The sequence below is a fragment of the Scomber scombrus genome, chromosome 6 (assembly GCF_963691925.1).
Source record: "Scomber scombrus chromosome 6, fScoSco1.1, whole genome shotgun sequence".
Classification (NCBI taxonomy): domain Eukaryota; kingdom Metazoa; phylum Chordata; class Actinopteri; order Scombriformes; family Scombridae; genus Scomber; species Scomber scombrus.
This window is the reverse complement of record NC_084975.1, coordinates 23,284,580-23,394,493: the sequence shown is the minus strand read 5'-3', so window position 1 is coordinate 23,394,493 and position 109,914 is coordinate 23,284,580. Positions and strand designations below refer to the sequence as shown.

At 38.5% G+C, this 109,914-nt stretch overlaps 11 protein-coding genes across 15 annotated transcripts; 9 read left to right on the top strand and 2 right to left on the bottom strand.

The window, feature by feature from the left end:
• Positions 1 to 1,973: 1,973 nt before the first annotated feature.
• LOC133982484 (protein mono-ADP-ribosyltransferase PARP6-like) lies at positions 1,974 to 7,928 on the top strand. The gene is made up of 22 exons (XM_062421539.1): positions 1,974 to 1,997; positions 2,299 to 2,397; positions 2,594 to 2,688; positions 3,280 to 3,340; positions 3,430 to 3,520; positions 3,601 to 3,667; positions 3,842 to 3,991; positions 4,089 to 4,230; positions 4,920 to 5,051; positions 5,484 to 5,579; positions 5,686 to 5,778; positions 5,875 to 6,000; positions 6,106 to 6,171; positions 6,295 to 6,362; positions 6,488 to 6,536; positions 6,684 to 6,796; positions 6,902 to 6,974; positions 7,122 to 7,191; positions 7,301 to 7,380; positions 7,473 to 7,536; positions 7,620 to 7,704; positions 7,811 to 7,928. Exons 1-22 carry the CDS (start codon positions 1,974 to 1,976, stop codon positions 7,926 to 7,928), a joined length of 1,962 nt encoding a protein of 653 aa, XP_062277523.1.
• A 2,051-nt stretch (positions 7,929 to 9,979) lies between these two features.
• rpp25a (ribonuclease P and MRP subunit p25, a) lies at positions 9,980 to 10,591 on the top strand. The gene has a single exon (XM_062421538.1). The coding sequence runs from the start codon at positions 9,980 to 9,982 to the stop codon at positions 10,589 to 10,591; it is 612 nt and encodes a 203-aa protein (XP_062277522.1).
• Positions 10,592 to 13,957: 3,366 nt separating this feature from the next.
• Positions 13,958 to 17,827, top strand: LOC133982371 (cytochrome c oxidase subunit 5A, mitochondrial). 2 transcript variants are annotated; one of them, XM_062421413.1, is made up of 5 exons: positions 13,958 to 14,111; positions 15,197 to 15,313; positions 16,638 to 16,759; positions 16,874 to 16,991; positions 17,083 to 17,827. In XM_062421413.1, exons 1-4 carry the CDS (start codon positions 14,039 to 14,041, stop codon positions 16,985 to 16,987), a joined length of 426 nt encoding a protein of 141 aa, XP_062277397.1. In that variant the 5' UTR covers positions 13,958 to 14,038; the 3' UTR covers positions 16,988 to 16,991; positions 17,083 to 17,827. The 2 variants fall into 2 exon arrangements, with proteins under 2 accessions (XP_062277397.1, XP_062277398.1); XM_062421414.1 differs by having other exon boundaries at positions 16,874 to 16,997; positions 17,108 to 17,827.
• A 2,510-nt stretch (positions 17,828 to 20,337) lies between these two features.
• On the top strand, positions 20,338 to 31,968 carry LOC133982091 (AT-rich interactive domain-containing protein 3A-like). The gene is made up of 9 exons (XM_062421009.1): positions 20,338 to 20,526; positions 21,216 to 21,827; positions 25,959 to 26,033; positions 26,124 to 26,196; positions 27,613 to 27,796; positions 28,630 to 28,880; positions 29,269 to 29,523; positions 29,621 to 29,710; positions 30,565 to 31,968. Exons 1-9 carry the CDS (start codon positions 20,500 to 20,502, stop codon positions 30,702 to 30,704), a joined length of 1,707 nt encoding a protein of 568 aa, XP_062276993.1. The 5' UTR covers positions 20,338 to 20,499; the 3' UTR covers positions 30,705 to 31,968.
• Positions 31,969 to 34,028: 2,060 nt separating this feature from the next.
• syt18b (synaptotagmin XVIIIb) lies at positions 34,029 to 37,505 on the top strand. The gene is made up of 5 exons (XM_062421537.1): positions 34,029 to 34,173; positions 34,303 to 35,336; positions 35,965 to 36,121; positions 36,997 to 37,157; positions 37,311 to 37,505. The coding sequence occupies exons 1-5, from the start codon at positions 34,029 to 34,031 to the stop codon at positions 37,503 to 37,505; spliced, it is 1,692 nt and encodes a 563-aa protein (XP_062277521.1).
• Positions 37,506 to 49,665: 12,160 nt separating this feature from the next.
• Positions 49,666 to 56,025, top strand: edc3 (enhancer of mRNA decapping 3 homolog (S. cerevisiae)). The gene is made up of 7 exons (XM_062420704.1): positions 49,666 to 49,812; positions 50,085 to 50,258; positions 50,352 to 50,578; positions 50,672 to 51,016; positions 51,107 to 51,260; positions 52,112 to 52,329; positions 52,885 to 56,025. Exons 2-7 carry the CDS (start codon positions 50,095 to 50,097, stop codon positions 53,217 to 53,219), a joined length of 1,443 nt encoding a protein of 480 aa, XP_062276688.1. The 5' UTR covers positions 49,666 to 49,812; positions 50,085 to 50,094; the 3' UTR covers positions 53,220 to 56,025.
• A 213-nt stretch (positions 56,026 to 56,238) lies between these two features.
• LOC133982087 (tyrosine-protein kinase CSK-like) lies at positions 56,239 to 69,330 on the top strand. 2 transcript variants are annotated; one of them, XM_062421003.1, is made up of 13 exons: positions 56,239 to 56,668; positions 61,286 to 61,378; positions 61,512 to 61,625; positions 61,784 to 61,896; positions 64,213 to 64,432; positions 64,944 to 65,037; positions 65,159 to 65,224; positions 65,694 to 65,793; positions 65,886 to 65,976; positions 66,064 to 66,137; positions 66,916 to 67,111; positions 67,214 to 67,300; positions 68,236 to 69,330. In XM_062421003.1, the coding sequence occupies exons 2-13, from the start codon at positions 61,364 to 61,366 to the stop codon at positions 68,419 to 68,421; spliced, it is 1,356 nt and encodes a 451-aa protein (XP_062276987.1). In that variant the 5' UTR covers positions 56,239 to 56,668; positions 61,286 to 61,363; the 3' UTR covers positions 68,422 to 69,330. The 2 variants fall into 2 exon arrangements, with proteins under 2 accessions (XP_062276987.1, XP_062276988.1); XM_062421004.1 differs by lacking the exon at positions 56,239 to 56,668 and adding an exon at positions 58,087 to 58,181.
• A 2,233-nt stretch (positions 69,331 to 71,563) lies between these two features.
• On the top strand, positions 71,564 to 75,299 carry adal (adenosine deaminase-like). The gene is made up of 10 exons (XM_062421081.1): positions 71,564 to 71,674; positions 71,805 to 71,935; positions 72,227 to 72,287; positions 72,380 to 72,467; positions 72,555 to 72,636; positions 72,822 to 72,948; positions 73,698 to 73,778; positions 73,862 to 74,000; positions 74,096 to 74,196; positions 74,931 to 75,299. The coding sequence occupies exons 1-10, from the start codon at positions 71,630 to 71,632 to the stop codon at positions 75,120 to 75,122; spliced, it is 1,047 nt and encodes a 348-aa protein (XP_062277065.1). The 5' UTR covers positions 71,564 to 71,629; the 3' UTR covers positions 75,123 to 75,299.
• A 126-nt stretch (positions 75,300 to 75,425) lies between these two features.
• On the bottom strand, positions 75,426 to 83,502 carry nat10 (N-acetyltransferase 10). Its single transcript, XM_062421080.1, has 29 exons — positions 83,428 to 83,502; positions 83,061 to 83,187; positions 82,333 to 82,424; positions 82,060 to 82,231; positions 81,365 to 81,487; positions 81,214 to 81,275; positions 80,993 to 81,107; positions 80,590 to 80,697; positions 80,342 to 80,475; positions 80,141 to 80,234; positions 79,955 to 80,053; positions 79,723 to 79,859; positions 79,404 to 79,528; positions 79,177 to 79,327; positions 78,723 to 78,819; positions 78,485 to 78,601; positions 78,189 to 78,290; positions 78,025 to 78,099; positions 77,821 to 77,937; positions 77,549 to 77,682; positions 77,413 to 77,461; positions 77,231 to 77,327; positions 77,042 to 77,149; positions 76,789 to 76,961; positions 76,565 to 76,684; positions 76,338 to 76,436; positions 75,987 to 76,060; positions 75,815 to 75,895; positions 75,426 to 75,734 (listed from the first exon to the last, which is right to left on the bottom strand). The coding sequence occupies exons 2-29, from the start codon at positions 83,172 to 83,174 to the stop codon at positions 75,590 to 75,592; spliced, it is 3,114 nt and encodes a 1,037-aa protein (XP_062277064.1). The 5' UTR covers positions 83,175 to 83,187; positions 83,428 to 83,502; the 3' UTR covers positions 75,426 to 75,589.
• Positions 83,503 to 85,373: 1,871 nt separating this feature from the next.
• caprin1b (cell cycle associated protein 1b) lies at positions 85,374 to 97,439 on the bottom strand. 3 transcript variants are annotated; one of them, XM_062421172.1, is made up of 18 exons: positions 97,299 to 97,439; positions 95,565 to 95,729; positions 95,302 to 95,364; positions 95,103 to 95,189; positions 94,782 to 95,020; positions 94,593 to 94,675; positions 91,596 to 91,796; positions 91,426 to 91,478; positions 91,241 to 91,324; positions 90,211 to 90,381; positions 90,028 to 90,136; positions 89,876 to 89,937; positions 88,920 to 89,012; positions 87,848 to 87,994; positions 87,330 to 87,483; positions 87,027 to 87,206; positions 86,064 to 86,170; positions 85,374 to 85,939 (listed from the first exon to the last, which is right to left on the bottom strand). In XM_062421172.1, exons 2-18 carry the CDS (start codon positions 95,727 to 95,729, stop codon positions 85,853 to 85,855), a joined length of 2,085 nt encoding a protein of 694 aa, XP_062277156.1. In that variant the 5' UTR covers positions 97,299 to 97,439; the 3' UTR covers positions 85,374 to 85,852. The 3 variants fall into 3 exon arrangements, with proteins under 3 accessions (XP_062277156.1, XP_062277158.1, XP_062277157.1); XM_062421174.1 differs by having other exon boundaries at positions 85,374 to 85,924; XM_062421173.1 differs by having other exon boundaries at positions 87,027 to 87,203.
• Positions 97,440 to 105,238: 7,799 nt separating this feature from the next.
• Positions 105,239 to 108,500, top strand: lmo2 (LIM domain only 2 (rhombotin-like 1)). The gene is made up of 3 exons (XM_062420661.1): positions 105,239 to 105,752; positions 106,735 to 106,950; positions 107,303 to 108,500. Exons 1-3 carry the CDS (start codon positions 105,712 to 105,714, stop codon positions 107,526 to 107,528), a joined length of 483 nt encoding a protein of 160 aa, XP_062276645.1. The 5' UTR covers positions 105,239 to 105,711; the 3' UTR covers positions 107,529 to 108,500.
• The last annotated feature ends 1,414 nt before the right edge of the window (positions 108,501 to 109,914 follow it).

Here is a 109,914-nt window from a genome sequence, read left to right as displayed (position 1 = left end):
TATATATATATATATATATATATATATATATATATATATATTCATAGTGTATATGAATATTCTGCAGTATTGTGTGTTGGTCTCTCTCTCTTTGAACAACAGCTCCCTCTTGTGGGAGATTGGTTGAAATGTCCTGTGCATTATTTATTATTTTTAATATTATTCAGTGTGATGATGACCTGCAGAATAACTGAATTGCTCTAAATTCTTGAATTAATATTTATTTTTTATTTATTGTAAATAATGTGTTTAGTTACGAGGCTTTACTTGAAAACCTGCCTCATTAGCGCCAACTTCTGATTATCCCAAATCACAATTATTCTAATGTCAGGTGACAGGACGCTAAACCACATGTTCAAACCAGTTTTAATAGTTTCTTAAATAAAAATCTTTTATTTCTTCTCTCAAAGAAAATGAGTTACAGTTGAGGATTTCATTTTATTTAAAAATTCCAGTTTCTTCTCTTTGTAATGAGATTTTGAGATAATGAGATAAAGTGTCCCGGTGGCCCAGTGGTTAAGACGCATACCATTTAACAGTAACATCCCAGTCGTAACTGTCTCTCCACATAAATTTCTCTATTTATACATTTATTTCAGTTTATTTTCTGATTTCATATGTTGAATGTCTCTGCATAGCTCTTTAATAAATACAGTAGATCTGTCATCAGTAATCTGACACCTGTATCCGTCACTGTGAACCTGTTGTTCATTTAACTAAGACTGAAGTTAAGGCCTTATTGTGGAAAGTGTATAAAATGACAAAATTACAACACCATAAAACTGTACAAAACAGTCTAATGCAACATCTCTGCAACAAATGCTACCTGTGTGAAGCTCATAATGTTGTGTTGACACTGTTTTTCAGAGATGAAGAAATTTCAGTTGCTTTGTATTGGATTTGATTATATTCTCGGTTGTTCAGTCACAGATTTGGATTCGAAAGCTGCAATATAAAATACAAGGGTTCATGATATACCCATAAATAAACACTGCCACATATAACTCCCACTCGTGTCTAAGTGGATTACTCTGAGAAAAGCACTTGTTGAGGGAAGACTTGCACAGATGTATTCAGACCTAGAAGTGGCTAATCTGTCCAGACTGTGAAGCAGCAGGCGGCCGCTAACAAGGCTAACTGCCGATTAAGGTCAGACTGCCACACAGCAGACAGACAGGAAGACTAATAAATGCCAAACATCACTCGGGGATCTTTGTACTCATCACAGTCTTAACACTCATTCATGAACTTGACTTTTTAGATGTCTGGGGGATAACATGATTTCTTTACTGAATATAGTGTATAATCAGTGCAGACAATGGCACTCATGTCACACAAATAGGATAGAGGTAATGTAAAAAAAAAAAAAAAAAAAAACAGAACATGAAGCAACAGCACTGCTGCAGGTCTCATCTTCATCCTCTCCTCTGTCGGGACCAGGTTCAGCTGATCAATATCCGCAGCCAATCATGTGACACTGGAGTCCGAGACTGAACATGTGGCACTTCCTCCTGAGGGGGAGAGGACAGCCACACTGAGACAGGCAGCCGAGACATCAAACAGGATTATTCATTTGTTTTTGTGATTTCAAGATCACTGTGAAGATTTTGTGGGGTTTTTCTTCATAATATTACATTATTTGTTCAAGTGGAAAATGTGGAAGCTCCAGATTTGTCTCAGAAAGGAAAGGTAAGAACCCAACTTCTGTGGTTTTGTGCCAAAAACATCAACTTCTCCTTTAATGAATAGTTTCCTTTCCTTGTTTCCTGATGTCTTTTGTTAAAGGCCGCAACAACACAACAATCATCTTAATAATGAAAATATTTCTAAATTTAGAAGAAAATACTTGCTGCAATATGTTCACTTATATATTTATATACTTATCTTCTAGATTGATAATTAAGTCAACTATGTTTTTCCTCCAGCATAGGGTTTAATTATATCAGCCACAGTGAAGTGAACATTTGCTGAAGATGAGCCAGACAACTGAACACATGGTGAGTCAATAAGCATGATATTCTCCTCTTCTTTTTCTTATTTCACATTTTTAATATCACAGACTATTTATAGCTCTAAAAAGGAGACATGGTACAGTACAGTTTTCTTGTCTTTATTTACTAACGTGGTACTTACATACATCATATCCAGCACTGTCACAGAGTATTTTACCCTCAAAATGTCCTGCAAATATATTAAAATCAGTGGCAGTCTCAGCTGTACAGTCAGTCTACTTTGTTTGGATGGACGGAGGGAAGGAACACATTAGCTGTGTAAATAAGAGCATCTTTTGATTGACAGCTTTCCCAATTAAACCGACAGGAGACTGAGTGTCAGCAGTGGACAGAGAACCAAACTGATGAGGACTCTGACACAGAAGAGATCCTGTGTGAAATCCATGTAAATATCACTTTCATTATCACACTTAGGAATACGTAATTAAGTTGAAGACATTATGAAAATGTGAAACTCCACAAAACAAACACACATTTTGTGAAATTTCTGTAGAAGTCAGTAAGTGGTTCAATCCTTCAGTCTCCTGTAGCACTGAGCTGTTTGGACAGTAGGGTAATTGTGTTAATGTTTGTCTCGGCAGGAGAGCTATGCCACTGACCTGTGTCGCCAACCCCAGCTGGACGCAGACATCGAGGCTGTCAGGATGCTGTATTCAGACTCTGCAGTATCCATCAGGTCTGAACATCTTAACTTTTCATGACCTTAAAAGAAAGAAATCTCTGCTGCTTTTATGCACTATTAAAGATCCCCTACAGATATGTTAAAGACATAAAAAATGCTTTGAATGCTTTGAATACTTACAATTTCTGTCTGATATGTTCTTTCCACGTAAATGTTCAATTGCCTCTTTAAAGTCCTTAAAATCATATCTACTCCTCTGAATTGCGAATATATGAATATTATATCAATATTTCTCATTTTAAAAGTTTAACTGTTATCTTCACTTTAAACCCCCTTCTCAGTGTATGTGCACTGGAGACTTCAGGTTTCTACATAACATTTGTTGAATATTGGGGCACAGTTGGCACCAAACTAGTTGTGATCAATAAATCATAACTATAGACATAGGCCTTTATCTCAAATGTTCAATGAACTGAGAGAGACTTTCCTTCTTCATTAGATGAATGTGAAAACAGCCATATAGTGTCAAACTGCAAATAGATCATTCTGCACACTGAATGTCAAACTTCCAAGTGAAGAAACAATAAGAAAAACATTTTTGATTGGAAGGGGACTTTAATTTTTATGTTCCTTTTTTCCTATTAGGGAGTACGGGTCAATAGAGGATGTGGATATTGACTTAAACATTAATGCCAACTTTTTGGGGGTAAGTTGAAGTGAAAATACAGACAATTCTAGTAACATCTTTGCTGTCATGGACTTTTTTAATATGTCAACACTGTTTGGTCTCCACAGGCAGAGGTGGCCAAAGCCTGGAGCATTAAACCATCAGAGCCAATCATTATTCGCCTTCACTTTTCTATTTCTCAGTATCTTGACGGACCTGGTGAGTACCACCAAATTGCTGCAAACAGGATATACTCTACATCAATGTGACACCTGATTCAGAGACGTTTCTCCCCACAGCACCTTCAGTTGAAGTCTTTCAGTCGTCCAATACAGATCATTTCCGTTTTGGGAAACAACTACAAAAGTGAGTGGATTATCATATTTATGGCACTGTTAGAGCTGAGATTGTCTCCTATTACATTGTTCAAAGTGTAATTTCAAACCATTTGGTTCAGAGATAGATAATATTTCACTGTATTGTATGCATAGAATACCCACTGGTTGCACAAAAGACTAACCCTTCACTTCTGTTATCTAGTATTCTTACAGTCTTCATAGCTCGGGAGTGGAAACATCTGACTAATGAGAACATCGTAGTCCAACAGAAGAACAGACACACTTGGTTCAGGCCCGGTGGAACCATGAAGAAATTTCGTGCACGATTTAGCATCTGGCTCCCACTGTCCAAGTATGTGACAGTACAGTATGTGCAGCTCCAGTTTACTGCTGACTGAATTTGTTCTTGGGAATTTAATCGCTTCCTCCCCCTTGTGCACTGTGAGTAGATCCAGCGAGTTCCAAGGACCTACTGTGAGGAACAGGATCGATTTGCCTGCAATGAAACTGAATTATTTCACAAATCATACAACCGCCTACACCATCAAGAATCCAACAGGGGAGCTCTTCACCTATACACCCAGTGGAAAGGTAAATTAAAGATGTACTTCAAAATATATTTCTGTGAGATTTGCTGAAATATTTTATGGCTACTTCTGTGCTTCAATGAAAACAGCAACGCCTGCACTCACTCCGAGCCACAAAATATAACCAGGACAACATTTTGATCCAACTTGAATCTTCTATATTGCACTTTTGTGCTTGCAACAATCTTTCCATGTCATCATCTCTCCTATTCCTTCCTTAGTCCTGGATGTATTGGTAATGCTTTATTATACAAATCCCTTGTGATTTCCCAGAATGCAATGGTCACTTTCTAGGGCATTTTAAAGAAAGATTGGTGCAATTTGATAGAATTATGTGGAAAAAAACAGGGGGTAAATTATTTTAATTTGGTAAGTGCCCACTCATTTTATTTGGGTTGAAATAAATCTTCACTTACTAACTGCTCTCTGTGCCTATTGGTATGTAGGGCAGCAGCAATAGATCTCCACTCTTGCCTGTTAAGGTTGAACTTTTGGATGGTACCCAAGGTCTGCTTCAGGCCTCTTATCTCTCCACTGTTCAATGCCAGGTTTCTTTGTGTGTTTGTTCCTCCTTTGGGTGTTATGCCTCCCTACCCTGTCCAGTGTAGGCTCCCTGAAGGATTGCCATGTTATTGTGGTCATTGACCCCAAGAACTATACCGACAGGAGCTGTTTTTGTCTTTTCCTCCACAGAGGGTCGTGGTGTCAGCAGTGAAGTCATCGGCACAGCTTAGCACCAAACAGCTGATAGAGCTGCTTTTCTCCTCCCAGGCCATCAGACACTGTAAGGCCACTCCTTCTCTACAACACGGCTTCTTGGTGCAGGTAAAGCATCGATCATCTTGAAAGATGTCAAGATGAAATCTTCATTGTTTATTTAAATGTAAAAGTTCCACACTGCAGGTTTAAAGTTCCCCTCTGCTAAAAAATGTCTGTTAAAGGTGGAAAGTGTCTCTGTCCTCATGTTAAATCTCAGAAAAAGATGTATATCTATGCTCACAGTTAAACTTTTGAAATCAACAATATTGGCATATTCAGAGATTCACTGAGGGAGAAGGATGGATGGTATGTCCTTAAACTTTTCTGTGGAAAAAAACGTCAAAATGAAATGATTAATCAGTGTATTTTTATATGTCTTCAAACATGTCTGAGAGAGATTGTTAACAATAAGAAAAATGCTGTAGATTTCATATGAGCCGTAACACAAAATGCAAGAAAAATGTACAATCACACATTTGTTTTTCATTGTGTATGCAGATAATAAGGTATGCTGAACAGAGGATCCCCACACTGAATGAATACTGTGTTGTCTGTGATGAGCGACATGTGTTTCAGAATGGCCAGATGTTAAAGGTACACTCCTGAAAAGAAATGTGGTTGTGATTAAGTGGCTTATTCACTGAAATAAAACAAAAAGACTGTGCTTTCATTGTTACTATTCTGCTGTGTGTGTTTCTAGCCAGCAGTTTGCACCAGGGAACTCTGTGTCTTTTCCTTTTATACGTTGGGGGTTATGTCTGGAGTTACGGAGGAGGTTGCTACTGGTGCAGAGGTCTGTAACACACCCATAATTAGTCGTCTTAAATCGTGGGTGATAATAATAAAGAGATGTATATCAATCTGTATATCAATAATTTCTGTCCTACAGGTTGTTGACCTGCTGGTGGCTATGTGCAGAGCTGCTCTTCAATCTTCACGCAAGGGCATCATATTTGAACCATACCCATCTGTTGTTGACCCATGCAACCCCAAAACCCTGGCCTTTAGTCCAAAGGTATAATCTGAACTAATCTAATTTATTACTGGCTTGATTTGAATGGAATATTCGGTGTGTGTGTCTATTTATTCTGAATCAGTCGTGTTGTTTTTCTTGTGGCAGAGAAAGAGCTACGACAGGCTTCAAAAGGCTCTAGACGGTGTCTTGTTAATCAGAAGAATGGCACAGGTGACTGATCTTAAATAAAATCTTACACTCATGACACCATTTTCATGAATCACATCTGGCTCTGCTTGTTTGATAATAATAAGAAAGGTGGTTAATGTCTCCTTGACTTTGTTTTATACGCAGGGTCCGTATTGTGAACTAAAGAAGCAGATGGACAAGATCGACTCTCTCGCTTATCCCTTACTGCAGTGGTGAGGGACACAATCTCAACTAGCATTTCAATCATATTTTTATTAGTTCATAAAGTTTGCATTTTATAATATAAGAGTGTTTATTAGATTCATATCCAGATGTTTGTTTGTATGTTTGACAACAGGATTTTAGCCAGCAACAGATCACACATTGTCAAACTTCCACTGAACAGGGTACGATGCAGCAGTTTACAGTTAGAACGTGTTTGCTTTAAAAAAGTAGTCCATTAGTAGCAGCCACATATTAGATGAAGTTAATATTTCATATAGACTTACATTTTATACTAATTTATGTATTTTTAATCACTTGGTGCACACTAGCAACTGAAGTTTATGCATACGCCTCATCAGTTCCTACTGATCAGCAGCCCCCCGTCCAAAGAGGCTCGTTTTCAAACTGCCAGGAAACTTTTTGGCAGCACGTTTGCTTTCCAGTGAGTAAAATCAGCTGTGACACTGAAAAGACACATCCATATCAATACGTACACGCAGAACATAATCCTTGCTGTATGTTCAGACCTTTTTCTCTTTTCTTTCAGTGGTTCCCACATTGAAAACTGGCATTCGATTTTACGAAATGGGCTGATTAATGCCTCTTATACAAAACTGCAGGTAGAGTATTAAGTTAATGTAAACCTACTAATTTCACAGTGGAGATTTTGTAGATAAAAGGGTTAAACGGGTTAAAGTTAGACCTATGACACCTGTTTGAAAGTTTTCATTAGCTGTAATCTGAACTTTTTGTGTGTCTTATTTAAGCTTCATGGAGCTGCATATGGGAAAGGCATCTATTTAAGCCCAATCTCAAGCATATCATTTGGATATTCTGGTATGAATGTACAATGTAAAACATTTCCTAATATTCTAAATATAAAACTGTATAATAATTTCTTATTGGGTCTGGTGTGTTTTTAAAAATATATCCTTTGCTTTGTTAGAGATGGGTAAAGGACGACACCAAATGTCAACCAAAGAAGAACTCATACAGAAAAACAACCGAATAAACAAAATCAAACAGGTGAATCATCATTCACATTTGTCCAAAATTTGTCTGGATGCAGATCCTCTATTGTTGTTCATTTCTCATCTTATACTCTTTGCCTGTCATAGGAGCAACCGGGGCAAGTCAGGTTTCTGCAGAGCAGGAACCTAAACTGCATTGCACTCTGTGAAGGTAAATATGAGTAAATACTGTCACGCAATTTGCTGTTTAAAAAAAAAAAAAGTTTTATAAAAGGTGTTTGTGTATTTTAACAGTCATAACTTCAAAGGACCTTCAAAAACATGGCAACATTTGGGTGTGTCCGATATCCGACCATGTGTGTACACGTTTCCTCTTTGTGTGAGTTCAACATGATACACATGGGACACATCTGCCTAAAAAAAAACTTTCTGTCTGGACTGTATTTCAGTTTCCAACAACCGTTTCCTGCTTTTGTTTTTCTCAGGTATGAAAATGGCCAAGTGGGAGATGTCCACATCAACACTCAGGAAGCCAGCATCCAAAAGGAAATTTTACAGGTCATTGCTACAAACCAATGCAAAGAAAGTCCAAATTTAAAATGAGAACATGAACTAACTTACGTCTGAACTTCTCTGATCATTAAACAATCAGCTGTCTGATATTGCTCTTGTCAAAATTGTTTTACATTGAACCACTAAACCCTGTGAAGCATTTATTATTTCAGCATTCAGTTACTTTTATATTAGATGGCTTGAACTAAATCGTATCATATGTTGTGTTGTGCCGATACAGAAACTGTTTGTTTTGCCTTATATGCTAATTCACAGTCTGGTGTAATTTAATCTGTGTCTACCACCAGTGTCATAACTGTATGTAAGCACATATTTTGTAACTGTTTTATAACCACAGAGTTTTTAAATAAAGTTTTTACAATATTTGCTCTTTTTTTGCAATTGAATAAAGTGTTTTTCTTCACACACAGCTGCCCCCCGACTCCTTATTTTGGTATTTTTGTAATGTGTGTGCTCCTCCACAAGATGGTGCTGTAAGCAGTAACGACTCCCTTTTTGGGCCTTTTTATTACTGATAACATTATATTTGCTATAATTCTAATTGTCTATAAGTGGAGACTACTACAGATGTTTATATTGGACAAAACTGTGAGCACACTCAAAAAATGTGTGTATACATGAGCCTGTGTTACAGTCTCCTCTGAGAAAAAACTAGACAACTGCATAACACACCAGATGTGTCACACGAATCTCATATAAAAACAATCATGCCCTTTGAACTAAATAAAAGAAAAAAATTGAGAGTTTTGTAGCACGTGAGGGATTCTGGTGAAGTACAGCCAATATCAAGGTGGTTTTCCCAATATTCTCAAGAGGTGAATATTCACTTATGGACAGTTAATGGGAATTTAATTTACATCCACATACACTGGATGATCCTTTTGAGGACCAATTGTTATTTGCTCAGAGCTATATTGACACCACTGACAATCACATCTCTGTGTTCATTGTGTGAATCAGTGGATGACATGGGGTGAATACCATCCTGTGAGGCAGAAACACACTATTATAACAGTATACTGGATCCATATGAGCCCCACAACTGCCTCCTGACCTCCTCCCTTCAGCTCCCACGAAGGCCACAAAAACCCCACCTCTGTTGGCATCTGGATATATAGGTATATTTAGGTATAATTGTCCTCATAAATGTCATTGATTCAAAGGGGGCACAGATTATGGAGCAAGCTTTTTCTGGGTCATCCCAGCAGGCGTTGGACTGAAGGGAGGGGAGCTGTGAAGTCACTGTAATAGCCCAAAGGAAGATATTTCTCAAGGACCATATGGCTGTCTAATGATAGTGTGAAAGGAAAGTTGTCTCAAAAACCATGATATACTGTACATTGCCGAAACTGTAATTGCCATTTCTTCAGGACTTTACCCCAGTTAAAGTGTAATTCAGTGAAATATCTGCAAAAAGGCACATTAAAAAGATCAACGGGACAATCAAGACCAATTCAGTTAAAACAATGCACTGTCCAAATGCACGCCTTGTTAAATCTCATTAACATATGTTTATTCATCCATATAATTAAGCAACCACATGGAGAAATGAAATCTCCCAGCCCTTAAGGGTTTAACAATAGCTTCTCTCCAAAACCAACCAACTAAAATGTGACAGACATTACTAAATGAGGTAAAATGTTGCATGTGCCTTTAAGAGCACTATGTCCCACTCTACATGTCTCTCTCTGAGCCTCATATGTGTTTGTTGGCATCAGCTGTCCTCAGTGCTGAATAGAGCAAGGACATCTTTTCCTTCACGTCAATGGGATTAGAGGAAGAAATGCCCTCTTCTTTCTGCTAGCTGTCATCTCAGAGCTCAGAGGAAACAATGAAAATACAATATGGACAGAGGAATGAAAGAAGATCAAGATAAGTCCTAAGTTTGGATTACAAAGCTGATCAGTTTTTTGTTTCTTACACTAAACTGACAAGAAACGTGTTTCAGATCTCAAGGGAAATGTGCAAATAATCCAAGACAGCAGGCTCAGAAACAGCATCCTGCGATTTCATTGCTTTCTGAAGCAACAACCAAACCCAGGGGTCAGATGAAGAGTTCAAATGCTGCAAGCAGCCCTGTGATGGAACCTCAATCTGCCTCATTCAATCCTGATGTCCTATCTTCGTCTCCAAAACTCAGCCAGAACAACTTCAGGAGAGTGAGTCGCACAGAAGACAGCAGTCTTTATCCGATTCCTGGACTTGCAGCAGACATCTTGCACATGCGAGTGAAAGAAGGAAGCAAAATCCGCAATTTACTGCGGTTTGCAACAGCTCGCATGCAAGGGGAAGGAGAAGACGGCAATAGGACATCACTGAGACAGGTGGTCTTCACTGGTTCAGACAGAGGAGTCACCAAGACGATCACCTGCGTAGAGATCCTGAAACGTAAAGTTGGGGGGCTCCACCAGGTGTCCAAACTCTACTACAAGACAGTGAGTGAGGTCTGGGAGAGTACACAATGTGGAGCACCAGGTATAACCATACAGAGAACAGTCCCTGCCATCTGTATCCTGCTCTCCAAAGACCCTCTGGATCCCCAAGAGCCTGGATACCAACCTCCCCAAACAGCCAGTGTTCCCACAGAGGATGCAGGGAGATGTAGAGGTCTGCTCAGGCCAGGACAGAGTCCCTCCTCACAGCACACAGCAAAGAGACTCTGTCTGGATGAATGGACTAAATGTGCTCAGTGAACCTCCAAAGTCTGACTACATTTAATAAAATATCAGGAAATTAATATAATTTATTTAATTTCTTTCTTTTTCTTGTTTTTTTTTTTTGCAGCATTCATTTTAAACAAGCCTGGAATAACAATATCATCTGAATTTCAAGTTTGAATGACAATGTGATGATACTCTGAATGACTTGTAGCAATACATGTGCATATTCAGTTCTAATTTCTCTTTTATATTTATTATGCGACTTCATTAACTTTGTTGAGAAAAGCAAAGTGTGTGTGTTTAAATTAACAATTGCAGCACCATAAATAATCAAATTAGTATGTAGTGTATATTTTTCACTATTCATATTTCACCTATGACTGAAATAAATGAACTTTTCCTGGAAATGAAACTCAACCTTTAAATTTTACACTGTGTTTAAAAGTGTACTCACGTCTTCTATTTGAAGAATGGTTGTAGCTGTCTGAGACACAACCCACCAAAACCTATCTATACTAAGTAATGTGTAAACCGTACAGGGAAAAAGTGATGGGAGCAGTCTTGTGTACGAGGTCATAAAAGTGATTGACAGAGATATCTCAAGGATTTTTTCCTTGTGGCTTTTTGGCCTTTTAGTCTGAGGTTGTTCCTTGTTGGGGTTTTTTTTTAATTCTTTTCCTCTTTGGGGACAACTCTGAATCCACCTTAACTCTTAACTTAGAGAGGGTGCTTTTGCTGTTGTATTACATTTTTTTTAACTTTTAACTTTTAATTTTTACTTCTTGTATCCTGTAATCCTCATATATTGTAAAACCTCAATAAAACTGGACACTCCAACCAAATCTCCTGTGATGCTCATCTCTGAGGTCATCTGTCTGGTTTTGTCCTTTAGGTAAGAAGCCCTGAGCTGGGCTGACAGTAGTAATACATCTGATCTAAATTATGGGAATATTGGTGATTAGCTGCTAAGGATGAAAATGCAATGTTTTGTTGGGTTTCGATATTTTGCAAAGGTTTGGTTTGATTTCCTGATGATCTGCTGAAGTTGTTTGGTGTTGTATCATGATGGTCCATAAATATATTTATTTGGCTTATATAATCATCTAGGTGTTAGTGACAGGGCTTTGGAGCTGCTTTGGTATCTGTTATAACTTGGAGCAGCCACTTCAAGCAAAACTGGTTAACTGTGATAATTTGTTTTAATACTCAAGTATTTCGAGCCCTAACACTAACCCTTTCACCTTTTACGCAGAGAAGATTATTTTTTTTTATCTGTTATTTAAGGTTTGTGTGTTGTAATGTGATGCCATTTGGCAGACTATTATTCTATTATAAGTAATGGCATAATGGCATTAGATGTGTTTTATTGCATTCTGTCATTGTATCTTATGGCAGCAGTATGATACTTCTATGAAAGTTCTGCTTGTAGTTTTTAACATGTTAAAATACAGAATATCCCATGAGAACTTCTGACTCAAGTACCAGACTTTTGAATGTTACTTGTAGGTAACACTACTGCATATTAAATGTATTTTGTATTCATTACTTCACCTATATAACATATGGGTGAGTGACAAATAAGGGTTGGCAAGATGAGAAATTAAAAATATCTTTAAAAAATGTTTTAGAAGCATCAGGTATGCTAATATCTATATTTTGTGTTTATGTTGATTTTATGTCATTTGAAATTACATTTGCAACTTTTTTTCTTAACCAAAAGTCTAAGTGATCATGAAAATGTCCCTTGGTGTAACCACAAAAGAATGATAAATATTAAATATTTTAAGTGCATTTATAAAAATAATTCATTATAAAACATCAAATGAAAAGAAAACAAATTGGCGTATTTCTTCCTTTAAATTCTAATGTGTTTTGTCAATATTGAGCAGGACATATCCTAAAAACAATCATTTTTTCTAAATAATTGTGTGACAAATGATGTAAAATTTGTGAAAGACCAGTATTTTTTTTCATAAAAATCTGATACACTGCCTGACCATATTCCTTCCGCCAAACTAGTGGATGTGTTTTATTGAGAATTTGAGCATTTTTAAGCTGGTTCAAGTTTTAATGGACTTTAGGAGACCCGTCTGTTCAACTCCTGAAATTTGCAGATGACACAACAGTCATCGACCTCATCCGAGACGGAGAAGAGTCTGTATAGACGGGAGGTCAAACAGCTGAGCCTGTGATGTAGTAACAACAACTTGGAGCTGAACAGACTCAAAACTGTAGAGATGACAATTCAGGAGAAACCCCCCCTTCACTGTCCCTCCTATACAACAGCACTGTATCGGCTGTGGCATCCTCAAGTCCTTCAGGTTTCTGGGTTATACAGTCTTCCAGGACCTGAAGTGGGAGTCCAACATCAACACAGTCATCAAAAAGACCCAGCAGAAGATGTTCTTTCTACGCCAGCTCAGGAAATACAACGTCCCTCAGGTGCTGCTGATCCAGTTTTACACCACGGTCATCGAGTCTGTTCTCTGCACCTCTGTCACTGTCTGGTTTGGATTAGCCACCAAACAGGGCAAAAACAGACTGCAACACACAGTCAGGTCTGCTGAAAGAATTATTGGTACCACCCTGCCCACCATTCAGAATCTGAACACCACCAGAGTCAAAAGTGGGCAAAGAAAATCACTGCAGACCCCTCAGACCCTGATCATAACCTGTTCCAGAGTCTATCGTCTGGCTGGTAGGCGCTACAGATCACTGTTCACCAAAACCACCAGACATAAAGATGATTCTAATAATGTATATATAATGTGTAATGTATGCATAAAATACATAAACATAGCACAAAAAGTAAGGAAATTAGTGTTTGGTATGTATTTGTTGTAACAATGCTTCTTGGCAATAAATCTTATACCATTGGAAAGCCTGTTTATTTCCCTTTTAAATAGTGCCACATTTGTAAGGAACATGCATATATGGGATGAGCAGCAGAGCTGAGTATGTGGGTTGCGCCAATGAACAATTTGGCAAATCTTCTCTGCCAATGCCAAACAGCTTATTTTGCTGTTGCTATTGACTCTTGTTTTGAGCTTCTGGTATCCCAGGCGCTGGCAATCTGCTCCAAGAATCAGCATGCCATGTTTGACTGATCTGGATAGGGACTGTGCGATAGGGCAACTTCAAATTGGTGTTCCGCAAAACCAAGTCACACCCTTTAAAAGGGAAATAAACAGGCTTTCCAATGGTATAAGATTTATTGCCAAGAACCATTGTTACAACAAAGAAATACTCTACCAAACACAAATTTCCTTACTTTTTGTGCTATGTTTATATACAATATGGCCTTTCACAGTGCTGTTTCTAGGTCAGGCAGGACCAGTAGGTCAACAACACAGGGGGAAAAAAAATCAGTTTTCACATGCGCAGTAGAGTGTAGCCTACGTGCCAAGCCAAGGCGGCTAGCGGCGTTAGCTTCCTCCAGAGTCTCCTCTCCCCGGTACGTGTCGCTGGTTGTCCCGCATCATGTTCAGAGCCGCCGTCCGAGTCTCAATCTCCGGTGTCCGGAGTTTAACCCGCACACAACCTGGAAGCCAAGGTATATGCTCATTTTGTTATCATCTCTGAATTTTTATTTTATTTTATTTTTTTAATTTAGCAGCCATGTGAACCGCCTGAGTGAAGTTATAGCGGAAATCAAGTGCTCATCATGGTGCTTTCACGCTAGCTTATATTAGCATAGCCGGTGTACTTATCCGTTATAAAAACATCATGTAGTGTTAAATATAAGGCTGTTTCAATCAGATGATGTAGATTTTCGTTAAATTATAGCTATTAGCCGGCTAACCCGAGCGTGTGTTTCCCTGTAAATGTCCCATGTTTAGCTTTAGGTGTCTGTGTCCTTGTCATGACCCGGTTGTAAGGCTCAGACTCAGGCCTGTAGTGTTACTGCTGCTAGCTGCTAAATACGTGACTATTGTCAGGTTAATGATCAGCCAACGTAAGTCATAATGGATCTGGGTATCAGGGCAGGGTTTGGGACAGATAATAACAATAATGAGACTCAGGTTTTATTTAACGTTGTCGGGATTGCTCAATAAAATCATTGCTCGTTGCACTTGTTACCTTCAGGTGTCGCTAGTTTAATTAGAAAAAGCTGCATTTAAATGGTTTACAATGAATTACCGAAATGTGAACAGTCTGTCAAACAGCCCAACAACTTGGCTATAGTAAAAGAAATTGAATTGAATTGTCTTTATTGTCATTGCATTGAGGTCAATACAAAGACATTTTAAAACAGCTCCCTCCTCAGTCATCACTCACACACACATCTCACACTTAAATAAAGTTGGTAAAAGAGAAAAATAGATAAATATGTATACTCATATACATACATACAAATAAAATAAAAACACATATAATAAGACATATAATGTCTTATATGTGTATTTAATGCATGTCTGTCAGTAGGTTCAGTCACATTATACGTTATATCAGGATGTGGGCACAGATCCAGCTGCATTATATTACTGGACAGCATTTGCCCCTTTACCACTTCACTGGGCATAGATATCATTGACTGCAGACTGTTTGCCCTTCCACATAACCTGAACACTAGTTGTAACTGTAATTATTTTATTGGTGAAAAGATTGTTCAATAAAATGTTTTTGTCTCTCCTGCAGCTCTTTTGGCCTCAAGGTGTTACTCACATGGGAAGCAAGAGACCGATGAGGAGTTTGACGCCCGCTGGGTCACTTATTTCAACAAGCAAGACATTGATGCATGGGAACTGAGAAAAGGTAGGTTCATGGCATGGCGGTAAAGCAAAATCACTTTAATTAAAAGTATTGTGAACATAAAAATATATACCTGTGTCAATAAATGCATAGTTACAAACACTTATAGTTAATGCAGAGATTTTTCAACCAGTAGAGATTTGGTCTGATTTAAAATCTGGAGCATCACATGATTTGTGCACTTATGTGATAAAGTACCTTGATTTGCCAGTTATTCATCAAGTATTACTACAGTATGAAATGATATACTTTTCAGTCATATTACATCTAAAGTACAACCCATAGATGGTATAATTTGATAAATATGCCAAATTTCTGTTAAATTTCACTTATTGAGATATGAGCGACTTGACTGTTTCTCTGTGAATGTGAGCAGTGTTGCAACGAACCTTCGAGTCTTTGATCTTGTCAGCGCTTATAATTAGACCTCATGAGGAGTTTTCAGCCAATCTATTTTTCCAGTTTTGGTGCTCTTTGCCTCTCGGTGTGCTTTTTCAGTTTTTATTTGTGTTGAGACTGACAAATGTTGTTTAACACTGAAAAACGGCTTTTTGCATGTGTCATTTATCATTTTAAATGGTATTTTTTTTAAATACAAGTGCTGATTTGATATCTGAGTTTCAGTACAGATACCAGAACAATACTGAACATATTGTGAGCCAGAAATATAAACATAACATGTTTTTTTCTCTTTTTTTGGTTAAAAAAATCTTGTTTTCAGTTTCTCAAACATTAAATGTTTAAATAAAAGCAACTATAAAAGAGCTTACCTTAAATCATATACACATGTTAAAAAATTTAGCATCTACCAGGATGAAAAGAAACCAACAGCGTGTTTAATTCCATCTCACAAAACTTTACACCATTGCTGAAGACATACATCTTTAAGAATAAGTAGAGAATATTGAATTTCATTTTTAAAACCAGCTAAGTCATTTCACTAAACAGCTGGGCATTTAGTTTTAAGCGTGTTGTGTTACTCAAAAGGCGTTAATTGTGCATTTGTCGGGGACTGTTTTCAGCCACAGATTAATACACATTTGTTGAGCTAGTGAGTATTTTTGGCTGCAGGACGGTACACGTGGGATCAGCTCAAAATAAACTACAGTGCCCACGTTCATTGTAATGAACAAGTATGTCACCCAGATGGGCAGTTTGGCTCATTTACGGTGGTTTATTTTTATTGTTTACAATTTAAAAAATGTAGAATATCTGCAGCTTTATTTATTTAGTCAACAGATAAGATGAAGTGGTAAATGAGGCTGATCATGTCTGTGTTTATTTCTGTCTTTATCTGCCAATTAAAAACTGTAATTCCATGTTTCAGGGATGAACACATTGATTGGTTACGATCTGGTACCTGAGCCAAAGATTATTGATGCAGCACTGAGAGCCTGCAGGAGGTTAGACGATTTGGCCAGCGCTATCCGAATCTTGGAATCTGTGAAGGTGAGGGAGGAAAAAAGCTCTGCATCTGAGCTGGCCAGTAGTTCAGTAACAAGCATCATCGTATTCAGCAGTCGTCGATTAACGATTAATGGTGTTTATCGCTTATTTCTGCAGGATAAAGCGGGCCCATATAAAGACATCTACCCGTATGTGCTCCAGGAGCTGCGGCCAACATTAGATGAGCTTGGAATCTCCACACCTGAAGAACTTGGCATGGACAAAGTATAGATGAGTAGGTGTTGAAATTGTCCGACCAGTTGTGTTTCTTCCTCAATTGTGTCACAAGATGACAGTCTAACAAAGATTTTGTTTGTGTGTTTCAGATCTAAAGACGGTGGATATCCACAGGACACAGAACCCTTGTACTTATATGTTTTCCTCATATAATACGTGTGATATTTAATTTCGCCTTTCTTTTGCTTGTATAAATATTGATGAACCTAATAAAGAAAACCATCTTTATTAAGTGTCACAAGTATTTTGGGATATTTAAAAAAAGCTTACATGCGTAATTATTGAATCAATACTTCATTACGAGCTACTTTAATAGAGAAGACGTCACTTTATGGTGCATGTAATCTGAGTTGTGTCTGGACATTTTTGTGAGAGTCACATTTTGCCACCAGGGAGCAGCGTTTTCACGTGAATGTAAAAACCATTCTACTGTACTGAGTCAATCAATATCACATCTGTATTCATTTCAGGGAAATTTTACATGCTGGTAAAATAAACATGTTCAAACGGCAAATGGTGTTATGTTATTATCAACAGAATAACTGGGAACAACCATTTTCTGAATTATTCTCAAAGCTCTGAGCAGGAAGACCTTGGAATACTTCATGTGTACGTGGTAGCATTTGTAGTTGCAATATTTTTAATGTATGTAGATTAGAGATGAGACGATTCATTAATCATTTGATTGACAAAATTAATTGAAACTATTTTGGGTATTGCCAATAAGTATTAGCTATAAACACTGTTACTTGCATCAGACAGCTGTTTCAGCCTGTCCATGTATATTTTTGTCCCTACTAAATAAACCTTAATGAATGAGTTTTGGATAACTGATTAATCAAGTCTTTTTTGTGTGTGTTAAATAGCAAGAACATCACTAGGTTCAGCCTCCAAAATGTGAATATTTGCTGATTTTTCTAGTTTATAATTGCACATTTATAATCTTTCAGATTTGGATTTGTTTGTGACAGTATTGTTTGCCATTTTACAGAGCAATGAATGGAATCGGTTGATGGAGAAAATGATTGTTGGCTGCAGCCCTGATTTAAAAATGATTAATGAGTATAACAAGATTATCTTCATCAAACAGCAAAAGATGCCTCCCAGGTGTCTGTACTGTATCAACCTAGCTCAAGGTTATTAGAGGGTAAAGCCAACTGGCTGACTGAATCTAAACTGATAGCATAATTTCAAAATATGAAGAAAATATCAGATTGTTTTTGCTAAGAAAGTGTTTGGCAAGAGAGTTATTTTAGAGCTTTCTCTTTAATGGAGGTTTGGATGTTCAGTTATTCATAAAAAACTGTAGTTTTGGGAGGTTAACAAAGGTATCACCAAGACAAAATTGTATTTCTGAGTATTTATTTATTTATTTAGTATCTGGATTCTTTTAGTATCTATTGACAAACAAGAAGGTGCAAAAACATTTCATGGAATAAGAGGGTTCAAATCTCTTTTTTGCTACATCCCAAATCTCCAAAACTGTGAGAACAGTAATAATAACAATAATGACAAGTAAATCCCTGGTTTACCAAGTAAAATGTAAGAGGGACTGTTGATATCTGTTATTTGGAAAAAGTCTAAACTTCTTTCTCTGCTTCTGCTACAGTGTCACTGTGATTGTGGTTGGGTGTATCTGTGTGAACAGAGAAGTTATGATATTTGACAGGAAAGACTGAGGACAGACTTTTTTTATGCAAAGAGAAAAAAATGGAATTACAGTGGACCGATTCATATTGAGGTATTGGGGACCCAAACCCCCAAAATCAGTTTGAGTTTATTTGTGTGTCAATGTTAAAAGCACACAAATATACACAAGAAAAAAATCAATGTGCAGTGAGAGCAAAAAGCATAGTAGGTTTATTGTGTCAAAATATATTATAAAACCAAAATTAAAGCTTTAAAAAAAAAAAAAGCTCTAAGGGACTTTAAGGACAAAGACATTTTAACCCAATGAGAGTAGTACTTCCATAAATTTAAAACCTTTGTATTTGATCGGAAATTGACCTCTGGAAGATGATGATTTTCTGGTGTGAATCTGAGAATTAGTTTCAAAGTAAGAAATGATCTGGAATACTTACCTCCTTAAATTGTATATTATATATTAAAGTACATATTTGGAAAATATTAATATCATGGACTGTGAGAACCTGAGTTTATCATGACTTTTTTTTGCTCTGATTTAGTTAAGAATACTCTTTTGTTTTCTTCTAAATTCACTTTTCCTGGTCCATGTCCTTGAATGCACCATTTTACTGCTAGAGTATGAATAATTTAAGTAAATTCATTTTTATTTATAGCCCAATACCACAAATTTGCCTGAGAGGGCTTTATAATCTGTACATCATACAGCATCCTCCATCTTTAGCCCATCAATTCAGATAAGGAAAAACTCCCCTAGAAAAAGCCTTAATAGGAGAAAAAGGGAAGAATCATCAGGAAGAGGAACAATGATTTATTTCTCAATTTAAACAATGTTTTGGCTTCAAGCTCTCTGGAAAAAGAGATGTTAATTTTCTTTTATTTCTGCTGCAGAATGTGTCAACAACATCTGCCTTTGGGCTTTTTATAGAGGTGATCTGAGTCAGTGTGATTCGAAGAAAGCAAGATTCCCAGCAATGTAACATAGGCTATTGGTCTATTAATAGAAGCACAAGATGTTCACTAAAGTGCCAGAAATGTAGTTCAAGGGATTAGGTAGACAACCAAAAAGTCAAAACAGCATAATTTCTCTTGTTTGGGCTCCAAGAAAACCAATAAATGAAGTTAAATCTACAATAAATACAACATCAGGATCAAATAAGACTGTGAAACACCTAATTTAAACATATGACCTCTGACCCATTTTTGTCTTGGCACTTTTACACACTCAAATGTAAGCCTATTTAATCCTACTCCAAAGAAACTGCCTGAAACAATGACTAGTGAGCCATGACTTTACAGCCAGAATGAATTTGCATCTAATGTGAAATGCAACCAGTGTAAAGGTGAAGAGGGAAGAAAGCGTCCTGTGGGTGGAGAGGTCAGACCCATTTGTAATGTGAATGCAGCGCTTGACTAAACTGCTTTGTTGTATTTTTAGCAGAGATCGTGTAACTCCAATCACCGCACAAATGTACAGTGTTTTTCAGCTTTAGGGTGGGATTTCCTTGTGAAGGGGCTGTGGGTCGCTCCATGTAGGCAAGGAAACCCACTTTACGAGCTTTACGCACGGGGCGGGCCTTTCATTCATCCAAGTTGGGGGGTGTAGACCAACGACAATCAAAGATGTTTGAGTTTCCATGCGCAGTGACCACGGAGGTAAAACGCAGAGCATTACTACCCCTCCTCCAGCTCCGATCGCTCCGGCCTCCACACCGCAGAGGGTTACAAATCACATTTGATCAGAAATCGCTTCTGTAAATAAAGAAAAAAAAGGAAAGAAAAAAAGGGAAAGAAACAGGTCATGCGATGCGATTTAATTCTGCCGGAGGACAGAAGGAAAAACTAGACACGACCTGTTGGCGATGATGGATTACTCCAAAGCACAAATGGTGAGTGTCGACGACTGTTTGCTCCCACGCAAATGACGATTAATGCAGACATTATAAGGAACATCGGCTCTTTTTTAAGGTGTAGTTTGCACTGTTTAACTTAAAGGTGTATCATAAATATCAATGTAGACTTTATGTTTACATTTATTCTGCGCCGTGATTTGTTGAAATCGAAGTTGTTTTTTTGCGTTTAAACAACCGAATAATCGATTGAAAATCACCGTATCGTCGATTCTCCTGTACATTTAGTGCATTTTAACAAAGTGAGGACTCGGCAAATGTTAGTGAGCAGCATTTGTATCCTGGTTTTTAATTTGTCTTCGAGTTAATTAATGCGTTAATTAAAGGATTTCAGGCCAGTGGGCATTGTTTCACTTTAATCCACAATTAATGCGCTTTTTCAAGGCCGAGCCAGACTCTCTTGGAAAACGTTTCGCCTCAAGGTAATCATGGACTGTAGTGGAAATGTGTGTAATTTAATAGATACAGGATACAGAGTATTTAAACAACAATTTGCCTCATTCAGTGTACTTGTTGAATGCATTTGCCTTTAACTGTGAACTGGGGGGTGGGGTTTTTTGGTGTGAAATTAAATCCAAACCACAGAGCCAAACAGACACTGCACATTTAAGTAATGTATGAATATGTATTAATTTCTCCTTCTTGTGATTTGTATTTCTTGTCCATAGTCCAGCTTATTAGAGGAGAGCAGTTCTGCCGGTTTTCCCCAGTCCAATCCTGCTGGGGTGAAGCTGGAGGCAATGATGGAGCAGCTCCAGAGACAACAAGGGGCCAAACTGGAGTTGAACCTCCAAGAGAAACAGCTTCTTCAAGCCCAGCTCCTGTTTGCCCATCACGCTGCTGCAGCAAGAGCATCCGGCACCAGACTAGACTCTGCATTATTTGGCAAACTAGATGGACAGACTTATCAAGCAACTCAACAAGCTCTGAACAGTCATCCAAGCGGAACAGACGCAGAGGAAGAAGACGAGGACTCAGATGAGGAGGAACAGGAGATGATGGAGCCTGACGAGAATGATGAAATGGAAGAAGATGAGGATGATGACAGCGGGCCTTATCAGCAACAGGAGAAAAAGCCTGGACTCCAGCATGTTCCAGGCTTCTCTTTCTCTCCTTATGCCACAGCCCAGTCAGCTGCTGTGAAGCAATTGTCTGTGTCTCCACCTTCAGCGATAAAACAGGAGCCTGAGGAGAAGGAGCTGCTGTCTCCTGCCGGCCAGCACTCCTTCACATCACCCAATGGGTTCGCTGACTGGGGCTATGATGAGCCATATAAACAAGTAAGTTATCTTTGATTTAATATCAAAATCAGTTCTTGGATGCCTCTTAGAGTAAACTTAAAATATTTTCTTCTCATCAAATCCATTGTAACATGACTGGCAGCATTTTAAAGGTGCCAGAACATCACTTAATCTTTACAGAGAAAAAATGAACATCTGTAACTCTCCTTCTTTGTCAGTGTGTGTTTTACCTCCATATTAATTGTTGACTTCTTCCTGCTGAGAGTCAGACTCACTGTGGCCTCTTCTTTCCTCGCATGCGAAGAAAGGAGTGTGTCCCTTTTGGCAGGATGCCCAAACTTGATATAGTTTAATTACTGGCTTGGCCAGAGATCTTCCCTGCAACCATACGTCACCTCCCGTCTCACACTTTTGAAGAAAAGCATTCTCACCGCTGGCCAAGCTAATTGGTCTTGGCTGTGGTCCAATCCTAACTGAAGCAGCTGGTTTAGGCCTGACAGAGATGGAGTTAAAATCAGAGCAGAGGATTAATGAAACAGACTCAAGAGGGTATTTATGAACAGGGCTGGCCTCAAGGGTTAACCACTGTCAGAAATAGCTGGGTAGGGTGGAAGATTGCTCTTCCACTGTATCTTCCTCATGTAAAAAGGTATTGAATAGGAAATCTTTATGAGCACAGGGGATCCCCTCATGGATTTTTTCCCTCTTTATGGAGGCCAATCTGATCGGTTCTTTTGTGTATGTTTCCCTTGCAAAGGCCCCACTTCAATACAATACATTATGATTAATGAGGCCTGTGGGCAGAGGGACAGCTGGACCGCTCAGTGCCTCACAGCATACCAGTGAGCAACTAGCCATTAAATTAACTTACAGTAGTTACAGTGGAGCAGAATGGCTTCTAGTGTTTGTTACACACCTCATGGTAATATTTAACAGCTATTTTACATGTTATGTCCTTTGCCTATTTATTGGCAAACATTAAATGTGGGATCAGCTCAATGATCATTAAAAAGTTTCAAAATCTCGACAGGCCCAGAACAGCTCGATTTGACGTCGCTGTAGTTCAGTTGACATCTTTGCATAATTTAGCTGTCGCTTGGCAACACTAAGAGGCGGCTTAATTCAGCTGCGAGTAATCAATACATTATCCTATATGTCCACTGCAGTGAAAATGTGTTTCCTTTTTCAGCCCACCATACAGAACCTAAAGGCTGCATTTAAAAACATCTCTTTTACTTTAATTAGAGCACAATATTTTGCCGTGGGACACTGACGTTAAATGAATTTGTTAAAGGTTTGAATTTAGTTTTTTCCAATGCTTAAAGCACCTTTTAAACCTGATTTTTTTTTTTAATGATAACAGCTGCGATCTATATGGGTAAAACTTTGCAAACATCTTCACATGTTGTCAGATTGACTTTGGAATTAACTTAAACGTATCAGGGTTTGCTTTTGGTATTTCATCTAATCATGTTTACTGTTTATTGCTTTATTACTTTTTAACTTTCTTCTTCATTCCTTGGCAAATCAAACATCTTTGAAGATGCTGTACATGTTCCGCCATGCAGTACTGCCATTGTTCTCTCCTTGTGTGCAGTCCCACTGTAAAGCCCTTAAATGTAGTATGGGTGGGGGTAAAGAGGGCCCCCCTTCACTTTCAGACCCAGCTCACAGCTCAGCAAGGGGCCAAATAAATGATCTTGACTTGTACGGTGATTAAAGGTCCAATAATTTGATTTGGATTAAAAATTTGTTGCCCCCTGCAGTTACATTGAAAATTGGTGATGATACACTATCACTGTTGCTCTGCCGCAGCAGACGAATGATTTAATAAAGCTCATTATAAGGTGTAGTTTTGGTTTAGTATCAATAGTTGAGGAAAGCAATGGGACATTTAAAATAAAGTTTTGATTTATTTCTTATATTCAACAGTTGAACAAATAAACATTTAGAATAAGTTTGAGTGTAGTAATACACATTAACATGATACTTTGGAATTTAAATGTATAAAATGAATTAAAACCTAATAAAACTTTTTAGCCTTTTTAATGAAACAAAAGAAACCTTTTCCTGACCTACATACTGAATACTATCAGGACTCCCAGGGCTGGATGTGTGAAAGCTCTGTGAGCAATTAACTGAAAGCTCTTTGTTAATAGATCCACAGTGGGTCTCACTTGCTCATCAATAAGGGGGGAAGGGTTTTATTTCCATTTGGGTGGTGAAAAGACTGGGATGTTTATCTACCTTCACATCAATAGGCTGTCTGCTGAGGGGGAGCAGAAGTCCTTTATTAGAAATTCTAAGCTGAGGCTATTACACGTGTCAACAGCTCTGCCACCACTGGGGCGAGTTTTATGTGTGAACTGGGTACATACAATCATTCAGTTCAACCAGTTCAACAGCTAAAGCAGAAGAATGGAAAATAGTCTCTCTTAGCGTTCACAGGCAGCCGTTAAAAGATGATGCAGGGGTTGATTGTGTGTCAGCATTTACGGTTTGTTTCTACTGTAAACATGAGGGGAGTTGCTGTTGGACTGGGAGCCTACAGTTTATTGGTTCCCATGTATTTGATAGATTAAATGGTGGAATGGTATCATTATGTATGTAGCGGTGTTTAGACTTATACTGTGTTAGGTAAACACGATACATTGAAATGCTAATATCAAGTAAAGTAGTTATGAGGGTAAACAAGGAAAGACAAAAACAGCCTGTTATTTTGATTAACCACAAAGATAATGAAGCATTTGTTCCTGTCAAATACAATAACATGTTTTGTTGTCTAAAACACTGATGCTTGTTTTAATATAACACATGTTCATATAAGAGAATAAAGTGCATGACATGTGAGCAATGACCTGCCTAAGCCTATAGAGAGAAAAACATAAATATATATCCAAGAAGAAAGCAATGTGATGTTTCAAAAGCGGAAACTTGACAGACAGAAGGTCTAAAATAAATGCATTGTAATGTACATTTTGCATAAATATGTTGGGAATATTAGAGGAAAAACATCATCTACTTAATGAGTTTGTAAAGACAGACCATTCTTAAGATGGTCATTGTTTTCCACCAGCCATCTTTCATTTTCGTACTTGCATCGTCACGTGACTCTTGGCGTGCGTTAGCGGAACAATAACCTCTCAGCAGGCTTTTCCACACAGTTGCACATGCACTGCACTCCGATCACATTTTTAACCTTTAACTGTCAAGTTAAGGGGGAGGTGATGGAGTAATAACATGTCACATTAAACTACCTAATGAGCATGAGGTCTTTTATTAATCCCCCTTTCACTACTCTAAAGGAACACGCCTTTAAAAACAAGAAAAAAGATGTATTAATGTATGCCCGCCTCTGCAATACAGACAGCCAAATGCTTGCACTGAGCTGCTGTTTATCAGAGAACAGGTCTGATAGTGCTTTCAGTCCTGGGAAAAAAAACAGCTTTAGAGGCGGCGAGCACAAAGTCCAGAGTCCTTTAGGAAAATGTGACAAATAAAGTGAAGCTTTAAATAGGTATGGTATCTCACTGAGGTCACAATTTCATCATTTTATTTATTTAAAACCTCAGAACACACATTGGGTGTGAAACCTCATTTTCCATGGTGCCCAGTGCAGACACACAATAAATTCAGGCACGACTAAGATCAAATAGGAATAAAAGAAGAATACACGGCTATATCAATTAAAAACAGGATCAAATTAACAATGCTAAAAAAGTACAAGTGTAGGAATTGAGAATGAGACAGATTAATATATAACAGTTATGACTTTAATAGTCTCTTAAAGTCATAACATCGAGATGAGTTTGAAATAATAGGATACTTGTCACGAATCAGCAAACTACATGTATTGAGAAACCAAAACCACTCTTTGTCTCAAAAACCTCTGGTCCGAGTCCGACAGAAAAGTTAGCAGTGTTAGATCTTGAACCAAACAGATAGGTAATGGGATTCGAGGAATATCATACTTTGATGGACCGGTCATTTCTGGTCACAAAAGTTGCTGGATGGAATTATCTCAGTGTTTGTTTGTTTGTTTTTTAAATAATCTAGCTATTGCATTACATTTATAGTCTATGGTTGGAAATTAACTCTTGGGGATTTTGTCTTGATTAAAATAGATTCAGTACAAACTGCTCTCTCATGTGTCTCTGGGTGCATTTACAGAGAGGAAGTGCCATCTGGGCCGAGGAAAACGATGGAGGAAAAGTAAGAGGGGAACCATCCAGGGACTTTGCAAAGGTCAGTAGATTTGTTGGATTTATGTAAACAAGAAAAAGCCTGAAATCATCATTGCATGTTGCTGATGAAGGTTTTTCTTTTAACTTGTAGCTTTATGAACTGGATAATGACCCACAACGGAAGGAGTTTCTTGATCAGCTGTTTGTCTTCATGCAGAAACGAGGTAAGACATGTGGCTTTATTGGTTTCATACATCTTGTTTTGTTTTTGTCAGTAGCCAGGGGAGCTCTTATTAATGTTGTTGCTTTCTTACTTTGTCAGCCCCAAGTCACTGTCAAATAATTAAAGGGTGGCGATCTTCAGGCATTGCTGATAGAAAGCCTCTTGGATGTTGGTGAAATTTTCAAAATGCTTATTTGCTAGTAAAGGAATGGCATTCTTAGCTACCATTCATACATGCTCAGCTACAAGTGAATGAAACAATCAATTTAACTCCATCATACACTGCTGGTCAGCTGAAAGGTTCCTGCCTTTTTTTTGTCTGGAATAAAAACAAATTAATGTGAAAGGTATTATTATAAATTCAATTTGGAAATAAATGCAGATGCCTAAAGTGCAAAAATTAAAGATTAATAAAGTTAGATAATGCAACATAAGCACTGCTTTTTACCTAATGTTATAAAGCAAAGGACGCTTGTTTATATCAAATTTATAAAAAGCAAAACTAACTGGTTTTCAGTCCACAAGCACTGAATCCTGTTCTACAAGTCATATCAAGTAAATAAAGCAAATCTATCAAATGTATTTTGGTGTTTTGGCAAAATATTACATCTCTGGTAATTGCCAGGTTTAATGTCATTTAAGTTTTTTTATTTGAAAAACAGCAGGTTTTTTCCACATATAGAAAATGAAATGCATCTGAACTACCTTTTAGATTGTATTAATGACATAAAATCCGTCTTTTACTTTAATCTATGCACTTTAACCCTATAGTTGTCCAGCACTATTATGTATGTTAAAAAACACTTGTCTGTGCTCATTTCATCTAACTGTTCCTCCATCAACTAACAAAGGTAGATGCAGTTGGACACCTTTAACTATCTTCACTTATATAAACAGGGTTCAAAGCCATGTCAAGTGAGCATTTGTGTGTATGCCATGTGTTGTCCTTAAACACCAAGTAATCTTATTTCAGTAACTGCCTTTTAACCCACTTCATTAATTGGCTTTACTCTAAATCGAGATTGGAAAGGATAGCTGTTGACCCTGCGATTGTCAGCAGTGCTGGCTTTAAAATCAGCTTCACTAAAAACAATGCACCAACCATGCTGCTGCTGTGGAATTACCCCCAACCACACCCATCTGAAAGAAGCTCCATTAGACAAGTATATCCACACAGATAATACATGCTAAGCCATTGTATCTTAACGTTAACCTCAGGCCCTCAGGTGTGCATATCAGGATATGTCCTCCATTTCCTCATTACCCCTTATCCTTTTTAATCGCGCTCTTAATAATAATAATAATAAGAAGAAGAAGAAGCGCTCTTGCAAGGCTACTCTTATTAGTGCCAAATCTTCAGGAGTACAAATCAAAGAAAATCAATACATTTCATTGCCTTTATCCTTTCATTTTCAAGGAACCCCTGTGAACCGCATACCCATCATGGCAAAGCAGGTGCTGGATCTGTACAAGCTTTATAAGCTTGTGACAGAGAAGGGAGGCCTGGTGGAGGTTATTAACAAGAAGATCTGGAGGGAGATTACAAGAGGTCTCAGCCTCCCCACATCCATCACCAGTGCAGCCTTCACCCTCCGCACTCAGTAGGTGTCTTTCAGATCGTATTCTAATGTTTCGAGTGTTGAAATATCTTCTCTTCAGGCACAATCAGAGGAATACAATGATTAGTAGAGAATCTTATAATTGAATAAATGTCTCAAACGCGTCTCCAACTGTAAAACAAAAGGCTTTTTAAATAGCTATAAAAAGTAACATCCTGAGAAATACATACAATATAACAACGTTTCTAATAAAAACGACTAAATATCTGTATTTTTACACCATTTGATCCATGTGATGCACCCTTTATGAAGTAAAGAATAGAGGTTGATGGAACAATCTTGTTATAGTATCAGCATGATATCTCATTAATTGATTTCATCTAGTTTGTGACCTAATTAAATAGACATTGGTTACATTTTGAGGAACCATTACAGGTAGTCACTAAATATTCCTTGCTATTAAAAGGTATTTTATATCTTGAAAGAAACTTCAAAACCCACATGAATGACCAAAATGTAAAAATAGCTCCACAAAATAATTTATGTAAAAGCTAAATCTCCAGTTTTACTTATTTTAAAATTAGTTTATTATTGTTTTCATGCTGCATGTGGAAGTTTACTTGTGATAGAAATGTTCAAAAGGATTTAGCCTATTTGTTGCATTTCAGCAACAGTTTGCCCAAATTGTTCATTGGTATTTCTGTGATATTCCTCACGACTCACGCTGGATTAAGTAAAGCAAAAAACATCCCTCTATGACGTGAAATTGTTCCACCAAGATAAACAGTTCTACTTAATTATCAAGTGATGCTCTTTATCTTGAAATTGTGTTAATTTGCACCAAAAAATTTGACTATTTGAAATGCTCCTTGCAGGTATATGAAGTACCTGTACCCATTTGAGTGTGAGAAGAAGGGGCTGAGTTCCCCAGGTGAGCTGCAGGCCGCCATCGACAGCAACCGCAGAGAAGGTCGTCGTCCCAGCTACACCAACAGTCTGTACCGCTACTCTCCCTCTCCGAGCTCTGCTCCACACACGCTCCTCTCTTCACCCACGATGCAAACCACCCCGACTGCACACAACGGCCTGAATAAATCTGGTAGCCCAAATTTAAAGAGAAACACAGGTATGACAGTGTTTTCTCTTTGATGGGTTACTTTTTCTTTTTTTTTTAAGTAATACAACTGATCAAATAGATTTTATGCCTTTTTTAAGGGGATCCTATTCAATTATTTGATTTTTTTTCTCATCTTATTTAGTCTTAATGCCCAGCCTTAATTCTCTGTGGCTGCTTGTTATGAACCAGGTGGATAAAGGACATTTGTGACCTCTAGTGGTTTCATATCCAAGTACTAAAGCACCACTGACAATTTTCTGTTTCAGCATAAAACGTGTTATTTATTGTAGGTCACGCAGACAGGATTGCATGATCTCAGAAACTGAAATGATTTTATTATGATTTTTTTTCTCTGTGCTCTATTTTAAATTATTTTAACTTTAATTTGCATGGTCAGATGAGTCGTCCACCCCTTTGATACCTAGCCGGCTGCCCATGGCCCTGGCTCTCGGGCAGCAGCAGTTGACACAAGCTGCTACATTGGAGCAACTCCGAGAAAGACTGGAGCGTGGAGCAGCTGACGGTCCAGAGAAAAAAATGATGCGGCTCGCAGAGGAGCAGCAGCGCCTCATGCAGCAGGCCCTCCAACAAAACCTCCTGGCCATGGCCTCTCACTTCAACCCCTTGAACCTCAAACTCAACAATGGACATGGTGAGTTGTCTCATCATTACTGCACATTATAGAATGGCGATAGTTTATTAACTACAATAAAGTCAATTAATGTGAGTTTTTCTTTGTTCTCCCACAGAAAGTAAACAGGATTTGTCTCTGAGTATCTCCACTAATGGAGCAGCCAGTATCAGCGTGTCTGTGGAAGTCAATGGTACACTTTACTCAGGTAAGTCATTGAATTAAAAGGAAAAACGTTTTTTTGTTCTTTTTTTTATTTTTGAAGTGTGTCCAAGCTTTTTGACTGGTGCTATATACATGTTTTACATATTATCTTTTATTACATTTTTAAAATTAATTTCATTATATATATAGTGAAAACAATGCATGTGTTCATATGTGAGACTTTACCGTTGGTTTACTTAAGACGTACAACTACAATTACTTGCTATTTCTTCACTTGCTCTAACTTTACATATAGCATAAAGATAGGAGAGTGGTATTGATCGGTTCATCTCTCAACTCTTGGGAAGAAAGTGTATTATTTTCTAAATGCTGCACTTTTCCTTTAATACTACTGCATTTCACTTTTCAACCTGTTTTTGTATTTCATACATATTTATTTCTCTATTGGGTACTCTCTAGCACTAAAGGAGCACATCTTCTTCAGTCTGTATACTAATCACTGTATATGGAGAAAATGAAAATGAACAATTCTACTTTGAACTTGTCCTTCACACAAAATTCTATTGTTTTGTTATTGTCAAACCAAAGCCAACAATTGACTAATCCTACTTACAAGAATCATGTGTGTATACAATGTCTGATGCATCATATTCTTCTGTATTGTGATCTCCATTTTACAAAACCTTTTAAAAAATACATCAATGAGCCATACCAGTGTTCAGGTACATGTTCATTGGTACCTGAAGAAAATGGTCACGATAGTTTTTTTAGAAATGGTATAGGCATATAAGTATATGTAGTAATAATAATAATATATTCTCAAACAACTTTGGTACAATTTTTTTTTAAAAACAAAAACAAAACATTTTGGACTTCTCTTTGATTTGTGCACTGTAGGAACGCTGTTTGCCCAGAAGTCAGCCGCTCCAGTGGTGTCGCAGGCCGTAACTTTGGCAGGAACAAGCGGCTTCAGCGCCCTCTCCTCCTCTCATAGTCCTGCCTCCTCATCCTCCACCTCTTCGAAGGGACCAAATTAAAGCTCACAGTTTTCTTTTTTTCTTTTTTTTTTTGACCTGTCAATAGCAAAATAATTAAGTGAGTGATACACATGTAGTATCTCTCTTGTCAAAGAAGAACTGTATAAACTCTAACTATATTGATGTCTACATTTGACCTCCTGTTTGTTCATTCAAGCAGTGCAGACTCTTGGAAAACTGCAACAGGCTGAGAAGTTTTCCACCACTGATACTCCATTAGTTTAACAGAATAATCACTTCAAATGAGTCAGGTAAATATGACAATGATGTGCGACCTCAAAAGGCTTACAAATGTAAATTCAGTTAACCTTAGTGCCTGTTAGTGAAGATTTTTGAAATATTGTGACATTCATTCTCAAAGGCTTCACAAGGTTTATTCAGAAGTGTTTTTAGACCAGGAAAGCACCAATGCTCAGTTGAGTGTCAACTTCAATTATAGCTAGTTTATCATACAGTTCTGTCGCCATCAACATCACCAATATAGCAGTTTGGTTGCCAAAGTGCAGCCAATAAAGACCAAAAAAGCCTTAGCTCAAAATCATAGCTCCTATCTGTAACTATCTTGCTGAAGCCATATTGTAACCCTCTCGGGAAATATTTGGTTTAACTTGACTGGTGAAGGGTTGCTGTGAGTGGAAGTAGATTACAGCAACTTTCAGGGATTATGTGCACCGTCAGTTACCACAAAAACGTTTAAAAAAAATTGTTTGGAACTTGTTTTGTTTTTTAGATTTTGTTTTGTTTTATTTTATTTTTAATTTGTATTTAATGATTTGGCTCTGCCTCAAAATGATGACGCATTTATGTCACATCAGTTGTAACATGATGGCAAAATATCACATGCAAGGTCTCTTCTGGGAGCTTTTCCGTATGTAGAATGGAAGTTATACAACATTTACCTCATTTCACTTTCCATGCTGGTTAAGTTTCTCAGGAATTTCCTTTGGGATTCATCAAGGTTAGACTGTCTCATACAGTATTGCTGTGTTTTGATTTTATAAACATGGTGAATGTATCATTACCGACCTCAGGCTTTTGACAGTTGAATGCTGAAACAGTGCTACCTCACTCTTCTAGAGAAATATGCAATTCCTAATGCAGAAAATGTTGAGTTAGAAATCTGCTGAAATATACTGTATGTGGACAATCAAGTAGACATATCATTGCAAACAAATATCACTGAACCTGACAACTACAAAAACCTAGGTTGATGTGAGTTTTGGTCTTTGATGAACATATTTCTTGGATATGTGGCCATGAGGAATAAAACAATCTTTTGTGCTGTAGAAAGGCTCCATTTTTTTCCACACATCAGTGTTTTATTTGGGAACTCCCTAGTACTTTTGCATTCATGGAGATGAATGAAGGATCATAACATTGTTGAAAATCACAGTATTGAAGCTATTACAGTATTTCAGGCATGCATGTGATAGTTTTATTTTTGTAGTTTCAGCTTGAATAAATACACGATTTTAATGAAAGAACTATTACATGCCTAATTAAGTAAGATTTTTACAACACATCAATCACTTAAACTTTATATAGCACCTTTCATAACAAGTTGAATGCAATTCAAAGTGTTTTACAAGTGATTAACAAATGCATAAAATGTATTAGGAGACAAATGTACACCAAGATGCCAAAATTAAAACCATATGATTTGTAAAATGTAAACTAAACAAATAAAGAAAAACATTTAATAAAACCTACTTTAAAATAATTAAATGAATAATACAAACATAAAAGATAAGTAAATGGAAAGAGAACAGTGAAAATGAATGAAAATAGAACAAAATAAAATTATCCAATTATAAAATAAAACCAAACTAAATAAAGAATAACTAAAAAAAAAGTTAAATTAATTGAGCAATAATAAACATTAGGAACCATGAAAATATAAAGTTATAAGACACTACATAAGCCAGGTCATACAGTTTTTAGTCCATGTTAAAAGATAAAAGGCAAGCGTGTGACAAAACAACCTGAACTAAAGGTCCATTTACTACCTATTTCTGAGCTTTCAACTGCACCTTACAGTCTTCATCAGAGAGCTGAGATTACTTTGTCACATATATTGAGCCCCGAGGTAAAAAATTAGCTTCTGCACTTAAAATTATGTAGCAGAATATAAGTGCAGCGCAAGAAATAAAAACAAACATATAAATAAATATATTATTAATATATATATATATATATATATATATATATATATATATATATATATATATATATATATATATATATATATAATAAATACCAGATAAGTGCATAGCCAGATGGGGGTAGCATTGCCTCCTTTATAGATGAGACACGGACCATTTCAGGTTTGGCAGCAGAATTCATCCACAAACCTGCAAATGTTCCAATATTTTCAATTGATCATCCCATTGACATCTCTACTTTGCTAGGAGCTAAGAGTGGAGAACAATTAGCAATTTAATTTCAAACAGTTCCTAAATAGTTTTTTTTTAGTTTTTTTTTTTTTCTTCGAATGGAAGCATTTAAATTGCTGGCAATCCAGATTTGTTTGTTTTTCCACTAAATGCGATTCATCACAATAAGCTTATCAAATCAAATGTGGCAGAGGAAGTACAGAGAGAGTCTGTGTTGAGAATTAATTCCTGAACTCTGCAGCAGACCCATGTGGCCCACAGTGGCTCTACTAATGGAGATGAGAGCTCATGGGTCAGGGGATGAGGGTGGGGGGGAAGGGTTGCAGGATTTACAGTTGGGATAGTTATTCTATAGTGACATTGCTGGAGTGGCATCTGGAACAGTGTGGAAGATGCTGCAGGCACAATGAGGGGTATTATGAGATGGATATCTCCGCCCACAGTCCCCGCCCGCCAGGGAGCAATAATACCAGTCAAATAACTCTTCAGATGAGAAAATCACTGTCCTGGGACAAGACTATAGGTATACTGTGTGCGGAGATTAATTTTCCATCTTTGAACAGGGAAAGACACTTAACTATAACTTATGAAAGAGGGAATCCTTTTTCTCACATCTGGGGACATCCATGAATGTACAGGATTTGTTTCTCATTTTGTTGGCCAGACCTGCAACCGTGATGCAAAATAGTCAGTATGTTTTGATGGGAGTTGATGCAGAAATGTTGGTGCTTTTGTGACTCCAGCACTCCAAAACCATGGCTCTGATGGATCCTCTGAAGCAGAAATACGTGTGGAGATATCTCCTGGATTTAATGGCAGAATGCATTTTCATCAGTCAAGTGAATTATCATTTTTATTAGGACCTCTGTGCCTCTGTGGATGATTTGCTGATATAGGCTTATACGGACACTTTGCACCTTTTTTTGACACCATGCCTTACCATGATGAAGAATACCCAGGCCAGCCCCTCTGGCAATCGGTGCTGCTCTTCTTCTGTAAGGGTATGATCGAGGGCATCATGGTCATACTCTTCTTCTGGCTTCTTGTGCAGGTCCTCTTCACCAAACAAGTGGAAGGTATGGTTTTATAGGTTCTATAATTTTAGGCAATTGTGGTAAAACAGTACATGTACTTTTATGTAATCAAGGGGTTGCATGGGGATAAATGATAAGTATTTTTTACATGTAATTCTATGTAATTGCTCTTATCGTTCTCTCCTATGTCTGTAGTTCACCTCCAAATTCTTCTTCTGGTCGGACTGATCGTTTTTTGCCTGTGTTTGGTCCTGGGATGTATACTGTGCTGTAGGACAAGTCAAATTTGTCAAGTAAAAGACAAAGAACCTGTGACATCACTGCCAGCTCCTGCTGAACCTGTGACCTTTGCCCAGAGCCCGCCTCCCTCAGCTGCGATGACAACGTCCAGGCAGCAATATGAGGAACTAGATGGAGATACACTGGAGTACCCCTCCACATTCTCCAGTCCTGCCCCGTCTGAGGGTGAATTTAGCTCCCAGCCATTCCCTAATCGAGCGCGTTCTGCCTCTGAGAGAAAAGAGCACAAGTCTTATTTTTCCCTGCGCCGTCTCAGCACACCGCCACTATCATCACCACTTTATAAACCCATAGATCCCAGCCATAGATCTCTGCCTTCATTTCCAAAACTGGGACTGTTGTCCAAAACATGTAAGGCTCTGCAGAGACGCTGCACTGTGACTGGGGATAGTATATCTTATAATGAACACAGCAGACTCACCAGCCCCAGTGCTGTCTCTCCTTCTATGCCTGAAGAACCAATCCCACTGGTTCCACTAAGCTACGGCTCCACCTGCAAACAGCGAATATCACCAAAACCCTGCCTCCATTTCACTATGGCCTTCTCTCCAGAGCAGCAAACCCTGACCATCACTTTCCTCAGCTTCACTGGGATATCCCACAGACTGGAGGATGTGTCTGTGCTGGGTAGCATGCCGCCTCTGTACCCCTTTCCCACACAGGCCTCTATCCAAAGCAGCCTCAGCCCTGAGCCCTACAGCCGGGTGCTGACTCTGAAGGTGAACTCTGTGGAGGAGCTCCAGAAGTGCACTCTCAGAGTAGCTGTATACACAAGGGAACTACCCAGCCAGAGAGGCACCACACTGGGTGAGCTGGAGGCCGAGTGTGGAGAAAGAGACTGGAAATCAGGCCGTGCATTTCATTTCATGAGAGAGCTTAACCCAGACAAATGGAGGCTAAAAAAGGTAGCGATCCATTGAATTAATATATGTGACTTTTAATGATTAAAGAGCCCCTCCAAACATATGAAAATACAGTGTCTGGAATATTTTCTTTTTTTTCTGCACAAAGATTTTAATGAAACAGTCCTCATTGAAAAAACAATGTTTTTAATTTAAAAAATTTGACTGCTGGACACAAGATATCTGTTATTGCACTGAAAAGTCCATTATCAGTGTTTGTTCCCTTTCAAGTCTCCACATCACACTTATGCAAGTTGCATATTTGACCACAATTGGCTCCAAACTAGTTGTGATGTCACAAATTATGCTCATAAGTAAACATATTCAACTTAAATATACGCTAAGCAAGTTGAATTGGGGCAGACTTTACATCGAGGTTTCCAATTGAATGATTTATTGAAATAAACAGGAGACAAAGAAATAGAGACAAATTAAGGCTTTTTGTTCAATTTCGTTTTTTACTGTGTTGCATATGGACACAAGGGCTTGATTTCTGTTGTCATTATCATTACAATGTTTTTCCCCTGATAATTTGTGTGATTTTACAATACAAAGCAAAAGCCTCTTGTTATATTTCCTCCTGATTGAAGTATCCCTCTCTGCTCTCTGAACTTTTGCCCTTTGACTGCAGAGTCTGATCTCCCAGGATCCACTGATCTGTAAGGGGCTTAGCTGTCCTCCACAGATCTTCATTTTACTTCAGTATCAGACTCTGGCCCATCAAATCAAAGTCACAGTCCTCAGAGCAGATAACCTCGACAGCCTCATTCAAACACCAGCTGCAGCAGGTAAAACCAGCATCTAATGACATCAATTTGATAAAAAAGTGTGTTTGTTTTAGGAATCCCTTAATGATATGGAGGCATTATGTAAGTGTGTAGAACTAACCTTTGCATTGTAGGGGCAGAGGTAAAATAATTCCCTATGTTTGCTTTTAATGTTTAGAGGATTAAATTAGGTTTTACAGGACTGCAATGCAGTGAGAGATCATCCCTTTTTTTAATGACATTGTGGTTTAATCCTTCACTATTCAAAATCCTCAGGAAAATGTTTCAATCTCCTCTGGATCTCTGCTCCGACAGATCTAATCTTTGTTTGCATTCGCCTGTCTACGCATTATTTTTATTGCCGACAAGCACATCCTGTGCACGGAGCCATTAGGTATTATGATATCTGTTTCATGCACAATATGTTACATAAACCTGACTTGGGGACATCATTTTAATTGTTTTGTATCAGATTCTGAAAGTACTTAGTAATGGATATTTAGACAGAGTAGATTAGACAGAATTAAATTACAATGGGGAGAGACAAAATCTTCTTCCTCTATTTTACTTACCCACATCCAATACTTTTCTTGTTTGATATAACTGCTGTGGGTGTTTTTTTATAAATAAGTAAAAGAATCACTGATTCAAAATTCAAAAAACATACGCTTGTCAAAGACTATGGGATTGGCAGCTACTAACGGAGAGAAAATGAAAGACTTAATCCAGACAACAAAAAAACAAGAACTATATTTGTAACCTGCCATAAACTGTAGTTTCTAATTTTGTTTATATGAAAACAATGAGAGAGCCACTGCTCTCCGGTGTCCAATTGAATTTCATTTTTCATGTTTGCAAGATTATCAGACTTTGAGGTTTTATGTAACTGTGTACAGATTACCAGGTGGTGATCAATCTGCACCATGAGGGGCTTGTGATCGGCAGCAGAGAAACTAAAGGTGGGGCATGTACTGTGTGGAACACCTCTTTCCTGTTTGACCTGCCTCCAGGAGACATCCATCAACTGCCCCTCACGTTGGAGTTCAAAATCATGCAAGTAAGACTGCTTTGGGAGCTTAAAATTACAGATTACAATTTAATTAAATTATTATTTGTTGAGTAAACTGATATGAGTAGCCTAATTTAATTGTATTGTACCTGTCTCGTGAACTAAAATGACACAACACCCATCTCCTTTTTTGTGTGACAGAATCAGCTGTTTTCAGAGGGAAAAGTTCTGGGTCGAGTCCTCATCGGTGCAGAGGCTGCAGATGCAGGACGAGCTCATTGGAGGGACATGTGTAGCCTGCAGGTGGAGCAGACACGCTGGCACACAGTTCAACCAGAACCTCTATACCAGAGCTCAGTCACAAACTGGGAAAACTATACTGTGACCAGTGGATGAGACGTACTGAACTGAACTCAATGGGTATCCAAAATGTGCTGACATACAGTAGGTCAACTTTTCCATCTAGTGCACACAGCTAATGACTACCTTTGTATGTCAAAATGGCTGCAGTTCTGATGAACTGATATCTGTGCAACAAAATATCTACAATGGCCTTATTTCTGTGTATCAACCTGTGAATTCTCTTGTAGAAAGTACAAATGATTAATTAGTGAGACTGAACAATGTGAGTACAAAGTTTGTAGGCTAAATTATTAATTTAAATGTTTCTTAATTCTGGAGAACCAGGCAAGTGAAAATATAACTGAAACACTTTCAACCTTCTCTGCCAGCAACCATGAGAATGTATTTAAACATCAACATTATAACAAAATGGTTAATATCCAGAAGTACCAGAGAGGTATTCTAGTATTTAGCCCCTCCCTGTAACTACAACATACTTTATTATTCATTCGATGTTTGAGTAGTTGTGTTATACACACAAATGTACTTTATATACCCTTATGCTAAGTTTAAAACTTATTTTTGGCTGTGGGATGTTCTGAATGTAAAAAATATGTGAGGAACATATCAGATCATATCAATAAAACACTTTTGCCTGAAATGGCTTCGTGACTTTTATTAACACACAAACATCAGTAAATATTTTCAAACTGTTGCTGTTATTTACTTTTCATCATTTTCTGTTAGACTGACTTACAAAAACATTAAGATAGATAGATAGATAGATAGATAGATAGATAGATAGATAGATAGATAGATAGATAGATAGATAGATAGATAGATAGATAGATAGATAGATAGATAGATAGATAGATAGATAAAAATAAACACAACAAAATTAAATTAAATTGTTCAATATAGTTTATAAGATAAAAACTTTAATATAAATGTACTTTATTGTTCCGAAATTGGGAAAAATTTAGTAAAAAAGCCCTACTCGATACTTGTCCATTTAAGCTAAAAGGCACAAAGCTGGCTGGTGCAGCATCCTGTCATGACCTGTCAGTGTGCAGACTTCTTTATAGCAGAAGCCTCAGCCTTCAGGCTCAGTCTTCATCCTCTCCTTCTTCATCAGTGCTACAGATATCTACAGGCTCAGCCAGGAATACTCCATCAGGATAAAGGGAAGGTGACCTCCGCTGCAGGTCAGTCTCATATGAAAAGTGGCTTGGCACACCAACATCAGAGGACTTGTCTGATTCTTTTTCGGCAGTAGCTGCAAAGTCCTGGATTGGCTGCATAACCCTCATAGCTGAATGATAAGAAGAAAAAGGGGGAAATAATTAGAACAAGATAAATATTTTAAAACATCAAACGTTTGGACACACCTTTTCATTCCTTTGAATGAGAAAGTATGCCAAAACATTTGACAAAATGTTTTTAGTAGTCTGCACACACCGAGGATGGAAAGCAAAAGTAGATAGGGAAGGCAAATAAATTCAAATCAGGGACTAATCCACTAAAAGAGATTATCCGTCTTAACAAAAATAGTTTTAAAAAAGTCCAGTTAGTCACGAAAATGTGGCATTTGTGGAGAAATCCCAGACAAAGATAAAGACATGAATCCCATACGTCTACCCAAAGGCTACAAACTGTAAACACAACAAACATTACAGCACACAGCTATACTACTGGTTACACTGACTCATACACAGCTTCACCTTGCAGCAGATTTTCATTTTTTGCCTTCAGATTGCTGATTTTTGCACTCATAGCTGACATCTGGCAGAGGGGAAAAATGGTTTCAGATCTCTCAGTTCAGTTTCCTTGCGTATATTTGTGTCCATTTTCACTTTTATACATTTTATTAGCAGCCATAGAAGAAGTGTAAAAGAGTACAAAAGGGTTTGATTTTAAAGTGTAACTTTCTGTTTAACAGACCTTGACCTTGTCTGTCTTTGAAATTTATTTGATTGTTTTAGAGTAATTTCAAATGTATTGGTGCTTCATGCATCTCAGAATTTGTAATGACTTTGAAACAGACTTTTTCATACATGTCACTAAGTGTTATCACATCATGGCAACCACAGGTCTTCACTTTAAGACAACAGCATACTGTAACTCTTTCCTATCCTCTTGCGGTTGAGTCAGATGTGTTCCAGCCGAGCGGTTCACTCCTCAGCTTCAAATCCGATTATTTTCAGAGTAGAAAGAGTCATATGTGAGATTATAGCTGAACTACAGAGAATGTGAAAAGTGTCCATGCAGCAAGTCCGACCTTGCACCCCATTTACTGCATGTTCTTTGATTAAAGCAGAAACAGGGATTAGTGCTGTCTGCCCATATGTGCATGTGTGTATGTAATGAATGAATGTGGCACAAGCTCTTTTAATGCCTTGATATAATCTCTGTGCCATGATCATACACATTAATGATATTAATTTGCACATTTTGCAGTCAGACAAACATAGATGATCTTTTGAGTGGTGCGGTGGCTGGACGCTTTATGTTGATGTTGTAGTCATTTTAGCTGCAGCTGTAATGAATGTGCTGGTAGAGGTTTGATGTTTGGAGGTTCAACAGGATATATCAACAGATTAGACACATGCATGTATAGACTGTCTCTTAGGGCTGGCTGTTTACAACCTGGAGCATCTGGCTGTGGATGTTTGTCTCAGCTTGCGCCTCTTCCTCTGGCCCTCCCTCCTCACTTCCTGGCCAGTCATCGCTCTCTTCATCCTCTTCAAACACTGGCATCAAACCTGAGCCCTGATGCCAGCTCCTCCTCTCCACTGCACTCTGAATGAAAAATATGCAGCTATTAGTATCATCCAATTTTATAGCTGTCACTATTTGGTCGTAACAATTCTCATAATCATTTCACTTTTCTAACCTTGATATTATTAGATGTTGGAGTCCAGTCTTGGTATGACCCGGCTCCAGTCAGAGCAGCCTTTCCAGTGTCCTTTGCCTCTCGCTCCTTAAAGAGACTCTTAAGCTAACAATTGAATGATATTTGTGGTAAGATAAAGAATTTCCTTTATGGCACTTGTGTGTTGTGATTTAAAAATGATTTGAAACTAGCTGAAATAATGCTTTTACCTGCTCAGTGACCATCTTCCTCTGTTGGTCAACCTCTTCATTAACTGGACAGACAGTTTTATTATTCCTACCGTCAACAGATGAGGGTTCGTCTTTAACCTGTGGACAAGAAGTCTGTCTGTTATTATATCCACCACCATAGGAGGCCATCTTTAGAAGTGTCCTTTTTATGAACTTTACCGGGTAAAGCTGCCTTAGTGTTTGAAGTTTCTGGACTGCCAGCATTTTCTCCTGCTCCAGCTGGCTTGTCTTCCTCTTGCTCTCTAAGACCATATGGAGGAAGGGGTTTCAGAGCTGAGCCAGTGAGTAAAATCAACACATTATCTAGTAGCTAATTTAAAAACAGGTTTGTACCTTCTAGCTGGGCCTTCAGTGTGTCTTCATCTTGATTGTCTTTAGAGGCCTTTTTCATCAGCTATCGTGACAAAAAAAAGAGGATAGAAAGAGACGAGACTGATTAACACCCCTGCTGAAGATGATGTAACTGCACCTCAAGCTCCAGAACAGAAGTATTGATTTGGCCCTCAGTTTTTTCAGTCTCTCTCAGCTTTTCTATACTCTTCAGAGCGTCTTCCCTACAAATGAAACCTGACACATCCTCCTAATCTTAAAACAATCAGACAGTTATATGACAAAATTATCACATTTCCATCAGTTCCCTCTCTCTATCTGCCAGTTTCAGCTTCAGCCTTTAAGCTTCACTGCTTTGTAGACAAATCTGTTTATCATGTAATATATTTCTAGCCTATATTTACTTGGATTTACTCTTTATGTGACCACATAAAAGTACAAGTAAACATGTATAAATCCATTGTTAAATGCTTTAGTTTCCTTTACTCTAAGCTGTTTTCAACAAAATGTGGTAAATTTAAGCTCAGGGGAGGAGCAACATAGAACAATTTGTTACCTGAGAGCTTTTGTTTTGACTACTGTGGGAGATTGATGCTGGGTCCCATAATAAAGAGGATTCAGTCTGTGATGGCATGTTAAGGCTAAAACAATAGAGAGCCAGATGAAGAGATAGATCACAGAATTTAATTTTGAGCATTTGCTAACAGTGCATGTTGAAAATCTCATCAAAATCCACCCACTCTGTCACTGTGTCCTTGTCCTGAGATTGCACAGCTTCACACCCTGAAAATACAAAGTCACAGCAGTTATGCCCCCCTGTGTTTAAGTTAGACAAATTGTCTCGTGACGGATGCCTGCTGTACATGGTTGGTAATCTTGTTAAATAGTTAACAGCATCCGATTACTGAAGAAGTGCATTCACCTTTACCTTTATGCTTACATCTCTGAAGCAGCGCCTGACTCCTGCTCCTTTCCAACTCCAGCTCCTGTTTGCATGCATCAAGCTCAATCCTTAGCAGCAAGTCAGATTCAATCTGTTTTTAAAAAGCATATAATTAAACAACCCATATTTATCTACTAGAGTACCATTCAAAATCTTTTACACACTTTCTCATTCAAGTGAATGGGAAGGTGTGTCCAATAATGGCAAACTGTGCTTAAGAAGCTTTTTCTCTGAGCAGGAAAATGTGTTTTATCAGAAAAAAATGTGGGTGATTTAGGCAGCAATCAATTTGCTTTGTTTGTATTTGGTGATTTGCAATATACTGTATCTCTGTAATTTTTTTCTACCTCAGTTGTCATTTGTTTTCCACTTTGAGCTGAAATTAATACATTAAGATGCAGATGAATTCATAGCTGTAAAGACAGCCTTACATTATTTCTGGAGTTGTTCTTCTGGTGCTCTTCTAACTTCTCCTGTGTGGACTGCAAGGTCAAACCCACTTTTTGCCATTTCTCACTCCAGTTTGAGGTCACAGCTCTCAGCTCCTCAATTTTTTGGACTCTCACTGCATCTTGTCTCTGATATTTGTCCTCCTGCTGGCGAAGCTTCTCCTCCTTCTCGTGGATCCCAGCCTCCAAAGTCAGACAACTATCCTGCAGTTTCTGTTTTTCTAATTCTAAAGCTTCCAATGATTCCCTGAAAAATTAATGCACGATTTCAGCATAAAGAGGATGATTCTGTTTGTCTGCAGAAGGATCATCTAAAAATATATAAAATAGTGCTTGTTCGCTGTCTCACCCAAACTGATGGCACCTTTCCTTCATCTCTGTTAGTTCCTTGTTCTCATCATTAATTTTGATAAGAAGCTCCTCTTTTTCTCTGACCAGCTGGGAGCATTCTGCCTCCAGATCTATGATCTGTTTTGTGTTTGTGACTTTTTCCGATGTTAGCTCCTGTAGCTGGGACTGTGATGCCTCCAGTCTCCGTTTGACCATTTCAAGCTCACGTGTAAGCTCTTCAATTACCTGGTGTAAAGACACAACAAGAATAAATTAATAAAGAATTAAGAGTGACAAAACTCCACTTAAACAACCCCCACTTAAAGATTTAACCTCTCTGAGAGCTTTTGTTTTTTCCTTCTTCAGGACAGTTTCCCGTTTGCTGTCGTGAGAATCGGCCTGATGATCGTGGAGCTCACGACTCTCTGAGCCCTGTTGGATCTTTTCCAGCTGCAGCTCTTGCTGATGGGCCATCTGCTGGAGATCTGCTTTCTCCTATAGGAAATACATGCAAAATAACCTTACCACAATTCTAAAGTATTAGATTTTGATGTTAGGAATCTCAGTCATTGTAGATTGAATGAATTAAGATATACCTGGGTCAAATGATCTTTGTCAGACAGAGCTGCTGATAAATTGGCCTTCAGTTCTTTTATATTTTCCTCCAGCTTCAGCACTTGAGTGGACAAGATGGCTTTTTCCTGAGCAGAATTAGAAAGCAAATTTCTTAGTGAAAATATGGGGTTTCCTTTAGTCAAAATATACCACATAGCATGAATTAATGTTGAATAGAAACAGGTAACTGACCAGACATGCTTGGCTGATCTTGTTGTTGGCTTCACTCAGCTGATCTTGCACTTCAGAGTGGTTCTGCACTGTGTGGTTAATGCTCTGAATCATCTCCTCTATTTGATTCAACAGTGTCCTCTGTGCCTAGAGGGGCACAATGTGCAAATATGGCACAACATTTTTTTTTTTAAGTTCTGCGCAACAGTCTGCTGTAGTTGTAGGTTTGTAATTTCAGCTTTTAAACTGACCTCTGTAGAAGTCTGGAGTTTCTGGAGTGCATTGTCTCGCTCTTCCTCTTGTGTCTTTGCTCTTGCTTCAGATTCTCTCAGAGCTGCTCTTAGTTTGGACAGCTCTGTGTCAACTGTCTGTGTCTCCTAATTTAAAGCCATGCGCAAAAGCAATAAGTGGCAACAATATACAGAGTAACTCATTATTTAGAGCACAAATTTACCCTAATAAAGCCTAAAGCTTACACACCTGTCTGTTTAAGTCCTCTATATTCATTGGTAAAGCTCTACTCAGCGTGTCAGAAGTTTTTTCAGGAGAAACAGACTGAACGTGGCTGCCTCTGTTCAAAGTGGACTTCATCTGCAGCAGGTCCTTTTCCAGCTTTTGGACCCTTGAGAGTGAACTTCACATAAGATATTCTGTCATTTCTATGTCGTTCAGTTTTTCTTTTACATGTCTTTTGCTGCACTTACTTTTCATGGAGCTCTCTACGCTGCCAACTCTTTTCAAATTGGGATAATTCAGCTGCCTCCCTCTCCTGCTTAAGAGCACCCTTTACCTCTGTTTGCTTCTGTAACACATCAGTGCAGGTTTAGAGAAGGCTGTGTGCCACTAAAGCACAACACTGTTCAATCTTTATCCCTTGAAAACAACCCAAATATCCAGAGGCAAAAAGAGAGGAACAAATGCAAAAAAATGTAGATCATATACTTTGTTTCTATTGACATTTAAACCTTTTAACTCTCCCTCACCTTGTGTGTCATGTCAAGCATCTGTGCAGTACTTATGTTATAGTTCAACTGTGCGTCTCTTGACTTCAGCAGGTCAAGCTGGGTGTCCAGACGCTCAAAAGCATCCCGCATCCATTCCACCAGCTCTGGTTGCCTAAAGCTACTTTCAACTCGGGCAGCCCGCAATCCAGTCCCCCCAAAAGATCGTGGAGCACCCTCAGGTGCCAGATAGGACAGAGACTGCCATCTCCTCATACCTGGGTCATTCTGTCTGAAGCCACTAGTGCTGCCAGATGTGCTAAAACACAACCAGACAACATTTATTAAAACCAACTATATCAACGTGTCTCTGTGATGTTTAAAAACGGTATCATTCTGCCCTCACCTTGAGTTGACTTTGGACAGAAACCCTGACCCAGAGACAGTTTCCATCCCACACCATCCTGAGGACTAAGAATGAAAACCACATTTTTAAAGTAACTACACTTTGTTCTGACTGTTCTACCACCAAAAAAATATAACTGAGTCCTACCTGGGCCTTGAAGCGAGATTTGGTATCCCACATATCGAGATCCGTGAGAGAGAATGGACTTGAACTTCTGTACATGGGTCTTAACATCTTAGAGTGTCTTCCTGAATCTGAGCCATCACATCCCTTTGTAAGGGAGAGGCTGCACTCCTCGTCTATCCACGTCTGCCCAAGTGACAGGGATAGATTTTCACACAAAGGTGACAGCTTGAGGCATGGGACTATTCTTAGATCATGTGTCTTGATTTTTCCACTGCTTGCTTGATGGTCAACAACAAGTTGAAGCACTACATGGTTATTTCAGTGTTTACAATCTACAAATGTGCTGATTTTATTCCATGTGTGTTTATATAATTCACACAATTTCCCCTACATGAATACAAGTATGTGTGGGTGAAATGTATCATGGCAAGAGCTAAGAAAAGAAACACAACACATGCTAAGAATGACATTGTTGAGTCTGCACTGAATGACACTTTCTATTACAGTACCTTGCTGCAGAAATGGTCTCCTGTCCACAGAAAACGTTCACTTGTTCTTTCTCGTATGCCTCAAAGCTTTGATTGCATGCTTTTCGGTGTACAGCCCTTGAGCTTAGTATCCATGGGTAACCATTATACACAAGACGTAGGTAGGTGTGTCACAGTTCATAGTCTCCACATGATCTCACTCAGTCTGCTGACTGCCTGTTTGTTGACATGAGTTTTTAAGAATATCTCCCGAACAATAATCAGAATACAGACAGTCCCACTCAATTTATTATGATTGCCTTTTGGGACAGGGAGATATTATGTTCTTATAAAGGTGTGTTTAGGAATTTATCTTAGTATCAGACGTAGTTAGTCATATGATCAGTTGTGAGATAATATCATGGTTATAGAAGAATGCTAATACTGTGCAGCTACGTGTGAAATACTGCATGCTTCTGACTAAATCCAAAGTTGTTTCTTTGCATAAGCCTGCCAGATCATTATTCAGAAGAAGTGCTCTCTTTCAAATATATTCCACTTCCCAATTGATGCTCATAATTGCCATAAAGTAAGCATTACACTGGAATAAACTTTATAAGCCAAGTATGTTTATGCACACAAGGTATTTGACTCTGGTTTAGTGGCTCTCAATGTAATCACACACAACAATCTTAAGAATGATACACAAGGAATGTAAGCATGTGAAACTGTTTCTGTGAACTGTAAACAGGATACAATCAATGCAAAGAGTAAAGAGTGTAACAAGTAATTAGATACATATTGAATGGCAGTGTTGGGGAGAGTTAAACTACATGTAGTTGAACTACATAGCTTTACTACAATTTGCTGTAACTTGCTGGTAGTTAAACTACATTCATATTTTGTGCTGCGTCAAGTATTTCAACTACTTTTTGGGTCATTTTTGTAGTTTAACTACTCAATTTACAAACTACAATTTTGGCCAACATCATGAAATATTTTTTATTAAAAAATATATAATATATATATATACATTATATACATTTTATTTTACCATTATTGTGTTCCAGAACTCTCTTTGAAAAAAGGCATGAATCATGTCATGACATGCCAACATTGTTGTTAAAGACACACACCGATCTAGAATATGTCTACCTCTTTGTATTTTTTATTACATTTTGTTGACTGATTTACATTTCTGATTTACAAGTGGGTATTGGGGTAGGATTTTCATTTTCTCTTTATATTACCCAACATGTCTATAGATTACCCAACATGTCTATGGTGAACCTACAGTATGTTGACCAAAAATATCAGCTTTTTTTCTTTGAGTTGAGAGGCATATTTCTGCTGGCATGTGAATTTTTTGTAGGCTATTATATTTTGTTTCATATACATCACACGTTGATTTATTTAACGCTGAGTTAAATGAGTATAATGAGTATAAGTAGTTGCTGAAGCTACTTTTTATTTAGCTTTAGTTTTACAAACTACATTTCTCCAGGGGTATATATGTAGTTTGTTCAAACTACTGCCAGGCTGAACTACATGTAGTTTTACAAGCTACGCTTGCAAAGTAGCTTCCCCAACACTGTTGAATGGTATACTGTACATACAGTAGGTGGTAATGTACAGTATATACAGCTTGTTCAAATATACAGTAATGAATTAAATGTATTGCACATTTTGTGCTTTAGAAAGTGGGGATTGTAGTCAGTGGTATAATGTAACTAAGTGTATACACTCAACCTCTGTACTTATTTCCATGTAATGCTACTTTGTATTTCACCTCCACTACATTTCAGAGAAAAACATTTTTATTCTTTACTCCACTACATTTATTTGCCACTTATAGTTATGAGTTACTCCTCAGATAACGATTTTGCATCAAATAATACATTTCAATATCCTGTTATTCTGTTAATGTGTTATACACTTTGAGCTACATTATTGTGTGATAGGATACATTGGCACTTTTGGCCTTGGGGCAATTGTAGCATTGGCACTTGGTAAGTATTTAGATGATTTCAGATTTCAGATTTGATTGTCAGACTGGTTATGTGAACTAGGGAGTCAAAGGCAATGCACAGGTTGACACACATTATAATCTGCCCAAGATAGGACACACTGTGAGGGCCTTCTTCAGATAAAGGTGTCTGATTATAACGGCCAAAAAACAACCTCTGACCTCTAGGCCCACTACTGATGATGGGTCCCATAATACAATTAGAGTAACTAAACAGGTCTTAACATTAGCGATAAATCTAGGGATCCCAGGATAAGAACTTAGACACGTCTAAGTAAACGTCTTGTAAATAAAAGTTACACAAAAGAAAATTGAAATTAGTTATTAAAAGACACAAACAAATAAGAATTATTTAGAATATGTCAAGTGTTCAATAGGGAGGAGTATTAGAATCTGTTCTGAGGTAAGTATTAGGGTGGATCTGAGGGTAGATTAAAGTGTTCAAAGCATCAAGGTAAGTAAAACATGGGAAGTCATTTCTGAAACAGTAAATAGTAAGTATAAAGGTAATAGGTAAGTTATAGGACTAGTGTTGAAGTAAGTAAAAAAGGATTAAGGTAGATCTGAAAGTAAGTATTAAGGATTTGTTGTAAATATTAAGGTAATTATTGGCTACGTATTAAGATGAGAAATAAGATAATTAAGTTGATAAGTACATATTTCAGATTGGATTGTCAGTTTGGTCATGTGTAGTGCACCATGGGATCAAGGTCCTGCCGCCCTGGACCACCACGCCCCACGTACTGTTCCTAGAGTCAGAACCGGGGGGGGGGCTTACTTACCACCTGACCTGACCTGTCAGGTCTGAAGTTCCTGGTCTCACTGCTCCTTCTTGCTATATTGAGGGATCCTATGCCAGGCTTAACCCAGGTAACCCAACCCGGAAGCCACCAGGACCAGCCACGACAGAACGCTTAAGGGATCAGGGACAAATATACACTGCCTCCCTGTCCCCCAGGAAACCCTGATGTCTCCCTCAGGAATAACCAGGACCAGCCACGTCAGAGCGGTGCCTTCCCAGCTACCCCAAGGAGAGGAAGGACTGGGGCCAGCTGTGATCAAGCACTGCCTCCCTGGTCCCCCAAGACATCCTCAGCATCTGGCTTTTTAAGGCATTCTCCTGTGTCTCATACACTGCATGACCCCAGGAAATGCAAAAACATAAATGAATAAATGCAATTTAATTAAAAGAAAATCTATATCCTGTGTCCCATACACCACACATCCCCAGGAATTGCCATTATACTCACCATAAAGCCTTCATGGCCCGGTCTCAGTGCATTGGCGGATTGGTCTTAGGGGAGTCTATTGGGCTGCATACTCTTCCTCCTCCTCCTATTCCTCTTTTTTCTAAAAAGTGAAGTAGAAGAAGAGCAGAGAAGAGCAGAAAGAATATATATACATAAATATATATACACACACACAGTTAAATTGTTAATGTTTATGTACTCACATGTGGCACAGGAGAAAATGACTCCTGGAGGCTGCTCTTCATTCATACACAGTGTAGACACAAAGAAAAAAAGAGATCTAATGAATAAATCACGGATCACTCAAAATTGGAGTCAGTTAAAGAAGGGGAAGAATCAGACAGGGTTAATTACCAAAGAACACAATGCACAATTATTAACATTATTAGGAAAGGATGTAACAACACTTGGATTGCCATTGAAGATGTAAGCATTGATGTAAATAAGTTAGCCCCAAGAAATCATAAACATATTTTGAAGGAGATTGGGTTCCCTGATACACCTTAGTTGGTGCATCTATCTCTGTAGAATATGGCGGAAATCATTCTTTGGGCCCTTCATTCAGTCAATTGTTTGATAAAATTAAAATCCCATTTTTGTTCAGGTTAAGAGCAACCATAGGATATCATTTGGAGACATGAATACTATTATTAAGCTCTCCAAATTATTTAAAATGAGCTCATACTAATATTACGTTATGTATAATGTATTTGTTGCAAATGCAAACAATATACCATAATAATGTAACAAAAGAAGCCAGTCTGCATAATGAGTACTTTTATTTTTTATACTTAAAGTATATTTTTCTGTACTTTTACTTAAGTAACACTTTTTTACTTGTTTTGGCATACTTTTAGACTACAGTATTTCTACTTTTACTTTAGTAAATGATCTGAATATTTCTTCTAACACTGATAATAGTGTTAATATCTTGTGACTCAGGTTAAGAAACAGAAACATACAAAACAAAAAAAGAGAAGCTCATGAATGTGGGAATCGGTTTGTCACGTGTCACAATACATCTAAACTCTTATTTTGAAATATGCGTTACACCGGAAGCCGGATATTGTCACCCAGAAGCTAACAGCAGCCGCGGCTTTAGACCATTCACGAAGCTAAGAAAGCTAAGAAGATAGCACTTTAAAGGTTCTTGAAAACATTGTTCTCGTATTCATCCCGGAAAGGTACAACACTTAAACAATAGCTGTGTATTTAAATGCAGTCGGTACTTCTTAAATTAACGTAAGATTTAAACTTATCTAGATAACAGGCCGGGGCTAACGCTAGTCAGTTAGCATAAGCGTGCTAACATCAAGTGGTTAATATTTCTAATGTCGTGCTGTTGAAAAGTAAGCAGTTCGTTTAGTTTAAAGTCAGTGGATGGTTGAAACTGTAACTGTAACGTAACATATCACCAGTGTATTATCTAACACTTTACAAATGTTTGTCTTTGAAGTTGTGCAGACATGGCTGCGGATTGGTTGGGTAGTTTGGTGTCAATTAACTGTGGACCAACACTGGGCGTCTATCAGGGAGAGGTGTCATCTGTGGACCAGTGCAGCCAAACCATATCTCTCAGACAGCCTTTCCATAATGGAGTCAAGTGCCCTGTTCCCGAGGTCACATTCAGGTAAAACTCTGACAAATGTTTAACCGCCTGGCTGTTATTTTTGTGTCATATTTTATTGTTACTAAAGATGAATTTAACTCTACTTTGCTGCAGTGCCATTGACATAAAGGAACTAAAGATTTTAGATATCAGTAATGGCAACGCGAGGAACAACTTTTCAGCATCGACAAAGGTAAACAGCAATCCAGTTGCAGTCCCAAAGGGCGACCCCAGGTCCTTGGACAAAGTAAACTCCCCTCAGCACTGCTCCAAAAGTTACGGAGACCGGCACCTGGATATTCCCGGTCAGCCTAAAGGATTTCGTCGAAGACATAACTCATGTAAGTTGAATTTATTAAAAATCTGCAAAGATATATTGTTTTCTCTGACTGTTGTGGAGTAGAAATTAAATTTTTTTGTAACTTTCCCATCAGGGTCATCTAGTAGTCGAGGGGCAAACCAAGCCACACCAAAAAAGAATGGGGTGAAGAACGGTGGCAGCCAGAGGCAGCAGAGAGACGATGAATGTTTTGGGGATGCTATCGATGACGGCCTTGATACAGACTTTGATTTTGAAGGAAACTTGGCTCTTTTCGACAAAGCAGCAGTTTTCTCAGAGATTGACACATCAGAACGCCGCAACGGTGCCAGATCACGTGGGACTCCACAAGAGCAGCCGCCTTCACGGTACCGTCATGATGAAAACATCCTGGAGGCCAAACCGATAGTGTACAGACAGATCACTGTGCCGCAGCCAGGGGCCAAAGAGTACTGCACTGGTACGTGTTGTTTAACAAATAAAGAAGTAGTAATGAGGACAAGTGAATAGATGTAAACTATAATAAACATATTTGCTCTTTTCCATACAGACTCTGGACTTGTTGTGCCCAGTATATCCTATGAACTACACAAGCGGCTGTTGTCAGCTGCGGAGCGTTACGGCCTTTCATTGGAGCGGAGACTTGAGATGACAGGAGTGTGTGCCAGTCAGATGGCACTAACATTGCTGGGTGGACCCAACAGGTAAGCACATAGGGGTATAGGCTGTTCAAATGTCTAACATTAAATAACTAAAACACCTGAAACAAGATTAATCTGACTAAAATGCCAAACACTCATTGTTTTCAGCTTCCTTATTGTGATGATATATATTTGGATTTTAGGCCACAAAAACAACGACCGCACCCTGAGCTTTAGGAAATTGTAAAGGACATATTAAATATTTTATAAACCAAAAGATTGATTGATTCATCACAAAAAATATTTGCTAGATCAATCGATAATAAAAATAATCGTTAGCTTCAGCCCTCTTGTCCAGCATATATTTTCTAATTTGCTGAAATAATAAAGTTAAAGTTTTACCACGGATAACTTTAACTGGCCATTACGGTTCACATTTTTCATACAAATTAGTTACTTACCTCTTGACGGTTAACTGATATTACCTAGGTATATCATTAAAAGACACAAAATTCAAAATGTTATGTAATTTTGATTCAGTTTGCTCACAGGGAGTGTTTATGGTGGCAAACAAGGTCAATGTTTGAGCAGAGGTAAATACAAAAGGCTTCAATATCAGAGACGTCCTTCTCTAAAATCTATTACATAACAAGTCTGTCTGCTGGTTTGCGGAGCCCAAACAGAGATTAAGGAACTTTTCATAATGCTGAGCTCAGTTTGTAAAATATATTTTATAGTTCTATTGTTGTTACATATTTCATCTATTAATTCATTTATTTAACAATGAACACTTTGGATCTCAATACTAGTGAGCCTCATTGTTTGCCAAATATGAATTTATTCTTGGAGAAAATTCAATTCAGAAAAGAAAAACAAGGTGTATCATCTCATTTTCTTTGTCATGTTGCTTCTAGATTCACTCCAAAAAATTTACACCAGCGTCCCACAGTGGCACTATTGTGTGGCCCGCATGTTCAGGGGGCTCAGGGCATCAGCTGTGGTCGCCACCTGGCCAATCATGAAGTGGAGGTCATCCTGTTTCTGCCCAATTTTGTCAAGATGCTCGACTCAGTCACCAGTGAGCTCACACTCTTTAACAAGACTGGGGGCAAACAGGTGTCAAGTATCAAAGGTGGGCATGTTTTGTGTCTTTATTTTTTTAAATTTAGGCTGTGATCAGGACTTAAAGCGATGGTTCAGCGTAATTTCGATTTAGCATCATATACGGTGACGTCTATCTAACCACCCGCTCCGCTTTTTTTTTCATTTTGTCGCAAACTGGTGGAGTTGGAGCCATCAGCCGAATGGCTTAGTGCAGGGGCTTGTAAATTACCCCACTAATAATGCCTGGATTGTTATCAAACTTCTACAGTAGTACAAATGGGGTCTTTACTCATAAATCGATGCATTGGAAAGTTTCTAAGTATACCAGGAGTTTATTAAAATAACACTTACCTGATGGCTTTTACTCTGCTGCTACTGCTAAAGCTGTAAACATGGTTGAAATCCCCGCACAGCACATCTAGAAGCGGAGCGGGTGGTTAGATAGACGTCATGGTGTATATGACACTAGGTCGAAATTACGCCGAACCATCGCTTTAACAGTTTCTGAATTTGGAAATGTTTGCATTCAAGGTGATCAGAAAGTAGTTTGAGATGGTGTATTTTTTTCTTTCTGACTCCACAGACCTTCCAAACACTCCAGTAGACCTAATCATTAACTGCCTTGACTGCCATGAGAACACATTCCTGATGGATCAGCCTTGGTACCGCGCAGCTGCAGACTGGGCGAACAAGAACCGAGCACCAGTGCTCAGCATAGACCCTCCTGTTGTCGGACAGGGGCAGGCAGTGGAGGCCAAGTGGTCCCTCTCTCTTTGCCTCCCTCTTCCCCTGGCAGAGGGGGCAGGCAGGGTTTACCTGTGTGACATAGGTATCCCTCGCCAGGTTTTCCAGGAATTGGGAATCAAGTACCTTTCTCCTTTTGGGTGCAAATTTGTCATCCCCTTGCATTCTCCATGATGGGACTAATGGTCAATGTGACAGATTTGATCTTTCACCATCCTTGACCATTTGGGTTTCGGCGCCTTATATTTGAGAGTTTCAACTGTTTTACAGTTTATCCATTAAGTTTCTAATTCATCAACATGAGAATGTGACTTTTCCCTCATACTGAAGGACCATTGTTTGGTACATTTTGTTTTACAAGGACTAAGTGCATATGGATGGGTTAGGATAGGAAAAGATTTAAAATCTAGATTTTTAGTGAAAAAACTAATACCAAGACCATTAGAGGCTTGAGGGGAGTAATTATGTAGATACCAATGTGTTCACATGATATTACGGGATATTTAGAAGATATGTTATTCAAAAATACATCTGAAATATTAGGTCCAAATTCAATAGGACAATCTCTATTTTTTGAATGTCACTGTAATCTAACCTCAATCCAAAGCCATCTGGTGAATAAACAGACCCACCATATAATACATGCAGATATATTGTTATTACATTAAGCTGGATGAGACAACAAAAATCCAACTTGCATAGTTATTATTGCTAATGGCCTTGCTTGTCGCATGCCATTCATTGCAGCACTCAGTTACTGTTGTCTGATGTTTTGTTAGGATAGCTTTCATATTTTGAAATTGTAATACCGTCAGGAGTAATTCAGTCTTCAGCAGATGCAGAATATGTGTCGTTTATATTAATAATGCTGGGTTTTAAGACTAGACCAGTGTTGACTGGGGCAGCTACTGGAGAGAATCCAGATATCGCCAGTTTTGTTTGTTCTTGGTTAATTAGGCCGTGATGATAAGGGCTCTGATAAGATGACACAGCATGTGGAACCTCTCATCTTGCCTTGTTAAGTGATGATATGAGGAAAAAAAACAACTTAATTTTGGTTTAGTTGTGTCAGTTAAAGGACCATACCAGTTTGCCTGCAAGTGTCAGTACTTAAACTAGAGATCATTTATATTTAACGTTTGTGCTGATAATTTTTATTGCAGGCCATACAGTTAAAACTTTTATGTACTTTGCTACAAATCCGTCGCGATTCGTGTCCATTTATTGCTGAGCTGTATAAAAATTAATTAGCAGACGCTAAAACTTGGCCGTATTGTATAATCATGCACAGTTAACATTAAGTATCTCTTTTTGCTAATGTTGCATTATTGTTGCTTGATAATATAGATTAAGCACAGATTGACTTCAAATGTCTGCACCTCATTACACTGACGAGCATTAACGCACACTTGATTGATTACGCAGCTCAAGCTGCTTTGCAAAAGATTTATTTTTTTAAATATCGTACGATAATGAATAGAAACCAGTGAATGCTTGGAAATGTCAACAGATATATTCGACTGTCTGGAAGCTGAATGGTCTTCAAAGTAGTTAAAGTAGTTTTGTTGTAACATGAAAGCGATTAATAATAAATGTGCTAACACATGCAAAACCACCGAATTGCCCTTTAAGTTTCAAACAAAGTGATTTAATTTTACTTGCCGGTTCAAAATCTCCACAGTTAGTCGGCTGACAAAATGTGTAGCGTTTTCTAAAGGATAAATGACGTATATGTGGAGTATAAATGCATTCTGAGTGAATCTTAACTCATAAAAAAAGATCCAAGATGCAACTTCCTATTTGAACCAATTAGATTGGATCTTTTTGAGGGAAAATTGTTAAAAAAGAAGTTGCTTTTCAGTTTCCACTTCTTGATTTATGGAGTATGCCTGTTGATGAATTTGACCATTACCTGGTATTGACTATGATTGCAGAGCATACTGTGAAAGATGTCCAAGAACTACGAGAAGAGCTCATTGTTTTGTGCTGCTTTTTGAGGCCTTGAGTGGTTTATTGAGGCTCTACTGCCAGATCTTTTTGACAACGAAGGTTAAACTCTTTGTTGGTTCTTTAACCACATGCAGAGTTTTATATCTGTCCAGAATTGAGACGGTCATGTTTATAGACCTTTTATTATTGGACATACGTCTTGTGCACATCAACATTTCCTTAATACAGAGTTGAATCTTGTGTTATTAAGGTTATTACAACTCATAAAAGGCTGAATTTATGCAGTCTGTACATGTACAAGTTAGAAATCAAGTGATGTTTGTGATATGTTGCTTGGTGTGGGGTTATTTTCCACACATGAACTTGTTAAGTGTAATATCTCAGGAGGATTAAAAATAGTCACGTTATATTTGTTGTGCTTTCTCGGTGCACACTTTTATAGTCTGTACAGAGTTCAAGCCTTCATTCTGTGAAAATGACTTTCATGCACGGAGGTTTTGTCCTTTTTCCAACATTCCTCTGGCCTGATGTGTTATGTCACATCTGTCGAGACAAGTCTGGCTCGGAAACACCAGCCAGTGTTACTGAATGTTAACAGAGGGAGGTTTTTTTGTGTTGTCTTTGGCCGCCAGGGGGCCATGAAACCACACTGTCAGCAGCTCTTCCTTATTCTGCTGTAATGGCAGCTTTATGTACTTAAATACTATTTCCTTATGGTGTTATTTCTCTATAAATGTGAACAGTCAAAAAGCATGAGGTGATGAACGCAAACCTGCTGTAAACCTAAAACATTTTAAAGCAGGTTGATCAAATTAGTTTACATGTTTTAAACTTTCACATCTGCTATTTTTGTGGGGTCCAGGCGGGACCAGTTTGCACTTCAGCAAAAACCACATTTAATAGCTAGAGGCAAGTTTTATCTACACAGGAATACAGTTTCTTTTTGGGATCAAAGTTCACTGTCAAAGTGCAAAATACTGTGCAGTCTTCATCTGTTATGTAAGCAGATTGCATTAATAAAAAAACGAACTTCCACCAATTTTTTCTGTGTTTGTGTTTGTTTGTTGAACTTTTGTTAACTTTTACTTCATTGATGATCAGATTCTTTCACAAATTTCACTGAGATGGATCCAGCCTATTTTTAGTGTTCAGACTAGTTTATCATTAACGCGCATGTGCAGTGCAAAATCAAGGTGGGGCAAAAAAAAACTTGAATGTTTCAGACGGGGAAGGAGTGGAGCAGCCTGAAGTGTCCCCAAAGTAGCTTGAGTCGTCTGCAAAGCATTGCTGCAGTTTATTTGAACCTATTTTATAATCGCTTCAGTTCGCTACATGTAACTTTTTCCAGAGGAGGACCGTCGAAACTTGTGATAAATTTGTAGAAAAAACTTTTTATTTCTCATTATATAAGGCTAATTTGCAAAAGTTGACAGCAGGCGCACACACAACAAGTCTACGCTGGTTTTTGTTGAGGTATTTTTGGACTGTTGCAGTTTCGGATAACCTGAAACAAATTTCACTTCCTCATCCGGACTTGATGTGTTTTCCGCTTCGACATCAACTGTCGGTAATTTGTTTGGTGAATGGGACTTTGTCTGCCGTCGCTCAGATGAAAACGGACGTCGGACTGTAGCTGAATCACCTGTTATTGTCTTAATTTCCCCTGCAAACAGGTAAGATATTTACTGTGAGAAGCTGTTGAGTTGTGATGCACTTAAAAATGTGAGCTGTAGGCCGATCAGCTTGTGAGTTACATGTGAAAGTTCAGTCTGACAGGTCTGTTCAGGTTAAATTCACGTCAAACAGAAAGTGCACTGGACGTTTGGAGGGTGCAGCAACAGTTACTGTACTTTGAAACGCTTTACAGTAAAACGAAGATTAACAACAAAGAAAGTGATTTCATACAGACGTGGCCTTATTAACATCCTCCTCCCTCAAGCTTCTGCCACTTCCTCTGACTCCTGCAGCAGCTGCATCAAGCGGCTCTCCTCACTGCTCTGCCACAACATGGTAGATTGAAGTATGATCGTGATAATCTACTTAATCAAGATGGATAGATCATGTATCTGAAGGTATTGCCAGAGCTGCCAAATAAGCCTTGGATGTTTGACAGTTATTTGAATCTGTCACAGGCTTTTCTTTTTTTTTTCTCAAGCTGGCTGCACTCACTTAGAGATGTGTGACTAGCAGTTGGTTAAGTTTGACATGGCTTCTTTCCTCTTTTGGTCTGTCACTCACAGGAAACGATTAATCAATAACTGAAAAAACTGCCAATGCATGAAAAGCAAGAAAAGCAGAAAACAAAAGATAATACTGAAAGCAGAATTTGTATGTGAGAGAGGAACTGGGCACCTCTCGGGTTTACTTTGGGTGATGCCCCTCGCTGAGACAGAGCTTTTCTCAAAGTTTCAGCAACTTTTTGAGAAAGCCTGAAGCCAATCTGGTGCACATGCAGCTCTATAGCTTTTCCCCTTAGAGGCTTCTTCTTCTGAGAGTGTGATACAACTGTAAGGTCTGACTGAGCTAGTGAAACAAGACTAACAGAACTCATGAAACCACAGCAAAGCAAAGCATAGCTGCTGCTCTTTAATGTGTCATACATGGCTGCATCAGCAGAGCAGCATTGCACTGCATAGTGTGCACAGCACCACAGCAAGGAAGTGTTTGTCCACTTCTCTGCATGGCAGCTTTTCCTCACAGCAGCTTTTCTTTGACATGTCTACTTGATAAAATCATATTTTACCTTGCATATTATAAGTAGCAAGACCTTCATTTTTGTTTGTTTTTAAACTTTGGATAGCTGTAAAATGCAAAGTTCACGTTGGTGTCTTGGTGGGGTTTTCCCTGACCAACAATCATTGATTTTTTCTCTTCCTGTTACTGTGAAACCCTTTGTTTTACAGCTTAACATTTAGTGTTTATTTATGATAAACAGGACACTATTTTAGGTGCCCGCCATATCATTTCATGCCTGTATTGAAGAGTCTCACAGGCAATACTGTCAGTCAGTGAAGTGATACAATGATGGCTTGTACTGCAGGTCCTACCACTGGACTTGGACTTAGACACAGACAGTTGTTTCAGTGAGTGTCGCTGCACTAGAGTCCAGCTGTTCTCCCGGAGGCAGAGGTGATTTCCTACTCTGAGGTTCCTCAAGAACATCTGCAGGCTGTCAGGCTCAGCTGGGTATGCACTCTTTCTCTTTCTCTACGTTTTTTACTGCTGACACCAGTGTGTCCATTTGTGTACCAGCCAGATGACAGAACAGTGGATATGGACATTGTGTCCTTGTTTCTCCACCCTGCTGCTGTAATAGTGATGATAACAGGGCTGCATCATCAAAGCAGCCGCAGAGCATCCTGAGGCTGGAGGGTCAGGATGATGGTCAGATTATCTCAGCCCCCTGCTGCATGTAGAGAAGGGATACAGGAGTGCAGAGCTTCGATAACACAAACATGATGCTCACTTGTTACCACAGGATGTCTTTTTGGTAATTAGTTTGTCTTCTTTAAAGTAACATTTGAAAGATTAATGCATGATAGTGTTTTCCATGACTGCACATTTGTCCACAGGACTTCAAAATCTTATTACTTCAAGGTAACTTTTATAAAATCTTGCATGATCTGCATTTTCATGAGAGATTTTTCTGTAGATAGACGGAGGGAGTGGCAGATTTAGACAAGACCAAAGAAGATATTTCTACATTCCTGTCCTGTCTTGCTTTGTGCAGTCAGGCTCCCACTGATTTGTACAGTTCAGGCTCCCACTGACTTGCATAAGACAAGCGTCAAATGTTGATCAACCGGTTTGGTTTGAACAATGGGATTGTAATGCATGCCAATAATATGCAAAAATGTACTGCAATAGTTATATTGTTGCAATGATATTATATCTCTATTTATTTGGCCTAATAGTTTGTGCTCATTCCTCACTCCAGTCAAGTACAGTTTGTCACCAACTTTGCTCGTTTCCTGTTGCTTGAAGTAGTTTGTGTCACGCATCGCTTCTCACGCAGCACTCATCCCTCAATCTAATGTGCAAATTCACTGCTTGTACTTGCTGTGTGTTGTATTATTTTTGGGTTTATATGATTTTTTGTCCATGTTTTAAAGCAGAATTCAGTGTGATAGTAGAGCAGCCGATACAAGTTAATTTGATCGAAAAATGAAATCTTAAAATGACTGGCCGTAAAGCTGCGGGCTGGACAGACTGATGATGATGGACTTCTCAATGAAGCAGGGGTCAGTAGAAGCCCAGGGGTCAGTAGAAACTTGAGCGGCATACAATGACAGCCTTGTCGTCTTCCTGAAAAGAGCAAGCCGTGGTTCCATTTAGAGCGCTCTGGAAATGGCAATGTGACACCATGACAGACCAAGTTCTGTCCCATTCAGTCGGCTGCTGGTGGCCCGCTGCTGGAGTGCATTCACAGTCCTAAAAGTGATGAATTAAAATGGGCTGTTTTGTGTCAGCCTTGATCCTGTTGATCCACTCTTCACATGGTGAGATCATCCACTGCTTCGTCAAGGACTCTGCCCAGACGTATTATGTTGCGATCAATTAATTCTGATATCTTTGCTATTTTCAGAGCATCATGAACATGGTTTCCTGCTTCAAGTTATAACTCACTCAGATATGGATTGTTTGTGGATTTCAGTGAAATTTCTCAACAACTGTTAGATAGATTTCTTTGACATTTGGTGCAGACGTTCATGTTCCCCTCAGGATGAATTGTTGTCACTTTGGTGATCCCTCAGGTTAGTGCCATCATCAGTACCAGTACTCTGGTTTATGACCTACCTGCAAAACTAATTACATTCTCATCAGCCACAGCCGTGTTCAGTGCTAATTAGCCAATATTAGCATGCTTATATGCTGTGCTTAGATGGTGAGCATGGTAAACATTCATCCTACTTAATAGCAGCATGTTAGCATTATCATTATGTGCACTCCACCTAAATACAGCCTCGCACAGCCATTCGCATTAATCTTGTTTTCCTGTCATGATGTTTTACATGTTGTGATATGTTAAATGTAACTTACAGAAAAGAGGAAAACAGTCTGGATGAGCAGACACAAAATAGGGGTGTTCTTGCTGGGTTGATGGGTCGTGGGAAATGTCCAAGTAGTTTAGTCCCTCAGTACAGAGAAACAGCTGTACTCCAGAGGGGACATACTGAGAGGTGACCGTCCCTTCTTGGACACACGAGAGTTTTTAGTCTCAGATTTTGGTGTCTGTGAAGAGTGTGGTTATTTATTTGAATGAGTGACCAAGAAGACATTTCAGATTGTGCTTTCAGAAGGAAGTGTTCAGAGAGTCTGTTCTTTCTTTCATCCTAATATTGGAGTATTCTAAATCTGGGCACTTGTACAGGAAGTCGACCGCATAATAATGGACATGTAGGAGGATGTGACCTCATGTAAAGTGACAGAACTATCAGAGGCAGGATTTTCCCTTAACTCTGACCATTGAGCCCTGCCACCTTTCCATGGGAACTGATACCGGAAGAGAGGAAGTGTGTTTTTGGGAAAGAGAGGGGGGGCTTTGAGCATGACTTAATCCATAGGTCATCGTTTCACTATAACGCCTCCGCCCTGATTTGTTGTGTGTGTATCATGGAAACACCACCTCGAGTGACTCAGGCCTAACATTACTGTTACGGTTGCTGCTTCACTGACGTAAAGAAACGCTGGACTTTAAGAGTCCCTCGGGCCTGGTCAGATCTCACCACAAGTTTGCATTCCAGCGTTGAAGAGAGCTATCTTGATTCCTACTGGCCCAGTCATTGGGGCTCAGCAAGAGAAACCAGTGTGTATCCATTTTTGGTCAAAATGCACAGAGTTTCCATATGAGATACAAAGTACTTCAGTAGATCAGGTTTAACTTCTCTCATTCATCACCTAGAGTACCATTTCAAACTGTTTGCAATAGTTTATTCATGAGTTTTTAGTTTACGTTATTGCTCAAGTTGTACTATTGCCATAATCAAACATGCTGCTTATGCACATGCTATTATTCTGCGTCATGGAAACATTCAGCCTTAGTTGTGAAAGTGCGATTTTCAAAAAGAAGACTTGTTACTTCTGCTTTCTGCATCACCAAGTTATTTTTACTGTAAAAAGTCTGATCTTACTACTTGAGTATGTTCTGATAGTAGCCGACATGCCTACTGTGAATGTCGCCCCTGCACAACAAAGTAAATTTACTTTCTTCCTGAGAATTTGTTTGTGGTTAAGTGAATATCTCTGAAACGGGGGCGTCCTACTGACTCAATTCTGATTCCTTCCTGTAGGTATGCGTGTGTGTGTTTACCAGCTCTAATGTTAGCAGCTAGAAAACGTCACCTGTGAGAGGATCAAACCGCCTCACCATGACAGAGGTCCAGGTAAGATAAGCCTCTGGAGTAAAAGCAGTCGTGCATGTGAAAACTCAGATACACAACATGATTCAAGACATGTCTGATGAGTAATCTCTTAAAAATTTGTTTGCTAATTGGTGATTTGCACATTTTTCCGTAGACTCCATGGCCACAGGGCACAGAGTGTGTGGCCAGGTACAACTTCAAAGGCACATCAGAACAGGACCTGCCCTTTAACAAAGGAGATGTGTTGACTATCATTGTGGTCACAAAGGTATGCTACATTATTGTTCTTTTTTATTTCTCATGCAATATTTGAATTTGATAATGGCACTTATTTTCTGTAGATATGAAAATGCAGGGAGGGAGTATGCTACTACTTCCATATTTATATGTATTCATTTAAGCCTTTGTTGACATTTTGTGTTTCAGGATCCAAACTGGTACAAAGCTAAAAATGGTGCAGGTCGTGAAGGGACGATTCCAGCCAACTATGTTCAGAAAAGGGAGGGTGTGAAGTCTGGAGGCAAGCTGAGTCTAATGCCGTGAGTACACACATCATTATGGTTAATTTAGTTCTAATGCACCAAGGCTAATTGTGTTCTTTCAAAATGCAAACACAATTAGGTTCTGCTGTGTCTGTACCTCAAAAGCTGCGAGGTTTCTGCAGCGTGTGCAGAGATGGTTGAAATAACTCAAGTTTGCCCTCTTCTTACGACAGTGTGGTTGCTGAAGGCAGATGGCCTATTTGTCGTGGCAGTGATGCTGTAGTTAAGTGAACGGAGACCACAGCTGGGTCAGGCCGTGTTGTAATTGCAGTGCACTTTCGTCTGTTTCCAGCTCAGCTTTGCGTGAACCCTGCACAGTTTCCTGTTGTTTCCTTTGTGTCTCAAACATAAATAATCTCAAAAATCTCCATATTTGACCACATGACGGGTTTTCGCATGAATGCATGTGTATGTGTATGTTTATTTCGAAAGCTATTGATCCCAAACGTCATAAACAAACACAAACAGAAACACATATGAAACATGATACGACACTGGCTGTGCCAGGAGGACACAACGACCCTTAGCCTAGTCCATCCAAGATTGACCGTAAATAATTACTTAGTATGTATATTAATATACACATATCTTAATTTACTAAAACGAATTTATTCATCTATTCTATCTGTTCTTTTGTACAACAACACCTTGTTTGGAGTTATACTGAAATATCATGTTAAGAGAACAGACACAAGTAACCCAACTGACTTTCTCATATGAAGTGTCATTTTCATTTTTGTAAATATCACCAGTGTTATATCCCCGTAATACAGAACTGAAAAGAAAACTCGTTCTTGTTCAGTCCTCCTCCCACAACTCAGAGGGAAACTGCTTCTGTTTCCGTGAAGAAGAAGAAACGTTTGTTTCATCTTTCAAACATGGTTTTCGTATGACTTTTAAACGTAACTTTCTCACTGTGCCAGATGCAAATGAATTTACTGTATATTCTGTGATGCTCTCAATAATAAAACGGTTCACAGTGGCTATGCAAAATATTTTAGGCTTATCTATATATCTTTATCACAAGAACATTATTTGTTTTATTTGCATTTAAAGCTCATTTATGGTAAATAATAACATTATGACATGCATTAAACAAGGAGAGATTATCATTTCTCAAATGGAATACAATCAGCAACACAGTGTGAAATAGTATTGTAAACATAAAGATGTATTTGTCAGTCATGCCGGAAAGTAGGGCTGGGCAATATATTCATATTATAGTGATATCATGAAAAATGACTTAGGTATTGGACATTGTAATATTGAAATATGGCCAAAGTGTTGTCCTTTCCTGGTTTTAAAGGTTGCATAATAAAGTGAAATCAGTAAAGTGAAGTCATTCCCTGAACTGTTTTAGTTGTTCTATTATTTGCCTTTACCCACTCAGTTACCCACTCAGTCAGTTTATCCACATTACTTATTTATCAAAGATCTTATGTGTAAATATTTTGCGAAAACACCACAACACTCCATACAATATTGTTGCATTATTGATATTGAGGTCCTTATTTGGTCTTTATTGCCCATCGCTACATGAAAACCATCATTTATCATTTAAAATGTTATTGATGTAAAATATTAACAGGATGTGAACAGGGCAGGGCCCAAATTGGTCCCCTGTGGTATTCCCTTAGTAACTGTCAGTCTGTTACTGCCGTTTTGGATTGGTATTGGCGTCATTAATAAGTAAATAAAAGTAAAAGTAAGGAATGAACCACTGGATCAAAGCCTTTTGACAAGTCTATGAATAAGGAGTTATGGTGTTCTTTGAAGCAAAAAGCTGAGATGGTGCAATGATCAGAGTGACATGGAGATACATGCATTCATCTCATTATTGACGAAGGATTTTCAAAAGACAGGACAACCTGGAAATGGGATGTTAGCTATTAAGATTACTTTTGTCCCTCCTTTTTGCAGAGAGACCACATGAACTAATTTTCAAATGTGAGACACTTTGAAAAATGTAATAGTAATTACAACAACAACAAAAATCGTAATAATAGTGATTTTCTGTGTTCATAGAGCATGTGACAAACAAAAAGTGCATAAAAAGAGAAACGTAAAATAAAATGCAAAGTTAGATATAAACATGTGGATGTACCTGGATAAGTCAAATGGAGTAAAATGACTGTTTGTAATACGCTCTGTAATGACTGATGCAGACGGATTCAAGTGGATTTCAATCATTTTGCTTCTAAAATCTGTACATTCTATTTTAAGTTTGTTGTGCGGTATTTCCAAACTGATGCTTAATTCACAGGGATATGATTAGTTTGGGTGACAGAAGTGTGATGTTGTTTTCACTCTCAGATGGTTCCATGGGAAGATAACACGAGATCAGGCAGAGCAGTTGCTCAACCCGCCGGAGACAGGCCTGTTCTTGGTGCGAGAGAGCACCAACTTCCCCGGTGACTACACCCTGTGTGTGAGCTGTGACGGCAAGGTAGAGCACTACCGTATCATCTACAAGAACGGCAAGCTCACTATCGATGAAGAGGGCTATTTCGAGAACCTGATGCAGCTAGTTGAGGTAAAGATATAAAATTAGCTTCTGTTATATAAATGTTTCAGCTTCTTGCGCCGGTGTTATATTGAGGGTTTATCTGCTCAGTAGATACTACTGTATGCAGGATGTATCCCCGTCTCTCTGTGCTACCTCATAGACCACATACAGTTCCTGGAACAAATAATGAACAGGAAGTGTCAAAGAGGAAGAGTGAACAGTGTGCTGAGGTTCAGTGTTCTAACCTCAAAATACACCAAGCCTTTTACTCTTAAAATGACTACTTTTCCTGTGTGAAATGATTATTTTAAACAGCAACATACTATATTTTCTACAAAGGAGAATAAACAAGAGAATGAGTTCAATATGTTCTACGTAAGGCAAAACCTTATCAGTTATCCATTCAGTTTGTTCTCATTGGACCATACAGCCCTCTGTTGGTTACTGTGATGCATTGCTCACTGCAGTAGGTAATGGCGCTGTTCCTTCTTTAAATGGTATTCTTAGTAATTTTGCGGTCTGGTTTGTTTTTACCAAGCACTACACCAAAGATGCAGATGGCCTGTGCACCAAACTACTCAAGCCAAAGGTGGAGGAGGGGACTGTGGCGGCTCAAGATGAGTTTTCCAGGAGTAAGGCTCAGTTTGTTAGGCCTTTATAATTCATACAAGGATGTATTTTTTATTTATGATAGGCATATATGGACATGTCATATCTCAGCTGTATGTTGTTCCCTCTTTAAATGTCCAACAGGTGGCTGGTCGTTGAACAGAAAGGAGCTCAAGCTACAGCAGGTTATTGGAAAAGGAGAGTTTGGAGGCAAGTAGCTTCACTTCAGTGTCACATTTATAATTTTGCTTAACACTGTATCATAAAAGACACTCACTTCTGTTATATAGCTCACACGCGGAACAGATCAGATATTTGTTGTGAATGTGTATTTTCATTATTTAACAAAATCAAGATTAGGAAACACTGAGCATCAAGACATGCAGTGTAAATGTATAATTTTTCTGTTCTGTTAAACTCTAACAATTCAAACCTCAGAGGCACAGAGATTGTACATTTTGTGAAGTGTTCAGCTTAAGTACTTTTGATCCATTAATTATTTTAATTTTGATTATCTCTTGCATAAGTAACATTGAGTAACTAACTTTGAACCTGCTGTGGACAATTAATTGTTAAAAACTGCTTAATTGCAACATTCGTGTCTGTTTTTAATCATCTATGGATCAAACAAATGCAGTTTCATTTATTAACAGTACATTTTTGTGTGTGATCATTCAAGATGTCATGATTGGAGACTACAGAGGGACTAAAGTAGCTGTCAAGTGCATAAAAAATGATGCTACAGCACAGGCCTTTATTGCGGAGGCTTCTGTCATGACGTAAGAAAAAATGAAATATTTGGTCACTTTTCTTCTCAGTAACTGGAATAAAACTCTAAATAACAAGTATGCATGCTCCCCTCCTCCTGCAGGCAACTACGGCACGATAACCTGGTGCAGCTGCTTGGAGTGATTGTGGAGGAGAATGGGAGTCTGTTTATAGTTACGGAGTATATGGCCAAGGTAGGTTACTGACTGTCTGATCACTCATCAATATCCAGAATACTGTAACGCACATGTTATATGATTGATTTTATTTGCTTTTTTCAGGGCTGTTTGGTTGATTACCTACGTTCCAGAGGACGGACAGTACTTAGTAGAGATGCTCTCCTTAATTTTGCACTGTGCGTATGTTTGCAATATCTACAGTTATACTGTATTAAAGGTAGATTGTGGAGTTTTTGACCACTTTTTGCTGTGGAGTAACATTTTGATGAGTGGATGCTCAGTTTGTTTGTATGTTGAGCTCTACCAGCATACACACTAGATATTAAACTTTGGTGACTGTAGAAGCAAAGATGCAATTATGTAGGGTGGTATATAAAGACATTTTTACAGGACAATGGCTAACATTAGCAAATGCTTTGCCCACTATCTTTTTTTTTTTTTTTTTTTTTTACACATTTACATCTAAAAGTATTAATTATGCTAATAAGGTTAATTTGGCCCACCTTTATTTATTTATTTATTTTTTCATTTTTAATCAGGATGGGCCCATCAGTTTGTACACTGGAATTCATTTGAAATTGGCTTATGTGTTTCTAAGGAAAACTGGCATGTACATCATCTGCAAAATAAGACGCTGTAAAAGGCGGCGGTTTACCCGTAACTGCAACTGTTAGCTGATGCATGTTTCAAAATATTTTTAAAAATCAGCGTTGCAGCTTTGTTTTATGAAGTTGGAAATGCATTCAACCAATTTGTCAGGCCTTCAGGATAAATACACATGCATTTCAAAAAAAAAAAAACTCCACAATGTACCAGTGTGATGTCCATATTTTGTTGTTTCATCAGCAAATTTGTACACATACACACACACACACACATACCTGAGCCCATGATTAAGAGTAAAAAGGGAAATGTTATTCAGGCTTTGACTTTTCATTCTTTGTACCTGTACAGTGACGTCTGTGAAGCCATGGCGTACTTGGAGACCAATAACTTTGTCCACAGAGACTTAGCCGCTCGAAACGTTCTTGTGTCAGAGGAAAACTTGGCTAAAGTCAGTGACTTCGGTCTGACCAAGGAAGCCTCTTCCACTCAGGACACTGCTAAGCTGCCTGTGAAGTGGACATCTCCAGAAGCCCTCAGAGAAAAGGTGAACTGTTGTTTTAGGATTGTTTATGTGTTTAGAAGTGTTTTCTACCCACCAGAGATTGTAAAAAACTGTTGACATTTGTCTTTTTCTCTTAATCAATAGAAATTTTCCACCAAATCAGATGTTTGGAGCTATGGTATTTTGCTTTGGGAGATATACTCTTTTGGTCGAGTGCCATACCCAAGAATTGTAAGTATCAGTATCACTATGATGAGAGTAAAACAGTTAATATAAATGAAGAAGTAGTGCATTTCTTATCTATTTCCATAAGAAATGTATGTATTTCCAGTTTAGGCTCTTTTTTATTCCAGAGATGTTTGAGAATAGCAAGAGTTACATTTTCACTTTCACTTCATTGTCACTGGGTCAGTGGCAAGATAAGCAATTCAAAAATATCTTTGAAAATTGTCTTAAAAGCAGATTCAGGTTTGTTAAAATGCACATTTTGTATTTTTGTTGGTTTTATGTAATTTGAAATGACATAAAGTAAGACTAAATGCTGCAAATGGTTTAACCACAAAAGAATGATAAATATTAAATATTTATCCACCTACCGTGTATTTAAATGTACAAATAATTAATTAATTCTTAAAAAATTGAAATGGTTCCTGATTGACATGATTCCCCAGAGTAAATTAAATATGAAGAACAAATGTATTCCATTATCTTTATTTTATATTTTAAAAAGTTATAATCTAAGATCATGCCAAACTAGTTGATATGTTTTATTGAGAATGTAGTGTTTTTAAGCAAGTTTTAAGTGTTTATGGTTATACTACTTAGACATGTTTGCCATAATCCTCTAATATATTCTCTCAAAATGGATTAAAAGCAGAAATGTAACACTGTGTCCACAAAAAAGGATGTGTGCAACTTATTGATGTGTTTATTTTCAAATCTTAACACCTTTGAATTTGACTAAACCACAAGGACACAAAAAAACGTAATTGACCCATATACTGGTTGTCCTTTAAAGTGAATGCAGTATTGACTAGTCTCATTGTTTGCCTCACATTGTCCTTTGTGTGATGCAGAACACAGAGATCCCATTAATTATTCAAAATATGTTACATTTGCTGTCAACGCTCTTTGTACCAACAACTTCACTATTTTCCGTTCTGTAGGCATTAAAAGACGTTGTGCCTCGAGTGGAGAAGGGATACAAAATGGACTGTCCAGATGGCTGTCCTGAAGTGGTGTATAACATCATGAAACAGTGCTGGAACCTGGATCCTGCTGCTCGACCGAGCTTTCAAATGTTGAAGGAGTGGCTACAACATATCATTCAAGGGACGGGCAAAAAACAATGAGAAATCTGACAAAACAGACGCAAAAAGTGACTTTTGTCTTCCTTCGTTTTGTGCATTGGGACCATAGCCTGGGATAAAAAAAATAAATAAAAAAAGACTGTATTATTTTGAAAAGTTCACAACATTTTTCTTCTTCATTAAACTGTCAACATTTATATTTCTTAGTGTCATCTCTTACCTCAGGTTGTTTAAATTGCAGTGACTCTTGATTGGGGCTCATCTGAAAAGGGCGTTGTGCTTAACATGTCTTCCTGTGCTCTGTTATTGAGAGTGAATGATTAACTGTCATATCAACAAGTCTTTCCGTACAACACAGTGCTGCCTCAGAGCCACAGTGCCTTACCCTGTTTTTTTTTAATGTCATTATAGTGGCATCATTTTATTTTATTAACTCGTGGACAGTACAATCATTTGACTAAGTTGACTGAATCCATGTATCTGTTTTAAAAAGAAAAGATGCTTCAAAGCAAGAACTCAATTTGTATACATCATTAACCGCTGTGTCATTGTTTTTTTTTTTTGTTCCAGGTACACTTTTTTTGCATGAACTCTTGAATGTTGAATTATTTTGTTAAAAGGACTAAGTTAAAATGACTATAATTATGCAGCTTTATTTTTTCAATGTGATGTAATTTTAAACATGTTATATGCTTAGTTTTGAACCCCTCTGAAAGTCAAAAATGGAAGCACAGGTTTGGACAAATGTCACCTTTACTACTGACACAACGACACCACCCCGCTCAGTCATCATCACTCCCATGTACAGATTGTTTTCATTTTACATCAATACCTGTTTTATTGTGGGAATCATTTGATTTATCCAAACTGTTATTGTCTGTGTAATGACAAAAAGTTATAAAGTGACTGTGCTGCCACTTTTAACAATAAAACAAGAAAACATTTTGAAAATACTCTTGCAATAGCGATTTTTTAAAAACATGCTATATTAATCAAAGTTGTCCAAATTAGTATTGTAATATAAGTATTTGCAGACTTGTCAACCTGTACGCATTTTGGGTACCAGGCACGCATTTGAACATTAAAGTGCGCCTTGGTATGATTTGTTACTTAAAAGTACGTAAACAACTCGACAATGCCCTGAGTTTCGCAGGACCTGATCTTACAGAAATAAGTGACAGGGGCACGAACTGTTAACACCAAAATCCGTGGTGGGGACACGTAAAATGTTAAATTATCGTGTCCCCACCACGGAAACAATAGGAGTGTAAAGTCACTGAGGATCCACCGTCATGGTGGACACACGGATTCCCTGGTGCAACAACGTCACGCTGTGGCGGTGATTAATATTGTTTTATAATCTATAAATATTTATCGTTTATATTATCGTAATTGTTTACGTAATATAGTGCATTAAATACATATATATGTTGTTACTATTATAAGTGTTGTTACCAAGGGGACCGGGAGCACAGCTGTGCAATAAGTCGTATTGTTTTTTTTAATTGCATATAATTTTCATATGGAAACTATAACCACTACATTACTCAATTTTTAATAGGGAGATCCTTGATAACTAAACAAAGGTATGAGTAAACGTTATGATCATTGGCTTTAATTATTTCACCTTTGATAGTATGAAATCTGTTTTTAAGGGGACAGTTTATGGTTTTGGACGAAAGCAGAAGCGGCTGCATTAACCTACCCGTGATCCTCAGCGACGGTTACCATGGTGAAGACGCCAGCTGAAGCAGTAACAAAATAAGAGCTCTACCATGTTATATTCAGCTGGCGTCTGCACCATGGTAACCGTCCCTGAGGATCACGGGAGGAAAAGCACTATCATGATGTTATATTCAGTATATGGATGTATTATATAGTAACTTTTCCTCACTGTCCATTTTTATTTTTATCCTCAACATTTCCCAACACAACAACACAAAAGTGTCCTTAATGAATTTATTTATTCTTGACACCTTTTTACCGTAGTTCACTTTGTACTTCATACAGAGTCACTTTTGAATGAATGTATGAATGGATTATTTTATTGTCATTGCATGTTCACATATAACAACATTTGGTGTCTCTCATAAAATAAAACTGTCTCCATCCATTCTGCTCAAACACACACACACACACACACACACACACACACACACACACACACACACACACACACACACACACACACACACACACACACACACACACACACACACACAAAATATGTTTCTACTTCTGCTCTGCTACATTTTATAGGGGAGCACTAAACGTTTTACTTTACTAGATTTGACCAGTAATTTTTGTGATAAAGATACACATAAACTTATAAACTAATGGCTAGTACCCAGTAGTATACAAAGTAGTTATTTCCACAATGACCAGTGACAACATTTAAGTGCTGCCTATATTTTAATGCATTAGTAATATATAATAGATATAATATCATATTCTGCACAAAGTCTTTAAAATCATCATTTTATTTGTGTTTATAATGTGTTTAATGGCTTTCAGTTTGTTTTTTCATTTGTAATGGGTTCTGTTTTTATTGCAAAGCACTTTGTCAATGTGTTATGAACAGTGCTAGATAAACAAATAAAGTTATCACTATTATTGTTATCATGATAATATTGTTACCATGTGCTTGTATAGAAATACTGTTCTACAAAGTGACTTAATTCATAATTTAACCAAATAGACAAATGAAGCCATTAGACAAATATAGTATAAAATAATAAGAGTAGTTAACATTTTCTTCTGAACATTTGTAGTAAAATAAAAGTAAAATAATGAAGTCTTACGCAGTATTGAAGCCCATTTCTGCCAATGTGATGAAAAAAAAGATTCTGTAAGTCAATATAATGAGAAACTATCTCAAAATAATGACTTAGTAACTCATAATAATGAGATGATAATAATAAGTCATGAGATCAGTCATTATTTTTAGATAGTTTCTCACAATTTCAAGATAGTTTCTCATTATTTTGAGAAAGTTCCTAGGAAAAAAATACTATAAAATACTATAAAATACAAAAAAAAAAAAAACAACTAATAGTTTTTAGTAAAGAAAGGTGTGCTTTAAGGTCGGCGGAACCTTGATGTGGTATGTGGGGGGACTTGTTTCTTTGTTGCACTCGCTGGTGTCACATTAAAATGTAGACTGAAAACAGAGCAGCTCGTGCAGCTAGTGTGACAGAAACAATCTCAGGGTTCAAAGAGCAGCTCAGGCTTTACTTTTATTTACTTTGTGATGGATCATGAGGCGGATGTCTTTTACCGGGAGCTGCCAAAAGTGGTAAGTGAAAAAAACACCGTGAGAGAAATGTTTAAAAAGATGGATAAGTTTAAAGTTTAAAGAGAGTAATTGTAGTTAAGGTTTGTGATAGACGGCTAGATGCTAACGTCAGCGTTTTGTCTGCCACCAGGAGCTTCATGCTCACCTGAACGGATCTGTGAGTTTCCAAACCATCGAGAAACTCCTCAAAAGAAAGCCACATCTCAACATTGAGCACAGCATGACTGCTATCGGAAAAGGCCAGCGGAGGACATTAGACGAGTGCGTTTCATTTCCTCTTTTTATTTCAAATTTTAATCCGAGTAGTTGGCTAGAATGGTTGCTTTAAAACATTGAATTTTAAGTCTATCTAACTAATGATTTATCCATCAGTTCGTTCATTCATTTATTTCCTTCAGTTGTGTAGAAACAGTCAAGTAGAAGATAAGTAGATTATGTCTCTGTGGTCTATATATGAGCTGTATTTCTGCAGACAAAAGCAGGCTGACAAAGGGGATTGGGGGTCTTTTGTTAAATGTGTCACTGACACAAACATGGCGCTCATGTCCGCAGGTGTTTTCAGGTCTTCAAGGTCATTCACCAGCTGGTGGACACCGAGGAGGACATCCTGATGGTGAGGTTCAAAAAATCATCTTTTGTCGTTTTTAATCTTTTTTTTGTTTTTTTGTATTAGTAATAGCTTCTTCTTTTTCTCCCCCTCCCCAGGTGGCCATAGATGTTATTAAGGAGTTTGCAGCTGATGGTGTCAAGTATTTGGAGCTGAGAAGTACACCAAGAGCGGAGAAAAAGACAGGTAAGCAATGACAATATGTAGCCTAAAATCTTCATGTCCTAATTTGACATTATTAAAAGTGTATTGTCTTTTCTTTCCTTTTTCTAGGATTGACCAAAAAGGGATATATTGAAACTGTTATTAAAGCCATCCAGCAGTGTAAAAACGAGGGAGTTGACATTGATGTAAGGTAGGTTGATAATGAAAGAGCTGTATTTTTTCCAGTCTGCGACAAGTCTTAAATATGTATGTTAGCTGAGTGTAGTTTGGCCTCTACTGGAGACCCACCCACCTCCATGACTATAACAGAACACTGCAAAATGTTTCATCTCTTTAATCCAACAACTTGAAAACAAACCACCGTTATCCTTAAAGGTTCTTGGTGGCGATTGACCGCAGAAATGGGACTGAAGTCGCCATGGAGACGGTGGAGTTGGCAGAGGAGTTCATGCTGTCCTCTCATGGTGTGGTGGTGGGACTCGACCTGAGTGGGGATCCAACGGTTAGTCAGCCAGTTTGCGACCCACAGAGTTGGAAAGTTTTTTTTTAAAAGTACATTTACATATGAAAAGAATATTACAGCTTGACCCTGATTGTGATGCATCATTAGCGTCAAACTCAAAGAATTCACATCAGCTTTAACATTAAAGTACTTCTTACAGGGCATCACATTCTCAGAGTGAGCATTTCTACTTTTGATGCCTAAGTCTAATTTACTGAAAGTTATCTTGAACATTCATGAAGGCAACATAATACAAAAAGCTTATTTAAAAGGGACATTTCATAACAAAGTGTTAGAGAAGTGAATTTTGTTTCTTACTGAGAGTCCAATCTTTCCATCCAGGCAGCAGCTGGTTACAGCTTTGACTCATCCCGGTATGGAGCTCAGTGGCTTTTTTCTTCTTTCTCTTTATGGAAAAATGCCATAGAATTGATTTATTGGCAATTGATTGACTTACTTTCCAAAAATAAGACTTCTTTCATTTCAATTGCTGGGTATTTTCTTGCTTTAATCAGATCTGAATCAGAGTTTTTCAAATGTTATTTTTGGTGTTTTTCACAAATGAAATGCCATTGAGTGTAACATTTTGAGGTGCAGTACAGTTGATACCTTCAAATATCACCAAATCATATCAAAACTATCTAGCTTAATAATATTTAGTGAGGTAAAAAATGTTTCCAACACCGGATGTTGCTGCACGATTACGTCATAGTACTTCACATGTTCATGAATGTTGTTTTCATTTTAAGGTCGGCCATGGCAGAGACTTACTTCCTGCCCTACAGAGGGCCAAGAACTGTGGACTGAAGTTATCACTGCACCTCTCCGAAGTACGAACGTAATACTGTCATGTTATTTATCTGTGGTCACAGTATCTGAGAGTGCGTTAATATTACAACACAAACTGTTGCAGGTGCAGTCACAGCTGGAGGAGACAGATTTGCTGTTGAATCTTCCTCCGGACAGGATTGGTCATGGCACCTTCATGCATCCTGAAGTGGGTGGATCTCAAAGTGTTGTTGATAAAGTGATTAAGAACAACATACCACTGGGTAAGAATGAGGTGAAATGACAAATATTATACGCTTTGAAATGTACTCGAGTTAATTTGAAGTTCATTTCCAAATTTTCCTTTTTTTCCCCCCAGAGTTGTGCTTGACATCTAATGTAAAAGGACAAACTGTACTGAATTACTCCAAACATCACTTTAAATACTGGTACCAGTTGGGACACCCAAGTGTGATATGTGTAAGTTTCTAATTGTTTTACTATTTCTGATTAAGAAAGGATAACACTCAAAAAATGTGATACTAGCATCAACCTAGTTAGAGCTGCAATGACTGGTCAATTAATCAGGAACTATTTTCATGATTGATTAATTGGTTGAGGCCCTTTTTAAGCAAAAAAGCCCAACACGTGATGGTTTCAGGTTCTCAAATCTGAGAAAATCGGGTTTTTTTGGACAAAATAAGACATTTGATGACATCACTGTGGAGTCTTAATTTTGTCTGACTTTTCTAATTCCTTCTTGATGTCTTATAGACTGAAATGATTAATTGAAAAATGTATCAGTAGATTGACCAGTAATATAAATTAAATGTTAATTGCACCGCTTATTCTGATACTAAAATTATTTTTTATTTAGCATGTGTGTAAAACACTTCTTATACACATTTGAGGAAAAAATCATTCAACAAAATTGGCCAGCATTTACTGTAATACAAATATGAAAATTAACTAATTTGATTTTATTCATGGAAGAAATGACTGAAAAAGACAAACATTTGGTGCCAACATTGTGTAATGTTGAATTTCACATGATGCCACAGACTTAGATACTCAAACATATCAAGGTTAAATAATTCTGATTGTTTACTTTATAAAAAAAAAAAAAGAACAGTTGTGTTGAACCGGAGATGTTACGTAATCACTGGGGAGAAATAGATCACCATTACTGATTTTTATTCTTTGTCACATTGCAGACTGATGATAAGGGAGTCTTCTGTACAGACTTGTCTCAGGAATATCAGCTGGCAGCTTCCACCTTTGGTCTCAGTCGTGAAGCCGTATGGACGCTCTCCCAGCAGGCCATAGACTGCATCTTTGCACCAGAAGCCGTGAAACAGCAGCTCAGACAGAAATGGACCGAGTTACATTCTCAGCTGTTCAAGTGATCCATTCAGTGGAGCATAAAGCCAACCATATACCTCAGGTTTCAGTTTTTAAAAACGAACCCTTTCCATAAACTTTTTACAAGTCTTTGTAGAAATCATGACTTAAACTCAAAGGTCACTCAAAAAGGTACAGTGAAAAGATGCTTGAAATAACTGCAAGTAAATGATTCCTATTTAGTACAAGTGTGAGTGTGATATTTTCTGCTGATATTTGATGTCTGCACAGTGTTGCACACAACATGAACAGGTAATGACAAAGTAGAAATGTCGGTATAGTTGGGGAGCAAAATTAAAACAAACTGTTAGGGATTTTTAAAAAAAAATTTCAGCAGATATGAAGTCCTTTAGGTGCTCTTCAACATCAACAAGTCGGTTTTCCTTCAGAGATATTCATAGTTCTCCAAAATTCAAACCATGTCGATGCCTTGTACCCACACACAGTCCTGTCAATGCAGCGCTATTTACTGTTACGCCTTCTTTCCAAATTTGCCGTGCTTGTCTTTGTTCTTCTTGAATATGCCGTGCTGCATTTCCTTCTTTTTCACTTTCCCATGCTGGGGACCCCCATTGCTTGCGATGGCGTTTCCCCCATCCATTTTCCGCTTCTTGTCACTGTTGGGAGGAGAAAATAATTACAAACATGTTTCTGAGTACAACTCCAGTGTTTCTAAAGATCCGGGATGTTACTGCACCTTTTTATACTGATGATATTTGTGCTCCCTGCTTTCTTCAACACCTGGTCCCATTCCTCATCATCTCCACGGATCCTGTACCTGTAAATGCAGAGGAAGTAATTTACACTACGTAACATCTCTCTGTAATGTCTACACAAATAATGATGACCAACGCCAAGCTCATACTCACTGTTCCAGATCCATGTCCTTCACTTTCTCAATATCCTGCTTGTGTTTCTCCTCAAACTCCTTGGCTGCCTCAGTCTGTTAAAAGATGGAAAACCAATTCATTTCTTTTCAATTCCTAAAGAGGTGTAAGGCTGTAAAATGTTGGAAAGTTGTAAAAATATCTAACACAATGGCCCAAAATTTAAATTAGTTTTGAATTCCTAATTTTACCTCTCAACTACCCTAAACCCAAAGATATTACAATTTTACCTGCAAATGTTTACATTTGAGAGGCTGAAACTAGGATGGCATTTTAAGAGAAATTGCCATAATTTGGTATCACATATACTCAGAGTGCTGAGAGACAACATACCAGGTCATCATTGAGGCTTCGGACAGTTGGCTCCATGGTAACCTCTTTAGTTGTTGCCATCTCAGATTCAATAGCTTTCTCTTGAATGCTGGTAAAAACCTGCGATAGTAAAAGGCAAGAACAAAAAAGCACTTAAGTTGTTGAACTTTTATTTTAATGGTAGGTTGTATGACATCTTCTTTATGCCACCCTTTTCTTTATGGCTTCTAGCACTGGTGTTAACTCACTTGCACAATCTTCCTGATGAGACGGTTGAAGAGGCCCATGAGCTGCGAGCTTGGGAGTTCAATTTCCTTTTCTAGCTGTTCCACTGATTTGTGCTGCAGTCCTATTCCCAACAGTAACGCCTGAAGAGGAACAGGAACAGTCCATACGACAATAAAACTGTTCACACAATTTAAAAAAAACCCTGACAAATACCCGAGACCCCTAAAACAAGCGAGAAACTTACACACTGTGCTGCTGAGAGGGAGACGTCACCGAGCTGCTTGAGGAAGAACATCCGTGCCACAGACGGGACCAGGTCCATGATGAGGTGGTAGTCCACCATGCTCCTCGAATATAACTCCAGACGTTTGAGGTCATAAGGGCTGAAGTTACCTGCCAGCTCGGAGCTACTGAGTGCTGCGGAGATAAAAGACAAGTCAGCTCAAGTCTGGAAAGATGCTGATATCAGATTAGTGTCGTTCGTAGGGGAGTCTTACTGCTCATCTCCTCCTTGGTCTTCTTGTTCTGCAGGATGCTGAGGGCCAGGCTCGGATGGAAGTTGCTGAACTGGTAAGAGAGGAGAGACAGGAAGCGCCGGCGGAAATCTGAAACAAACAAAAAAATGTTTAGGAGGATTATAATGAATTTTTAAAAAAAGAATCTCAAGAAAAGTAATTAATGTTCACCTTTCCAGAAGGCTGTCGGCCACTGGCTCTGATCTGGGGCTTCATCTGTATTCAGCTCTTTCACCATCACACAAGAGTGCTCTCCTGTCAGGTCATTCTATATACAACCACACAAACAAAGAGTTACAGCAGGTGACACATGCACACCGCACATAAACATACAAAGACTGTTTAATACTTACAGGGGTTTGTCTCAAGTAGACTGGAGTATAACCTGCTTTCTTCCAGAACCTGTTGGGTTGCAAAATTAGTTTTTAAGTCTAAATCTACAAAAATATTACAACCCTCCTCCCTTTCTTCGTTTTTAAGGACACTCACTTGAGCAGCTGTGTGGTAAGGCCGTAGGAAACTCCTAGATAGTCCAGTCTTTCTGCTCTTCTCTCGCTCAGCTTCAGCAGCAGAGGAGGGAGTTCTTTCCGTGGAGTGACCACCTCCTCCAGAAGACTGACAGCCTGGACAGTGACAACAACAGAGCCCCTGTGTTTAATCTGCTTAGTCTAATCTCTAAAGTGCATTTTTATAATAGCTACACTTCATATGAGGTATTGATGTCTCTCAGATGAAGCTAAAATTGTCTTTGACTGAATTACCTCGCTGCTGACGGAGGTGATTTCGTTGTGGTTCGAGTGTGCGTTCTCATCCATTGTTGGGAACTTGCCCTCATAGTACATCTGAAGCAGTTGGAGCGCTCTGGAGCCGTATCCCATCTGTCCAACAAGTTAAAACCCAGTTACACACATCCAGATGATTTTAAAAACTGTGCAAAACACACCACAGCCTTTGTAAGTTCTCACCCCTTGGTAGTCTGGATTGACGGCTATTCGCACCACTCGGCCTCCAGAGAGACCCCCGAACTCTGGGTCTTGGAACTGTGAAGAGAGGAGTGGAGGATTCAGGAATGCATTGTAGAAACAAGTGCTGTAATCATTTTCTCAGAGGTTTTGTGACCTGTGTGTACCTGTTCTGACACAGTCCAGGGAATGAGGTCGCCTGAGGCCTTCTTCCCTCTAGACAGACTGTTAAGGATGGACTGCCGGGATATTTCCCCCTCCAGACAAACCTGAGGAACCAGAGAAGAAGAAATCCACACATCAGTGAAGTCAATTAAGTACTTTTTCATGTTCATTTTACATGGATGATACCATCTTTTATTGAATGTCCTCATAAAAAGATTTCTCTGCAAGACTTACAAGAGACCCGTGATCATCAAAACACACACACACACGGATTATGATGAGAGCTTCAGTGTCTTACCTGAACCACAGCGAGGACCTCAGGCAGTGAGTTCTGCGTGGGAGGAACAGGTGGCAGGAGGCAGAAGAGGTGATGGGCCGGAGCATCGGACAACAACTGCAGGTCATTTGGGGTATTCTGGAAGTGGGGGAAAAAGACATTAAGTCAGCGCAGATACACACACATGACACAACACTGTGTAAGGTGTTATGCTCTCTGAAGAAATGTGAGTGAATTGATTTCAAGTTAAATGTCTCACCTTGTAATGCGATGCCACATAAAGGGCCATCAACCGCTGCAGGAAAGCCTCAGATGCCTTGTGGTAACAGAACAGAGTGTCTCTGTTTACATAATACCTGCACAGCGTGGGTTAAGACCAAAAACAGAAAAACAATGCAACTTAAAAAAGATAAGTGTAGGTGTCCATGGGTGTAAAAGGACTTCAATAAATCTGCCCAGTCTTGTTTTTGACAAATTTGCCACTGACGTAGGTTTACATCTGTGGTTTTGAATTGATGTAGCGGTACCTCTTACTGATGTCAATTTTTAACACATACTGGTTAATCTTGTGTTCACTGGATGGTAAAAGCTTTCATTTTAGTCAAATCTATTGTCCGCCCCAGCTCATTATACAACACTTGCTACCCAGAAATGTTGCTTTTGCAGGTCCAGTCTAGGTCACTGTAAGCTCTTTTAAAGTAAATGAAGGATACAGGTCACAGGTCTGTGGAAGAGGGCAGCCAGAGATGAGCCTGGGAATGCTGAGACAATCCAAACATAGCAGCTCATTCAGCCACTTCTCCACAGCGTCTCCTGGAGCGTACCGAATGGACTCGTGAAGGGTAACCTCGTGGAGAGTGCGAGCTGTGTGGAGGATAAACAGCGGTCAGTCAGATGTTGCAGGAGTGCACAGAACACAGTAAAATACTGAGATACCTACCTGCTGCTAGCCTCGCCGTGTTGGTGTTTCTGTTCTCTGCCGACATGCTATGCTGGCTGTCCGTGCTCTGCTGTCTCAGCTGCTGAATCAGTTTCAGGGAGAGGGAGCGTCCTGTGCCTTCATACCTGCACGGATCAAGGAAAAGAGAAGTCAGAAATACAAATAATGCTCATTACAGGTCATTATATCTTAAAATCTATTTCTGAAAATGTCCTTTCCGAGTAAAAGCATTCGAAACATATTGCCACATTATCAATAGTTATGCTATCAAATTAATGTAGATTGTGTTCTATAACTATCATCCTGCTCTATTACTGACCCATTAATTGTGGAGGCCATGAAAACCAGATATGGTCCCAGCAGCTTCTTAACCAGAGGCAGAGGGATGGCTGCAGCCTCATCAATGACCAGCAGCTCAGCCTGGCCCAGTTTCACTGCATCACCTGGGTGGATGTACTGTCGGTCACAAGAACAGGAGGATCAGATTTGTATTTTTCACATTTGTATTCATCCCAGCAGGAAAAAGAAAAGAGAGGCCTGGTCTCATTTACCTGAATAGTCTGCCGATGCTCTTTGAAGATGTTCACCCGCACCACTGCTTTGTTGAACTCTGGATTCAGTGACTGGATGATTTCATAGTCAAGATGCTCCTACAAATGCAAAAAGAGGACATGAAGTGCAGTGCCATGCTTACAAATAATCACAGCTGGCACAGAGAAGATGCTCAGGCAGCCTACCTGATACTGCAGAGCATCAAAGCCTTTGAAGATGAACTCAAACATGGTGTGGAGGTTGTCCGGGCTCGGTGAGGTTACAAAGAGATTGGAGTAGCTGTAAAAAAATAAAAATAAAAAAATCAGGAAATCATTGGTGACTATTAGAGGCGACATGAATTCAGATGTGTGTGATTTTGAGACACTGTAAGAATATATTTGTACCCAAAAGCCACAGCTCCGGCAACAGCCAGCCCCAGTGCTGCAGATTTGCCTCGACCACGAGCAGCTGTCAGAGTCACAGTGCTCCTCAGGGTCTTCTCTGAGATGGCTTCAATAAACTTCAGCACTGCCTTGGCCTAAAGGACAACACAAGGCTTTATTAGGACTGGTATTAAAAGTGTTAACCATTGTCATTCTCAGGAACATCAGGATTCGTGAACCCCAAAGTGTTTGTTACTTGAGCCTCTTACCTGGTCCATGGTCCTGCAGCCATCCACCAACACTCCCACGGGTTGAGTGTCCCGAAGAGACTCCTTTAGATCCTTCAACTCCTGTTCTCGTGGAGACAAACCATCCTCCTGAAAAGGAAGAGAAAATGGAAATCAGAGAGCATGTAACCAAAATAATTGTGAAAAGTGCTGTGGTAAATGGTAAATGGACTGCACTTACATAGTGCCTCTCTAGAATTCTGACCACTCAAAGTGCTTTTTCACTACAAGCCACATTCACCTATTCACACACACACACTCTTACCACTGGTGGCATGCTACCACACAGAGAGCTGGTGCAGCCATTGGGAGAAATTTGGCATTCATTATCTTGCCTAAGGACATTTTGACATGTGGAATCAAACTGGTTTGAGTATATAAATACCTGAGTCTTTGGAGGAACAGGCTTGATGGTTGTCATGTGGCTGGACATGGGCAGGATGTTGAGTTGGTCATCAATGACTACGCAGTTTTTGCAGGATGCAAGAGACAGAATGAACCTAGAAATAGAAGAGTCAAATGTAATAATATTGTTAAAAAAATGGATTGAACTTTACCGTTTTGCAAAATGCATCAAATTCTATAAAAGCCTGAGCAGCATTTTACCTCTCATTGAACCTTCCCACCACATCCTGGTGGGCCTCAGTTCTGTATCGAGAGTGCACGTCCTGGAGGGAAAAGTAACCACAATGATCATTTCATCAGATTAGCAAAAAGAACCTGACGTGTGTGGAGAACAAGGAGGGTCTAAACTTACCATAGTCATAGTATACAGCTGCTTAAGAGAGTTCATTGTCCGTAGCAGGATGACCACGATACCGCCTCCTTCTACAGTCTCAACAGTTCTTGCTAAGAGGTTGGGAGTCAGCGCTTCAAAATCCTGCGTGACAGGGAAAACAAAAGCTCTCAAAAGTCAAATACACTGAACACATCAACTTTATATGAATCAGTTCACTGTCTGTTTTGCATTGTGGCCCCTCACCTCTGGCTGCATATTTATATTTACTCATTTGGCAGATGTACAAATGAGGTACTATCCTCTACTTATGAGCAGAGAGCAATTCAAACTAACAGGGATTTCCACTTCTCAGAGATTATTTTTTAAGATTAAAGAAATGTCTGTACAAAAAAAAAAATTGTAGAGCTTCTCTCCTTTTGAATTCTGTTATTCATCCCAGGAACCCCTTAGATTTTAGGTTTTAGACACTCACAATATACTTGTGTACTTGTGTGCAGTTTAGCACACTGAACTCAAAGCTCCCAATACAAGTGTATATTGTGTCAGGTCTGATTTGATTTTACAAGAACCTGAGTGATACAATGATGCTTAATAAAAATCTCTAATCTAAACATTGAATGTTAAATTTAAGGTATTGGTATTTTGAGTTGTGCTTTTTTTTTTTGATTGTTTGAGTAACCAAAGATATGTAGACATAGAGGAGAAAGACTCACCTGTAAGATGCACATGCCAAAAGTGTTTCCCAGGATCTTGTGCGTCTCGTTGTAGTAACAGTAGCGGATGTTGGTTGCAGCGATGAAGAGTTCAAACGGGTCATCCTGATTCAGATTCAGAGTGCCAGTTTTAATCTTCTTTTGCAGCTGCCTCATGCGCTTCTTCCGATTGCTGTTTCAGACACACATTTAACAAATCAAACAAACATCATCTCTCCAGTCAAATATATTAAATGAGAAACAGCCTCCCCTCTGTGAGGAGTTCACACTCACCTGCTAAACCCAAGGTCTTTTTTGTAGCACCAGAGTACAGAGGGTCGTGCTCTGACGGTAGCTTTAGACAGCATGTGATGCAGAATGACAACCTGGATCACAGACAGATTAAATGAGTCTTAATGAAAACAGACAGGTGTAATCATAAAACAAACACTATGCTGCCTTTACAGATTAAAAGGATACAGTAAATTCACAACTTCTCAAGTCAGTTTTAAAACAACAATCAGGTGCTCTTATAAACAGGTTATCCTCACTGTAATCATTCCTCCTGTTCATAATGGACATAAAAAGATACTCTTCAAATGTGCTTTATATGAATCTTATATATCTGCCATGTTCACAGTTTATAGCATCAAATTCCCTTTTGTGTTTCCCTGATGAACCACAGTAGAAGTATAGTAACAAAAAGAGAGACTTAAGCACCAAAAAGACTGTAACCTTGGATGATATCTACTTGAATTGACTAATCTGGATGATTGAAGCTTCTTATTAACTTCAGATGAACTTTGAAATACATGTTTACACATAAGGAGGCTTGTGGATTTTGGCCCCCATCAGTCACATTACAAGTGCATCATAAAGGGATCTTGTAATGATCAGTATGAACAGGAGGTATGATAATAGCAAGAAAAACCTGTTTCAATGTTCATTAGAGCACATGACTATTGTGTTTTAAGACATACTTTAAAATATATCCCTCCCTGTTCTCCCCGAGGAAAGATTACCTGATCTCTCCCTCGATCTCCCACCACCACAAACATGGTGCGATGCTGCAGAGCGACTCCATTCTCTATCTGGACCCGGATCCGGTTGTCTACCTTCTTGCGGACTGTTGCCATCGTCTTCAGACTACTGCGAGAAATAAAGAAAAAAACCCAAAATCTACATCAACACAGACCACTGAGTAGATGATATGTTGTGCAGAAACGATGCAGTTTTAGTAACACCCTCAATGTGCTGTCAACTGAGGTAGAGATAGAAAAAGAGGATCAAGCCAAAACAAACTACAGATAACAGCAGGCAGGAGACGTAAAAACCTGACGTAACAACTAATATAACACGCTGTATCCAAATATGATCGTTTCCGGTTACCTTGCGTTAAACACAAACTAATTTGGTGTTAAATCTTCACAAAAATCCAACTATAGTCGAGAGGCTCGATTCACACGCCAGCCATCATGCTGTTGATACTCTCACGTGGAGACACCAGCTCATGGAGGACCCGGCCGCTGTGACGTCACAGCCTCGCGACGTTTGTCTGAAAATTTTCTTTGCCCTGACTTTTGTTTGTCAGGTTTGACTTCCTAATTGCATTTTGATCACTGGATCCACTATTTTGGTAATCGACTAATCATTAAGTCGCATCAGGAGTGCCCGAAAAATCCACTGGTTCCTTCTGCTGATAGATAGATGTTAAAAGTTGATGCTTTGTATTTCAAGAACTTATACTAATGCTTAGGGTTTTTATTTTATTTTTCTCTCTTTCACTGCTTTAATTGTTAATTGCTAATATTTTTTGTTTCATTTTAAAGCAGTTTGTCAGAAGAAAAATCAAACAAAAATTGGGCATAACAAAGAGGATTTGGATAATCAAAATTTTAAAGGAAAAAATCATATGAAATGTGTGTATGATGTAGTGTTCATAAAAAGGTGTTTTGAGCATTATTTTGTATTCATGAATTCAGTTTCATGTCTGTTGCAGTACTTTGAAAGGCCACGTGGTGGTGCTGTATCAAAAGTTATCTGGATCTTGTAGCTGTTCAATAGCTCGGAGAAAATACTTGGTCCTGTAGGAAGAGTGACTTCTATCCCTAACAAGAGTTGCTAACAACGAGTACAGCTTTGGATGTTGTTAGTGGTCCCACACAGACACACACACACCAGCCCATGGTTCCTTTTAGGGACATTACATAGACTTAACCCAACCCTCATTTTAACCACTGATCCCTAAATAAGCTTTTTCCAAATTGGGGACACGTTTGGACAAGCCATCCCCAATGAACTAGTCCTAAGTCTGAAATTTGTCCCGAAAAGTAGCCTATGAGAAACCACACACACTAAAATATACTCCACATTATGATTGCTGCAATCAGTCTTGAGAAACTACACTCTGACACACTGAAGATATGGTTTCGGAAAGTGATTCTGATTTGACTCATAAGTCTGAAGTTTCGAAATGCATCTTTTCTTTGTCTGAGTAACTGTTAATTTAAAAAAACACAGAGTTCATCACTCCAGATCTGTTAATTGTCTTGTCTGTTGGCTGGTTTGACCTGATCTGACTGATGACCCGTTTTGACATTTGACAATTGTAAAAAAAAACCCAGATATCATTCTTTTACCCTGAATGTTTGATGACTTTTCCTAAAGTGGACCGAAATGCACAAAAATTAAAATATTTAAAAATGTTACTTTTGTATAGGTGTTACAAATTTTTGTCCATTGAGGCTGTTCCGGGTCAAATTTGACCTGTATCTGTTGACATGTCTTTTTATTGAATGAATAGTTAAGTTTAAATATGATAGTAGTTATGATTTCTTTGTATAATGTAGCAGTGAAGACTGATTGCTCTAATGGTTAAACAATAAACCCCAGTGTCATAGTTCTTTTAAGTCTTAGGTAAAATAGGACATACTATTGTATGGTAGTAGGTGTTTTTTTCCTCCAAAAATGAGTGGTGTAAAACCTAAAAAAAAATACACTCTCTCTGCTCTCTGAAACATTAATCAAAGTTTAATCAATAATTCAAAAGTCAGATTGGCTATGGATGCTGTCTAAACAGATCTGTGGTTCAAAATTTGGTATAGATATTTGTTACGAGGGGATTCTTGGATCGGGTCAAAATTGACCCAGATCATACTGCGAGGGTGTTGAATATGAATAGTATGTGAGGGTTAAACAAATAGTATGTGAGGGTTAAACAAACAACAACAAAACAGAACAAATACTAGAACAGAGAATTGTCCATTAATAGTTGACATATTTTACACTGCTCCACTCTCACAAGAATATACTACAGCAAAAACTCAAGGCTGAAGCATGGGTATGCAACACAACTTTATTGAAACTCTTGAAGCAACATCAATTTACAAACAAGGAAGGGGAGCTCATTGAACATAAAAACGCTTTTTTTTCTTTTAGAACCAAAATGACAGAAAAACTGAGAAAGGGAATAAACTCCCGAGGATTGGACCAGCAGTGGCAGGTGCATTTTTTTTAATACAAAAAAATAACTTATGAAATCTTTCAAGTTTACAGGAATATTGTAACACAGCATGTGTAAATCAATGATTAGATTTACATTTTTGCTTGTGTTTCGATTTAATGATTTAATATTTCCAAATATCAAAGCAGGCATCATTACTTTGATTGAAGACAGGAAAAAATACCACTGATGAAGAACAAAAAAAAAGAACATGAGTGAGCTGGGGCAAATGCATTCTTGGATTTTGAATTTTCAGTGTGGTGCAAGTATTTCAGTCACATCTCAGTCACAGTCTCATTATTAAAAGGCTTTTCAGGATCGCATTGCCTGAGTGCTGCCTCTCGACACTCCTCTGGGTCCCTGGCCAGCTCCACGCTTGTAGTTCTGCTGGTAACCGTCCTTGAGCAATTGGAAAAAAAAGAAAAAAAGAAAAGACACAAGAGACACATTTTAGAAACCACTCCAACTGACAGCAAAGATAACAAATTCAAAACCAGTGAGAAGTCTCAAAGTGTCTTCATACCCTCTGATAATTCCCATTGGAGTAATCCCGAGGCGTGTTGAACTGAGTCTGTCCATAACCAGAGTTTGGAGTGTTGGCGAAAGGAGGACGATAACCATCATAGCCACCTGGAAAGAGAAAAAAAACGTACAATACTCCTCATGATATTTACAATAAATTAAGCTCAGACTTTCAGACATGTGCCTCGTTACGTTTATGCAATTTTACAGATTGATTTCTTTTCTACATCAGTGTCCAAACCACACTGTTAGGTAAAAGTCAAGCCACAGCAATGATACTATTAATATCTCTGCACCACTTCCAACAGAGCCTAAGTTTGAAGTGAACACTGTTAGATTAACACCAAGGCTGCAGCAGCACGAGGTTAAATATGCACAAAGAGAATGGTTTAATAAATCTTAGTCTATAGTCTGATTTTTTTCTCCCCTAACTGTGAAGGGCAAAAGAGGAAAAAAGGAAATAAGCTCATACAACTAAAATAATATTCATACAAGCTTTCCATCCCATCCTTCTTTAATGCAACCACATGTATGAAAATGTGAATATAATGCTAAATACTTTCCATACAGCATGTGAGCAAATAAAAACCAAGTACAAGAAAATAGGCAGTTTATTATTTAATGTTTTAAAATCCGTGACTAGAAGCAATTACGAATATCATAAGGCTCAAATTTTAAAATCCATCACTGATGTGACCTTTAAAAAAGCTACAGAAAACCCTTTTATTCTTTCACTTTCCTCTCTCATGCACCGGATGCTAAATGTCATACAGGCATTACAGCTCCATCTGTAAAATCATCCAATCATGTCTGACTAAAGCATTACTGTAACTGACGCCGCCTGAGTGAGAAACAGCCATAGATTTAAGAGATGGATGAGGGCAGCAACATTACACATTTCACATCCGAAAAGGGTTTCAGTGAAATAAATAAATCAACTTGTGTCTGCAGGTAGTGAACTTACCTCTAAAACCGTTTGATGAGCCTCTGTAGCCGTTAATCATGCCCCTGGCATTGCGGGGTCCACCACGGGACATGCCTCTGCTATTGTAGAAGGACTGAGTCTGCCTGGCAAAGCCTGGGCCCTGCTGGGTGGGTTGCGGATGGCCTCCTGACTGGTCTTGGGAATGGAAAGCACCAACTACTAAAAAGAACATGGATTCGGGTGGCCCAAAAAGATTGCAAATTAATATATATTTTTTAATGAAACAAGTCAAAAACAATTCAGTAAGTGAATAATGAAAATAAAAAGTTAAATTTTGCCCACCAGACTGCAGCTGTTCTGTCTGCATCTCTGTCTGCTCCACAGGATGCTGGGACTGGTTGCTGAAGGCCTGGTTGTAGCTGTTCTGGTACTGGTTGGCCTGGTTCAAAGCCTCTGTCTCATTAGCTGGCGGGACTGGGGCATTGAGGTTGAACACCTGAAGGGTGAACAAGGGCCACATTGTGGTGAAGCCAAAACCAGAGGAAAGGTCACAGGCCCATTAGGAGTGAAGTCCATTACTCACTATTTCCTGGAAAAAGTTGTTTGACAACAAAGCCATACGACTGCAATATGATGACAGGGCACTTCAGGACTTCACAAGCAACTTCTAACAGCGATCATTAATGCATTTCTATTCAAAGTCCACCGACAGTGACGCTCAAAGGTCTGAAAACCTCTTTTCATCTTCATGACGGGCCAGATATTCTGCACTCAATTTAACTTTAATACATGTATTTTCTGGCAGTGGTCAATATGTTTCACTGAAAATTGGTCAAAGAGTGTCATCACAAGTGTCTTACTGTCTGCATTGACTGGAATGGTGCCGCATTGACATTGATGCCGCTGCTGTGAGGAGTTTTGGAAACCGGCTGGAAAACCTGCGTCTGAGAGGCGGGGGGGAGAGCCGTCGAGGGAGGAGGCTGCTCTGACGACAAGGACATGGAGGTCTGTCAGGAGAAACAGTGCAAATTACATTCAATTCAATCAGTTCAATCAATCAATTTCTCAGTGTCACTCATACTGTGAAGTTTCGCAATTTAAATTCTTAATAGATACTGGTTTTAGTTAAATATGATGTGTGCTAATAGAGATTACATGTATTTGAAAAAAGGCCAAATTAGTAGAACTTAATTCAACAAAAGTGAATCCAAAAGAAATAAAACTCATTATTATGACTTCCATATCATAATTGTGATTTACTATCATAGTTAAGAGATCAGATGTTACACTTAATTCTGTGACCCAATTAGGAATTTCAGCTATATTGCCACTACTAAAGTTTTTAATCATACTTCATCGCACGCTTTATTTTCACAGCCATTAATACCAAACATGGCGTCACCACAGTTTGGATGCATTTCAGATACGTGACTTTGTATCCATGAAGCATCCTACACTGGTTTAGCTAACAGATGAGTGCTTTCTGTCTCAATAATCCGAAAAGCACTTTAGATGCCTGCGCAATTTTGCAATACAAATAACACTGTCCACATTATTCAGTGACATTAATATCTCCCAATGTCCCAAACCAAAGAGGAAGTAAAAGGGAATTAAGCTGGTATAACGACCGTCATTAGCTTATTGCAGATTCATTTGTACTGGTGTATATTTTTTGGCCGATAAGTTAAATAAAACGTTAGAGAGCTCAGAGAACACTAATCAGTTTAAGAATAAAATTTATCAATGAGTACATTTTTTGGTAGAAAATGTTTGTTTATATATCACATTCTGATTTTTTTCTCTCCCAGATGTCAATATTACTTTCAAAAGTCCAGTATGTGTCTGGTTTTTCTGAAGGTCCTGATCATGAATGAAAGACAAACATCTGACACATTAAACTTGACCAGATTTAGTCAACAAGCGACCGTTTACCTGGATGGGGTCGATGGATTCTGTCGAGGGCCGAGGATCTGGCGTGTGTGCGTTCTGATACATGGGAGGCGGTGTTGGGGAGACGATAGGGACCTGAAAACAGAGAGCAAAGATTAAACATCAAACATCAAAATGCTTACTGTAATGAGTGTGCTAGGCTTCAGCAGCATCTAATTTTTCATACCTTCCTGATATTTCACTTGTAAAAAATATAAATAAAAATAGAAGTCGTTGTCTAGCCTACAATGCTGTGTGTCTGCCACAGTCTTGACTCTTCCCATATGGCACAAATCAGCAGGCGATTCAAGCCATCGCAGTAACCTCCATAAAAAAAAATTAATTTTAACCTCAGTTGTTATAAAATAATTGGTTCCTAAATATATAGTGACCCTGATAATAAGATGACCTACCCTTTCCAAACACCGGTTTCTGAAAAAAATACTTTTTGAATATAATTATACTTATACTTAGATATTCACACTCTCCTACCAGCTCTTGGAAGTAGTCCAAAATTATTTTCTCTGACAGTTAACGTTTCTAAGACTGCCTGTTTGTCTTTTTGAGCTCCTTATCATCTGTCACAGTGGTAGTTGGCAGCTTGTCATATTCTGTTTCTGCAGTACAGACGTTTGAGACGCTTTGGACTCATTTTCACCCATCATGTTTTGGTGGCAGAAAAAACTTGTTAACAGTGCTTCACAAACTCCTGCAGGTTAAACTGGATTAACGTAACACTTTTAGAGCTGACTGACTCTAACATACTCACAGTAAACAGACTACGACACTCAGTAGCCTAGCAACATTAAGGCTACAAACAACCCATAATATGAACAACTGTCAAGAGGAGCGTGCATATTTTTGATGGTGCTGTAAATCATATCTTCAGGATTTTTAAGTACTCTGGTACATCATAATACCTTGATACTGCTGAAGCCCTAATGTGTATGATCACTTACTTGTGTGGGCTCTGGTTGGACAGGAACAGTGTTGGGTTGCGATAGCCGGGACTCTGGATGAACTAAAGAGATCACAGTATTACACTTTGAATCAACTGTTGTAATTCCACATCACATGGTGTCAGAACAAAGTTTCTCTCTTTAAAGCCCACCTGGAGGGCACACCATCTGTGGTAAGTCCATGTTCTGAGCAGGTTTCATGGGCTGGGCTGATACGATGGCTGGGTCAATAGGCTGTCCGTCAAACTCAATCATGGAGTCCTGAGAACATAGATGTTTTTAGCGCCACGCTAAACATTGACAGTCAACAGTCATCTCTGGCACAAACGCCTCACCTGCATGAAGTTGTACGTTCCCTGCATCTGTGCCATTAAGTCCTGCACAACTTGCTTCCTGACCATGGGGTCAGTAGGCGGTACAGGAGACGCTAAGTTCAAGGGGTGGGTCTCCATGGCAACAGGGGGAGGGGTGGGCTGCACAGGCTGCTGCTGCATGGCATTAACTGCCTGAGAGTGAAACAGCACAGGACAGGTGAATGAATAACACACATGAATACGAAAGACACTTCCTGTGGTTAACATTCAGATCATGGATTGTATAAAAAATTTAATAAAAGATGGACTTAATGTGTCCATTAGTCAGAGTTAAATGTTATTAGTATCAGTAACTGTTACTAGTAATATTTTGCTTCCCTGTCCGCTGTCTAAATCAGTCTCATCAGCGCTCTGACTGTCTGAAATATTCCAATTATGGTCAACTAGACAGAACATCTGATAAAACAATAATCTGATATGAAGCAGCATGATCAACATTACATAACCTGTTTGAACATGCTGTAAAGAGACACGTGTCACATGATAACAATAACAATGTAATATTATATAGCAAATAAAGTGCATCCACACTTCATTTACAGCTCATTGTTTCAAGAGCAGCCGACAGCAACATATCTCATTAATGGTGCTGCACATTACAGGAGGAAAAAATGTCTCACATGCACCCAATAGTCAACTTAGAAAATGACTTTCTCCAGTTTGCAGTCAAGTTCCAAATTGTTTCAACTAAAATACTAAACTATAACAAAGTCATTGCAAACGTCTCTCTCTGATGCTCAGTCCATCAAAGTGGCAGGATGGCCAAAGATGGAAAGACTAAAAAATAAATCAATGACTAATGGATACATTTCCGAGCTTGAACATAGACAAAAAAAAATCCTTCTGAAAAACATGAAGGTCAGTGGGCCTCAAGTTGCTTTTAGTATGCAAAACAGATTAGAAAAACAAACTACAAATGTTATCAGCCACTCAAATGGGGGGAAAAAGTAAACTCAACCCCTCCCAAAATAAAAACATCTCTGCAGCATACCTCTGTTTCTGTGGTCCACTCATCCCCCTGCTCCTTTTCACTGCCGCTGTATGTGCCGTCTGGAATGAACTGTCTGTTTACAAACTGAAAGAAGAAAAAAGCAAACATCAGCACAGTGCAAAAGAAACAAAAAACCCAAATAATCAGCCCCAAGACTTCACTGGCAACAAGAACATTAATCTAACCTCTGTTGTTTCCACCGCAATGGGCTCTGTGAACTCCTCAATAATTTCAGTTTCTGTGAAGGAGAAAAATCAATTTAGAGAATGTAATGCTGATGTCTTCATTACTTGATTATATTAGCAATTTAAAAGCAGATCGTTTCATTCAGCATAACTTCAGAGGAGGTGATGACCTGGATCAACAGTCTGCTCTTCTGCTTCTGATGATTCAGCTGCTGCTGCCACGGTGGCTGCTGCTACTGATGCTGCTGCTGCTGCTGCTGCGGCTTGCTCTTCCTCCTCTTCCTCCTCACACACTCCATTCTGGTGAGCTGGGACCCGGTCGAAGTACCCACTCAGCAAAAGCTGGTCCAAAGTCTCTTTCAGTGCCTTGTCTATCAGAGAAATAACAGTCGTGAACTTATTGAAAAGTGAAGTCATGACAGCAAACATGCATTGATCACATTTATAAAAAGCTACAATAATCTAACTAACTTTGAGAGATTTATCATAAGGTGCGAATCACTCCAGATTCCGGGAGAATACGTCTCATTTGCGGGCGTCCGTTATTTATTTTTGTAAAATGCTGCCACACTGCCGATGTTTTTGACATGGTAGAGGAGGACTGACTGTATATTAAACGCTCACAATTAAATAAATATTCAGCAAACCACCAGACCAAGGCCTTCTAGTACTTTCTTCAATCTGTCTACAGTGGGCTGGGCTAATCCAAAAAAACAAGCGGGATGTTCTGAAGACAGACTGTTAACTGTGAAACAGGGGTTCTCTGAAAACACCCCCATTAGCAATTAGTGCTTTCCACCTGATGAAATTAATACAGCAAAAAATCGACCAATCAGAATTTTGGTCGAGCCAGAAAGTATCGACCAATAAATCGACTAGTCGACTGGGAGATTACAGCCCTGGTGGAGAGAAACTGACTTTATAGATGTACTTTCAGAAGTGAAGATATCACACAAGCAGAAACAAAACTAAATAGTTAACATCCATCCCCTCTACTAACATGCTAACAAGCACCACACCTCTGCACAATGTTGGCACTGCATTAAGTCCAATGGCACCGCCGCCAAACCCTTTGTCTGAGTTTCTGGAATGTTGTACATTCATTATAACACATCGATCCCTGTTTAATCACCCGTTTGTTTGTCTTCCAACAATTTTTAAAAAAAAGAAAAAAAAGAGAGAAAGAAAAGAATAAAGAAGTGAAGATACTCACTCTAAAAGTACTTCACTTATAATTAGGAAATAATATTCAAGCACTCATTTACCAGGACGATAATTATAAGCAGGGATACAAGCTGCTGCATTTTCAGTCTGATGTGATGTTGCTGGCAGATACACGCATGTACAGCTTTTCTTTAAAGTCAATAAAAAGAAAAATGATTATGCAACTTTGATTAAAATGTTTTATATTTAATCATTATGTAATTTTTAATGGAAAAATGCCAAATGTTAGCTGGTTAGAGATTCTCAAATGACTTTCATAACAGTGAACTTACTGATACATCTGATCTTTGAATCCTGAACAGTTCCTCGAACAAAACAAGCATCTTAAAAATGTCAGCTTGGTCTCAGTAAAGACTTGTTTTTGTTTTCTGACTTTTTAATAGACCAACTGATTAAGAAAATACTTGGCAGATCAACTGAAAATGCATATAGTTGTTACTTGCACTCACAAAAAACAACAACAAACCAATCCCTGAAGTATTAGATCTCTAGGATTGTAAATTCATACAACATTGTAACCCAGGTGTGACATGGTATTGGGAGAATAAATGAGGCCATGTGATAACCGCGACGATCAGAGCCAAATGCAGATCGTGTTTTAGGTTGTAAACTCGCCATTTTAATGACACAATATGTAGGACACAAATTTAATTTAAGTTTACTTTCAACTTGATGCCAAATTGTCAGTAACAGTGTCCTTAACAGTAATAGGATGTGTGTGAAGTGAAGTTTGTGGCATCATTAAAAATAACCTATGCTTTAAAAAAACAAAAAACAAGCCCGGACAGTGGTAAGGTTTCTCAAGTTTATGATTGATTAGTTAAGTACTATAATAACGATGACTTGTAATTCACTAGAAAAGCCCTGAAGCAAGTTGAGGCATTTCCACTTTTGGCTCTACAGGCAAAGCAGGTCACTGTTATTTCCTTCACTGCATCATGCCTCAGGCCAAGAAGTCTGCTGCTGCCTGAATAAATATCACCCTGAGTCACCGCATGGGCCCTCCTCACTGAGGTGAAAGGGTTGGTTGGTGTCACTACACTGAACTGGGTCACCAGTATCCTAATGTGGCTCCAGAGATCTGACCAGTGGAACCACAGGCGACAGGGCCACTGGCACCCTGCCCCGCTGCTGAGTAAGGATAAGCCCACAGCGCTCAGCCCCCAAGCAGAATGCAGCAGTGCGAGCCCGAGGCCAGACCGCTGAGAATGCAGTACGCCAATATCCCCGAGCCCTGATTATTCACATCACAGCACTGCCCACATGCTGCATTAACAAAACACAATGCACAATCTACATTAACATATTAAGAATGGTATTAGGCCAACAATACATGACAAGAGAGTATTGTTTACAGCATTTGCCATGTCCATCTACATACTTTTCCTTAGCAGTTCTCAAAAGTATGTGACACATTACTTGTCAATAGCTTTGCATGATAATAAGCTTTCTGATGACTGCTGTGTCACCAACCATCTGATAAAATGTCCTGCCAACTATTCGCACCACCAGCTGGGTATTTAAACTAAAACCAGTTTGTCTTGAATAATGAATCCCTTTTATCAAAACTTACATTTTGTTTTTGTATTGTATTCATTACGGAATAACCTGCTGATTGCTTCAAATCAACTGATTGTTGATCTATAAATGTCAGAAAAACAGAAAAAATGCCCGGTGCAGTTTCCAGTTAAATAAAAACCAGCAAATATTCATTTCTGAAAAGTCAGAAGAAATGAATTTTCTCTCGCTTAAAAAACCCCTTAATCATCAAAATAGTTGCTGATAAAATTTTCTGTTGATCAGCTGATTAATGCGGCTGATTGTTTCATCTGTAAATGGCAGCATGCACTGAATATAATTAGCCATATCAAGACCTACACTAAAGGAATATTGAGCTCTACTGCTTGCAACCATTTTTAAGATTAAAGTTACATATGTCTTACATGTCGTTCCAACCACAGCCTTTTCCTTCCCTTCCAGCAGATCCCAGAGGTGTACAGATGCCTCTTCATACTGGTCAATCAACCTGCAGGTGTTAAGATAAGTTCAATGCATCCCCTTATTAAAAACAAGAAGCAGAAAAAGCCATTTTCATCTTAATATCGATCCAGATGTTAACCTGGTCAACCAACCTGACGTTTTGGTCACGGTCTGGCCCAACCAACTTGTAGAACTCGTCAAAAGCTGTGAGGTCGGGATCTGTAAGCAGCGGTGTGCCTCCGACTCCCTGCTTCAGGTCCTGTCTCACGGTGTCGTCCCCCAGCCGGTCCAGGAGAAACTGCAGCTCCAGAACCGTCTTCAGCCTCCTCTGCTCAGCCTCCTCCCGCTGCAGCTGCTCCCGCCGTGCAGACTTCTTTACCACCTTCTGGATCTGATGGTAATATAAAGTCATATTAATACACATTACCAACAAGCCTGAAGGAACATTTTTTTAAAAACAGAGTCATTCTTACATCTTGTCCAAGTCCAATAAACGTCTTCTGCAACTCCCGGGCAAATTCCAAGTTATTTATGATTTCCTGGTATTTGACGAGGGCCTCCTAGAAAGACATGTGGAAAAAGACATTTCAGACAGAGATTCTCACACATTTCTCATATTCACAAATAATAATTTATGTTTCTGTACAGAATGATGAATGACTGTGTACCCACCAGCTGGTCCTGATTGAGACGCTCGCCTTTATCCTTCTTCACTTGATAATCATCCAGTTTGCTCTGCAAAAGAAAATCCAACATGCAGTTAAAAGATTTAACATTTTGACACATATTAACCAGGTTTGCTGTCTTCAGTTTTATTGGTGCATTTAAAGCTGTGAATGGCAGCTGAGTAGGTCACACGTGCTTTACACAAACAAAGATGCTACGACAGGTTTTATCAAAAAGGAGGAACTGGAATTAATGTTTGTGGTATTAACCTTTTTCTTCTCCATATTGCGGGCCTTCTTATCGATGATACACAGCACTTGCTTCAAGACTTCGGACTGTCCACCGAGTCCAAAATTGCCCATTGACCCTGGAGCGGATCCCACTTCTGGGCTGGCAGACTGGACTGTCATGTTTGCATTCATCGCTGAGGGCATCTGGAAATTCAAGAGTGTAAAAGTTAATTTCTTGTAGTAAGGATGACACACTTAAATCAAGTCAATAAATGCTGCATAACGGCTATTGATTGAGGCTCCACCTAACAATTAATATCATTATCAGTTAATATAACAAATAATTTTCTCAACAACAGTAGTGACATGAAAGTGAAAGTGCATCAGTTTCCAAGAGTTCAAGGTGACCACCGACAGTTGACAACTCACAAGGTAATCAGATAACAATATGAAACAATTCCTCACAATGAAGAAACTTGACCTTTTTTAAAAACATTTTGTTTGATAAGCAACTTTGATCATTAATTGATTATTTTTCTAGTGATTCGACTAAAAAACCTATATAAAAAAAAAATATATATATATATATTTGATATATCAAACTAAACCCATCAGCAAACATTCACATTTAACAACATGGGACCAGTGAAAGTTTGGCATTTATGCTCAAACAACGACTATAACGGTTAATCATTTACCAAAACTGTCAATCAAGCAGTCGACTTATCACTCCAGCTTTACTTGGAGTTGTGTCAGACTGCATGATAACAGTGTGCATAAATAGATACGGAGATGTCATAGGGATCAAATATCACAGAGAGATTAAAAGAAACCCCTGCAGACACGTCAATTGAGGTCTGATGTAGCTGTTCCCACACACCAAAAAAGTTAGATTGCAACTTTTACAAATCCTTAAAATGATATCTACACCTCATTAAACAAATCCAGAAACTACAAATATACACATATAATTAATCCCATGTCAGGACACAAGATGTTTCCTTACTTTACTGTAAACTTCTCAAGTGTTTAAACACTAGAGGCTTCAACTCTCCTCATCACACTAACCCTAACCCTAAGATGAATGCAGGGGTCAAAATTGGCTCCAAAAACTAGTTGTGATGTCACAAATCCTCCTCACAGGCCCACCCTTTAAAAAAAATCAGAAACTTCCACTTTCAGCTGATGAATATAAAATGTCAAACTCTGCACATACATCTGCACAGTGAAGCTTAAACATCTAATTGCCGGAACAAGAGGCAAAAAGCATGATTGAGTGATGAGAGGGACTTTAACTAATGTATAGTGGAGTGAATGGTGTATAGGGGTTAAATTAGGGGTGCCTATACATGGTAAAGTGGGGTTTATAAGCACAAGCATAGCAGAACAGTACAGCTATTCATCACTGGCGGTGTATTATTGATGTAAACTACCTGTAAACGATACATAAGAGACGTGTTTAGCTTCGCATCAAAAAATCAGCACATCAGTTTAGCCATTTCCTTGAGCCTTGGCTAACTTTAGTTCAAGCTAAACAGAGAAATCCTGCGCTTCCTCCGCTTTTTCTCTCCACATCTTTAAAAAGAGAAAAGGCTGTATGTTCAGCTGCCGGTTCTGTGGCCCCGGTGCTGGTCGGTGTTTTATCTCTAATGTTTGGATTATAAAAAATGGCCCTGGCCGTCCTAACATTAGCACAGTCACCTAGCTTCCCCTCGTGTTAGCCAGCAGCCGGTCCGCTATCTCACTAAACACGTAGCTCCGTGTTTCACCCACCTTGATGTTATATATCCACAGGGGAGCTTGCTAACGAAATGTACGAAACGGCCAAGTTGTTGTTGTTGTTGCTGTTGTTGTTGTGTTGCTTTATTTGTGTGTTTCTCTCTTTCTCGAGTGTGGGATCCGCCCCGCCGGCCTCACCGACAACTGAGACGGTGCGAGAGACGGAGCGACTCTTTATAAAGGCGAGGGTCCTTTTACAGCCGCCGAAGACATGCCTGCTTAAATAAACTATAAAAAACAAACCGTAATAACGCTTTATATTTATTAATGAGCATAATTTCATATTAAACACAACTATATTAATTCGACTGTTCAATGATTGGTTAATATTGCCACAAGTACACATTTATAGTTACTATTTACGGGAAGGCAAAATTGTTCATAGCCTCTTGGCAGAAAATCTGCACAATCATTAGCTTTGATTAGGCTACTCTGTCTTTATCTTTATGCTTTATTCTGTGGTCCCCCCCCCCCCCCCCCCCCCCCCCGGTTCCAGTCTACTGGCTGACATATGCTGCTTCACAGCTGTGTCAAAACACAACCCATCAGTAGGGATGGGAAGCTTACTTTGGAAATGTAATAGGTTACAGATTACTAGTTACCTTGTTTAAAATAATAAGTAATTTAACTATTTCAATTACTTAATCAAAGTATTATAACTTATTATATTTGATTACTTCTCTAATTTTCTATTGAATGTTTTCAGCTGTTATGTTAAGTGAACACATTAAGCACCAAAATCTAAGTACAGGTGTGTTTCATGTATACTGACATGATGTATAAGGGAGACCATTTCTTATAAAGCAAGATTTATCTCTCATTTGAAAATGTATTCATTAGTTCATGTAGATTTTGGAATATAAAATGAAGATATTTTATGAAAAAAGTCAAAAGTTTGGCATGGGCTTAATTGGTACTGTGACACCATTTAAGCCCATGTCATGATTTATTTACAAAGCATAAAAAAATATTGTTTTCAAAGAATTAAAAACAGCAATATATGTATTCAGTAACATGTTAAATTTTTATAAGTAACTGTAATTTAATAACACATTTTTTCCCAGTAACTTTAACGGATTACAGTTACTCCCCAACACTGCTCATTGCTGTGTCACCACACAACCCATCAGTCATCACAATGTATGACTGTACCATCTTTCTATGTGTGTGTACATCAGACTGAAGTTCATCAAGTTCAACATGAAATTGGGAAGTAAAAATATTTTTAGGATGACTGTCACTGAACTGTAAGACATTTGAAAGTTGTAAAGAAAAGACCCCCAGCCAAATCTGAGTTTGCCATCTGCAAAACAAACATTTAATTTCTAATCCAGAAACCAGGCACACTACTTATTTTTAAAATGAGAGTTATTTCCTAAACCAATAAAAGAAAAAAATAAATACACAGACAACTTCAACAAAATTATAGGCATCATAACAGTGTAACATGTAACATATTATTTTAGATTTCTACATCAGTGTAATAAAAAGACATAAGAATCTGTCTATATTCAACTAGGGCTGCAACTAACAATTATTTTCATTATAGATTCATATAGCAATTATATTCTCTATTAATCAATGCATCAGTGAATCATTTTATCTATTAAAATGTCCCAAAATAGAGAAGAAATGTCCATCATATTTCCTGTAACCCAAGGTGACATCCTCAAGTTGGTTGTTTGTTTCACCAACAGTCCAAAACCTGAAGATATTCTGTTTACTATGGCATAAGACAAAGAAAAGCTGCAAATCCTCACAATCCAGATACTGAAACGAGGAAATAATTGGCACTTTTGCTGGAAAAAAAGTTTTAACCGATTATCAAAATAGTTGCTGATTGTTTTTCTGGTTAATTGGTTAATCGACTAATTGCTGCAGCCCCCTATTCAACTAACCTGTCCATCTTGAAGAAGCTGATTTGCAAGAAAAAGAAATCTCACTATGTTCTTCTAGCACTACTAGAGGCAGTGTCATTGCTTAACTAACACTTTGACAGTTTGACTTTGAAAATCTTGGCTGCAAGTCCACTCTCAAGCTTTTAATGCTTTCAACTTTAAAGCACAATCTCACAGGCTTCATCAGTGGATTCCTCTGGAGTTTCCCATGTAGGAAAATAAGAGTGACTTCTTGTAATTCTGTCTCAGAGGAGCAGAAGTACACACATTCCTACATTACTCTCAATTATTCATTACTGTATATATAAAGCATATATTTTTGCACTAACACTATTGGTATTAATTGCAATGAAACAGACGTGTGTATGCTAAATTACAACTAAGCTGACTTATGTCCTGGAAATACTCAGGAGTTCAGAGTTTCACGACCTTTTCTGGCCTGTGAGCCATGATTTAAATAAAGTCCTACAATTACGACTCCAGCATTTAGACAGTTATCAAGATGTTATGCATTGTATTTTCAAGAGCATGACAGTAGCTCCAAAATTATTTTCCAGAAATCATGATATATAGCATTTCTTGATTTATTGTTATCATTTAAACATTTTACAACCACAAACCTGTCTGCAGCTGCACTCTAAGGCTGACAGACTTTGCAGTATAATTTAATACATGAAAAATTCCAGTGTTTTCCATATCAGACTCCATCATATAATTATACCATATAGAGCAATAAGCTGTGTGAGCACTTAAGTAAATGGAAAACACGAACAAAACTGGTGCCAAAGATCACAAAAGCCAATGTTGCCATTGGCCTTGGAGTAAAATTGTCTTTTTCAGTTACATCAGTAGGTGGCAGTAAAGCTCAGCTGTATAATCGACACCACAACACTGATAAGTGTTATGTAGTAATGCTGTGGTTATGCAGAAAGTTCAGTGCATAACTCTCCATTGATTCCAAACCATCCATTTCAAATACAGTTACTGACAGATTTATTATTATAACACAGATGAACTTTGTAATTTACTCATCCAAATAAAGGGCAGAAAAATTCCCAACTCATTTTGAATACATCTGAATGATTTAATGATTAAACTCTTCTGATATCTTATGTATTTTCCTCAGTTTTTAATTCACCTTTGAGCACATTATTTCCATCAAGGTTTAATGGAGGAGCAAACTGACCAGAAGTCCAAAGAATGTGAGACCAACTCTCTTTTGTTTTGCCAAATACAGGAAGCAGTTAACATGGCTGCACAGCTTTTTGATTGCACTGTTCCACTGAAAGTGTTTTCTTTTAGGGATAATACTGATTATGGGAGGTTCCCAAGGGTAAGTGAAGCTCCCTTTCAACGAGTGACTCATTTCCGCAGCCTGCTTTATTTCAATGAAACAACAACACAGTCAACTTTTTAAAAGAATTACAGGGTGGTTCCTCATCTTACCTCTGACCTTTACACCTTGAGACGTTGACACTCACAGTAAATCTCACAGCTCTGTATTTCAAATCTTTGTAGTGAAACTTTTTGAGAGCTGTGACAGTGGGATGGCCCTGAAACAGTAGTTAATTATCACCTCACTTCAGATTAGGCAGGAAGTGGTCAGTTTTGCTATTGCTGTTCCAGAGTTTGTGCTATCAAAGAGTCAACACTATGTCGAGAGTCCTCTTACTTCAGGAAATGTGCCTGCACGTCTATGTTTAGATTTTCCACGATGGATGGATAACCATCTTTATTCTACTGCTAATTAGGAGATCTATTTTACAGGAAAAAGCCGAAGGTTTAACAAGATATTTTTTAAATTGTGATACCAGTGAAATATCCTGCATATTAGTACATGAACTTGTAACAACTTGTGTTCTTAATGCATTTACATTATGTGCTGAATAATGAAGGAAAGGTAGCTGTTTTAGTATCGTTTGCGGTTTGTGTAGTCCTGACGCTCATTTTCCAGCTGCCCTCAAATTCCACACTGCTTTCAACTCCATAATGCTCTCAATACCAAACAGGCAAAACAGGAAGCTGGACATGAGTGACACCACTTCCCAAAAGGTTGTCGAGGTTCTTAACTGTTTGCTCCCCAAATTCGAGCGTACAGTAATACACGCGTGTAGCCCACAATGTGACATGCAGGTTTAACATTATTCTTAAGTAAAAGAGAGCACATTAGAGTGTTTTTATTGTAGAGGAGGGGTGACACATTAATGTCAAGAAAAGAGCACCTCCTTACTGTGACATATAGGAAGCCTAAAGACACAGATAAGGGCTTCACTGCCTAAGCACAACAAGCTAGAGTTTTTATGGTGCGCTGTAAGCCTTGTTTTCCTATCATGCTGAACCATCTGGAGTCGATCTGTCTATCTGGGAAGCCATGAGAGGGGTGGCATCATGCAAGTGGAGGGGGTGGGGGGGTAGGGGGGTAGGAAGTGAATGCACCAACCCCCCAGGAAAGCTTCATCTCTGTGTGCCAGTTGCACATCCTCTGGGCTTTCTCACTCAACTTCACAGGAAGTAGAGGATGACTCAAGTGTCATGTCAGTGGCGACCTTCTTTTTTCTTGTTCAATGCCATAAATTTGAGTTTTGCATTTGTGCCACGTGACATTTTAGACGGTAGAGATATTACTAATGTGTAGTATTGATTAATCTCCAGACAAAGACTTGTTGTATATTGTTCAAACTTGCAAAACCTTATTTAATGTTATTACTGTTGAGATGACGAATCTAAAGATGCCAAATGTGTTGAGTTGAATTTCAAATGGAGAAAATACATTAGATGTGTTGATGCAACCATAAAAAATATTGTGAAATAGCTTTAATACAGTGCGGGAATAAGACCGTCACAGTTTGTGATGTGATCAGATAGTTGCTATTAAAATGTTTTATCTGCTTTGCAACCATTTAAGGGAAATTGGGACTGAAAGTTTATTCTTGGCCTTGAAAGCAGCAGCTGACAAAAACAACCACCTGGCCCACTAGACAGTAACTGCTCTGGAGCTTTCAGCCATATCACACCTGCCATGTCATCCTCAGCCCATGGAGTTTGTCATTGAAATATAAATGTTAAATGTCAACTTTTCTGAGCACTTCAAGGAGTTCTTGTCCGTGTGTTGGCTCAGAAGTTAACATTGAGCAAGATTAATAAAGACAGTGGAAATCTACATTCCCATGACAACGGGGCAGCTCCTGCTAATAAGGGAGGTTCTGTGAAAGGATCGAAAGCTTCAAAATAGCTACTGAGTGGACCTTGTGATCAGATTGTTTTTAAACAACTGGTTAAAGGACGGGTTCATAATTTTTCAAGTCTGTTCGAAAACAACAGTGAGGAAACTGAATGAAAACTGATACTTTGTTCTTGCTGTAATCATTCCTTCTGTTCATACTGACCATTAGAAGATCCCTTCATAACACACCTTCAATTTAAGTGATGGGAGCCAAACTCCACAGTCCTCCTTCTGAGCAAGAATATATTTAAAAGTTTATTTGAAGCTAATATGAAACGTCAGCCATCCAAATTAATAAAATCAATCGATATAATTCAAAAAGTCTTTTTACTGCCAAATACGTTCCTTTGTGTTGCTATACTTCTTCCTCTGCAGCTGAACAGGAAAACATTGTCCGTTGAGCCATAAAGAGGGATTTCTTTTGACTGAAGAGACTTTAACTGTGGAAGATATTCACTAACTCAGATGGCTGATGCCTCATATTATCTTGAAATAAAGGTTTGAATACATTTTTGATCAAAATGACGACTGTGGATTTTGTCCCCCATCACTTATACTGTAAGCACATTATGAAGGGATCCTTTAATAGCCAGTGTTAACAGGAGGAATGATAATAGCAAGCAAAACCTGTTTAAGTGTCCATGTGGGCACCTGACTATTGTTTTAAGACAGACTTACATTTTTGTTAGTGTTCAAATGTGTGCGTTTTTTGAAGACCAAAGTCACGATGGCCCTTGTACTGCTGAATTTTACCAGGACAGTGGGTGAAAGTAAGCCCAAATCTTCTCCTGAAAATGTTTCTCATTTGAAGGGTGTGTAGTTTGAGTTTTATCTCTGTCAAGCTGCTCTGCTTTCTGTGTAGCTGGCACAAGCCACTGCCATGCTCACCTTGCTGCTGGGCCTTCACAGCTTGGTATCTATCCAGTGAGCCTACGCAATCCAACAACTGTGTAGCCCAAGGATGCATTCAGCCTCCATTTAGAGTTTGCCTGCAATCTTCCTGCATTGTATCTGGCTGAGGAGCTGACTCTGGCTGCCTGGGTGAGGTGCTTTATCTCCCTGTCCAGTCCAACTGCTGTCTGAGTCTCTCCCTCCTGCAGGCAGGCCTGAAGCTCTGGCAGTAGATAAGAGGAAGGGCCCATGGCAGCTCTGGTTAGAAAAGGAAGGCTACGAGGACAACAACTATCTAGAAATATCACTGCGTTCATTTCTCACAGAGACAACCTTCAGAATATTTTGTTTTGGGGTATTTTTATAGCACTGAGTATCTGCTCTCTTTCATCAGGTTACAAGTTAGTAGGCCTAACTGTTAAAACCCACAGACCTACAGGAAAAATGAAACAATGTTGAACACTGTGCAAATGTATCAATTTTACACCCTGACAGTAAATCTGCATTTTTCAAAAGTGAAAGACTCAGGAGTTGTATCAAGTACAAATTTGAGTTATGTGCACTTAAAGTAGCCTATGTCCTACTTTCTAATCTACTATTGTACATCTTTGCAGGTAATATTCTGTTTTACTCGACTCCATTTATCTGACAACTGTATTTGTATTAAGATTTTACACACAAAACATCAGATCAGTTAATAAAACATGATGCATTGTTATAGCTTAAACTACTCGGCAGTGTAGTAAAGAATAGTTTAAATGAGCCCAAAACAGGTGAAACATCAGTAATAATAATTATGTTAAATAAATAACATAGCAATGTTAAAGGGACAATTCTTCATAATGAGTACTTAATTAGCTGAATTTACTTTACTTCTTAGGTACTTATATCAACACTTTATCTACTTCTGGATTTTAGTAAAGTTCTCACAAAAGTTATGTTGCTTTTGAATGCCATTCAGCACCATGTGCACTTGTTTTGTTTTGGACAGGTTTGGATAGTAAATGTCCACACAAATATGGAACTGGATCTATTTAAAACAAAATGTATACAAAAATGTTTCTGATATAGGCCTATGTTAGAGAATGTATCTCCTCTCCTAATAAGGCACCCTTTAAGAAGGGTTCACAATTAATGGCTTGACAATGGTTACTAAACAATTTACAATAGATCATAATCAGCCATTTTGACACTTGTTTAAGCTTTTCAGGTCTTTAGTTCATCAGGTAGACCTCTGACTTTCTAAAGGGTCTGCTGCAGAGCAAAATACCCTTTTTCTATTTTAACATATTAACATTTTTAATTATAGATTAATCTTTTTTTCTGTAGGCTTGACAGAAAGCAAGAAACGTGACTCTGATCTGATGGCTTATTAGAAAAGTGTAACACTCATTAGGTTATAAGCCTTTGAAATAAAGTTTAATGACTCACAAGACAGATCTGTCACAACCTGGCAAACTTCATATAAAGTGTTGGTAACAATAGAGTAATTAGTTCAAACTTATAGTCTAAGCCCTTCACATAGAGCGCCTTATTCAGTTGTATCAAAATGTTTTTTTCATGTTTCACGCGTCTTCTCTTATGAGGGAAGTGATGAGACAAATTACAGAGAAACACACACACACACACACACACACACACACACACACACACACACACACACACACACACACACACACACACACACACACACACACACACACACGACACAAACGACCTGTACTAATTATATCATGGCACTTGATGCAAACCATATAATGAACCCATTAGTCTAAGTCACGACCTAACGGCGGGCTGTGCAGTGTTTAACTGTCGCTTTAAGGCCGATTTCCCCCCATTGTCAAACAGTCGTGAGCAGGAAGAGGGAAACGAAAGCAGAGACCGAGGGGGCCCGACGTATTTAAACACGATGCTGCTGCTGCTGCTGCACAATAACGATGCCCGCGGCTGCACGCAGGAGAGCGCGTCTGCAGCCCACTGCCTTAAAAAAGACGTACGGACACGGAGATCCACGAGACTGACGACCTTTTCTATCGGATTGAAGGTGTTGTAAAGAGCGGACAATCCTCAAAGTCGCCGCAGGTTGATAAAAAATATACTTGACAGACATGGAAGTGTCACCACGGGTTATTGCCTCAGGAAATGATGACAGTGTCCTCCATCATCGCTTAGCTGCCTAGAGCAGAGCATTTTAGTCTTGCGGCCATTTCGACGGGACTCGGCTTCCGATTAAATTAACACAGAGGAGCTAAAACCCGGGTGTAAGTGGCGTCTTTTTTGGGGGCTGTGGGAACAGGTGCAGCGCGTCTTGGCTTCCGTCTCCCCGCAGGTAGCCGCTCAGCTGGCTGTGACTCTGAAACCCAATCTGGATCAGGTTGGACATCATATTTCAGGAATGTCATCCACCATTGAGAGGAAGACACTGGAAACCAATGAGTACGTATCTTAATCAATTACTAGATATAATATGCCGCACCTGATTTTTAAAAAGACATTCAAGTACGCACTTTGGGGTATCCTGACAAATTATCTCATAATCAATAACTGCAAGTAATTGTTGGAAATGTGCCATTGCCAGGCAAGAATCATGATCAGGTTTATGTCCATGGGCAGATTAAGTGTGTGTAAAGGAAAAGTTCAGTGTTGCCCAGAAGTTATAATGGTAAACTCCTTGTCTTTACAACAAAGTGTAAATTATTTCAGTTTATTGTGTCTATTTTGTTGTAGGCATCACTTCCAACATACATAAGACGTCTTTCTGCTTTTTTAACTAGCCTTGATGGGTTTTTTCTTTTTTTGGACACAGTACTGTATTTAGGAAGTCCAATGGCTCCCTCAGGTGGACAACATCAAATCTTAAAAGTAACTCAAGATGGAAGATCAGAAACGAATCAATCAATTATAATAAAAGCTTTATTCATACTGCACATGTCATATAAAAAGATTCAATAAGATGTGCCTCGTAAAGTTCAAAGATTGTCGAATAGAGTGCAACTGGACTTGGTTTAAGATACTTGAAGACCATTTGTCTCTCATCCAGGGGCTTCTTTACTTCTGACTGACTGGTTGGGAGTCCTGGTATTTAACCTCTGTGGGGTCCTTATCAAGGTCATTGACCTCACAGAGGTTAAAAACGTGGGCCTCCCCAATAGTCAGAGCTGAAGAAGCCTCTTGGATGAGAGGCGAAATATCTTCAAGTATCTTCAGCAAAACAGGGCATATGAAGACATCATCTTGGGCTTCAGGATATTGTGTATTCGAGAAAATAATAACAGGTTAAGCAGTTCAAGCTGTGCTGATGAATAAGATATTAATGATTTTAGACATTTTTTAGACAGAACAAGTAACTGAGTTATTCTGAAAATAACCAGCAGCCATTGGATATTAGATTTTCTAACCAGTCATCTCTCCTCTGTAGGGAGCCGGTGGATGAGGTCCTCCAGATGCCTCCGTCTCTGCTGACATGCGGTGGGTGCCAGCAGAGCATCGGTGACCGCTTCTTCCTGAAGGCCATAGAGCAGTACTGGCACGAGGACTGCCTGAGCTGTGACCTGTGTGGCTGTCGGCTGGGGGAGGTTGGCCGCCGACTTTACTACAAGCTGGGGAGAAAATTATGCCGGAGAGACTACCTCAGGTTTGTTGTAACATCATCAGTCAAGTTATCTGTTGACTTGTGTCGTCATGAAAAACTGCAGTTAAGTGTCAAAAGAGTCAAACTGATTGAAGAGCTGTTGGTAAGAGTTAAAAGCTCAGAGATTTTTTTTGTCTCACACCCCTGTAAACTGCTTAATGGCCAAGTGCATTAATAGGGGGTTAATAGGGGCCAAATAGTACATTCTTGCCCTGGGCCTGCCAGATAGTTAAATCTGGCCATGGTCAGAGGTAAAATGCACTGTAGCTTAATATAGACCCTGTGGGGGTTTCATGTGATAAAGATTGGGTGAATATTTTCCATCTCAATAACATTTTGATGTCTACTCCTCCAGGCTTTTCGGTCAGGACGGTCTCTGTGCCTCCTGTGAGAAGAGGATTCGAGCATTTGAGATGACCATGCGAGTGCGGGACAAGGTTTACCATCTGGAGTGCTTCAAGTGTGCTGCCTGCCAGAAGCACTTCTGTGTCGGTGACCGCTACCTGCTCATCAACTCAGACATTGTGTGCGAGCAGGACATTTATGAGTGGACCAAACTCAGCAATAACAATATGGTTTAGAAAAACCTGCTGAGTTTGACGGAGCGTCATCCCGCCATTCCAGCTTTGGCTTTAAAGGGAATATAATCTTGATAAACAGACTTTTTTATAGCCTCGTGCAGGCTTAATCATGCGTCTCTCATTTGTATGGAAACATTGAGCACAAAAGGGGTTGCTACGTCTCTGATTTACTCTGCTGGAGACTAATGAACACTGCACCAGCAACGACAGAAAGCTTTTCATCTAGGGCTTCATCCTTAAATGCAAAAACTCTGAATATACGTAAACATGCAATAATGGCCATTTGTTATACACACTGGAGTTTTAGGATTTTAGCAATGAGCAAAAAAAACCGAACAAAAACAAAATCTTTGTTAAGTTACTTGTTGTCAAACACTGTTGCATCACCTCAGTCTGGCCTGAAATGTATTACGAGATTTTCTGAAACTTTATTTTTTACACTTCTGTAATTTCCTCATAGTTTATTGTACATAACTATGTAATTTGGTACAAAATATAGGGAAAATGAAAAGAGCTTCTGTATTTAGTAAATATTTATGAACTAAACCATTTGTTATTGTAACATTTATCTTACATATGTGACCCAATTGTATTTTTGCCTCTTAACAATTGTTTTCTACATTACATACAGTTGTCAGACCAAAAGCTATTAAGTGGAATTAATTAATTGCACCAACTGAACACTATATTTTCCCGATTATTAGTACAAAGTTACGTAGTTTATGAAGTTTAGGAAACTATTAAGCATTTTATTTGAAAATTACAGACCTGTAAAGTAAAGAGTTTCCAGATGTCCATGTATTAAATGGAAAAAAATGTCCATTTTGTGAAGTCCTGATCAGAATGATTGCACTGTGTTGCCAGGTTGAACTGGTGGCGCCCTCTAGTGAGCGAGGGAAACCATGCAATAAAAATTTTACTGACTTGGGAGATGCTTTTAATGTATCTTTTGTAATTTGAACAACTCTATAGACATGCACTCAATACTTTTTGGATATGTGCTTGTCAGTTTGTTAAATAAATTATAGTTAAGAGAAACATTGATTATCTTTGGTGTGAAATATGTGCATTCAAAGGAGCGTTTTGGACAGCTACTAACACATGAGTATATCTGAAATAATGTGTGTGTTTAAGTGAATTATAGTTGATACTTGTGCTGATGTCTTATCTCACATTGTGGTAATTTTCCATAATGAGTAGATGTAATGTTAGAGTCCTTATTCCAGTTTTTAGCCACAAGAGGTCACGGAAAGATTTATGATTTCCAGCCATGAATGACAGTCAGAAGTTAGAAGCTAATGATTGCAATCTACTGTAGGATGCAGCTTTTTCTCATAATCAACTCATATGGTATGGCAAAATTAGGGTATCCCAGTGAGAGAAAGAGAAGAGATTGATGGTAATGGAGTCATGATGTTCTGGCCTGTAAAATTCACTGTCTTTGGGTTTTTCCTCCTTGTTGTCTCTCTTCAAAGCTGGTGCCCATCACAGTGGTTCTGCTGTCTTCTTCATGTCTGCCAGCTGTCAACTCACTCTGAACTGGCCACAAGGCGTGCTCCTCCAGTGCCATCCCACAACCTCCTGCCACCCCCAGTTATCTTTACAGGCATAGCGTCAATAATTGAATCCATGAATTGCTCTTGCGTGTGAGGTCAGGAACGTAGACGGCCTGATCTCACTGTATTAGGGGGTGAGAGAAGCAGCATTAACTGACATTAAAAAGTGTTTGAAAAATGTGATCGAGAAACAATTTGCAGCAGAGAAAAGAGAGCGAGAGGAGGGTGAAAGGAGAAGGGCACAGCACAGAAGCTCCAGGATGATGTCTTTAGCGCAGTCTGACAGTCGTTTATTCATAGACAAGGGAGGAATGAAGGAGCAGGCAGCCTTCAAACCCACCCAGGCTGAGATGACGCTCTTGCTGAAAGAGATACTTATGGGGAAACTAACGAGTTTTCCCACAATAGAGATGGGAATATACTACAAGACGCACAGAGGGATAACTGGGCCTTTGCTCATTTGGAGGTCTGCAGATTTGAGAATCGTCAGTGCGGCATTAAGCAGTGCTTTAGGAATGGCTGCAAAAAAAATAAAAAAGTCTACTCCGTGGTGGTCTCACTAACAAATTGGCTCCAGCTCTATTGAACACTAGGCTGTAGATATCTGTGGAAAAATAACATGTTAACTACTTAAACCTACAGAATATTTGCAGCAATTTAGCAGACAACATCTATAACGCTATAATGTTCTGTTGTCATTAACTTTACTTCCTCATTTTTTAGGATCCCACAGACGAAGCTGTATGTGTAAAAATAGTAAGAGTAAAAGTCAACCTTTTTTTATAATTCAAATATAAAGTTTTCTTTTTTTATGACATTATTATAGCACA

Coding starts and splice junctions, on each gene's coding strand:
- rpp25a (XM_062421538.1), top strand. CDS start 9,980: ATGGAACCTCAATCTGCCTCATTCAATCCTGATGTCCTATCTTCGTCT.
- lmo2 (XM_062420661.1), top strand. CDS start 105,712: ATGTCATCCACCATTGAGAGGAAGACACTGGAAACCAATGA. Junction 105,753..106,734: donor AAGACACTGGAAACCAATGA/GTACGTATCTTA, acceptor TCTCCTCTGTAG/GGAGCCGGTGGATGAGGTCC. Junction 106,951..107,302: donor TGCCGGAGAGACTACCTCAG/GTTTGTTGTAAC, acceptor CTACTCCTCCAG/GCTTTTCGGTCAGGACGGTC.
- LOC133982091 (XM_062421009.1), top strand. CDS start 20,500: ATGATGGATTACTCCAAAGCACAAATG. Junction 26,197..27,612: donor TGTCTTCATGCAGAAACGAG/GTAAGACATGTG, acceptor TTCATTTTCAAG/GAACCCCTGTGAACCGCATA. Junction 27,797..28,629: donor GCCTTCACCCTCCGCACTCA/GTAGGTGTCTTT, acceptor TGCTCCTTGCAG/GTATATGAAGTACCTGTACC.
- LOC133982371 (XM_062421413.1), top strand. CDS start 14,039: ATGTTCAGAGCCGCCGTCCGAGTCTCAATCTCCGGTGTCCGGAGTTTA. Junction 14,112..15,196: donor CACACAACCTGGAAGCCAAG/GTATATGCTCAT, acceptor TCTCTCCTGCAG/CTCTTTTGGCCTCAAGGTGT. Junction 16,760..16,873: donor GAATCTTGGAATCTGTGAAG/GTGAGGGAGGAA, acceptor TTATTTCTGCAG/GATAAAGCGGGCCCATATAA.
- syt18b (XM_062421537.1), top strand. CDS start 34,029: ATGCCTTACCATGATGAAGAATACCCAGGCCAGCCCCTCTGGCAATCG. Junction 35,337..35,964: donor ACAAATGGAGGCTAAAAAAG/GTAGCGATCCAT, acceptor CTTTGACTGCAG/AGTCTGATCTCCCAGGATCC. Junction 37,158..37,310: donor TGGAGTTCAAAATCATGCAA/GTAAGACTGCTT, acceptor TTTGTGTGACAG/AATCAGCTGTTTTCAGAGGG.
- edc3 (XM_062420704.1), top strand. CDS start 50,095: ATGGCTGCGGATTGGTTGGGTAGTTTGGTGTCAATTAACTGTGGACCA. Junction 50,579..50,671: donor TCGTCGAAGACATAACTCAT/GTAAGTTGAATT, acceptor CTTTCCCATCAG/GGTCATCTAGTAGTCGAGGG. Junction 52,330..52,884: donor ACAGGTGTCAAGTATCAAAG/GTGGGCATGTTT, acceptor CTGACTCCACAG/ACCTTCCAAACACTCCAGTA.
- LOC133982484 (XM_062421539.1), top strand. CDS start 1,974: ATGAGCCAGACAACTGAACACATG. Junction 5,580..5,685: donor AGAATGGCCAGATGTTAAAG/GTACACTCCTGA, acceptor GTGTGTTTCTAG/CCAGCAGTTTGCACCAGGGA. Junction 6,975..7,121: donor CCTCTTATACAAAACTGCAG/GTAGAGTATTAA, acceptor GTCTTATTTAAG/CTTCATGGAGCTGCATATGG.
- adal (XM_062421081.1), top strand. CDS start 71,630: ATGGATCATGAGGCGGATGTCTTTTACCGGGAGCTGCCAAAAGTG. Junction 71,936..72,226: donor CAGCGGAGGACATTAGACGA/GTGCGTTTCATT, acceptor TCATGTCCGCAG/GTGTTTTCAGGTCTTCAAGG. Junction 72,637..72,821: donor GGAGTTGACATTGATGTAAG/GTAGGTTGATAA, acceptor TTATCCTTAAAG/GTTCTTGGTGGCGATTGACC.
- nat10 (XM_062421080.1), bottom strand. CDS start 83,174: ATGGCAACAGTCCGCAAGAAGGTAGACAACCGGATCCGGGTCCAGATA. Junction 82,232..82,332: donor AAAGACCTTGGGTTTAGCAG/GTGAGTGTGAAC, acceptor TGTCTGAAACAG/CAATCGGAAGAAGCGCATGA. Junction 80,476..80,589: donor GCTGCAGGACCATGGACCAG/GTAAGAGGCTCA, acceptor GTTGTCCTTTAG/GCCAAGGCAGTGCTGAAGTT.
- LOC133982087 (XM_062421003.1), top strand. Junction 65,794..65,885: donor GCGGAGGCTTCTGTCATGAC/GTAAGAAAAAAT, acceptor CTCCTCCTGCAG/GCAACTACGGCACGATAACC. Junction 67,112..67,213: donor CAGAAGCCCTCAGAGAAAAG/GTGAACTGTTGT, acceptor CTTAATCAATAG/AAATTTTCCACCAAATCAGA.
- caprin1b (XM_062421172.1), bottom strand. CDS start 95,729: ATGCCCTCAGCGATGAATGCAAACATGACAGTCCAGTCTGCCAGCCCA. Junction 95,365..95,564: donor GCAATATGGAGAAGAAAAAG/GTTAATACCACA, acceptor TTTCTTTTGCAG/AGCAAACTGGATGATTATCA. Junction 89,938..90,027: donor ACAGATGGTGTGCCCTCCAG/GTGGGCTTTAAA, acceptor TGATCTCTTTAG/TTCATCCAGAGTCCCGGCTA.